The sequence below is a fragment of the Cupressus sempervirens genome, chromosome 3 (assembly GCF_028749045.1).
Source record: "Cupressus sempervirens isolate cs-2001-9-10 chromosome 3, ASM2874904v1, whole genome shotgun sequence".
NCBI lineage: Eukaryota > Viridiplantae > Streptophyta > Pinopsida > Cupressales > Cupressaceae > Cupressus > Cupressus sempervirens.
The window spans coordinates 256,436,653-256,580,831 of NC_143120.1; the positions used below are offsets into that span (position 1 = coordinate 256,436,653).

The 144,179-nt window shown below is 35.7% G+C and overlaps 1 protein-coding gene across 2 annotated transcripts; it reads left to right on the top strand.

The window, feature by feature from the left end:
* Positions 1-20,369: 20,369 nt before the first annotated feature.
* Positions 20,370-93,749, top strand: LOC149565848 (ABC transporter B family member 19-like). 2 transcript variants are annotated; one of them, XM_089819344.1, is made up of 12 exons: positions 20,370-20,994; positions 21,156-21,210; positions 21,499-21,674; positions 22,804-23,004; positions 23,102-23,361; positions 23,780-24,105; positions 24,917-25,140; positions 25,290-25,669; positions 25,836-26,245; positions 56,473-56,714; positions 59,575-60,329; positions 92,884-93,749. In XM_089819344.1, exons 1-12 carry the CDS (start codon positions 20,746-20,748, stop codon positions 93,356-93,358), a joined length of 3,753 nt encoding a protein of 1,250 aa, XP_089675470.1. In that variant the 5' UTR covers positions 20,370-20,745; the 3' UTR covers positions 93,359-93,749. The 2 variants fall into 2 exon arrangements, with proteins under 2 accessions (XP_089675470.1, XP_089675471.1); XM_089819345.1 differs by having other exon boundaries at positions 20,609-20,994; positions 23,927-24,105.
* Positions 93,750-144,179: the final 50,430 nt, after the last annotated feature.

Genomic DNA, 144,179 nt, shown 5'->3' on the forward strand with positions numbered 1-144,179 from the left:
AATATTTTTTAAAAAATTACAACAAACAATAATGAAAATAGATACATGCACTAGATATTGGTTTATGAATTTATATTTTTAAAACTAGAATTTTAGCCTTTCTATAAAAATATTATGTGTTACGACATAAATGCTACTTTTAAAAAATGATGTTTACTACAAAAAAATGTTATTGCAAACTATGTAAAACACTACAAATTATTTCTTTTTTTTAAAGATAAAATTTTTGAATCTACACACAGAATTTTAAAAATCCCTAGTTCACATCATGTTTGAATTTAAAGAAGATTTGATGAATCTAATTTGATGATTTAAATTGATGCACAATTTTTAAGGTGAAGGTGTGTTAACTAAGTGTCTAGATTCAATGAATCTGAGCTAGATGAAGATTGACAATTGTGATTATGTGGCAAAACCTAGAAGATTCTAGAGGAGAGGCAAAGTTTTTCTATTTAAGGAATAAACACAATGCTTATTGTTGTTGATTAAGTTGAAGAAGGAGATTGATAGCCAAAAGGATAACCGAGCATAGTTGCATTGTGAAGATCAAGAAAGAGAAGTGCTAAGTGGATGAGTTGTTAAGTGGATCAACTAGAAGGACTAGAAGGAAGCAAGAGGATTGAAAAAGGAAAGAGATCAAGTGACACGAAGGTCTGAACAAGCAAGGCAGTGCTAAACTTAACATATTATTTCACTGTTACATTATAACCAGTGTAGTAGAAAACATCTGAACTGAGTAGACCTAACAGCCTTATATGTAAATCCATTGTATGGTGACATTTTGTTGAATGTTTTATAAGTTCTTTATAACATGCCACTCTTTAGATATTTCAAGGAGTGATACAGTCTAAATGATCTTCGGTGAAAATCCTCTAAGAAGGTCACATTAACAATGTGTATGTAACCTTTAACAAGGTTGGCTCCTAATAGAGCTCACTTAAGTAGAGTGAAATTTTTGGGTTGATGGCTCCTAGGTGGTTTTTCTCTATATAGGATTTCCATATTAAATACCTGTGTGAAAATTGTGTCCATGTTTATTGTGTTGCATGTTTATTTTATGTTTAATGTTTATTGTTGCAACTCGGTATAAGATAAAAATTCTACTCTAGTACTTGATAGAAGAAGTTAAAATTTGTTTGAATGGTTAAGTTGAATGTTAGATCTAATTACCGACCTAATGATCTAAAAGATTAAAGTGATTAAGTTTGTGGAAAAGTGTTTTAAGGCCTATATGATATCTAGTTATAAATCGTTCCCAGCCCTCTCCCCCTTGCACTGGCCTATTAATTATCTAATAATTGGTATCAAAGATAAGTGCTTGAAGAAAAAGTTTGACAAGAGTTAAGTTAAATATTTGAAGATGTATAAAAGAGAGTTACTGAAGCTAAACAAGAACTTCTCTTCATGGAAAAGTAGAATGATGTTGTACCTATTAGGGATTGGAGATAATGCATTACATTATATGGACAACTAGTACACCCCTCCAAACCCTCCTATGATAGTTGAGGAGATGAAGTAGAAGAAATAACACAATATTCTGATGATTGAGATTGCATCTACATTAAATGATGTTGAATTTGATGATGTCAAGAACCCTAATACTGCTAAGGAGATGTGGGGCAAGATAATATTTGTGCATGGTGAAGATCAAAATGTATTAAGAGATAAAGAATACAATCTAAGAGGTAAATATAATAACACACAGACGAAAGAAAGAGGAAATATTGTTTAATATATTAACATAATCAAGAAAGTAGTGAGTGCCATTAAATTTTTTGGAGGATTCATTAGTGATGAAGTTATAAGTAAAGAACAAAGAAATTTATTGCCTATTTATGCTATTAGAGTATCTATTATTCAGGAATTTAGAGCTATGCCTAGTAATGTTCTTACTCTTGATGCCTTGGTCAATAGATTAACTACATTTCAGTTAAGTGACTTTGATTTAATAGTGTACCTAAGATTGAGAATACTTTAAGACATCAATAAACATTGGAAGTTTAAAGAAAGAGAAGATTAACAAGGATGCGATTTATACATATTTAGATGATAAAGAGCTAGATGAGATTGAAGCACTACTGGCAAGGAGACTCCAAGGAGGTAAAGGAAGATTCAAAGGCAAAATGCCTTTGATATGTTCTAAATGCAATAAAGTTGGTCATTTTGTTGCTAGATGTCCTAACAAGAACATGGGTTATAAGAAAGCAAAGAAGGAGAACAAATACAAAATGACCAAGGATTACAAAGACTACAAGGACAAAGGAAAGAAGTCATGTTATATTGCTGAGGAAGAGCACACCAAGTCAGATTTTGATGATGAGAATAAAGGTGAGGAAGTGGTATATGTTTTTGTTAAAGAAGACTCAAATGAGAAAAGGTATGACAAAGGAGAAGATCTTATTTCCACATATTTGTAAAAATGATACATGGATTATTCATAGTGGATGTTCACATCACATAAATAGTGATATAAATAAATTTGATAAGCTAGAGGAATATGGAGGAACTATTAAACTTAGAAATGTTCTTCCATGTCCTATGAAAGGTAGAGGTTCATTGATGCTAAGTGATAAAATAGGAGGTGATGATTCTTATTGTGTTCAAGGACTAAAGTATAATTTGTTGATTGTTGCACAACTAAATAATATAGCTCACATATTGGAATTTAAGAATAGAAAGGTAAAGATCTATGACGATGATGGAAACTTCATTGGTACTAGAGGGAAAACAAGAGGTAATTTATTTTAAGATCTTACTATAAGTACATGCTTATTTGCTAAAATTGAAGATGTTTGGTTATGACATAAGAGACTATGTCATGTAAACCTTGAAAATATGGTTAAAGTGAGTAGAAAGAAGAAAGTGAGAGGCTTACCTAACCTACATAAACTTGATAATGCTATGTGCAAGCAATGTCAACTCAGTAAGATGGCTAAGTCTAGTTTCTCAAGTAAGTACATTCATCTAATGATATTTTGGAGCTACTTCATACAGATTTGTGTGGTCCTATGAAAGTTGGGAGATATTATGGTGATATATATTTCATTCTCTTTGTTAATGACTATTCTAGAATGATGATGGTATGTTTCTAAAGTTGAAATATGATGCTTTTCAAAGGTTTAACTAGTATAAACCTAGAGTTCAAAAGAAAATTGGTAAACATTTGAAATGTTTGAGATATGATAGAGGTGGTGAATTTATGTATGATTAATTTACTAATTATTGTGTTGGGCATGGAATTGAGAGACAACTATACATACTAAGAACACAATAGTATGGGATTGCAAAGAGAAGAAACAAATCTATTGTTGATTGTGCTAGAACAATACTGATAGAGCATGGAGTTGCATTAATGTTCTAGAGAGAAGTTGTAAAAACTGCTATCTAAACTCTCAACTAAGTTTTGTTGAAGAAGGAACAAATAAGACACCATATGAACTTTGGTATGGTCATACACTGAATGTAAGTTATTTCAAAATATTTGGAAGTAGGTGTTATATTCATAAAGATACAATAAATAAGAAGTTTGATTAAAAAGGAAATGAAGGTATATTCCTAGGTTATTCTACTAGGAGCAAGGTTTACAAATGTTTGAAGAAAGTGACTGACACAATGATTGAAAGAGAAAACATTGGAATTGATGAGTTTGTAGAGAAGAACAATGAGGAGAGCAAGAACAAACCTAAAGACTACAAAAAATTTGTATATGTTTATGATGATGCACTTGTTACTATATCTATGCACCAAACCAATTCACTACAGTGATACACCAAGAAACAACCTCTATTCTGAGCCACAAACAAAATAACCCAAGCATAATGTTGATTCACAACCTAGTGAGGATAAGGTTGGAGAATAAAGAGATGAGCATGTCTTACAAAAGTATGTAAGAAGGAATCATTCTCAAGATCAAATCATTGAAAACAAGTGCATTGGGATCATGATGAGAATTAAGTTGAAGGATAATGCATGTTTAATTGTTGAATTTGAGTCTCAAACTATGAAAGATGCACCAAATGATGATGTCTGCATCAATGCTACGAATGAGGAAATATATCATATTGAAAAGAACAATACATGGACACTAGTACTGAGACCCAAAGAAAAAAATTTGATTGGAACAAAATGGATATTCACGAGAAATTAAATAAGAAAGGAGAAGTTATGAGGAACAAGGCTAGACTTGTTTGTATAGGTTATGCCCAAGAAGAAGGAATTGACTATGGAGAGATCTTTGCACCTGTAGTTAGATTGGAAGGAGTTAGAACACTATTTACCTATGCAATTTACAAGAAATTCAAAGCCTATAAAATGGATTTAAGTCAACATTTCTGAATGGAGTTATGGAGGAAGAGGTCTACATTAAACAACCTAAAGGATTTGTGGAGCCAACTAAGAAGCATATGGTTTATAAACTAAACACAACAATGTATGGATAGAAGCAAGCACTAAGAGTATGTTACGAAAGATTGCATTCATATTTAGTTAGTGTTGGATTTGATATAACAAGTGATAACAATAACTTGTACTTGAAGAGTGAAGCTGAAGATAAGGTCCTAGTTGCTAATATATTAATGATATAATATTTGGTGGTAATGACTTGCTCTGCAAATAATTTTTTGACCAGATGAGAAAAGAATTTAAGATGTCTATGTTTGGTGAGATTGAGTTTTTCAGTGGTTTACAACTCCATAAAAAAAAAGGTGGAATATATGTCCTTGTCTAAGTACATAAAGGAGATATTGAAGACATTTGGTATGGACGAGTCAAGCCTAATTGGCACCCCTAGGGTAGTTGGATGCAAACTGTCTAAGGAAGACAACATTGCTGAAGTGAATGAGACACAATACAAATCAATGATTGTGAAGTTGCAGTATGTAGTACACAACAACCCTGATATTGCACATGTAGTTGGTATAGTTGCAAGGTTTTTATCTAATCCTAAGGAGACACATATGACTATAGTTAAGATGATATTCAAATATTTGAAAGGAATTGAAGACTATGGACTATGGTATAAGAAAGAAGGTGAATTTGAGCTAAGAGTGTATACTGATGCTGACTGGGCATGAAATGTTGATGACAAAAAGAGCACAAGTGGTGGAGCTTTCTTTTTAACAGAAATGATAATTACATGGTTGAACAAGAAATAGAGACGTATATCACAATCTACTATTGAAACTAAGTATGTCAATGCTACTAGTAAATGTTCAAATATTGTTTGGATTAAGAAACTATTGGAAGGTGTGCAAGAGGAAGGCACCAAACCTATTACTATCTATTGTGACAACACAAGTGCTATTAACATATCAAAGAATTTTGCGATGCATGCAAAAACAAAGAAAATATTTATCAAGTATCATTACTCAAGGGAGCAAGTACAAGAGAAACAATTTGAATTGGAGTATGTAAAGTCTAATGAAAAAATTGTAGATATATTCACCAAGCCATTGCCTAAGGATGCTTTTGAGTATCTAAGAGGTAAGTTATGGGTCCTTCTCCCTGTCCAATATTCATTAAGAAAAGATGCATGTTGCATCAATTCATGGGTTTGCATAATAGCTTTGTGGAGTTGATACAAGAGTTCACACTTTAGAAATAGTGTCCAGAGTTGTGAAAGTGACTATAATGAAGTACATGTAATTAGTACATGCAATGTAAAAGGTATAACTACAAGGTTTTATAAGTTTCTCATTGAATCTTTTAGTTACCATTGGCACTGTTGTAAAAGGGCAAGAATATTAGTAAAGGAGATGAGTATGTTAGAGGAAGATGAATGATTATGAAATAAAGAAAGATTGTTGTCAAAGGAGGAGATGCTTGAGATGTATTGCTAACAAAGTGAAATCAAGGAGAATATGTATGAGCATGAGTCAAAGGGAGAGATCAATGATGTTGAAGATGTTGTTGAACAAAGAAGTATATCCTAAGGGGGAGCATAAGGAGTAGAAGAACCTAATGTTGAATAGAGAACTTAATGCAAAGATCATGAAGTAGCTTGAATGAAGTCAGAGAGATGAAGATGTGTTGGTATCTGACTGTGATGTTTCATAATGTAAAGTTATGAAATGTAATGTCTTATGTGTTTCCATCAATGCCAAAGGGGGAGATTGTTAGCTCCAACTAATAATGTTGATAATGTATGTGAAAGAGTCATATTAGTTGTTATGTTGTCATTGATGTCAAGCCTTAATTGGTTTCACATTATGCCAATTCAATAGGGTGCCATATCATTTGATTGATGAAGAGGATTTGAAGAAAGTATAATGATGATGATACAAGTGTTGATTAGTGTATGGTATTGAATGGGCACTTGAATGAGTTAGGCTTTGATAGTATAATGGTGGTTTGATTATTTTACATGATTTAATTAAGTATTGAGATCATGCATAAGCAAGACAATTTGGTCAGTGAATGAAGAACCAAAATATTAACTGATCTATTACAAGTGTCATTGAGCACCTAATGAAGAAGTGATAGATGCATAGTGTTAACTTAGCCTAGAATTAACTAAGCAATATGTAATATTAATTGAAAATTAAAATGAAGACCAATATAGAAAATATTTAATTTGAGACTGACATTTGATGAAAATAAAGATTTTTTGAGACGTTTTGAGGATAAGAATGAAGTTATGAGATCAACAACTAGAGAAATTCAAAGAAGATTTGATGAATTGAATCAAAGAAAAAATTCCAAGGTGAAGGCGTGTCAACTGAGTGCCTAGTTTCAATGATATTGAGACAGATAAAGATCGATGATTGTGATTATGGGACAAAACCTAGAAGAATCTAGAGGAGAGGCAAAAGTTTTCTATTTAAGGGATGAACACAATGGTCATTATCGTTGATCAAGTTCAAGAAGGAGATTCATAACCAGGAGGATAACCTGTTGGTCTTAGAATGGTTTTGACATTTGAGTGTCAAAACACTTAACCACTTTCTACATAGAAGCCACGTACACTATATATCCTGAGCTACAGTATGTGTCGAGCCAGAATTCCAACAAGTGCCAAGTGACTTTAGGTGCTAAACATTATATAGGTGCCAAGTAATATATAAGTGCCATGTCACAGTTGATGCCAAGCAAGTCAGAATGATTCATGTGCTGAGTGAGCCATAGTCATACATGTGCAGAGCAAGATAGAGTGCAATAGGTGTTGAGCACTAGTAATCCAATATGTGCCGAGTAACATAGAAATCAACATATGAGTTTGTGCCTTCACAAACTCAGATGTAAACTATTTTTTGAGCCGACATAGAAGGATCTCGAAAGATAACAAGGATAAGAATGAATCTTTTTATTTCCTATGCAATCAGCATGCAGCCAATAAGAAAAATGGATAAGGCATGCAACCAATGAGAAAAGTGCAAGAAATGAGCGAGAATCAAAGATTCAATATGGATCGTAGATCCATACCTAACCCTAAGTCTTCATAGTCTTTAAAAGGATGAAAAAAACCCCATTGTATGTGTGGATGAGAGTAGAGTATGGGTAAACTATAGAAAAATTCAATGGGAAGTGTCAAAGACTTAGAGGAACAAAGCAGTAATTGCACATCTAGTTGATCAAAACAAAGCAAGGGATAAAAAAAGATATCAGATCAAGCAAGGATCACATTAGAATGAGAAGATCAAGTACTTGAAATCAACAATTGAAGATTGTAAGCAATCAGGTCAAAGATTTCTATACTATCTAGCAATTGTATTAGATAGTGAAAATCTTATGATCATAGGTTAGCTTAACAACTATTTTGTAGATTCTTTGAAGAGGTGACTAAATCCTTTAACAGGGTGAAACTTCATGTAAAGTGTTTTAAATCCTTTAAGCAGGTCACTATTGACACAGTGTAAAGCCTTTAATAAGGCAGGCCTTTAATAGGATAGACCATTAGAAGTGGTCAAACAATTATTGTTGCAGTGATTTTGTGGGTATCATCCCCACCCCAGTTTTACTTTCTTATTCCTTGAGGGTTTTTGGGTTACCAAAATTTGAGTGTTATGTGTGTTGATGCATATGTTCACTTTATGTTTATTTAATATGTTTACATGCATGAAGTTTACTTTCAGTTATTTGTTTTGAAGGATTTGAAAAGATTAAAGTGTGGTACTTCTAATTCAACACCCCCCCTCCCCCAAACCCTCAGAAGTACTCTTCCCATTTGAATACTCCAACAATTGGTATTAGAGCAAGGTTCTCACAAGGAGAAGCCTAACAACTTAGAGAAAAGATCTGAAGATGGAAGTCTTCAAACTTGGGAAGATCATAGACAATTAGGCGATTGATGTGCACCTTGCTCTACACAAATTGGAGGAAGCCAAAGAAGAATTGAGAAAGTCCTTGAAAAGAAGGAAGGATATAGCCATAGCTGAAAATGACACATACTACAAGGAGATTGACACCACACAAGTGTTTTCCAATGGAGATTCCAAAGAATTTGATGTAGTAATAGAATAGTTGATGGAAAAGAACAGAGCTCAAGTAGAAGAGATAAGGTCTCTTAAAATTGAGCAAGAATCACAAGCCATGATGTTGTGTGAGATAACTAAACAAAAGAAAAGAGCCATTAAGGATAGGGCCATGCTTGAGGATGACAAAAGAAACCTTGCAAACAGACTGGAGGAAAAGTCCATAGAGCTTGCAAAAGTCTCCAACATGTAGTTAGATACCCTTAGCCAAATGATGAATGCTCATCATGAGCTAAACATGAAGGAAATTGAGATCTCCACCTTGAGAACGCAAAATGAACAATTGTAGAATGAATTGAGGAGAGAGAAGGAAGTTGCAAAAAGCTTCAACAAACTTAATGAGGCTATCAAGTACTTTGAGTAGCTACTAAAATCACCAAGGGCCAGTAATGATACTTTAGAACTTGGTTACACCAGCACTGAACAAGGAGAATCATCCAAGAATAAAGAAGAAAGGAGTAACAAAGGTAAGAACACTAAATCTACTTGTCATTTCTGTGGTAAAAAGGGGCATACCTCTAATGTATGCAGGAGCAAGGATGACCATCAACATGATAAGCCTAAAAATGCAAGCTTTTGTCACAAGTGCAAAAAGCAACGACATCAAGCACATGAATGCAGGACTAAGACCATGAGAACACCAAGATTTGAGGGCCACTACTACAATTGCAAGAAATATGGACATAGAGCATTTGAGTGTAGATCAAAGCCTATGTGGACACCTCATCAGCCTGCAAGGAGAAATAACCATGGACACCACTACAACTAGGATTACAATACCAAGCAGAGCTGCCATTACTATCAGGAATATGGACACATTCCTGAGAATTGCATAAGAACACACTTCAAAGGGAACTACGATAGGTGGTTAAGCCAAACCACATGTTTTAGTTGCTTGAAGATTGGTCATATCAGTAGGTATTGCCCAACAAGGGCCAAGGTACCCAAGTCAGAAGTCAACAAAGGAAAAGAGAAAGTAGATGTTGAACAACGTAGAGGAGAAATGAATAAGACATGGAAGAGAAGGGATGGAGCCAGCACATCAAATGAAGGGATCACTTTATCCAAGAGGTCAAGTGATCACACCTCATCCAACTAAGCATGAATAGGTGTATGAGACTGATATACATAGTTATACCATGCATTAGTCCCAAGACAAACAAGTACTACAAAGAAGAAATCAGCATGAGCAAAGATGCCAAGTCAAAATTTAAAGTTTTTGCAAATACTACTGAATTGTCCTCAGATGCCAAGTAAAGTTCCAATGCATGCCAAGTTGCTAGTAGCAACCAAGTTGATGGTTGATGCCAAGTTGAGAAATGTCAAGGGAAGCTGAGTGAAGTAGAAATCTAGTGGAAGCCGAGTGAATGAAGTCCAATGGGAGTCAAGTCATGTTGAAACCTTCAAGTGCCGAGTTTACAGCTATATGCACTAAGCATTTAATGCTAGGTTTTGAAAGGTATAAGCTCAAATTTTAATCATTTTTATGCCATTCAAACATAGAGAAAAGATGAGAAGAGTGTAGAAGTGATCAAAGAGAAACCTTGAAGCCTTTTGCACTGATATCAATAGCGATTCATCATAAATTTTGTCAATCTAAAGTATTTATCAAGTGCCAAGCTACACAGTGTTAAAGTTTTAATATATTGAAAACCTAGATCGGTATAATGGCTTCTAGTTCTAAGAACCCCAAGGGAAAAGAAAGTCATGAGGTCCAGCTGATTAGTAATGAAGTAAAACAACCTGAGTTTAGACCCATTCTCAAGGTAACCTACAAGAATGACCCTACCGGCGCATTGTCCATAATTCCACCCAAGGTTGTCATGGTATAGGATGTAATAAAGTGTTACAACTACAAGATAGGGGCTATAGGTGACCTTGAGATATTTCAAGCCTATGACAAGATGTGTGACAATATGATTCTGAAGGATGAGTTTCAGATAGTTGAGAACAAGGGTTTAACAAATGCCCTAGTTTTTCCCATGGTATTCAAAATAGAATGGATATGGATTGTCTTGAGCAGAATACACAATGGCTATCTGTGGCTAGAAACAAGACTAGTTAAGATTACTAAGAGGATAATACATAGGGTTACAGGTTTCCCAACCCTAGATCAGCCTAAGACCCTGAGAAGTGATTCAAAAGAGGCCATTAAAAATAATACATGACAATTGACACAATCACAGATCCCCTTCTAGAGTTTGTTGTGAGAATCATTTCTCACAAGTTCTACCAATCCATTAGATTAAACAATGTACCATGTATTGCTGTGGATGTAGCCTACAAACTTGTGAAGAAAGATCATACATATGATTTGTCAGAACTAATGTTGTAGCAGATAAATGAGAACCTAGGAGCAATAAGAAGGTCAAAAGGAGCTCAAGGCAAGTTTGGTTTAGTCCTTGTTTGCATATTTTTCTATGTCATGGAAGAGTTTCCTTCAATTGGAAAGGTAAATTGGAACTCAAACAAATCTGCAATCACTCAAATCAATGAGTGCATTGAACAGATGGGTGACAACTTTGAAGCACAAATGACAAGCTACCTTGAGGATTTTAAGAAATCCATGAAGCAAAGGATTAGGATACTAGTTTCCCTAGTGGAAAAACATATCAATGACATATGCTTCCTGGTAGACATTGACTACACTTATATCCAAGCAACAATTCCAAGAGTGAGATGGCTAAGGCCATTAGGTTATGAATTAGACATGGATGAAGCATCAATAGCAATCATTGCATTGCTTGCAGAAGAGATTGATAAGGAGGCTCCTCACTTTGGAACATATGATATTGTACGTTCCAAGGTAGATATGGACCTAAAAACAACCTCCACCTTAAAGAAGAAGGATAAACTGATGAAGAAAATAAAGAATAAATTTGGTGTAGAAATTGAAGGGGCAACAGGTGCTGAAGAGGAAGAAGAAGAAGGTGAAAGTGAAGAAGAAAAACAAGGGCAAGGCCCTATGGAATTGACACAGGGATTAGGAGAAGATAAGGAGGAAGGTGTTGAGGAAGAAGAAGCCAAGGAAGCACCTACACAAGTTGAGGCAAAGAAAAGAAAGGCTAAAACTCAACCTCCAACCCAACCAAAAGAGAAAAAGAAGGCTACAAAAACAACTCAAGCCAAGCTAGCACCAGTAACAAGAGCTACCACAAGGGCCTCTACTCAAAAGACCAAGGAGCAAGCAAAAGAGAAGAAGAAGGTCACTGAAATGATTGGTGAAGTGCAAAAGAAAAGAAGAAAGTATGTTGCAAAGCCAGATTCTGATGATGAGGAGAGAACTAAATCAAAGGATATCAGTCAATTCAAAGTGGTATGCCATCCTCCCAAATCTGCCATAGATAAAATTTGTGAAAATATTAAGAATGCAGATTTGACTGATTTGAAAAGCCTTAAATTTAACAAGTAGAGAAGAACAAAACAAAATAGAGGAATCTGTATGTTCCATGATGGCTAAATTTAAGAACACACCTCTAGAGCTAGACAATACCATGCCTAGGGAGTTATATGAGATAGTTGAAAAAAAATGGCATTATTGTCTCAAAATGGAGAAGGAGATCAAAGAATCTACCTTAGCACAAGTGATGCCTGACCTGACAAGAGGTCAAATAAGTAAGGCTACTAAGGAACATGGTGGCAAATTTGCACCAAAATATAGAGCCTTCAGTATTTTGGAAAATAAAATTGAAGATGTAGTGAATAAGTCCACAAAATTGTGGAAGTCAATATACAAATTGACTGATGATAAAGGTGAAGAAGAGGGATAGGATAAGGATGTAAATAAGGCTAAAGCCAATGAGAAGGAAAAGGAAGCCAAAGCAGTAGGGGAGGAAAAGAAAACAAAAGAGAAGGAAAAAGAGGAGAAAGCAACAAAAAGAGAAGAAGAGAAGAAAGGAGAAGAGAAGAAAGAGGAAGAGGATAAGGAAAAAGGAGAGGAGGAAACACAAAAGGGAGAAGATATGACAACAATTGAGAAACAATAGCAAGAAGAACAAAGTGTGCAAGACACACAAATGCCACAACCTAGCCCTCCTTATGTGACCATCACACCTGCAGACACTATAATAATCAAGGATGTTCTTGACAATTCTACTCAAAACATCAACCCCCTAACTATAGAGGATCTCTCCAAGATCCTTCACCAATCAATGCTGCAAGCACAATTATGCACAAATCCAGTATTAGTAAGTGTGGATGAGTTGAAAAAGGTAGTAGTAGGACCAATAAAAGACAAGGTGAAACCAAAAGAACCATCTTCCATCTTTATAGCTACTAGTGGTCAACTCCTAATGCTTCCACCACCTTTTCCAACAGTTGATACATCTGCAATAATTGATACTACAATGCAGAAGCCAAGTGTAGAGGCTGAGAAACACACAGAGCAAACATGACAGATTGCTACATCTGATCCTATAATACAAAAAATAGGTACACCCCCACCAATTGTTGTCATAGATCAAGGGAAATCTGAAGAAGCCAAGGAGGACACATCAAAAGAAGAGGAGCAGGCCACAATACAAACACTGGTAGAGTTACCAAAAATAGGCACTCCTACAAAAACTCTTCAAAAGCCAAGCACTGATGCAATACCTTTGCAAATATTAACACCAGGCTTGAGCTCAAGCAAGGTGACCAGGGTACTTCACTCTGGAGACCCTGAGCTAGATGAAGAGATAGTAATACCTGCCTATGACTCAAAAACTATCACCATTGAGCAGATTACAAAGATGTAGGATGCATTAAATAGAAGGAGAACACGAGAAATACTTAGAAAGGAGTATAAGCACAAGCAAGCACTACTTGAGATAAAGGACATCTTTATGGATGCCTTTAGCTTGTAGTCACCAAATGAGTCAAAGCCTATACTAGAATAATTATCAGATATAGTTGACCAGGTGACAAGCGAAGATTAGGACACAAATGTCAAACTTATGGAGTGGTCTGAAAAGAAATTTTAGGGAAAGGTAAATGAGAAAATATCAAATGAAATAGCACTTGCATAGGTAGAATTGGCCAAGAAAATTGAAAAGGTCAAAACTGTACTTGAGAACATTTTCTCACTATACAAAAAGTTGTGTGATTTTTTCAATTTCACACAAGAGACAGGCCAGAGGATATTGAGCTTGGAGACAAATCTTAAGATTTCTAGCATGCAATTACCAAGAGATCCAACTCAAAGTGAGAAGCATTTTTCTTAATTGCTTCACACTCAAAAGGAGTTAGCTACACTTACAAGTGAAGAAGCCAATATTAAGGCCAAATTAATGTAGATTCAATCCTCCATAATCCCACATTTGGAGGTCCTCCATGAAGAGCAAGCCTATGTAGAGAATGTTCTCAAGAAAGATCCCAATTATCTTTCTACACTTGATGGGCTCGTCAATCTTGCTGCAAAGACTGTCATTCAGCATAAGTCACTTGAAATTGCTTTGAAAAACTAGGATGTAGCTCTAAAAATGATAATGGAGGTAAACAATACATTTTTGGCTAAATATGGTATTACTTCTTAGAACCCTTTGACATAAGTGTCAAAAAAGGGGGAGAAATAATAAGGAAGATATAACTAAGGGGCAGAATACTTAGCATTTTGATTACATTCTTTCACTCATTCTTTCGAAGAATAAAGGGGGAAAGATTGTAGATAGCCAAAAGACAAAATAGCTCAACACATAGGTACAGATTACAGAAACATGACAAATGCAACAAGTATCAGGTACATTCAACACAGAATTTTGGTTACAAGAATAGATAAGGCACAATCAGCTGAAGGGGAGTTATAAGGTATTTTGAATTTTTTTTGAAATTTTGTACATATGCAGAGCAGAATGATTAATGTACTCATAAGGTCAGATCAATAATGTTTAGTTAAGTGTTTTTGACACTCATGTCAAAGGGGGAGATTATTGGTCTCAGAATGGTTTTGACATTTGAGTGTCAACACAATTAACCACTTTCTACATAGAAGCTGAGTACACTACATATGTCGAGCTACAGTATGTGCTGAGCTAGAATTCCAACAAGTGCTGAGTGACTTCAGGTACCGAGCATTATACAAGTGCCAAGTCACAGTTGATGCCAAGCAAGTTAGAATGCTTCATGTGTCAAGTGAGCCAAAGTCATACATGTGTCGAGCAAGACAGAGTGCAATAGGTGCCAAGCAAAGTAGGATAGTATATGTGCCAAGCACCAATAATCTAATATGTGCCAAGTAACACAAAAATCAACATATGAGTTTGTGCCTTCACAAAGTTAGATGTAAACCATTTTTTGAGCCGACATAGAAGGATCTCAAAAGATAATAAGGATAAGAACGAATCTTTTTATTTCCTATGCAATCAACATGCAACCAATAAGAAAAATGGAGAAGGCATGCAACCAATGAGAAAAGTGCAAGGAATGAGCGGGAATTAAAGATTCAATATGGATCGTAGATCCATACCTAACCCTAAGTCTTCGTAATCTTTAAAAGGAGGATGAAAATCCCATTGTATGTGTGGATGAGAGTAGAGTATGGGTAAACTATAGAAAAATTCAGTGGGAAGTGTGAAAGACTTAGAGGAACAAAGCAACAATTGCACATCCAATTGATCAGAACAAAGCAAGGGATATGAATAGCTATCAAATCAATCAAGGACCACTTCAGAATGAGCAGATCAAGTACTTGAAATCAATAATTGAAGATTATAAGCAATCAAGTCAAAGATTTCTCATACTCTCTAGCAATTGTATTAGATAATGAAAATCCTATGATGATAGGTTAGCTTAACAGCTATTTTGTAATCCTTTGAAGAGGTGACTAAATCCTTTAATAGGGTGACACTTTATGTAAAGTGTTTTAAATCCTTTAACTAGGTCACTATTGACATAGTGTAAAACCTTTAATAGGGTAGGCATTTAACAGGGCATACCATCAGAAGTGGTCAAACAATTATTGCTGTAGTGATTTTGTGGGTATCATCCCCACCCCAATTTTACCTTCTTATTCCTGGAGGGTTTATGGGTTACCAAAATTCTGGTGTTATGTGTGTTGATGCATGTGTTTACTTTATGTTTATTTAATATGTTTACATGCATGAAGTTTACTTTTAGTTATTTGTTTTAAAGGATTTGAAAAGATGAAAGTGTGGTACTTCTAATTCACCGCCCCCTCTCAAAAGTACTCTTCCCATTTGAATACTCCAACATAACCAAGTAGAGTTGCATTGTGAAGATAAGGAAAGAGAAGTGCTAAGTGGATGAGTTGTTGTGGGGATCAACTAGAAGGGATCAGAAGGAAGAAAGAGGGTTGAAGGAGGAAAACGATTTAGAAACATAGAGATCTGAACAAACAAGGCAACGTTAAACTCAACATATCATTTTATTGTTGCATTGTAACCATTGTAGCATAAAATCTCTTAACCAAGTGGACCTAATAGTCTTATATGTAAATCTATTGTATGGTGACATCCTGTTGAATATTTTATAAGTCCTTTAGAGTAGGCCATTATTTAGATATTTCAAGGAGTGATAAGGTCTAGATGATCTTTGGTGAAAATTGTCGAACAATGTCACATTAACAATGTATTAGAAATAGGACATACTGAGAGAAGAGGGGAGGAGTGAAATTTTTGGGTTGCTAGTTTCCAAGTGATTTTTCTCTTTACAAAATTTCCATGTTAAATACTTGTGTCAAAATTGTGTGAATGTTTATAGCATGTTTATTTCATGATTACTGTTTATTGCTTCAACTCAGTATAAGCTAGAAAGTTTACTCTAATACTTGGTAGAGGAAGTTAAAATTTGTTTGAATGATTAAGTTGAATGTTAGATTTGGTTATCGAGTTAATGATATGAAAGGTTAAAGTGATTTTTTTTTTAGAAAAGTGTTTTAAGGCCTTTAGAATAACTAGTTATAATTGACTCGCCCTCCCCGCCCCCAACTCTCATTATCTAACACAATACATTCTCTAATATGAGTTGAGGTGGAGGGATGCCAGATCTCGTTGATCTCGTGCTTTAGAACACATGAGGGTCTCATCAATCAAGCTATGCCACTAGCATTTATTTTCTATGTTTTGTAGTAGTTGTATTTTTATTACTAATATCTTTATTACATTAACATAAAATATACAAGACTCATTTTATTAAATTTCCAACATGTTTTAGTGTCCAATGCTATTTCTAAAACTAATAACTCATTTTGTATATCAATGTTTGTTGAAAATATCTTTTAATCACTAGATCAGTTACACATGATTTATGTTTCTATGAGAATGAATGGTTTATTTTTGGGATAAATTTTAAGTGTGTATGCTCTCTCCTCATGTTTAAACATGATCTAGGATTTCAATAATACTTTGTAGCCCTTTTCTGATCCACAAAATAAAATTTATTATTGTCATACATAGCAAGTTAATCTTGAGAAATATAAACACTTAGACTTCGTCCCTTTTACAGGCTTGTAACTATCCCTACCTAATCATTTCATCACCTTGGAGGATGATCTAACCTATATATTTCAATAGGCATACAAATTGGGAAAGAAAAATATGCACCTAAAGGGGGATTTGTCAAGTTTGACACATTCTTAATGCCTTTTTTTGGTAAGGTATAAAGATACATTTAAATTGACATGCCTATTGACAAATTATTGTAGATGGAAACAAGATACATAGAAACACCTAAAGTAAAGTTGAGATTTTTTGTGATATTTAAATAATCATAATAAATAGAAACACATTCAAACATAAAATAATAATACACTATTACAAAAGTATATGTAGGGAAAACTATTTTAGAAACTCCACTCTAAAGTAAATCAATGCATTTTCAGTAAACCATTACAACATGCTAGTAGAAAAAACATTCATAAGAGTATCACCAAGTAAATATTTTACAAAATTCTTATTGCTTAATATTATCTACAAAACTCTGCTCATAACCTCAATCTCTAAGGTCTGATATATGGAGAATTAAAAACAAAAAACCACCCAATGATGAAATAAAAATACTATTTGCCCCCTTGTGCTCTCTAATGATCTCTATCATCCTAATGATGGATCAAAAAGTGTGATCCAAAATATTGATGCACAAATAAACAACACAAATCAATAAAAAAAACTATTGTCTTATCATCAAATGGTAATTTGAACCTATGAGATAAAACCACCTAAGAAGTGATGCTCAAATTATATTCTAATGAGAAATGTCCTATTAAATGTCTCATAACACAAACATCATAAGTTGTGATGTTTCATAACATACATCACAAGTTATGATGTTAACCACATGGCATTATTAGGTAGTTTGATCACATGACCCACATACTGTTGTGGAAACATAAGAGTTTTGTAAAAAAGATGATTGCAAGAAAAGTGAAACTAGAAAGTTGATGGAAAATATCTATAGGAAACTTCCATATCCCCTTCAAATGAGTTTGAAATACACAATTATAGTGGAATTTAATGGAGTCGATGGACACCTCGTCTCTTAACAAGAAAAAATGTGTCATTCTTTAATATGCATCCTTCATCTACTATGTTGGTCATTATAATTTTTTTGGGAGGCATTTATTAATTTTTAGCACCTTTTATTTGGATTCTTAAACCCATTAAGCTTGAGGCTAAGCCCTTTATTAGAGGTTTCCACCTCCTCATTAACGCATGAAATGTTATTTATCTCGTTCTTCATTAGAGGTTCAAGCCCATTTATGAACTATTATTGTGGTCAAGGGTTTTAAAATATTTAGGAGCTCTTGAAACATGCAACTCCTCTCTCTTGGGACTTGAAGTAATACATGACTTGTTAGGTATTCCTAGGGTTCTCAAAATTAGTTAAATCTCCAACCTAACTCTTTGTTACAGCTTCCTACCCCATTTAGAACTTCCAAAATTATTAAGAACTTTGCACAATAAACACTTAGCGGTTATCATAGTTCTTGGAATGACCCAAGCCTCTAACTTGGTTCCCAAGCAAGCCTTGACCCTTGACCACTCAAAATTCTACTATTTTTCATTCAATTTTCACAAAACAAAAAACCACAAGTATCCATCAAGCCCCTCTTCCAATGATGCCTTGAATTTTACCAACTTTAAATCTAAATATTCTCTTGAATCAAATCACCAAAACCAATAAAAATACATAAAAGATTAAAAAAAACAAAAAGAAAACTTGATTTTATTTTGGTTGATGTTGGATTGCTTGTAGACTTAAATGGTCCTGCATCAAGTTGGTCAATATATGCAACTTTCCTTTACAATCTAGTTATGCATGCAATAATATTTTCTATTTCTCATGCAAACTTTTGAAGGCTAGAACATTTGATTCAGTGGGCTTATTGGACCCCTTTAAAAAAATTGAAGCAATTGAATAGATCTACACAAAATACACCACCCTATAGACAACACCAAACAATTGAAAATATTTATTTTAGCCAAAAAAACTGCAATATATAAATTAAGTCTTTTTGTTTTACATCCAAAAATCACACTTTCATAATCTTAACAATAAGAACAAGGTTGAGAAACTATTCCCAATAAAATGATGATATGCAAATGCTAGCTCATAGTAAATGAATACACATTGAATGTCTTGAAACAATGCAACCAATTATGCAAAATATGTATCAATACTCTTTTAAGAAATGAAATAAATAAGAATAGTTAAATTTTAAATTTAGAACTTCTAAAATCTAGACATCAATTCTACATAGTCATGTCATAAGATTGTTTTAAACATTAAAATGACAATCCTAAAATAGAGAAAAAGTGTGTACAAATGAATGCATAAATATATAATATTTAATTAAACATAAGAATATGTACTATTATGTATACAATCAACTTAAACATATAAAAATAAATACTAATCACAAATTTAAAAATTGAACTCAACTAAGAAAACGAATGACAAATTAAAAAAAAAATGAATTAATAGAAAGGGATGGCAAATTAGAAAATTGAACTAACTTTACGTAAAGTACATTATTTATAAAGATATAATTGCTGTAAAATATTCTACTTATTAAGCATTAAAGTAAGTGAAAATTGACATAAATATATAAGTTTCATCATCATTATCATTATTATACAAATAGATTCATGGTTCCACCCGTTTCCCTCCACTAATATAATTTACCCTTATATGAAGAGAACATAACGTCATCATTGCATCCAACGGTAAATTTTAAAAGTGAATTATAGTTTACGACAGAACATAATTATAATTAAGATTGAGGAGAGGGAGATGTTTATACGGTCAACTCCATGTTCAGTTTAACTCTATTATTTGATTGAATAATAAAATGTAGTGGGGAATCATTCTCATCTGTACATCATTCTGCGTTTTAATAATTTTAGAACCGAAATCTCTCCATTGGTTTTGAACGTCGTCTTCATACATCATTCACAATAATAATTATAATACAATACTGGGAATCTAATAAGGAGTTGAAAATTTCAACACCAACAAACACTTTAAGACAGACAGTGTGGCCAAAATGGAGGCAAAAATAAATGACGTCTTTAATGTGTTGGCGAGAAATTTCATATTTCGTTAAGGTTGTTGCTTGTAGCCAAGTTTCTTTTCTGATCACAAAAGACGCGCTGGAATTTCAATAGAACGAATGATCAGAATCGGACAAAAAAAGAAAGATACTCGATAAAAATTTACTGTTTGCACAGCGAAATTTAAAATGCCAGCTTGTAGCTTGGCCATTGGCAGCTTGGCTGATGGAGGTTAGTTATTCGTGGAATTTGAAAGACAAGTATTATAAGTTCTGTAGGCAATTTAGTGAACAGCGGTCTGTTATGAATACAAACTGAGACCTTGTGAGTTCTTGTCAGTTTATTATGAATCATATACGAGTTAGAATTATACTTTGACAGCTTAATTTAAGAAGCTTGGTCTTTTCTGCAATCTGACATCTTATGAATATGCTCTGAACTTAGCAAAACAAGATCATCATTTTGTGTAATGCAAAAGTTTGTGTACTCAATCTCAATCTTTCATGAAAGGCAAAGTCAAACCTTGGCAGCTTAACCAAACGAGGTGGATCATTGGTGCAACTGTCTTTGTTGTTTGCTATTTTTTTATCATCAATATGTAGAGTGATCCGTCATCAGTATGAAAAAGAGTTGCAGAAGATGAAAAAGCTTGTGAATTCATTCTCAAACTGAGAAAAACAGAATCAGAGCTTACCAGCTTAGCCAAGGAAAGTGGATCATTGAGCGGGGTTGGGAAACTTGTGGGTTTGTTTTGAAAAATAATTGACGTGCACGAGGAGAGGACAGGTACAATGGGGGAAAAAGACACAGAGATGGTTGAGGAAGATGGAAGTGAAAGTTCAGAGATTCAAGGAATTTCGTTTATAAAACTTTTATTTTTTGCAGATGCATATGACTATATACTCATGATTATCGGAACTGTTGCAGCTGTGATTCATGGTTTTATTTGGCCAGCTTTCTTTGTCTTGTTGGGAGATATAGTCAATGCCTTTGGAACAAATCAGGAGGATCCTTCTGAGATGGCCAAGATGGTTACTAAGGCATGAAATGGACTCTCTTGAATGAGATTTTCTTTTGAGTAGTTCTATTCTTTTTACTTATGAAATTTCAAATTTCATATCTGAATTAGTCTTAATTTCAATTATTCTTCACATTCAGATGAATCGTAATGCCCCATGTTCTTTTGTCTGCTCTGTTACAGTTCAGTATATACCTTGTTTGTGTGGGAGCCATATCTTTTATAACCTCTTGGGCTGGTAAGATTTTTTGTTGCGAGGCTTGTTAATGAAGACAAATAGATAATACCTAAAATAGGTAAATTGAAATGTAAAGGTACAACTATCTTATGATTACACAAGAGGAACACTCAATGCAACTAAATGAAGTATGAAAAAAAACGTAGAAAGTACACAAACATAACATTGAGAATATGCAGCTAGATGTATTAGGAGGTGCAAAACAGAAAGCAAATGACTTTTAATATTATTTAGACCGATTTGGTCTGAACAATTATGTTCATGTCATGGTAATATTGAAAATTACAGAAGTAGGATGCTGGATGCATACTGGGGAGCGACAGGCTGCAAAAGCCAGGTACCGGTATTTGGAAGCCATATTGAGCCGCGATGTGGGCTTCTATGATATGGATGTTAGGACTGGAAAAATAGTACATAGCATTTCTGCAGATACGCTCCTCTTCCAAGAGGCCGTCAGTGAGAAGGTCAGTGTAATGACTCTTTCCTTTTCTCCTTTTACTTGTATCCTTTCATGTGAGGTTGAGGCCATCGGTGAGGGTGGTCAGTGTTTTTTCTCATTCTACTAGGTTATCTTTTCCACCAAAATCCATGCAGACTTCTAGGTTATCTTTCAGTTTTGCTCAATGTCTCCTATGAAGGTTTTAGTGGTCTCAAATACAAGATCATCTATCCTGCAAAAATCTCCCGGGCCTGGAATCTCATATGAAATTGTGCAAATGATTTCTAATATCTTAGTGTGCAATCAGGGTAGTAACTGTCTTGTTAAACTCAATATTCCCACAAGTTTTCGGTATTTTGGTACAAGCCTATTGAGAATTTGTTTTAAGCTCAGTTGTGTGCTACTACCAAGTACTATTGTGTAGGACTTCTGCCAAAGTCTCTTTTCCGTCTCATTCTTTTGGCGCGGTATAATTACGAATAGGTTTTGCGGGCACACGCAAATATTCTGCTAAAGTCCCTTCGTATCTAATCCTTCCGCTTTTGCATCAATAAAAATGGGTTTTGTGGACATTAGCGCCAGAATTCTGGTAAAGTTAAATCTTGTGTCCTACCAAAATCAACTGCCTTGCCAGGATATTTATTTAGCCAAAGTCGTCTCCATTTATATCCTTCCTATTCAACTTCGTCCCCTCTGCCTTAGCTATCTGTCTTGTTCAAGTCACATGGTTGTACAATATTGTTCGACAATTGTACATGTTCTCCTAGTATATAGATGGATTGGCAAAAGCTCAGTTTATTTTCAAGCTTGGCTGAAAAATCAAGGGATAGAAGATTTGCTCAACAAATACAGGGTGGAAGTGAAAATCATTTTTGTTCCAGGGGTCCTTGTTGGCTAGGCTGTGACATAAATCATTTTTTAATGTTGTTTAGTTAAGTTTATTAAAGAGCACTCTTTCCTGCCCACATAAACAGACGCATTTATGGAGACTACGATGCTAACTAGAAATATGGTCAGGAAATAGTAATGCCCATGTTATTTTCCTGGTCTGTCTGTTGCTGAAATTGAGTGACGCGGTGAAGAGCATGCAACTCTATTGCAGTTGCAAGCAAATCATAATAGCAAGTTCTGATTGGTAGTAGTGTTGCATGCAGGTTAGTGTGTTTATTCAGTACTTGGCAACTTTTGTCGGAAGTTTTGTGGTTGGATTTTATTCGGTGTGGAGAGTGGCTGCTGTGACCATTGCTGTGCTGCCACTCATGGTGCTTGCTGGAATAATGTACTCTTATTCTATCCAAGGGTTAACTTCCAAGAGTCAAAAAGCATATGAAGATGCAGGAGTCATTGCAGAAGAGGTACATATCTTAATGAATTTCCTTGTATATATTATTGCATAAAATTTAAGAGACTGAATTGTTTAAGAATGGCATGTATGCATATTATGTGTTACAGGTGATTGGACAGGTAAGAACAGTGTATTCATTTGTAGGTGAGAGGAGAGCCATTGATTCCTATTCGAATGCCTTGGAGGCAGGTCTTAAATTTGGCCACAAAAGTGGGCTTGCTAAAGGAGTAGGCATGGGAGTGACCTATGGCATTATGTTCTGTGCTTGGTCTCTGGTTCTCTGGTACGCAGGGGTACTGGTCAGAAACCACAAAGCCCATGGTGGAAAATGTGTCACTGCAATTTTTGCTGTTATGATGGGTGGAATGTAAGGTTTCTTGACTAGAAAACTGTTCTTTCTCAAATGAAGCAGTTCAGGTACATGTTGACAAGTCTAATATAGTGATATTGCTACCAAGATTCAACTGTGTAGTGATATTGACAAGTTTAACCATGGAGGAAACTCTGTAGTTAAGCATGCTCAAGCTGGAGTAGTACTGGGATGGGTGACCTCCCGGGAAGTCCCGGTGCTTCACCTCTGTGAGAATCACCTAGATCTAAGGAGTGCTAAGCTCTCTGTTTATTCTCATGAGAGATGGGTTCATGTGAACCACTACTCATGAAACATAGTCAATGAGTTTGACTTTAAAAACTACAAAGTTGAATCCTGATAGCAATATCACAATTTGACTTGCTGTGGAAAATATCTCCTACTTATCAAGTCTAATATAGTCATTAATGTACAGGTCATTGGGAAATTGTTTATCCAACTTAAGTACGTTTAGCAAGGGGAAGGTGGCTGGGGCAAAGATAATTGATATGATTAAAACCAGCAAAATATCAAAAAATTCCATTAATAGTTGCACTGACGGCTTGAAACTTGCTGAAGTCAGGGGTGAGATCCAGATTCAGAATGTGGACTTCAGCTATCCTACCAGACCTAATATTATGGTTCTGAAAAACTTCAGTCTCCAAATACCCGTGGGTGAGACAGTAGCTCTAGTTGGTAGCAGTGGATCTGGTAAAAGTACCGTTGTCTCCCTCATAGAGCGTTTCTATGATCCTGTAGCAGGTATTTGTTCTTTTATCTTCAATTGGATTAGAATTCATGACCACTCAGAACCAGATAAGACTGAAACATTCCATAAACTAATGCAGTAAAGCTTGCTCAACTGGCACAGCCATGAGGTCACTGCTAAATAGGCAGGTGTCCTATTGACGACCTCTTCTTTAATGCCTGTAAATGAAATTTTGCATAGAATAATTAGGATAAGGTCTCAGAGATTCAACAAAACATTATTTGTACTATTGATGGTTTAAGAATGTACGAAGTTTTGTATAGAGTTTGAGAGCAGAAACAATTCTATAGGTTAAAGTTTCTTTTGGACAAAATCTTTATAACCTGTAAGTCTTGCTAGGTCCAAAAAGCTCCCACATAGTTCTCCAGGCAGTACTAGAATAATTCAATAACCTTCTCATCCACAACTATTGATTGCACAGCCTTTTATTTCATTAACACTTACTCTGCCTAGTAAAGAATAGAGTATTATCAACTGTAAGACTGTTACAATCACAGCTTTGGACCCAATAATATTTAGAACATTAGCATGTCATTGAATAAGCGTGACAAATCAACCAAAACAGATTATACAAGTATGACTCAAAGACGATAAAGATTAATTTAATATATTAGATCTGCTCAGCATAACTAGAGACAGCTACAGAGTTGCACATTGCTGTCTTATAAGCTTGATTGTATTATACTTTCTTGAAAATCTACTCCTTAAAGAGTTCTCCATTACTGTTATCCTGTTTCATCGAGTCATCTGGTCAATAGGGAACATTTCTTTTTATATCGAATTCAATTTCTTTGTTTTGCTTAGGGAAAGTGCTACTGGATGGGCATGACTTGAAAACTCTTCACATAAAATGGCTACGAGATCAAATTGGGCTTGTCAGTCAGGAGCCCGTACTCTTTGCTACAACCATACTTGACAACATTTTATATGGAAACAATTTGGCTACTCTAGAGCAGGTCACAGAGGCTGCCAAGGCTGCAAATGCACACAATTTTATTAGTGAACTGCCAGATGGTTACCACACTCAGGTTTGGTAGCTATAGTACATTTAATAGTTATAAAAGCTTTCTTAAAATTAGATGGTAAAATTGACATTGTCTCAACTACCAATGATTACTCTTTCTTGTTTGATGTAATGCTTCCTATAACCAGAATGTGTCTATTTTGAATTTCACAGACAGGTGAGAGAGGTGTCCAGCTTTCTGGGGGTCAAAAGCAGAGAGTAGCCATTGCAAGAGCCATGCTCAAGAATCCAAAGATTCTACTGTTAGATGAAGCCACAAGTGCATTGGACTCGTCTTCAGAGCACATAGTACAGGAGGCATTGGATTTTCTTATGATGGGAAGGTCTACTATTGTAATAGCTCACCGCCTATCCACTATCAGGAATGTAAACACAATTGCAGTTGTACAGGAAGGGAGGATAGTAGAAATAGGAAATCACCAAGAACTGATCACCAAAGGAGAGGTCGGTAATTATGCTTCACTTGTGAGGTTGCAAGAATTGGCAATGGTTAAGGATGGAATGATAGTCAGTCCAAAAGAAGACAAGTTAAGGTATTTTTCTGTCCTGCTTTTGTGAATAACATATTGGTGAATACAGACAGATTATTTAGTTGCTGTTTTTATTCTTTTATATGAATATCTATTGAACAATTTTACATAGCGACCCCTTTGTATTGCAATATGTACTGAACAATTTTTACTAAATAACCTAATGCAGAATCTCTACACCTGATTCAGTAAATGGTAGTGAAAGGCTCAGCAATGTGGCTTCTAAAGAAATTATAACCAGAGATTTAACTTCAGATGAGATTGACTATCAATCTCCGGGATCAAATTTCTACAGGTTGTGGAAAATTAGCTTATCTGAATGGAAATATGCTATTCCTGGTTTTATGGGATCTGTGTTGTCTGGATTTCTGGTTCCAGTCTTTTCCATGATGATCAGCCAAATTGTCAGATTATACTACTACTCCGACTATGATTTGATGGGAAGGAAAATTGCAATGTATGCCTTGATCTTTGCTGGGGTAGGGATAGCTTCATTTGGCATCCATATTATGCAGCATTATTTCCTGGGAGTCATGGGAGAGAATCTAACAAAATGGGTCCGTATCCAAATGTTTCAAGGTTAGAATATCTAAAATAGGCAAGCTTGTTTGTTTGGGTACTAATTTTTTTAATCAAGTTTAAACCTAATGATGTTATCAAATCACCCTTAATCATCATCGATGGGAAGAAAGATCAAAACATAAAATCATAGATAATTAGGAAGATGATGGAGATGTACAAATTCTTTTCTCTTGCACCTCCTCAAAATATTATCATTTATAGGACACAATTACACAAACAAAGTTATAAAGACAGATGATGCAGATATATTTTCTATGCACCTTGAATGCCATTTCATTAACTAAAAATTGCTTGCAGGCCTTTAAAACAATAATAGCTATGCATGGGCATGACTCTTAATTAAGTTTTAGTTTCATTTGTAATTCAGAACCTTTGACCATAAACGACACTGATTTTTTTCAATCTGTTGACCAAAAAAAGGTGATACACCTTTAAACCCCACCATCTTAACCTCCTCCTCGGTGAAAATAGGCCCACGCCAATATTATATGATTGGAAAATAAGCACAGACCAGCCAGATGCTTGCTTTATATTTGGTAGGATAGAACCTGGTGCAGCAGTGAAGCACAATACTGTACCTTGATATCAGTCTGGCTCTATTTAACCTCTACATTACATGGAGATCCATGCACAAGTATGGATACAATCTTCCAGCAAAACATAAAACGAAAACAAGTATTTTAGCAAATTTTTTTGAATAGAAAGCAAATTAAGAGTAGTTAGAATTAAGTCTCAGACCATAGGTCAAACCCAAAAATATTATAGATTTTCTTGTCTATTAAAAATGTCAATCACACAAGAGTGCCATGTCTTCCACCCTAAATAAAGCTCCAATTCATCCAAAATCTCTCTCTAAAGCACTACCACACTTATAACAATAGCAGTGGACAAAGTAAGATTGCGCTCAGTCTTGAGTGATATGGCATTTTTGTTAACTGAAGTGCTTGTACCTGGAATCTCTGAATGACTACTAACCAGTTATATGCTACCAGTTGTAGTCTGTCGAGCTCCATTGCATCAACCTTCATATGAGAGTCCTAAATTAGATTTGAAATTAGTATCTTCTCTCCTCCAAATTTTCTCAAATCTAATTCTGATATCCATGTGGCCCCCTCCGGTGTTTTCCCTTCCGTTTTAGCAAATGTTGTTTGTATCTAATGTGCCTTCTCTTAATAACCTCCTCATTTAAGACTTACTTTATCTCTTCTGGTTTAGTTTTTTAATATATGCATCTTCCAGAACACGGGGTTTTCACCTACATCTGTGACATCAACCTATTAGTATGCAACATTTAATATAGGAGATATGTCACATTTTCAACTCCTCCGAGTATAATGCAAGCTGAGATAATCATCCCCAACATGGTCCAAACTTCTTGAACTTCAATATGTTTAAACTTTAAAGTCCCTTTAGGAAACATTTTCTAATTCAGAATATGGCTAGGTCTCCTACTTTAAATTACTTCTGCCTTTTATATCAATCAGCGTCTTTTTTATGCTTCAGATTGCTGTGTTCCCAATTTGTTTTACATTCGCATATAATTTCTGCATTTGTTATGCATATTCTTCTGCATCATCACTATATGTATATGAAATGGCATAAACCACGAGTGAATTGTTGCATGCAAACTCTTCCTAAGGTTATCCATGGGTCCACTGTTTTGCTCTTCTACTGCTAATTTTTCTTTTTTGACTAATAATAACCTTTTTAGCTCCCACTGTGCAGCTTCCTGATCAACTGCTACCTCAATAAGCTTACTGATATACACAATTGCTTCCTCTCACACAAAACACCATCAAGATGAAGGATATCCAAATGTGAAGTCCTATTAAATGCTTCTGGACATTTACAAACTGCCCAAACCCCTCCAAATTGTTTGTCCTTCATTTAGTTGCTTCATATTTGCAAACTAGTAAACCTGATTAATTTTTTGGTAAGCAATGCTTGTAGCATCTGCAAAACTATTGTACTTTCCAGCTTTGTGCTTCAATGCAAAGGTGTAGTCCTGCAAAACTTCAACCTGATGAGCATGCCTATGACTGAACTTAGGTTTTGAATTGCTAAATTTAAATATTAATGATGGGTATACAAACCAAATTATTTTGGTCAGAGATAAGTCTTCAGTAATTTTAATGCTTGGACAATCACAAAATTTTTGGTCATACATTGAGCACGTATTTCTTGCATCACTCAACTTCTCACTTATATAAGAAGCTATATGTCCTTGGCTCTAAATAGCCCCTATCACAACTCTAATAGCATCACAATCTACTTCAACGGATTTGCTAAAATCTGGTAAAGTCAACTAGGTGCCTGTGTAAGTTTCTTTTTCAATAGCTCAAAGCTAGCTTGTTCTTTGTGCGCCAACCTAAAACTTTCTCACTTTATAAAATCTGCAAGAGTGACAATTTTCCAATTCAGTCTCCTTAAGAACTTTCTAAAACAGTGCATGAACCCATTAAAGCTTCATATCTGTCATGCTTTCTGTAGTAGGTCACTAAAATATACCCTCATCTTATCAGTATCAATATCCTATTTTCTGGAATTGCAAAACCCAACCGAGCCTTATCTTCCAACTGAAACCTAACTCCTTAGATCTACAATGTATTTTCTCTCTCTTTAATTTTTATTAACAAAATGTTATTTTGCCAATTGTGATCAGCTTTGGCTTCTACCGGCCATCCTCTTAGTGCATCATCGAGATATCTCTCAATTGGAATGATTATAGAATTCAATAAAAAATGTTGTCCTGATTATTGCCTTTTGTGCCATTAAGACTCCCAAAAATTTGATCCCATCAGGTTTCTTCCTATCTAATCGGAATGTTGGTGGCCAAAGGATTGATTTTCCCAAGCATTTCCATGTGTCCTCTAGCAATACATTCTCTCCAGACCCTTAGTCCACAATTTTTTTGTTGAGACATTTTCCCAAAATTTTCATATGTACAATAGTCAGTTTCTTTCCTATGCTTGCTTCTAGTAGATTTGGACAGTAGCTTGTACACCATATGGTGGTGGTTCTATTATTGGATCCGTTCTCTTTTCCTTTGGCATTTTGGTCATTTTAAACAGTTCTAGTGATTTCCACTCTTACTGTAAGATTTAAAAGATCTTCAATTCTATCCCAACTGTGGTTTGTAGCATTTCTCTTAAAATATTTTTATCAGATTCAAACTACGTATGTGTGCTTTCTTTTTCATTTGAACTCATTTATTCCTTTGCCATGACATAGTCTACCTCTGCTTTTGCTTCTTGAAGCCTTTCTTTCTTCATCTCAGGTTTGGAAATATGTCTCTTTTTCTTGTGTTCAGGTGATGGCCGAAATTGTCCCATCCTCTTTTTCTACATCAATCATATTAATATTGCCTTTTTCTTTAACGGTCACTATCTTCAGGATGGTTTGGTTTGCACCATTTGCGTAGAATCCCTACCTTGTTCTAGTTGCTTCGGCACTTTATAGCGAAGTTCCCCACTCATTGAATTGACAAAATTGAATCATGGTTGTCCTTTTTCATAAGATTGGATCTGGCCTCTTGTCACATTGTTGTTGTTTAATCTATTATTATTTCGTCTTCTATTTTGATATCTGTCTGGTGATGCACTTTTATTGTTTTATTTTGTTTCTTTGGTGGTGCATTAGGTGGGCTATATTGTTCACCTTGTGTGAAGAGCATTTTTGCACTTTTTGTTTCTTTTTCTTTTTTTCTTAGAATGTCAAAGAGCTTGGCAAATGTCCTAGAATTATTTCTTTGGATAGATTGTTTTAATAAGATCCTCATTCACTCAATAAGTGCACCATAGCTCCTTATTTTCCTTGGTAGCTTCTTTCTTGGCCTTCAATTCTTTCATCCTTAGCATATCCTTCTTTGTTTCCTAGATAGTTTTAGATTCATTATCACTACTATCTTTAGTACTGTCATCTTGTTCTATATCCCTCTTCCCTAAAGAGAATGTTTTATCATTTCTTTCTACCCATTGCTCAATGATAAGCACTAGAAAGTAAGGTGGGTGACACTATGTTCAGCTTCTTCCTTTGTGAAATAAGAAACCCTTAAATCACCCACCTCTTCCTTAGGCCATTGATTGTTTGATTTACCAATTTCACCAAAAGTTCCTTGGGCTTACAATTGTTAGCTCTCACATTTTCATGTTTTTATTTCTGTGTATTAAATTTTTTGGTTACAATCTCATTGTCATCCTATAAGAGTTCAAATACTTTTTAAATTAAGTTCCACATGGCTTTGGAGTTTGCCACAAGATCTACGTATTAGTCTATTGCTATACTCCTTAAGATTGCTAGAAACAATCTTAACCAATAGCCTACATCATCTTGACCATTTGCTATCCATATTGTATCACACTTCTTACAATGTCATACAAAATCCTATGATTCATTCCCTAAGAACTTTGGGGGTTTATGCCTCCACATTCAACCTTTCAAATGGAGTCAACTTTTTTTCTCAATGCAACCTTCATGCTAGGAACCTAGTAAGAGAGTTTTGATTTAAACTTCTATTGCTTCTCTTGCACTCTCAGCCATGCGAAACTTATTTACTTTCCTTTCTCAAAATTCTGAATGCTTGAGTTGCCTTTGAAATCTTTCTTGTGTTCTCTTTGTCTTGAACTTTATGACTCAAATCCTTTGACTATTGACTCTTCCATAAGTAATAGTTCTTCAGTACATGCCTGTTAATGGGCAGATCTGGGTTCATCCAGTAGCTGAAAATAAAGTTGACATTAGATGGAGTTAACCTGAGGAAGGATGGCTAAATAAACTTTGATGAAGCCTCAAAATGCAACCTAGGACGATCGGAAGTTAGATGTGTTGTTAGAGACAGTGAAGGTAATATTTTGACTATCAAAGCAAAACAAATTGAAGATGGAAACTATAATGTAGCTGAGGTGTTAGCAGTATTACAAGTAATTAAGCTTGGTAGGAGACTAGCTATTAGGAAGTTGCATTTAGGGGGTGATTCTTTGATTATTGGAAAGGCAATTATAGGAGGGTCATTCAAGCATGGCATTTATATAAGTATATTAATGCAAATAAACTTTGATGAAGGAAGGATGGATAAAAATAAACTTTGATGGAGCCTCAAAATGCAACCTAGGGCCATCAGAAGTTAGATGTGTTGTTAGAGATAGTGAAGGTAACATTTTGACTATCAATGCAAAGCAAATTGAAGATGGAACCTATAATGTAGCTGAGGTGTTAGTAGTATTACAAGTAATTAAGTTTGGTAGGAGACTAGCTATTACGAAGTTGCATTTAGAGGGTGATTCTTTGATTATTGGAAAGGCAATTATAGTAGTGTCATTTCAAGTATGGCATTTACATAAGTATATTAATGTCATTCAAAAAGAATTATCATATTTTGAAAGTTTTAAAATCTTCCATATTGAAAAATAGGGAAATGAGGTGGTGGACAAACTCTAGAAGTGGCTGCTGATGTTGGCAGTAGGGGAGGTACCTAAGGAGGATTTCCAAAATCTTCTATTCACATTTGAAAATTGTTGCGAATTGGTCGATTGATGACAAATTAATGAGCTCGAGGGAATATTGTATGTCAACTAAATGCAGTTAAGCGTGTGGTGGGATGGGAATGGTTTTCAATGGCCTTTAAAAGATGGAGTGTGCTTCAAAAATAAGAAAATTGCAACGATTGTCCCTTAGTACTTGGAGTTGCAATACATACAGAAGTGACATTTACCCTTCTAACACCATGACAACAAGAAGCCTTCTTTGGGATGGTAAAATTACAAAGGCTAATAAGAATGTTCAAATGCAAAAATAAAGTCGTGTCAAATGCAATTTTAGCATTGTTGGGAGAAAATTTTGTTTGATGCAAAACACTTATATTGTATCAACATGGATATCCTTAGCATGTTTTGGGGTGGGTGCTTGACTTAGTTGAAGATGCAGATGTCATCAAATGGGTTTTGAACGCTTTGGTGAATGAGGATATGCTAGTGGGTTTGGATTCCATTTTCGAATGAGCAGTGCTTGGGGTTGGTTTCAATGTTTTGGAGACCATTGAAGATCCACATGAAGCACAAGAATTTGGTTTAATCTCGTTCACTTGTTGATCGGGCTGCTTGAACTAGGAGAAGTGTCATGGGAAGGTGTAGGTGGCATGGGAGAAGCTGAAGAATTGAAGAACAAATGCTACAAATGGAGAATAGGGCATCAGTTCGTCCTCGGGTTCCTCGATGGAGAACTCGAAGGGCAAAAGGTCCAAGTGGGAAAACAGTGAAAGGTTTGAACAATGGCAATATGGCCTAGGTCTATGATGTCTACTAGTTTTTGGTTAGTCCTTTTGATTGGGGCACAAGAATCCCTACATTGGCAATGGCAGGCATGTTGTAAAATGACGAATCTAGGAGTGTGCCATAGTAGTTGTGTCTTAGACATCATAAATTTCCCTTAAATGTAATGATTTTTTTTTAAACTAGTTGAAATACTATGCTATATGGTTGGGTTAGGTTGTAGGGTGGTAAGTGGTTTGTCTAAAAAAACACTTGGTGGTATCTTGGGACTAAAGATGGGTGATTTTAGTCTGTTCATATGGCGGTTTTCTATTAGACAAGTTATGTACCTGTTATGAGGTTTTCACACCATCGCACCAAAATTTTTAGGGACCCCCTTTTTTTTCTGATCGCCTTGGCGAATTTTTGGATTGTCCAACAATTTGGATTTTTTTTTTTAAAGAATTTTGAGCCGTGGGCCCCTTCAGGCCAAATGTGGGAGAGATAGCTTATTTTCACCCGGTTTCGCTTGATTTCCCAAAGCAACCAATTTCATCCTTAGGCCGGACAAAATTCAACAAGCAATATTTGGCAGGATAAAATTGTAAATTTGTACTTAGATGTTTTCTTTTGAAAATCTGGATATAACTACGTAAATTTCAATAATCTTTCAAAAGAAGAAATTTTGTTAGACTTGAGTTTTGGAAAATCTTAATTTTTTTTCTTTGGTGAAAATTTTAATTTTATAGAAATGAGGCTAAATTGCAAAAATCGATTTTTGGCTCTAGAGGCAATTTTATTTTATTTTTGTCAAAGTTTTAAATGACATAGCAAAATCGATTTGGAGGCAAATTGCAAAAAATGGGCTTTAATAGATTAAAATTGCCTTGAAAACTTTTTGCCTTTAATGAAATTGGTAATTTAATATTGAAAAATGGCTTTTGGTTAGCCAAAATCCAATTTTAATGACGTATTAATTACTAAATCCTCATTAAATGGAAATATTTAATATCTCCAAGGCACCATTTAATTTCTTTTTGCAATTTGGAGCTAATTGGCAATTTAAAAGGACAATTTTCCTTTTGGCAAAATTAAATTTTAGCCAAGTATTTAATTGTGGGCCTTGACTTTGATTTAATTTTTTTTTTTTCTCTCCTCTAGGACCAAGTCAGCTAGCTTAGAGGGAGTGAGAAGTTGGGTATAAGAGGAGGCCTCTCTCCCATTTCTTCCTCACTTTTCATTTTTCCTCTCCATGCTTTGGTGAATTTCATTGAGGAGCAAATTTTGGTGTTTGGCGAATTTGTTGTAAAGCAGATTTCCTCCATTCCTTGGCGATTTTCCTCTTGGGACAGAATTCTCATTGTTAGAAGACTTTGCAAAGGGCAGATTTCCTCCATTGTTTGGCGATTTCTACTAGAGCAGATCTGATTTATGTGCCATGGGCAATTTGTGTGAAGGTCTGATTTTCTCCATTTAGGACTGCACTTTTTATATCAGACTTAGGCGATTTTTGTTGGGAGAGGATACATGAGAAAGTCTGATTTTTTCTTTGTGGACAAGTGGTGGATAGCTTTAGATGTTTAAATTTCTAATTTGCAAAGGATTTGAAGTTCTTGAGGTCTAGTCCTAATTCCAAAAAGTCGCTGCGCCATTATTGGTTAAGGTGAATTTTAATCATTTAGAGTTAAAGGGGTCCTTAAGCTGACATCCTTCTTTCATTCTAGTCTAAGGATTGCTTCCCTTGGTTCTACTTGCCTTCTGGTCCACCACTCTACCATCCTGTAATAGGGCGACGAGTATGGAGGATGTTAGTGCAAGTAAGAATCCCAAGCGGACAAACACTAAGAAAGACAAAGAGGATATGATGCCCAAAACACCCTTCTCGAAAATGAAGAGAATAACCGACACCAATATCGGTACAGTGGACATGATACTAATGAAGGACAAACTAAAGGAAGGACAATCCCCCTTGGCAAAGAGGATATATAGAAGCGGAATTGTACATGCGGCAGCTTTTCCTCCTACATTGCCGTGTCCGGAATTGATTATGGAATGTGTATCCAGATTTGATCTAAACAGTAAATCCATCATTTTTGATGAAGGGAAGAGAGTGTTGGCCAACATCGGCGAACAAGCAATCGAAGAAACATTCAACATTCCCCAGTACAAAGGCATGACGGTTGTGATGATGGATTAGGCAACCAAATCATTTCAAGATAAGCAAGAGGCCTATTTCGCGCATCTAAAGCAGAATTGGATTCATGAGGGAAAGAAAGGTGTTAGCAGATCATCGAGGTTTACAATGGCAGATTTCAAACTAGAATATGGCGATCTCATTGTTCTTCTCAGCCCGATCATGGGCCTAGCTCAAGGGATGCAATTTGAAAACTGGATGTACTTCTTCATTGATGAGATTGAAAAGGGGAAAAGAAGATTTGATTGGGCTAAGATCATAAGCGAGAACTTAGAATTGCAACTCAGAACTGTACAAAACCAAAGGCAATTCTACATGGGCTCCTATCTGGTCTACCTAATTGCTAGATTGTACAAGAGTCCGAGACTTAAGGCCTTAGGAGAAGTTGGTAGTGGGCCGGGGCAATATTTGGTACATGAATGCTATCCACAACTCCATTTGCATAACAACAAGGATTACAAGATATTTTGCGATGCCTTCGCCATGAAGACAGTAAGGGTATTACAAGGGACACCTGCTAAGAGACTTTCATCGGAAGCAGAAGCAAGAATTAGAAAGTATGGGAGTTGGTTCATCCAATTTCTGCAATTTACATACATTAGAGTGGCAGGAAGTATAGTTTGTCCCAAGAGGCTTCCAAGGTACCCACCCGACAAGGTAGTTTTAATGGAATTGGCCAGGCAACTTGAGCACTATGATAGAATGATGAGAAACGAAGGAAAGACAGGCGTTACATTCTCAATCATAATTGGTAATGATAGTTGCCCAAATCGGGCCTCCTTTGAAGCTGTGGAGAAGGAATTGGAATGGTACCATCTAGGATGGTATACAACAAGGCAAGGATTTGATCCTAATGGTCTTATCAAGGTATCTCATGGAAATGAATTCAGGCATGTTCCCACCATAGAAGACTTTTGGGCCAACACCAAAGATGACTTTCATGTGAGAAAGCTAGCTTTCTCAAGGTTGTCGATGAACATGATGAGGGCTATCAAATGGAGAGGCCTTGATATTTCAGATCAACTGGAGGATGATGGAAATGTGCTGAGAGAGGATTATAGTACAGTAGAAGGAACAAAATTGAATCCAGTGGATTGGGATGATCATCAGGATCCTTCCTTGGAGGTAGTTACAAGGGCAATAGATTTACATACTGAGTCGTGGTATAATGAAAGACTAAGGAAGCTGCAAAGGCAAAGGATTCCCCTTACCTATGAGATGATGATGCCAAAAGAGAGACAAGCAGAATCAGTCAGGCAAAGAAATGAAGGAAGTAGTCAGCAACAGGAAATGGTTAGAAGTGGCAAGAAGAAAGCCTTGGAGGTTGAAAAAAGCAAAGAACATCAGGAACCTTCGACCAAGAGACAGCACGTAGCGCCATCAAGAGAGAGTATAATTGAGGCTAGAAGCCAAGAGGTCAATTCAAGTGATAAAGGGGCTGCGGTAGAGGTGAGCTCTGATTCGGAATCAAGTGGCTACAGTGAGAGTACCAAGTACTCCCCTCTCTCGAAAAACCAACAGGGAAATGATATGGTAGAAACTAGTAGAGAAGAAGATGGGCCAATCGACATTGAGGCAACAAGTCAAGCACCTGAGGCTGTTGGTGATGCTTTGTTAGTTGAACCAAATCTAGATTTGGGGAGATGCACTACACCACTATGGTTAAGGTAAATGCTTATGCTGAGAGGCGAGGTGGTAACTGCCCATATAGTTGAAGACATCTAGGGGTTAATGGAAAAGGGTGATAGCGAGAACCAAAAACAAATGGAAAAAATGGTAGCAAGGGTAATCAGGAGCAACAGTGATGGTCACCGAAAGGTTTAGATTGCTATTCCAATAGTCAACAAGACAATGGATGAGATTGGCGCCCAGGAATATGAGATAGTGGAACATAACTTGGGAAGGAATATAGATCATATGGAGTGTGACGAGGTCCAGGAAGGTATAGCATCAATTAGAGAAAGGTTAAGGAAGGCAAATGAAAGAATAGTAAAGTTGGAGGCCGAGAACAAATATTGGAGAGATTGCCAGCCCATCCAACAGCTGCACTAGGCAACCCTTCCTCAAGATAGCGGGAGCAATTTAGAAGAGATATCAGCTTAGCTACATGAAGTCAGGGATTGGATCCATGATACAATCCAAGATGGGCAAAATTTCTTGCCTTCCTTCATCTCGACATTCCAGTTATTAGTGGCCGTTAGAGACAAGTTCAGATTATTCAAAGAGTGGAAAGGTTTCCTTCCCATCAAAGATTTGGCTATTCCTAGGCTACAAGCATTCATTGGGTTACTAGAAGCATATTTGGAGAGGGCCAAGTTGGTGGATGAGAGAGGGTTGAGTACAGTTGAATCTTGGTTTGTTGCATTGACTATCAGATTTAGAACACTTGAAGAAATACATAACGAGATTGCATGGCACAGCCCAAGTGTCGCCACTTCTATTTCAACCATGATGAGCGACGTTGGGGTGGCACTTGATTTTGAGGATATCAATGAGATAGATTTTGGATCGAGGTTGGATGAGTTAGGAAGGGTTGCTATCAAGAAAAGGCATTTGGGCACTCTTTCCTCTCTCAATGTTCTTATTGGATTTGCGAAGGATCACAAAAAGATACTACAAGCAGCGAGTGGCGTGATGAAGTCAGTGGAACTCAAGGCGAAGCACACACCTTGTCCTCCTATGGAAGAAGTTAACGGAAGGCTAGCTAAGTTCATTGCCTTAGCTAAGAAAATGAAAGAAAAGGGAAGAGTTATATTAGAAGATCATTTGATGTAAGCCCAAGTGGCAAATTTCTCTTTCTTTTAGAATAGGACAAATGTCTATTTCTGATTGGCCACCATTTTGGTGCCTTCTCATTGGTTGCCACTTTTTGCACTTTTTTCATTGGTCTGTTGATGAGGTGGCATCTTCTCATTGGCCGATGGGGTGGCAACCCTAGTTAGGGTTTTTAGGATCCAATCTGGATCGTTGATCTTGTTTTGATCTCCACCGTCCATTGTATTTTCAACCCCTATATAAGGCCATTTTCTCTCATTTGTAAAAGGGAGTTATGTTGGAGGATTGTTGCCAAAATACTATCGAAATTGTTCTCTATTCATTGTTGTGACTTGCATGGTGGATATACATGATCATTTTGGTCTATTGCATGTTTCTCCTCATCTCTCAAATTAAAGTAGGACTTTATTTCATGTTGCTAGAGTAGAAGTAGATGGCTAATTGTGTGGTGATGCTGGTAGATGTTTGATAGTGATCAATACTAGACCACTAGCATCCTAGCAGCTAGTTGGGAAGCCTTGTGTGGTAAACTAGTTTATTATTCCTTTGAATCATTGCACCTGTGGAAGTGAGGTCGTTGGTCAGCTTTCATTAGGTTCGATCCTCGTCCATTTGCTAACCTTCCATTCATAGGAGTAGGAGTAGAATAGTGAGTAGCTGGATAGTCGAAGCTTAGAGAAGGAAGTTGAGAAGTAAGTCAAGTATTAGAATACATCCATTCACCTTCGACCACCACCGCTTTCCCATCAACATCATCATTGGCAGACACATCCTCCATCATCACCACCATCAACATTATCTGCCCCCGCATATTTCACAAACCAAACCACCATCACCTTCATCCTACCAAAGTCCAAGTCATCCTCAATTGAATAGCATAAGGCCGCCTACGTGATTACCAGCGAATCACATCGATAAAACTGAGCGAGTATCCACAAGAGTAAGGAACATTGGAGTTATTCTCATATCCCATGAGCAATAGCTTTTCAAGAGAGGAATTGTATGTTTGATACTCTGTATTGGATATTCAATTACTAATATGTTATGTAAGTGTTACAAAAACTTGCATCACTAGTACCTTAGTTTTAAAAATTAATAAAATACTAGTATTATACTGGGACTTGCACCCCCCTCCCAAACCTCGGAGTACCCATCCCCGAGACGTCCCCGCACCGAGTACTCACGTACCCAAGTACCCCCACCTCCGCCACTCCGCAACCATGCTGCCGCTAGTACAGGGACTTGGATTTCTATTTGACTTTTATTTTTTGAATGTTACTATTGGGTATGTAATATGTTACTATGTTGAATGTTCAATGGTTCTAGTTCATGTTGCAATTTGGCTATGTTCAAGTATTTTGATTTGGCTATGTTCTACTGAACCATCATTTCATAACACGAATTTCAAGTTCTATATGTATACTATACAACACTCCTCCTTGCCATCGTCCCCTGGCCATCCCCCTGCCGTCTTGAAAATGAGGCCCATTTTCTCCCCATCCTAGAAACTCGTTCCGATGTCCCGCCATCTGGACGTACCCTAGTGCTAGGGTAACATTGTAAAATACTACAATATAACTGATAGAAAAATTGTTTTCCAATATGCTGGATACTATTCTCGTATGTTTTGAATGTGAGTTTGTGGACTATTCTTCTTTTATTGGTACTTGTATTGTTGATGTGTCAACTTGATTAGCAAGATCCCTATACTCTTTGTTCAAAAGTGGTAAAATCCTTGATATCTCCTCCTCCTTCACCTTTGTATATTCACCATTTGTGAAAGTATTTTTCTCTTCCCAAGTACAAATTTCACTTACACTCGAGATATTCTCCAAGATGGGTGTTGATTGGAAAACAAGATACATACACAAATATGGAGATATAAGGGTAATCTGGAAACATAGTTTTATAATGTATATGTCAGAAGATATGATTGTAGTTAGGGATGCTATCTAAGCACCATGTCCTTATCCAGAGATATAGCATAGGAATTAGATCTATTCACCAGAGTAGATAGAAGATAAAGATAATAGGCAATAGAGATAAGATAGAAAAGTAGGTAAAAGATGCAACAGAAACATAAGAAATGCATTTGATATACTGATATATAAACATAAATACATCTCATTTACGGGTATTACAAATGTTATTTCTTTTGGGTTAATTAATAAAGTAAGAACCAGATTAATATAGTTTCTGCTTGTGATAACCCCAAAATAAGTTCCCAATAATGCATGTAATTTCTTAAATAAATATTAATTTGACATATACAAATAATAAATATTGGAGAATTCTTATCTTAGAAATTATAATTGAGAAAAATAATAATTATAATAATAAAAAGAAAATTATAATAAACAATTAAGAAATAAATAGTTATTCAATCTAAGCAAACTTCTTAAAAAATCTCCTTGCACAAATAATTAAATCTAATATATTCAATTAAGAATTATAGTAAACAATAAATATAGAAAATATAATGAACTAACTATATTAGTATAAACCTTGTGAATCGATACAAAGACCAAGGGATGCGACCGCTCAAGCAACCATTCACGATAGCCACTTCATATATATGATGGTTAGCGCAGAAAAAGGAGCATCAACAATCAAAATCAGAGTTTCGTCTACTAATCGCAGATAAGACCGAGTCATCGTTGAGTATTGGAAGTAATAACAAACGTAGACAACACTCCAAAATTCACATTGTCAGTAGTACAACTCAAAGAAAGGAAAATAAGACCATTGAATAAGGCAAGTAAAATAACCACGAAACAACAAGACAACCTCTTATTTACTGGTCGCCAATCACAGAGCTGGAGATAATAAGTGCAATCTTTCGATCAGACTAGGCTGATGTGAAAGGGACATGATCGAGGTTTAATACCACAAAAATCCCAACAACGTAGGCTACTAACTTGCATAGATGGAGACAACTAAACCATAATATCCTAGCAAGATTGAAATAGAGAAAAGTGCCAAGAATATAAGACAATGTCGATCACCAATACTAAGCATTTAAGATACAACAACAGGAAGTAATTCCAATTGCAACTATGATAACATATAAGAATAAGAATTAGATATTCGAAGATTAAAAGAGAATAGTGGAATCTCAGAATATAAGGAAGAATAAGATACAGAGACAAAAATAATATTATAAATTCAAAACAAACTCAGAGACCCCCAAAGGTATACTAGAATTGTTCTTTATCAAATGAGAGGTTGATTATTTACAGCTGAAAACATCCAATATAGATGCCAAGTTCCTCTGAGAGGGAACTTAGAGATTAGAGGACATTCTAAGTTGAATGTCGGATTTCAAAATGGGAATCTAGAGAGAGATCTATAGAGGTTCTCTTCATGTACTAGTCAATCATATGCATATGTTAGAGATAAGAGACTTGGTTAGAGGTGGGATCTCTACCAAGTAGTGTTGCAAAGAGCATAATCAGATCTCCCAAAGAGGCCTTAGGAAGGGCGCTCTTCATATGCCGATTGCTTGATCGAGAAGTAATTCTCATAGAGGGTTAGTGATTTGAGAATAGTTCCTTTCGAGGGATTAGGAGGGGTTAGTAAGGGATAGTATTTAGATTGATATTCAATTAGCTCAATATTTCTAACATGTTTTGGATTTTAATATATATTATCCTATAATGTACTAACAAATTGTTGTAGGTTTTGATATTCATTCCTTAAGCTAGAAGAGGGGAAATTACAGTGGCATCATAGCATAATCTTGCCATTCTGTGAGTGTAGGCTTATGCAAACTTACGAGAGTAGAACAAAGAAAACCACAATGAACGACTTAGCAAATGAAGTGAGATCCTCTATGGAACAAACCAACCAAACGGACAAAACTATATTGAATCAAATGGAGAAGTCAAATCAGGCCCTCCTCCAAGCCTTACAGAACATGGGAAACTCAATCAATAATTTTAGAAGTTAACCTAACCTAGGGAGAGAGACTAGTTCAATCCATTCTAAAAATAACAATATGACTTCGAACACCAGCCTTCCTCAACCCACATTTCTAACTAGAGGAGTAAACCTAAGAGAGGAGGAAGGGGTAGAGCAACCCATGACTAGCACTGAAGACATTAAAAGAGAAAATGTAGCTTTAGAACCTCACATTAGAGAAGCACTCCCATTTAGGGAATTTGGTGAGGATAAAAGAAGAGAGATGCCTAGAAGGCATATAAATGAAGAACTCAAACGCAAAGTAAGCAAGGTAGCAATTCAAAATTTTAATGGATCAGGGGAGTTACAGCCCATCAATGGTTAGAAATACTAAACATATTTTTTATTTTAAATCCCATGACGGAGAAGACACCCTCCAACTTGTAATAATCCATCTTGGTGAAACAGCACATGATTGGTGGACCCATGGACATATCTCATTAGAGCATAAAGATGTAAAATCCTATGAAGAGTTCTCTCAAAAACTTATGAACAGATTTGATGAGAAAGATACTGAATGATACTTTCAAGAGTTAACACATCTTAAACAAATGGTAACATTGACTGAATATATTAGACAATTCCAAGAATTTTTCGTCATGACTCCCAATCTCTCCCAAAAGAGACTCATGCATATGTTCATAGAAGATATTAAAGAATCCACAAAAACCATGATGAAACCCCTTGAAACCCAAAATCTAGAAGAAGCTATAAGAAATGCAAAGATGATTGAATCTAATAATAAGGAAAGAGCTCAAAATTTCACTACCAAAACATTCCACTAGAATGAATGAATAAGGAGGGACGACCAAATTAAACCATGCCACTTGTGTAATAAACCATGGAGCACTAGACACAAATGTCAACAAAGTGAAGAATTAATTAAAAAAAACTATGCTTCAAATGTAAGGAACCTCGGGATCGGGATCATTGATGTAAAAGAGGGCAAGTAAACCAAATTGAAGAAACAAATAAAAAAGCAAAGGTGGAGGAATCAGAATAAGGAACACTAGCAGTCATCTCTCAAGACAAAAATATGCCTTTATGGATTAAAGGCATAATTAAGGGTCAAAAAGTAATTGCACTAATAGACACAAGAGCTTCTCATGATTTCATCAGCAAGCACTTGGTGACAAAAAGGAGGCTAAAAACTCACGATTTTGAAGGCTTTAGGGTCAAGTTGGCAAATGAATCCATAGATTGTTGTACAAAGATGGTCACACAAGTGAAAATTGCCACCGACAGGCATATAATTATAAGAGATTTTTATGTAGAAAACATACAAAATGATATCATCTTAGGGATGTCATGGATAAACTCCCTAGGATGCTTTATCATGGATGAACCAAATCTTAAGATGTGCTTCAAACATGAAGGGAAAGAAATAACCTTAAAAGGAATGCATGTTGGGATGACAAAAATAGTATCATGTAATAAAATGGAGAAAATATTAAAACATTACCAAGGGGAAATGGTAGCCCAATATATGATCCTCGATAAAAATCCCACTAAAGAGCAAGCATTCCGTGTAGAGATTCAACCTTTCCTTAAGAAATATAAAAAGGTGTTTAAGAGTCAAGACATTCCTCTAAGACTTCCCCCCAAAAGAAGGTTTGAACATACCATAGAATTGGAAGAGGGAGCAAAACATGTAATTACTACACCTTATAGACATCCCCACAAGTGTAAAGAGGAAGTAGAGAAAACCATCAAAGAACTATTATAGATGGGGCATATATAGTAGTAGCCCATTTGCATCATTAGTGGTACTTGTTAAGAAGAAAGATGAGATTATGAGAATGTGCATCAATTATTGAGCATTAAACAAGAAAACCATTAAAAATAGATACCCTATCCCTAGAAGTGATGAGCTAATGGATGAATTACATAGGGCATGTTATTTCTCCAAGATTGATCCAAGATCTGAATATCACCAAATTAGGATGAAAGAAGATGTACCAAAAACAACATTCAGATGCCATTATGGACACTTTGAATTCCTTGTACTTCATTTTGAGCTTACAAACGTACCGACAACTTTCCAATCTTGCATGAATCATACCTTTAGATAGAAGTTACAGAATTTTCTTCTCATATTCATTGACAACATCCTTATTTATATAAAAACATGGGGAGAGCATCAAAGACATATCGAGGAAGTCTTAAGTATCTTGGAAAGAGAGTCACTCTATGCAAAGATTTCAAAGTGCCAATTTGGACTACAAGAAACACTCTACCTAGGGCATAAAATCAACAAAGATGGAGTGAGTGTAGATGAAGAAAAATCAAAGCCATTAAGGAATGGCCAAAACCAAGAACCCTTACTCAATTTAGGGGCTTTGTGGAATTTTGTAGTTTCTATCGAAGATTTATTAAAGGCTTCTCAAAAATTGCAGCCCCCTATATAGATCTAACCAAGAAGGTTGCTTTCACTTGGAACAAAAAGGCACAACGAGCCTTCGAGTATCTAAAAGAAGTTATGAGTTCATGTCCATCCATGATAAGACCATCCTTTTTCCTCTAGGGAAGCTTCCTCTTCCCCTTCCTTCTTGCGTATTTGCATGTAAAGTGTTTGTTGCATCTTGTTTGTTGGTGGAGCCTCGACCAGTACTGGGCTGTCCTCTTCTATGTGAAGGTTTGCCTCTTCCTCGGGAACTACTTTGTTGCTTCCTATTGAAGCTCTCATCAGCCTTCAAGGCAAATTGATATGCCTCTTCCACTTTGTGCACATTAACCATGCTTATCTCATCTTGGATGTCTATGCGTAATCCATTCAAATAACGGGAAACTTGCTTTGCATCCTCTTCAACTTGACCAGCTCTTATGTTTATATTAATAACTCCAAAATACTCATCATTTAAATATGACGTTTGAAATAGGAGTTATACCTATTATTTCTCAATGTGACCAAATGCACTTTCAAAAAATAGGAAGGTGTTGATGCGAGTTTTGTGTCACTACATAACATATTAGTAATTGGATGCTTGATACAAAATATCAAATACACAATTCCTCTCTTGAAAAGTTATCTCTCATGGGACATGAGTATAACTCCAATGTTCCTTACACCGTTGGATACTCGCTCAGTTTTATCAATGTGATTTGCTGGTAATCACGTAGGCGGCCTTACGTTTTCTTGTTTGAGAAAAATTTGGATCTTGGTGAGAAAATGGCGATGGTGGTTCGGTGTGAATGCTAGATGATGTTGATGGCGCGATGATGGCAATGTAGGGTGAATGGCGATGGAAGGTGAGAATGCTGATGTTTTGGTTTACTTCTCTAACTAACCTCTTCTAAGCATGAAATTTGGCTGCTCAACTACTCCTACTCCTAAGAATGGAAGGTTAGCAGATGGACGGGGATCGAATCTAATGAAGGCTAACCAGCGGCCCTACCTCCATAGATGCAACGCTTCAAAGGAAAGTAAACTAGATCACCACACAAAGCCTCCCAACCAGCCGCTAGGATGCTAGTGGCCTAGTGTTGACCCCTATCAAACATCTACCAAAGCTACCATGCAACTATCCATTTTATTTTACTCTTACTCTAACAACTTGAAATGAAATTGCTTCAACTTGAAAAGAAAATTTAACTATGTGGAAGTAGAAAACATGCAATAACACCCAATGTTCTTAGTCAACATGCAATGAAAAAGAGAGCACTTTGGTATTATTTTCGCAACAATTTCTCCAATCCCCCCCCTTTACAAATGAGAGCCAATGGCCTTATATAGAGGTCCAAAATACAATGGACGGTAGAGATCAAAACAAGATCGACGATCCAGATTGGATCCAAAACCCTAATTAGGGTTGCCACCCCATCGGCCAATGAGAAGATGCCACCTCATCAATGGACCAATGAAAAAAGTGCAAAAGTGGCAACCAATGAGAAGGCACCAAAATGGTGGCCAATCAGAAACAAACACTTGTCCTATTCTAGAAGAAAGAGAAAGTTGCCACTTGGGCTTACATAAGATGATCTTCTAATATAATTCTTCCTTTTTCTTTTGTTCTTTTAGCTAAGGCAATGAACTTAGCTAGCCTTTCGTTAACTTCTTCCATAGGAGGACAAGGTGTGTGCTTCGCTCGGAGTTCTGCTGACTTTGCCACGCTGTTTGCTGCTTGTAGTATCCTTTCGTGATCCTTCTCATATTCCTTTGCAAACCCAATAAAAGCATTGAGTGAGGAAAGGGTGTTCAGATGTTTCCTTTTGACGGCAGCCTTTCCTAACTCATCCAATCTCGATCCAAATCCTGTCTCACTGACATCCTCCTCTCTAATACCCTCAAAATCAAGCGTCACCCCAATGTCGCTCATCATGGTCGAAATGGAAGTGTCGACGCTTGGGCCGTGTTGTGCAATCTCATCATGAATTTCTTCAAGTGTTCTGAATCTGGTAGTCAATGCGACATACCAAGATTCAACTATGCTCAATCCTCTCTCATCAACCAACCGGGCTCTTTCCAAATATGCCTCCGGTAGCCTAATGAACGCCTGCAGCCTAGGAATAACCAAATCCTTGATGGGAAGAAAATTCTTCCATTCCTCTTCAAATAATCTGAATTTGTTTCTAACAGTCACCAATGACTGGAATGTTGAGATGAAGGAGGGCAAGAAATTTCGCCCATCTTGGATTGTATCATAGATCCAACCCCTTACTTCATGTAACTGAGCTGATACCTCTTCTGAATTGCTCCTGCTGTCTTGAGGAAGGGCTGCCTGATGCAGCTGTTGGATTGGCTGGCAATCTCTCCAATATTTGTTTTCGGCCTCCAACTTTACTATCCTTTCGTTTGCCTTCCTCAATCTTTCTCTGATTGATGCTATGCCTTCCTGAACCTCCTCACATTCCATATCATCTGTATTTCTTCCCAAATTATGTTCTACTATTTCGTACTCCTGGGCTGCAATCTCATCCGCTGCCTTATTGACTGTTGGTATAGCAATCTGAACCCTTCGGTGACCATCACTGTCACTTTTGATTACCCTTGCCACCGTATTTGCCATCTTTTTTTGGTTCTCGCTATCATCCTTTTCTATTAGTCCTTGGATATCATCAACTGCGTGAGCCATTACCACCTCGCCTCTCGGCATAAGCATTTGCCTTAACCATAGTGGTGCAGTGCATCTCCCCAAATCCGGATTCAGTTCGACCAACAAAGCATCACCAACGGCCTTAGACGCCAGACTTATCTCTTCAATATCAATCGGCCCATCTTCTTCTCTACTAGTTTCTGCCATATTTCCTTGCTGGTTCTCCGAGAGAGGGGAGTACTCCGTACTTTCACTGTAGCCACTTGATTCCGAATCAGAGCTCACCTCCACTGCGGCCCCTTTATCACTCGAATTGACCTCTTGGCTTCTAGCCTTAGTTATACTCTCCCTTGACGGCGCTGCCTGCTGTCTCTTGGCTGGAGGTTCCGGACGTTCTTGGCTTTTCTCTACCTCCAAAGCCCTCTTCTTGCTATTTCTAACTGTCTCCGATTGCCGGCCACTTCCTTCACCCTTCTATCCGATTGATTCTACTAGACCTTCCTTTGGTTTCATCATCTCATAAGTAAGGAGAACCTTTTGTCTTTTTAGCTTTCTCAACTTGGCATTATACCACGACTCGGTATGCAAATCTACTGTCCTTGTGACTGCCTCCAAGGAAGGATCCTGATGATCGTCCCAATCCACTGGATTCAACTCTGTTCCAACTACTGTCTCATAGTCTTCTCTCAACACACTACGATCATCCTCCAATTGATTGGGAATATCAAGGCCTCTCCATCTGATATCTCTCATCATGTTCACCGACAATCTCGAGAAAGCTAGCTTTCTCACGTGAAAATCATCCTTTGCATTGGCCCAAAAGTCCTCTATAGTGGGAACATGCTTAAATTCGCTTTCATGAGATGCCTTGATAAGACCAACAGGGTCCAATCCTTGCCTTGCTCTGTACCATCCTAGATGATACCACTCCAATTCCTTTTCCGCAGCCTCAAAGGCGGCCCGATTTGGGCAACTATCATTGCCAATTATAATTGAGAAGGAAACGCCTGTTTTCCCCTCATTCCTCATTACTCTATCATAGTGCTCAAGCTGCCTAGCCAATTCCATCAAAACTACCTTGTCGGGCGGGTATCTTGGAAGCCTCTTGGGACAAACTGTACTTCCTGCCACTCTAATGTATGTGAATTGCGGGAATTGGATGAACCAACTCCCAAACTTCTTAATCCTTGCTTCTGCTTCCGATGAAAGTCTCTTAGCAGGCGCCCCTTGTAATACCCTTACTGTCTTCATGGCGAATGCATCGCAAAACATCTTGTAATCCTTGTTATTGTGCAAATGAAGCTGCGGATAGCATTCATGCACCAAATATTGCCCCGGCCCATTACCAATCTCTCCTAAGGCCCTATGTCCCGGACTCTCATACAATCTAGCAATTAAGTAAAACAGATAGGATCCCATGTAGAATTGCCTTTGGTTTTGAACTGTTCTAAGTTGCAATTCTAAATTTTCACTTATGATCCTAGCCCAATCAAATTTTCCTTTTCCCTTTTCAATTTCATCAATGAAGAAGTACATCCAGTTTTCGAATTGCATAGCTTGAGCTAGGCCCATGATCCGGCTGAGAAGAACAATGAGATCGCCATATTCCGGCTTGAAATCTGCCACTGTAAGCCTTGTTGATTTGTTAACTCCTTTCCTTCCTTCGTGTATCCAATTCCGCTTTAGATGTGAGAAGTAGGCCTCTTGGTTACCTTGAAATGATTTGGCCGCCTGATCCACCATTACAACTGTCATGCCCTTGCTCTGGGGAATATTAAATGTCTCTTCAATTGCTTGTTCGCCAATGTTGGCCAACACTCTCTTCCCTTCGCCAAAAATGATGGATTTACTGTCTAGATCAAATCTGGATGCACACTCCATAATCAATTCCGGACAAGGCAAAGTAGGAGGAAAAGCTGCTACATGTACAATTCCGCTCTTGTATATCCTCTTTGCCAAGGGGGATTGTCCTTCCTTTAGTCTGTCCCTCATCCGTATCATGTCCACTGTAGCGATATTAGTATCGGTTATTTTCTTCATTTGCGAGAAGACGGAAGTTTTGGGCATCATATCCTCTTTGTCTTTCTTAGCGTTTGCCCGCTTGGGATTCTTACTTGCACTATCATCCTCCATGCTCGTCGCCCTATTACGGGATGGTAGAGTGGTGGACCAAAAGGCAAGAAGAACCAAGTAGTGCAATTCTTAGAAAAGAGCGAAAGAATGGATGTCAGCTTAAGCACTCCTTGCAACTCTAGATGATGACTTTCACCTTAACTAATAATCTTACAGCAACTTTTTGGAACCCGGGATATGACATCAAAGAATTACAAATCCCTTTGCAAATTAGAAAACAAAGCCTCTAAGCTTATCCAACACTTGCCTTCTATGCAAAAATCAAACTTTCATATGTATCTCTTCTCCCAACAAAATTGCCCAAATCTGATATAAAAATTGCAGCCCCTCTAGAAAATCAGAATTTTGTCTTCCACAAATTTCGGCCCCCACAAAATTCGGCTCCCACAAAATTCGGCTAAGCATGAAAAAAAATCTGCCCTTCCACAAAATTCGCCCAAGCAAAGAAGGAGCAAAATTTGTAAAATCTGCCACCTAGGGCACAAATTGCAGCCCACAAAGTGGAGCAAAAATCCCCAAAAACGCAAAAAATCTGGCCCTTAGACAAATCGCCCAACAATGGCAATGGAGAAATTGCCCAAAAATCGCCAAAAAATTGCCTTCCACCAATTTCGGCCAAGTTTGGAAATCTACCCTTGCTTCAAATTCGCCCAAGCATGAGGAGCAAATGAATTGATGAAAATGAAATGGGAGGGGACTCCCTTTATAGCAGCTTTCACCTTCCTCCCAGGCTGGCCGACTTGGTCCTATAGAGGAAAGAAAAACCAAAATTAAAGCTAAGTTAGTGGCCCACTTTAAATACTTTGCCAAAATTTTAATTTTCTAAAATGAAAACTGCACTTTTAATTTATTAATTAACCACAAATTGCAAAACGAAATTGAATGGTGCCTTGGGGATGCTAAAAATTTCTATTTAATGAGGGTTTGCTAATTAATACATCCTTGAAGTTGAATTTTGGCTAACCAAAAGCCATTTCTTAATATTAATTTACCAATTTCATTAAATACCAAAAGCTTTCAAGGCAAATTTAATCTATTAAAGCCAATTTTTGCAATTTTCCTCTAAATCGATTTTGCTAAATAATTAAAATTTTATGACAAAAAATAAAATTGCCTCTAGAGTAAAAATCGATTTTGCAATTTAACTTCATCTTACAAAATTAAATTCTATTTCACCAAAAAAAAAAAAGATTTTCCAAGAACCTAAGTCTAACGAAAAATTTCCTTATTTGAAAATCATTCAAATTTACAATTAAATCCAAATTTTCAAAAGAAATCGTCTAAGTACAAAATTCACAATCTTATCCTGCCAAGTTGAAATCAATTTTGAACTTATTCGGCCTAAGGATAGAACTGATAGCTCTGGAAAATCAAGTTGAAACCGGGTGAAAAATACATCTAACCTTCTCCACTGGCCCTAAAGGCGATTAAAAAGGGGGTCCCCAAGATTTTGGGGCGATGTGTGAAAACCTCACAACAGAAGGGTCCATCTCAATCAACACCCAACTTACCACAAATAGTAAGTACACAAAACTAAGCCCAAATGAAGTCCAATCTGAGGCAAATGAAGACCAACCTGTAGCTTATTGAATTGTGGAGAAGACAAGACCCTCCCAAGCCAAGCCACTGCCTCAGAAGACCCTCTATCCACAATAATTAGCCTACAAAGATCACAATAATAGGCTAATCCTTGAAACTTCGATGCTGGCAAAAATGGGGACATTACATAATATCATCGAGTAAACAATATAATGAAGGAAAAACTATAAATAATTCTTAGTAGCAATTATAAAAAGATTTCTTCATAAATTTCATTCCATGGTTTATATACAATTAGTTCAAGTAAATCCCAAACAGTTCTCTTGTCTCCTTTACTACAAAAATATATAAAGTGGCTAATGGTTGTTCAAAGCTACCAATTGTCAAAAACTACCAACCACTCACAACAATGTAACAATCCAATTTTCTAAAGATAAAAAACAATAATACAAGCTTTCTTTTATCGAATAGAAATAAGCCAGCTACCTATTCACGTGAAAGGAATAAGAGAAATTAATTGATTAACTATAGTTTTATAAGATCTTAACTACAAACTGAAAGATTTAACAATCTTGATATGCTAGAAAGAATGATCAGAATAAGTGACTAATTCTATTACATGTGATAAGTAAAATAAATATAGCTCCTAATTCCAACTACCATTTCATAAGAAAATAGGAAAGTAACTGCATATGGTATGTATATAGCTGAACTGAAATAAGATGCTACTGAAGAAAATACTAGAATATTGTCAAGGTTTAGATCACACCATGTCAAGAAATAGGAATTGATTTTCTTTGTGCAAGTCTAGGCATTTGGAGGAGAGGAAAAACATTGACAGAGGCTTAATCTCCCAAGCACGGACCTAGTATAATCTCCACTCCTTCTCTACTAAGAATGGTCCAACCCTACATGGGATAAGGCACATGTGCACCATCTTGTCTTGCTGCCTGAGCATCCTAATGTCAAAGTTGTCAACTACATAGCCAGCTAGACTATAGGTACCTCCCAACAGAATCTTCATCCAATTATGAGTTATCTTGACCTCTAGTGATCATAGCAGCATTATTTGCCACTAAACCTACCTTGGCCAAGGATTTTTAAAGGACATTATGTGCCCGATCACCCACCACTCGACTTGACAGACCAAACTAATACCTAGTTCCCACTATGAGCTGACTAGCTTTACTAATTTCAATTATTCATAAATTCTTCATATTTCTGATACAACTTTCTAACTTGCTGGTTTATCAAGTTGTCCATATCACATGGAATACACCACTCATCTCAGCTATTCTTGGCTATCCTTGATGATGATCTCTGGAGTATCCTTCCTTTCAGCTTGCTTTATAAATATTCAGTTATGTAGGGTAAATTCTTGATGTATTCATATTCAAAAAAAGATAAAGAAAGAAAAGACTATTTACAATCTTCCATAATCTCAAGGATGTATACATTAACGTTATTGTATTTTGGAGTATAGATGGTATGTTCCATTGAATTCTTTGAAATAGACAAATAAGTTAACAGAAATAAAACATTGTATAACAAAGGCCTTTATCAGCCTAAGGTGCTCTTGGCATGGTTGGTATAACATTTCCAATCTAGTTCGTATCACATAGCAAATAAAGACATGGTCTAATTGGACTGTCTGATGAACCTATGACTATATTCTTTTGTTTGTTATCAAGGAAGGCATAAACTAATTCAAGAAGAAGAAATGACCTGATACAATGGCTTCAAAATGTAGATCACTTGATTAAGTCGCCGGCCAACTCAAATGAGAACTTTTAACTGGTATTACTGTTTTGCGTTTTTGCTAGCCGATAATGTATATTCCAAGAAATCATACAACTGCAGGTTGGAAATAATTATTAATAAGTTGTGAGAGCAATGGCATGATCAATTGCGATGGAAAGATATATAGAAGGATGATCAGCCAACATAAGAAAGAAATGGCAAAAGGTGGAGTTACGTTGCATGAACAAAGAAGAATGGCAAAGACATGCGTATGAAGGTTACAATCTTGGTCGGTGGACATGTAATTTTTGGAAGAAATATGAAAGGCCAAAATAAAAGCTTTATAAAAGGTCGATGGACTTTTTCCTGAATGAATATTAGTTTTGATTTGGAACTTAAATTTTCCACCCACACTATTATATTAGTAATACTTACATATATTTATGTAATATTTTGTCACTATATATATGTGTGTGTGTGTGTGTGTGTGTATACATTATATTAAGAATATAAGTATATATGCACACACACACACACATATACACATCTTATATGTACAAGTATACATAAATACTATGGGTATGATCCATTTAATACATTCGGCAACAGGTAATGCAGAACATCCAAATTCCAATTTAAGGTAATATTCTTATTTCTTTTATTATTTATATCTTCACAATTTACATGACCTAGTCAGCTCATAGTAGACACTTGGTGTTATTTATTCTACCCCAGTCTGTTTTTCCCTACCCAAAGTGGTTTAGATGAATACCTGACAAACTCAGTGGCAAGTTGGTATTATCTCTAAACAACATATGACACCAATTGCTCAAGTTTGCACAACATTCAACCTTCAAGGTAGGCTTGAGATTGAGACCTTGACTTTGATACCAAGCTAAGTGACCATTGTGGCAAAAGCTTTGATCGATACTGAATAGTTCCCATCAGCATTAAGGGTGACATTTTCATCCCACCAAAGTGTAATCATAGCTGAACACCCTCATGGACACATTGCTGTTAGCCCCACATATGGTTGGGTACACACATACTGACATGATGGAGAAATGTTTGTTGGGATTCAGCTAGGGACATCACAAAGAGGACTGATAATTCTCTTCCAAGAAACCTCTATGTGCATAATAACACTACGATTCTACCATAGTTCAAAATATCATTATCAGCAACTTATCACCAAGGGCCAAAAAGAAATATTGGGAAATATCGGAGATAAGTTGGAAACTTCTCGGGAAACTATTGGGAACTTAAAATCTGTTTTCCCAGACAAAAATCTGTTATTCCAATCCTGATGGAATCTTCTTTTTCCTCTTTGCCCTTTATCTCCTCTACAAATCTGTTTTTCCAAAATGTTTATATGGGCCATCCCTTCCTATATCAGGCCTGTGGGCGATAAGTTTGTTATTTATTGTAATAAAACAGAGAAATATCACTGCTATTTTACCAAATTCTCTGCAATATTTTGAAAGTTTTCTGCAATAACTTATCCTAGATAAGTCGATGCTACTTCTTGGAAGCCAAACATATTGCGATGAGTAGACTTATTGCAGATATATCTGAGATATTTTGAACTATAATTTAACCATTAAAAGGAGACGTGGGCATGGAGAAGCATGACCATTGATTGATGAATTGGAGGTTTTCTTAAGCATGCGTTCTCTTACTTTGGAATGGAAAATTTCCTTTGCAAGGGTAAGATTAGCAAAGCCTGCATTGACTTAGTTTGAGAGTCTCTTGTATTTGATGGCATTAAGAAAAAAAAAGATCCTATTAGTTCTTGGGTAAAATTTACAGAAATGATTAAGAAACAGCTTTATCTTATTTTCCATGAAGAGGAAAAATTTGTGGAATGGCAGTTTTTGAAACATAAATAGGGATGAAGTGTGCAACAATACACTAGTGAGTTTTTAAAAAGGCTGTCTGAATGGAGAAAGATGTGTAGAATGAGGTCTTAATAAAGTATATTGGAGGGATTCATAGCCATCTTCAAAGGCCCATGTTGCCATCTACAGTACAAGACCTAGATGAGGCGTGCCAACTAGAAGTTCTCAATCTTCTCCAAGAATAAGAAGAGATAAAGCCAAGGAAAAAAGGTTAAATTACAAAAATACCATAAAGAATCTGTAGTTTTGATTATTGTGGAAAAGATGATCATCGAGAATATTCAAATTGGAAGTTACATCTTGAGAAGAACCCTTTTAATCAATGTAATAAGTGTAAGATAAATTACCACCTCTCTACTGAAAAGGATTAAGTGATAGATTAAACTTTAACATTGGATTTGATGATTACTTGCATTACTAAACAATATGGTTTCTTGGCTTAACAAGCCTTATTTAACACCAAGATTCAATTTGAAAATGTTAAAGCTGATGCATCTTTTGATTCCTAGTCCCAAGCAATCTTAATTTCTTAAGATTTGGTTGAAAGAATTGGCCTTGCATTTGAGTTGGACTATAGAAGATACTAATGTTCTTGTTAGCAGGAAATGTAAGATGAATTTTGTTGTAGGTTCTAAGTTTGTTGATGAAGTAGTAGTAAATGTTGCTCCTTTTGATGTATGAGGTACCTTTAGCACCACCTACATGTGCTATTTGAAAAATATGTTATTATTGAGGGACAAATAATAACATCTCATCAAAGGTGGACAGAGCTTCATGTTATTTGGTTTAAAGGTAAAAAAAGGTAGACAGGTCTTCAAGGGAAGATATTGACTCAAATAAAGGAATATCCCCAAAGAGAGTACATCGCATAGACAATTGTAGACAGAGGTGTTCTAAATCTTGTAATGTCTATTTTATGGTGCAAGGTGAGCTGGCATGTGTTGTCAATTGTGAGGTTCTTCCACCCTCTCTAGTTGAATATCTTTAGCTTTGGGGACCAAAGGCCTCCACATTAGGAAGTTGTGGTTTTTGAAAGGATTGTTTTCACTAAATGTCAAAGTGATAACTTCTATTACAGGTTCAAATTAGGTTTTTGATGGCATTGAACTCTAAATATTATTGCATATGGATTCCTCTTAAAAAACTATACAATTTCAAAAAAACAATAGCACCTTTTATGACATTGTATGCAAAGGTTATGGTTTCCAGAGTTGTATGACAAGTTGACTATCAAAAGTGGTGGTTTTATAAGTATCACAGTGTCAGTTTTGCAAAAAGTAACAATTTCATGAGCGTCGTCGTGGCTGTTATGCAAAATGTGAGTTTTGAAACTGAGAAAAATGGCAGATTCACCCATGCTTTAAAAATGTCCAAATTCTTCTGTCTCTTTATTTCTCTTAGTCTTTTCAACTCACCATCTGTTGAATTCTGAAAAGCTAAATTAAGCCATTCCATGCCCAAAATGGATAATTTCTTATGCATTGAAAGCGTCTAATTAGGAATTACGGTAGCTCTGACTTCCTAAGTGACTGTACTGGACAAGTGGCAGGACAATGAGGTTGGAGAGTGTTTTCTCATATATACTGGAGTTTTCTCGCACATGTTTCTCCATGCAAACTCATGTTTACCTCTTTGGTCTTGTCCAATTGTGCTTATTAATTCCAGTTTTTTTGTGTCCTGAAGTAACCCATCATCCATAAACCCATTATGGTTTACAGATCCTACACAAATCTTCCTGACAGTGATTTCTAAAACACTGCTACATGTACATACAGAAGGAATGGGAAAAGTACTTATCCACTTGGCCTTCATATAATAACGTAGTTGTCCCAAAAGCTGTATGTAGAATCTGCACACAATTGTAGACCAATTTCCCTAAACTTTGCAACATAAATTTTACAAAAATGCAAATTAAGTGCAACCGGATGAGATATGTTGAGCACCCATGCATCAGCATCAATCACTTTTAAGTTGAAAATAGGTTGCCTGCAGGTCAGTTATTGATTTTAATGGTTATAGTTGGATGAATGCTTCCCTTACAATCACATATCACTTATAAGATCACCCAAGCAATGCCCATGTTGCCAGTGCCATATGATCGCTTAATAAACTTGTTCTCGAATTCAAACATTGGGAGATTAGTATCTTGACACGACTTCAGACTTTCAGGTATTGAAGATGGTACTTCATGTTTTCTTTCCTTGAGTTCTTTTACTGGGGACTACTTGTCTGTCACAGTTTTGACTCTTGAGTTTAATTTCTTTGTAATACTATTTTTGTGAAGAGTAATCTCTTTACTCAACTATGGTTTTCAAGCATTCCATGACCCATATAACATACATTGGAATTTATTTCCCATCTTGTGAAGTAATAATTCATTGTACGAATTCTCAGATCATTATGGACATTAGTATCTAAGTTGAATTAAATTCAATTAATAATAGGACAGGTCCATTGTTGTGTGTACTTCTGAGAGACATGACACACTTTGGTATCCTCCTCATTGTTGAACTCACTTTTTTATCTTTAATTCCCTTTCTCTAATTTATCTTTATAGACCTCCTTTCTAGCAAAGTCCTGATATAATTCTCTCTTCTTCTTTTTTAAGTGAGCTTGAAGACACAGCTACAGAGTTTGTGAATATTTCTGAAGTTAAATTTGATTTTTATTTTCTTTGGGTTTAAATATTAATATGTTGTTTTTGCAGCAATTCTACAAAATGAAATTGGATGGTTTGATCAGGAAGAGAATAACAGCAGCCAAGTGGTCTCACATTTGGCCTTGGATTCAATGACTGTCAGATCTGCTATTGTTGACCGTGTTTCTATACTCATCCAAAATACTACCACACTGTTCACCGTTTTCACTCTATGCTTTATTATGCAGTGGAGAATTGCTTTTGTTGTACTAGCTACATTCCCTCTTCTCATCCTTGCAGCCTTTGCAGAGGTAAATATATGTTAGTTCCTTACAAAGAGATTTTCATGAATAATGTTTTGGAAAATGATGCATTAAATAAGGGATGATTGATTGTGTGCTTCTCCAAATTGACTATGGAGTCCTCCTAATGCACAATGGACTGCTCTAAATATTCCAATACACACTTTAATTGCCATTTGTTGCCCAAAACTATTGGCCATGTTTTGCTTAGTTATCATTTTGCTCGCTATTATCTCTTTTTCATTTTGTTGTGCTTTGCAAGTGATGGTTCTTTCCTTTTATTATCTTTGGTTTTCCTTTTTAGGGAATATGTCTCATTTTGTCTGTCTTTTGAGGGTAGATTGGCCAGCTAAGTCAGACTGTTGGAACTTGCTAGTCCCAGTAAATCTGGCATACTCAGTGAGTCTGTCAGACTAGCTGAGACATGGTGGAAAATCTGCAGGCCTTGTTTAACTGCCTTGCATCAGGACTTGACAAGTCCAGCATGCATCTGGAAGGCTTTCTGTCAATAAATCAAGCAACTTAGGTAAAGAATAGATTTCTGTATTATGAACAAAATTTATGCAAAGGACTAAAAGTCATAAAATTTCCAGAGTTACACAAGGTTCTTGGCTAAGGTGATGCATGGACTCAAAAAGTGTTACTGTGACCAGGTGAATTAGCTTAAATATTATAGAATTAATTATTAAACGGGTTAACAAGAATATAAGTGTTTACTATTTGAAAGCCAATCAAAGAAATAAGTGATACTACTTTCAATTAAACAGGTCAATAAAAATACAATCCTTGACTATTTGAGAACTGATCAAAGAGATAAAAATACTACTTTCAAAAATGTCTTGGCATATAAGTCAAATAAGCTTTAACGATAAGCTCCCCATCATCTTGCCGGTATATAAATCTTAGATAAGTTGCAGAAATTTATGGAAGTTGTATTTGCTTTTACCAATATGTAAATGACACAGAAGTGCAGAAACCTTATATAAATTGTATTTCAAGGTATCCTGTACCACAGACAACTGAACAGAAAGTACAACAGCGAGTGTATGAATAGGAGGTTAAAGATGAGAAAAGAAGAACAGAATTGAATGATGCAATGTAGTGAACCTTGATTCTGAGCTACAATTGAACTTTGATGACTAGATGAAACCTAATGCCAAAGGGCTTCACTAAAAGCATAGGGGGCAATTGTTTTCATAAAATTGTATGCACTCTTAGAAAGCAATTCAACGAATGATCTCCAATCACTCGAGCTCATGCATCTTTTCCAGTGGAGCATGATTTTTTAAGTAATCTACCTAGTTTGTTGAGTTTGCCAAAACAAAGACTATATACAAATCTTAAGGCAAAAGTCACCTACTGTTCACAAAAGCCTTCAATAGACTTTCAAATATTATAGATAAACATACAAACTTACAAATTTGGAGCACACAATGTTCTAATTCTGAAAGAAAAGAAAAAAGTACATCAAACCAGGCATCTTTAATCTAAATTGCTTGGACCTACTTAATGCATTATTAATAAAGGAAACTATCTTGTCAGTTAACTCGGCAAGAGTTAAGAAGATGGGCTATTTACAGGATCAAATAGGCTAAGCCAACACGACTTTTCTAGGTGTTAGTCAACATATGATCTAGTTTTTTTAGTTTTTTTTAATATATTGAATAAATGCAGATTACATAAGAATTGCAGTTAATGACTGCAAGAAGAAACAACTACAGACACTGAATGAACACTAATATAACATGTAATAACAACAGTACCATTATAATAGAGACTGAATGACAAGTAACAGCAATAGCATTACGACAGACTCAAGAGCAATATCAGTCCTGTAGAAGAGCTCTCAAGTTATGCTCCATGCTGATCTTTTTACCAAGCAGTTGAGTAATTTGAGCTTTAATTCACAGAATTTGAAAGTACAACTTCAATTCATTTTCAGCCTCAGCCTGTAGTTGAGAAAAAGTGATATGAGACAATAGAAAATGTCAGAGTAAAGCTTTAGAAACACAAATTCTTGATGGTGATCATTGCAATTATCAAAGATAGCTGTACACCTTGTCCTCCATAGATGCAACAAAATAACCTGTCTTACACCATCAGCAATAATATTTGTATGTCAACAAACCCTGAAAGGAGCCTATTTCAAACTTGATTTGTGATCAAAATAACAACCAGATCATTGAAAACAGAACTTGATTGTTTTTTCACAAACTGACATCCCCAAAATACACACCTCATGCTGTCTTTCTTATAACAGAATGGACAATTCACAAGCTGGACCATCATACATTTCAGCTTGTCCACAATGGGCAGCTTGTAATGTAGAATCTTCCATGCAATTGAGCATTATGCAATGTTTCCCTTTAAAGAAGGTTTACTTACAATTGCTTCCTACATATGGTCTAGGTTACCTAGTAGCTGAAGTTAGAAAGTTATATAATCAAAATGTATTCTCAGTTCAGTTTTTGGAAACTATGCAACAGGTATTCAACTAGAGTAGTTGGGGGCAAAGAGATAATCTCTAAGTTTCTTCTGATCCTTTCATTCCAAATCTCAATTGAATTTTTATAATTTCTATCGTAGTGTCTTTTCAATTTGAACATCTTAATTTATTATCTTTAACAAGATGACAGTCAACCAGCAAAAACTGGCTATAGATAAAATCTGCAATTGCTCTTTTTGTACCTTTATTGCAAAGTATCCTTAATGTCCTCTGCAAAGAAAAACAATGAAAGAAAAAGAGAAACTGAAAAGCTTTTAAGATATTTTTATGTACAATTACTAATTTTGATTTTGTTGCTCATTGGTTTCTGATCCCTTTATATGTTTAATATCTCTAGCATTTTCCATGGTTGTTCATTGACAGAATGTTGCCATGAAAGGATTTGTCGGTGACATAGACAAAGCTCACAGCAGTGCCACTATGGTAGCTGGGGAGGCAGTTAGCAACATTAGAACAGTGGCAGCATTCAATGCAGAACACAAAGTCCTGAACTCATTCCATGATAAGCTCAGAAGTGTGGAAAGCCAAACCTTGGCACGTGCCCAAATTGCTGGTTTCATATATGGTCTCTCTCAAATGTGCATGCATTCTTCCTATGCCCTGGCCCTCTGGTACGGCTCCCAATTGATTAAAGACAACATCACAGACTTTGGAAATGTGATAAGAATATTTGTTGTAGTAATCTTTGGTGCAGTAACCGTTGCAGAGACCCTGAGCCTTGCACCTGATATTATCAAGGGTGGCCAGGCCCTTAACACAGTTTTTCGGACTTTGGACAGAAAAAGCCATATTGATCCAGACCGTCCAGAGTACAGTTTGATGCACATAAAAGGTAACATAAACTTTAGGTCTGTAGAGTTCCACTACCCCACTCGTCCACAGGCAACCATTTTCAAGGACCTGAATTTGTCTATACCGGCTGGCCAGAGCCTAGCACTGGTTGGACACAGTGGGTCAGGCAAAAGTTCCATCATTACTCTCATAATGCGGTTCTATGATCCAGTCTTGGGAAAGATTATGATAGATGAGACTGATATCAGGGAGCTGAACCTGCGGGCCTTCAGGCAGCACATTGGCTTGGTACAACAAGAGCCTGCACTGTTTGCCACTACAATCAGGTTACACTAGTGTAGTCTTGCTTCTCTTGTCCAATTCTTTGCGTGTTTTTTTGCTCTTACTCTTGCAAACTTGCATAAGAAAAACTGTTAAAAATAAGATGTCTACTTCCTATTTAAACATAATAAGAGAACAAACTAAAACATCTTTGCATGTTTCTAGCCTCGTGGGCCCTTCACTGATCTAAGAGAATAAAAAACATATTTTCTAATACTGGTAGCTTCAAGACTCTCAGTTTCAATTCATTCAGTTGCAACATTTGAACATAGACACACAATATACAGATGGATCAAGATCTCCTCATAAGTTTATGTCTATCATGTCCTACAAAAGTGTCATTGTCTCTTCTCAAATTACTAGTCATGTGACAAATTGTTTGAGTAATTTCAACTTATAACCTTGCACTTATGTAATGTTCCCTTCTCCGTGCTAGACCTAATGGTGCCTTGTTGGTCTATCTTTCCATCCGAATAGGCTAACGGCATTTATTTTGAGGATGCCAGCCAGTCAGAGGGATCTATTTGGTTTCATTGGGGGAGATTTTTAAGTGGGAACTCTTAAGATTAAGTCACTTTATTTTATTAAGTTGATTTATAAAGTACTTTATCATTTAAAGTCACTTTATGACAAAAATGACTTAAGTGACTAAAAGACAAAATAGGCTTTTATCCTCCATTGCTTAGTTGTTCGCATCTTCCCTCCCATCGAAGTTATAAAAGCAAGTGTCTTCATTGGGATTAGGACCGTGAAATATACTATTGTTTGAAAATGACAAAAAGGTTGCTTAAATGTGACTGGTCACTCTTGAGGACAAAACCCCTCGAGACAAAGAGTAGCTGGATGTAGCCCCAACAGCTCATGAAGTTTCATTCAGGCTCAAACGTAGAGCTAGAGCAAGTGAGCATTTTTGACTGAGCATATTATACATCAGTAAGAGGCCTAGCAGAAATATTCAGGGATTATATCATTCGGATTTCTAAGGCAGCTGGAGAAATGACAGGGTGAAGTTTTGTTAGTCAATTCGTCATAGCAGTAAGGACTGCGTGGGCATACACGAGCAGACAGTTGTAATCACAGGAGGGAATCTGGAAAGCACATTGTGGCACACTCTTTCCACAGGGCAGGAGCATAGAGGAAGACGTCTTCACGGGTCTGGTTAGACAGTCTGCAGACAGTGCATTGGAGGCTACCCGAGTTATATTCGAAGCTCATCACGAGAGTATAGAAGTTCATCACCACAGGCCGCCAAGGTGGGTACACGCTAGCTGGGTGCATAGCAAGTTTTCAATCCAACCGGGTGTCACATGTGGAGGTAGGCTTCCCTTAGTCGCATGAGTATGGTACTTTGAATTGTGTTGGGCAGGATATTAACGTCCTTGCTATTAGTTCAGACTAATAATATTAGACCGCTTACTGTTATTGTACACTCAGTGTGAAATGAGACTCGGCTAAGTAAATGTGGAGTTTAAATGTGTTCTGACAGCATTGTCATTTTCTAAACTTTGTGTATTGATATTGCTGCCATCTCAGTTTCACCATACTGGATGTTTTAAATATTAAAGTAAATCTGTGGTTTACCATTTCTAGTAACAAGATATATATTTCAGAACTGTTCTGTCTACAGCTGTATTGGTTTGGCATATTTCATTCTAGCTGAACTTGTCATATATTTCATTCATTTCATCTATCCACTAAGTCCAATCTGAATTCCAAGTTCCAATTATAAGTAAAGTTGCAAGCCCAGCCTCTTCAAGATCTGAGAGAAACCCAACATTTAACAGGGAGTAAGCCCAAGTTGAGTTCCAAATTCCAACCACAGGACCACTTACAAACGCATGCGCTTCAATATCTGACACAAATCCAACATATATCTAGGTCCTACATTGTCTTCATTGATGTAACCAATCCATTCTCTTTGACCAACCACACCATTTTCACCAGAATGTAGTGAAAGTGGTAGCATAGTAGAAGTTTTAGCAAACATAACATGGTTTCTCCAATAATACTGACAGTTATGGTTCACACTCCACCAAGCAAAAAGGACCCCATTGTTCCCCAGGGCCAGATTATCTGGGCATGCAGAAAACTCTACATAGTGAGGAAACAGCAATGCACAAATAACCATTATTGCTACTCCATTTATAATTTTGGTTTTATGCTCACCAATTGGATTTACATACAATCCTCCAGAGCTTTGATTAATATTATGGCCAATCTGAGCATATCCAACAATGAAAGTGATAATAAGATTACATCAAGCAGAAGTAATTTGTCAACTAAATAGTATTACCCGTTACCATCAGTTGTTCACCACATTTTCAATACTTGTCAATCAAATTATTCGGTATTTTAGAATCCACATTTATTCAGTCACTTGTAGATTGTTAAAAAGTATTTAGATTATTATTTATGAAAATTTGTAGTGTTTAGGTTATTTTTTATAAGGTATTCCATCTGTAAAAAATTATTTCATTACCTAGCCACCAATTTCATTTATCAAAATATCAAATGAATTCATAAAAGTGAAAGACAGCTCAGAAGACACGTTGAGATAAATGGACTCCAGGTCATTTGAATGAAACTGCCAGCTGAAATGGATTTAGTGCCCAAGAATACTTTTAATTCCTTTTATAGTCAGTTTCTTCTGACTTCTGAGATCCCTAATGAGACAGTCCAAATCTTTATAACAGTTGTAAAATCTCCAAGGGGCACTATAGAAGGCATTTCTGATTGAAATGAAGTGAAATTTACGAGAGTTCATAGAGACAATAGACCTTAAGAGGCAAAACACAAGAACTAACTGTGTAAAGAGAGCTGTTGTAGAGATCGTAGCAACTGAAATAAACTAATTTCAGCCTTGTTTTGCATCCAAGAGGCCTGAAATGGTGCATACCTGTAATAACCACCCTAGATTTATTTATTTACTGCTTATCTTTCCCAGATACTCTGTAAGCTCAACAGCAACATGTCATAATACATCGCTGCTGTTAAATAGACCTACATAAGCATGCCAACAATGTTACTCACTGATTAACAGCTGATATAAGAGCAAACACATTTAACATTGATGAGATCACTTTCCCGAAATGCCCAAATGCATTAGACCAATATCCAACTAAACAATGATGATATACTTTGAATGAAGAGGTGTGATAGTCTGCAAAGGAGGTCTTATTGCACTTTAAGATTGCTGTTCAAGGACGGAACAGACTGGAATGCTAGCTAGATGTGCCCAGAAAACAGTTGGTCTATCCAGCTCACTAACATTGGTATGGTTGGCGCCATCACTTCAAACTCATGGAGATATGCTCAACACACCTTCAATCATCAAAATATGCAATCACAGGTCTGGAAACTATTAGAAAAATAGAACATCAGAAACAAAGAAGATATAACAAAGAAATAATATGCTATATTATATTAATCAAATGATCCTTATTTATACGATCATGAGGACAACTAACTTTTCTATAAATCAACTAAACTTACTGACAACAAACTTCAGAGAAATGACAGCTAACTAAAACTTATTGATACCTAACTCAAACACATCTACAACTAGTTATTGTTTCAAACTAAAACTCTATGACTCATACACCTGAACTAAACTTATGTTGACAGAAATTCAAACAAGGTTTGCCACATGTGCAACAATCAGTTATGTTTTATTTACTACTAGAATATTAACTCCAACACCCCTATTTAATGTGACAACAAAAAATATATTATGTAGAATTATTCTTTGAAAGATAGTTCATAGACTAGTAAGACTTCCTCAAGTTGCTCCCAAATGCTGGTATAATTTTGCAGCTATCATCCAGCTTTGAAACACCATTGGACACCATTTGCACATGAAATGTTTGATAGCCCTCGTAAAGGTATGATGCCAAGCTTCCAGATTTTCAAATCTCCCTGAACTATTGGACACCAATCCACATGTGTCTCATAACCCCAATGAGGTATAGTTTCTCTAATCCGTTAGCACCTTAGACTATTGAACATCTATCTACTGTCTACTGCACCCTTTGTCATCTTCAAAGTATTGACCACTTCAAAATAAACTAAGTTCTTCATTTTCAATGAAATCTTCATCACCATCAAGCTCTGGTGGTTCTTCACCAGGCATCATCTCCTTGATAGCTTCTTCTCTAACACACATGACTTGACAGGGAGATAGCTCTGATACCATATTAGAAAAATAGAACAGCAGAAACAAAGAAATAATATGCTCTATTATATTTGATCAAATGATCCTTGTTTATACAATCATGAGGACAACTAACTTTCCTATAAATGAACTAAACTTACTGACAATAAATTACAGAGAAATGACAGCTAACTAGAACTTATTGATACCTAACTCAAACACATCGTTTCAAACTAAAACTCTATGATTCATACACCTAAACTAAACTTATGTTGCTAGCAACTCAAACAAGGTTTTCCACGTGTGCAACAATCAGTTATGTTTTATTTACTAGTGGAAAATTTACTCCAACAGAAACTACATACTCTGTGAAATGTACCGTTTCTGCAAAAGACTGATTAAATGTTTGCAGGTCAAACAATAGTATGAAACCTTCAAGAGCCCCGTCCAATCTCACAATAAACACCCCCAAAAGTTACTAGTAGCCTCAGACTCACCCAGAACTACCAATCAGTCTGAAAATGTAGGAGAAAACAACTTGCAAATCTGATACACTTCAAAAGCTGCGCTGATTTACATCACACAACTCACTATTCACTCTAAAAATATGATGTTAATGCAAGGAAGCTTCCTCAAACTAATATTTAGCATATAACACTCTAAAAAATATTTCCAACCGACCTCAAAACATGTTCCAGCAGTTAACAAATCAGACTGATATGGTTTTCAATACTTTTGGAAGTGAAAGCAAGGTATCCCTACACTGATAATTTTCTGGTATAGCAAACAAGGAAGGGAATTACAAGCATTTAGCCTGCATTCCACTTATGGGTGAGTACATTCAACAAAAATAAACATCCTAAACAGCAAGGCTCTAACTTCCAAATCCCACGTCAGCTGATATTAGGTGCAACCTTAGTCCCAACTGTACATCTTGTTCAAAACTTATCCACCAGCTTCAAACTCCACAGCAAGGACAGGAAATGACTACAATATGAGCGGCTAGTCCAGAATGAGCATCACTTTCAAACTGAGTGACCCAAAAGCACAGAATAGTGTCTCACATGCAAGTTCAGCTACAGCTGGCAATGTTGAAACCCTTCAATCACCCAACCCAACAAACATTGCCAGATTGGAAGCAATGCCTTTACTAGACTTGAGTAAATCTGAAATATCAAAACACTTGAAAAATCTTCATTCCATATCCTACAAATTTAAACTCTAGTCAAGCATTGTCTGATTCCGGAATAGAACTGCTCCAACTAGCGAGGAATTATCTTTCAAATCCACAACTAGGAACCCAACAATGGTTTTCATCCTCAAAGAACCTCGGAAGAACATGCAAGTACAATCCGGCAACATAACAGAATAAGAAATCTTCAGCATATGCAGAAAGAAACTCCAAACCTCCTTATATAGCTTATTAGAGGGAATCTGTAATTTAAAATTAGAATTACTTGCTTTCCCTCAAAGGTCATCTTTTAGAAAATAAGGATAATATTTAATGTTCAAAGATATTCACTAGGCATCTACTTTTCAAAACATTTTATTACCTTACCAAAGAGCTATTACATTAAGTTGTCCTCTTATTATTTCTCAACATTACACAACATTAATCAATTATCCGATAACTACCCAATTTGTGGATATTCCTGAAACGGAATCAGATTCGAACTGCGATCATGCTAGATGATAGTGAGCATGAAGTATGGTGATCAAAGCCAATTGGGTGACATACTAAAATAGACATGCTCTCCAAAAAGTTTGGAGGATACCCCAGGAATCTGGAAACACTTTAAAAAGGTGTTATAGCAGTCCATAATGTTAATTGAGCTGAATACCACACACAAGAATCCGCAAATACTGAATCTGCATCCTTCAATAAGTTTGGAGTTCACCTAAGCACACCAAGAAGCTTTTAAGACAACTAGGAAATTGGCCAAATGCTCACAAATCACTTTTGTATAAAATAGAGACATTACAGTACCTTTTGACAGTGGATAAGTGAGTTCTAGATTTAATATTTGACTCTTCTCTTTTTATATGGAATGTTCATAAACGCCTTGAAATCGTTAATAATAATTTTCCCTAAAAAGTGAAATTCTTTGAATTCTATATTAATGTTCTGTAAGTAACAAATGCAGGGTATAAATATCTCTTATTCATGAATTAAGGTCTATATCTGGAAAAGTACATTCCTTTGGTGAGAGTTGTTTTTAGTGATTTTGTATATTTTTATCCACAAGAAGAGAAATTAAGGAAGCTTACAAGCCTTTACAAGGAGGCATTCAATCGTATAGTTGGAATATTGAACAAAGAGGCATGGAGTTGGAATATTGAACTAAGAAACATGGCAAGAGTCATAGAAACTCTTGATAAAGAAGCAAGGTTCCTCAAGCTCAAAGCTGATGTGGTAACCAATGGCCAAGCTTCTCCACATCCACATCTCCTTTGGATGGGGTAATTTCAGTATTTTCTTTAAGATGTGTGTTCTTGGTAGACCAGATTCACCACAGCTTTGCTATTCTTTTATAGAGTGGGACCCTTTGTAATGTCCCCAGTTAGGATGCCTTTGAATTCAGGGACAACTAGCTTGAATTCTTTGTTTTCTTTTTATGAATTACATTCTTGATTCCATTATAATCTTGTGAATTGCTATTGCAAGGTCAATGATATATCAATGCCACTTGGTATCTGATGTAGATGATTGAATATCACTTAGGTGATTAGTTCTTGTAAAATAAATTTATGCTTAATGACCCTTATAGTTCATGATATATATAATACAAGGTGACCACCTCTTATGGTTGCTCCTTACAATTATATTTCTATATTGGATGAGAATAATAATATACTATTTAAAGATTGATTATATGAGCCTAGATGTGAAGTTCGATATGGATCTGGATGTGATAGATATAAGAAAAGTTTCATCTCTCCAAAATTTCATCTTCCGCTCATGTATGTGAAAGTAATTATACACTTCTCATCATCTTTCTTATCACTTATACACGATCTTTTCATAACTCAGTCTTTAGTCCCCTTATATATACTTTCTTATTATTGTTTATATATCCACTTAGTCATACTTATTCAACAAAATGGGGAATCACAGCTTGTGATGAATAGGTTGATCTATTTAATATTCTTTACAATATCCTGCTGTGGTTGTCTCTGTATTTTGGTTAATTGTAAACATCTACTGTTCCCGTCTGAGTATTTCCTTATGAGAATACTATTTTGCAGATTCATTTGTTTGAAGTACTGATCAGTTATCTAGTTCCTGTCACTGGAGACTTGGGAGTTTTGATCAGGGTGGATTATTCTCAGTATATTTATTTGATGAATGTCTAGTTGATTAAATGGGTATTGCAAATCAACATCATCCATGTTTTGGAACATGACTCCAATGATAACTGGTGATTATTATATTCAAAGGTATGATTCGGTAGCAATGAGAAACAACTGATATAAGAGTCATTATTGGTGACTGAGAACAGTGGAAAAAAACATACAGATTGGAGGTCAATATTAGGAACATGACAAAGCAAAATATGTTTCCCCATATCATAGCAGTACATGTTTAGAGGTAGTGTATGCTAGCAGTCATAAGACACAACGATAAAAATATTGAAACCGCAGGAAAAAGGAAACTAGAAACTCTCGAAAACTAGAAGTGGAAATTTCCAGTAGCAGAAGCACTTGCAGCAATTAGAAGCTCATGATGAAATAAAATGGGAGAAACCGGAGAAAATTGAGCAAGTTCAAATAGAGGTTGAGACATCTTATGGTAAGAATGAAACATTGTTGGCAAGAGATTCCTTTGATTCATTTGAATTGTCAGATTTGCATGGACCAATTCATTTAGAAAGTATGGAAGAAAAAGAACTAATGAAAGTTGCAGTTTTGGCTCATGCCAAATCTAAGACAAAATCTTTGAGCAAGAGTAAGAAAGAAAGCAGCCTTCTTTCTAGAGCAGTTGATGTGCTTGACAAGGTTATGCCAAAATTTCAAGTTAGTGGAGGTATTTATGTTCCTGAGAAGCACTTTTGAATAATTTTGATATTCATTTTTAATCGCTGGAGTAGACAACCATGGGTAAAGTTCAAAAGGAATTTTTCTCAAATAGATTTCACCATTATGTTATTTTTTTGCACAAGATATAATTTCTTTGAATGCTGGAATAAGTCAGATGAAAGAAGCTATTGAGGAAGCAAGCAATATACTAAGACACTGCATATATTCATTTTCTAAAGTCTCTGCTATTCTAAAAACTTATTAAGGAAAGTGAGGAGACACTAGCAGATAAAGAAAAACGCTTTTATTCATCAAAGGGATTTGCTTCACATCACATGGAAGAAGTTTTGAAGATCAATGACAAGATCAGATGTTTGGAAGATGAAAGGAAGAGAATGCTAGGAAGGTTTTATGCCTTGAGGAATCTTATAGTTCCTAAGTTAGATATCTTGCGGACGAGTTTGGAGGAAGAAAAGGATAAGTAAATCGCTACCCCCACCGAATATCATTCATGCTGAGGAATCAGCTTATGCCATATATGGGAAGATTCGGATTTTGGATAGTATAAGGAAGACTTGAGATGTTGATTTGGTCTTTTTGAAGGATATCTTTTTAGATATTTTCAAATTTTTGGGAGTATGCTATCATAACTTGTGTATATGTGGATAGTATGGGATTTTGGTAGAGTATATTGATTTTCTCCCCACCTTTTCCATCTATGTCAAAGGGAGACATGAGTGAAAAATGATATAGAAGGAGAGATGTTTACTATAGGAGAGTTTAGGATTTTGGAGAGTTTTTGAAGAGTTGCCATTTTGGATGTGCAATTAGTCATTTTTCAACTAAATGTTGCCATCAATGTCAGACGGGGAGATTATTGGCAAGAGTTACTTGTTAATTTATGCTATGTTGTCATTGATGGCAACTACATCTAAGGTATTGACTCAAATGCAAGAATCAGGTGCATGGATGTGTGAATTTTGTTTCTTGGATTTTGTATGTGTTTATATATGCAAGAAATATACAAAAAAAAATCATTTCATAGTATGATACTTCACCATTGATTTAGATTCAAAATATTTCTTGTTTGATAGTTAACTATCAAATTTCACAAACACAAATATACAAATTGAAATAAGTTGAATAACTAATTAGTAAATTACTAATGTTCAAGATTCCAATACAATTTGAATTACAAAATCAAAACTTAGTTCATGATTCAATGCTGATCAATCAAGAGTCAAGAGTCAAGATTCACTAATCAGATTCAAAATCATAAGGATTCTCAAGAAAATTCACATTCTCATCATCTCCAACTGCTGCAAGTTCAAGATCATTTCACATTCTCATCATCTCCAACTGCTGCAAGTTCAAGATCATTTGAACATAGTTCCACTTGTTCTAGATGCATTATGTGTCATGATGCTACCATCATCATCTACGATTGTAGTAAGATCTTGAAATGTTGCACTCAAGTTTCCACATTTAGGGGCTACATCCCAAAGCTTGGTTGACCCCTCTTGTATTCATCCTCCTTATTTGACAAAAGATGCAAGTTGGTATGAATGTAAGCCAAGTCCTTAGCTTTCTTTGAGTCCAACCGGTTGTGCTTCATTGAATGGGTATAGTAGTATGTACTCCAATTCTGTTCAGCAGCAAAAGAGCTAGCGATCTAGATAGTGTTCACAAAGTTAAACATACAAATGAAAAGAAAATTAAAGAATGTTAAACACTAAATTGTAGAATACAAGTGGTAAACAAAAAAAAAAAAAAAAAACAAACTTATGAGACTATCTTGATTGCAAGAGGTTGTAGATGATTGTATGGTTGACCACACATGTACCACCATGTGATAGCTTCTATGTCATTTTAGTTCTTTATTGAATACGGAGTAAGTTTTGATTTCCAAGCAAATAAGCCAAATTGTAGCCTCAACTTTTTGTGTGTTTTATCATCTCGGAAGAGTCTTACAAATGCTTTGTAGCACCCATTAGCATCTTCTTCATCTGCATATGGTGCAACATTATCTGGGATGGCAAGTATTCCCTGGTTATAGTACCTTATAAGACATATGCAAGGAAGTGCAATGGGATAGTCATCTTCTCCCAACGATGATGAATGATTGCTTCCACCTTATTGCATATGCCTTCACATTTTGTAGGGTCATTCTCATGTGTTTGTGAAGAAAGTTTCACCTTCTATACCACGGTCTCCATGCCATTATACACATTCCCCAAGCAAGGTGAATCTATATAATCAAAGTGGAGCATAGTCATTATAGGCTCGTTGAAATCCAATACAAATTGCACACAAGTCCACCAAATGTCATCCAAGACCAAAGCCTCAAACTTTTGGGTACTCTCTAAACTTGAACCCTTCCATATACCCCACTAGCTATAAATTAACCATTTGGCTCAATTCCACTTACACCTTGACAAGTCGTCTCATAACAATAGTATGAGATGCAATTGGGTCTCAACAACCTAAGAAAGTTAACAATATATCAATAAATATCAAGCAAAGTTATATGAAATTTGATAGTTGAACATGAACATAAAACTTAATCAAATTAAATAAATAAATGAAATTTACTAATTACAATTTACCTTTAGTGACTCCAATTTGGAGAATGACCTGAATATGGATTGTGATATGTGGTGGTTCATCACAAACATTTGTATCCCCTCTCCCTCCTAGTATATTTGCTTCACTTAATCCAATTGTTTGCATGACCAAAGTGAGGGTTTGTATGGTGCATGATGTCCAAAAAATATGGTCATACTAAGTCTCAGCTAAAGCACCTGTACTCCTACATTTTTTGGCATTGTCTGTAACCTAGACCACATTCTCACTACCCACCATCTCTATAGCCTCAATGATAATTCTAGAAATGAATTGAGAATCCTTCACCTCTCCTTCACAATCAACCACCCTAAAAAACATTGTCCCTTTGGGGGACATTGCTATCACATTAATTAGTGGTCAGTTTCTTGTATATTTCTATCCATCAAACACAATAGATATACCTGAAATTTTCCAAGAAGTTCTAATTGGTTGAAGACCTTTCTCTATAGAAATTTTCCTTTTTTTGCAATAGAGTAGTAAGCGTCATTTCATACCTGGGACTAGTGTAATCAGATGGTGCTTTATTGATGGCTGCCACCATTTCCTTCAATATGGTGATCTTGCCAAGTTGAAAGAAAGATTATTGGCATAGAGGCAATGTGCAATGGCTTGATCAAAAAGCTCTCTTGCCTCTACTTTAAATGCAATGTCCAATGGACCTCTTTTGTGGGGGGTAACTTCTACTCCTTCCTCTTCCTCTCCCAATACAAGTACTTGGAGGGATGGATGTTACAACTGGATTAGTGGGTAATTTCTTCTTGTTCTTTACGAATGGAGGTTGAGAAAAACTTTTTTTGATATTATAACCAAATTAGTAGCAGCTTCTTGTTTTCTTGTAAATTCTACTAGTTGTGCATCAATCATTCCCTTTCCATCTTTGCTTCATTTGTACACTCCCATTCCTTTAACAGAAGGACCAATAAAATGAAGTTTTCCCCAAGAATATGAGCTATTGAATGGTTTACCATGACATACAACACATTTCCAAATGTATGACCCACCTCATGAAACCTGTGATAATCTTGTGGAATGTCTTCGTAATGAAGATTCTACATCAATTTCGATGTTATCACTTCCTTGCCTTGCCACTAAACTTTGACTACCAGTAGTGGCCATTATTGCACAATACAATCTAACAAGAAAATAAATAAATTTAAATTAAAACTAAACTATGAACATCAAGCATACAAGTGCAAAAAAATGATACAACAATATCAGCTTAGGAATCCCTTAGGAATCTCGGGTCCCTATTGATCCTGCGGCCACTAGTATCCTCTCGTACTGACGAGGCCTACTATGGAATGCAAGGTCGTAACCAAGCGTTCTCTCTACCCCATCCTAGTCTGTACTAGCACTCAAGGCATGGGAGAGAACATACAATTATCTTGTTAGGTTCATTTTCTCTCATTTAGTGTAAATGTTTTCACTTATTAAAAACGACTTACAATGGGTTTCTCAAGGCAGCCTCTTAGGGCTCCGACCCCCATTGCAAGCCACTTCCTGACTCTACACATAGATAACCTACCCTAGGCTCATGAAATCATAAATCAAAGAATCATAATAAAACCACCTCAATCCTATACAAGCAACTGAAAAGACATCATAAAAGGATAAGCCACAAAATTACATCAGTTCTTCATGAGCAACAGATAATATCAATTAGTAATCATATGATCACGACAATTCTCTATCAGCAACTGAAGACATCAATGATAAGTCACAAAATCCAATGGTTCTACAATGAGCAACCAGAAAGTATCTCAATAGTAAATTACAATATTGATCGAAGACTCCAAATGGTCAAGTCAACACATGACATCATCAAGAACATAACAAACATTTCAGTCTAAGCAACCAGAAGGTAATACAAGTATAACTGATCGAGACTCAGAAATGGCTAAGTTAGGTATCTTAAATACATACACTTCAGCTTCACACAAGGAAACTGGAAAGCAATAACAAACAGTAAACACAATCATGTCATAGAGCACTTCATCACATTACCATAGTCGGGTTAAGAAAGATCGAGACCAAATCATCATGACATCACATTCACAACCCCGAGCCTCTGGTAACAACCTAAACTGGTCAACGCTAAACCAACCCCATAACATTCAAAGCACAAAGACAACATCAAAGTCTCAGAGATTGGATTTGAAAGTATATTATTGAGTTAAGGTAAGGTTTATGTTTCAGTTTAATGTCGAATTCAAGTAACTAGGTTTTCACAACTACCCTTTACGATTAACCCATTTCTATAATAACTTTAATTAAATCAATCTTCCAAATCTACTATTTAATCAGATAATATTCATTATTAATTAACTTTAATTAAACTAATTTTAATTAAATTAATCAATAATCATTTGTTCTAATTACTTATTTTAATCTATCCATTAATTGTTAATTTATTAATATTTAACCAAAATTATTAATAAATCAATATTTACAAACTATGTTAAATGCATTATTATTTAATTATTAAATATTAATAAAATTTAAAATATTTATTAATTAAAAATATATATATTAAAAAATTTATTAATTAAAATTTTTAAATAATAATAAAATTTGGTTTTATAAATAATAAAAATTATATATAAAAACCAAAAAAAAAACATATTTTAAACATACGTTTATAGCCCATCGGCTAAATAGACCTCTGCGGTCTGCCGCAGGCCTACGGCGGCAGGTACTGTCGGCCCGCCGACAGTGGAGGTGGGTACGGGGTGATCCCTCCCCCCCACTTAAAATTACATTATTATATTTTTTATTTATTTAAGGAGTACGAATATGTGTTTTATCAATTTTTTCTTTTTTTTAAATTTAAAATTGTTTGGATATAAATATATATATATAAATTTATAACTATATATATATTAAAATAATTTCTTTTAATATATATATAAATATATGCAATGAAAAATTGTTTCCTTCTCTATATTGATATAGAAAATATAGTCAATCATCCGAACGTTTAATTTAAAATTTCAGTCTAAGATTCAACCCTTCTCATTTAAATTTTGTATACAGAAGTTTATGGACAAGTATCTGATAAATTCTAATATTGTAATGTTTAAACATTCATCATAGAGAATTCAGATTTACAAACCCCAGACACGAAGAAGACAGGAAAGGATAATTGCGTATTTAATCGATAATCAAAAACACAAGACCCTACCTGATCCTGATGCTATTATGAAATCCCCAAGAACTGTAAGATAATTCGCTCCTCTCAATAACCTTCTTCCCAAAATCTTTCTTTGGTATTCGCATTCTGAAAAATCACTTCCAAAAGTTGTCTCCCCAAAAATTCCCGTCCAACTTCGTATATCCAAAAAATGAACCCCCAAAGTTGTGATAAGCAATTTCTCCTCAAATCGGGGCACTAATTGTGCGTTTACCCGAGAAGACTCTTTGCACAACTCAGTTAACTCCAAATTAACCTTTATTATCTTTTATTTTATTTTGCATTCAACTTTCATGCACATTAAGTTGATTTATTAAATAACTTTATTTAATATTCTACTTGACTTCTATTTTAAATTAATTTATTACTTTAATCTCATGTGCACTTTTAAGAAATTAAAATAACATTATTAATTTCTATATTTTAATCTTTTAATTTATTACTCAAATTTAAACTCATGCGATCTAAAATTCTTTAATAATTTAATGTCTTTCAACTTTTTAAATTAATTTTAGAAACTTAATTGATAACATATTTAATTAATTTAATTAACAATAATATTTAGCATTTATTTAAAAATGAACTCCAATTATATTATTATTAAATTAAATAAATATTATCCTGTTCTAAATTTATCTTTGAACTTTAATCTCCAAATTTAGTTCTTTTATTTAATTAATTTCTCAATTAATTAAATATTAAAGATATCATAATAATTCTCTATTAAATTAAATCATTAATTAATCTTTTTAATTAGACTTAATTAATAGAAAACACATCAAGGACTCATATAACAACATACGAAAACCCTACATAGAAAAGCATATACTAAAACAAAACAAAAAGGTTATAATCCCGAAATTACATCATTTGATGCATTCAGAGGGTACTTAACTCAAATACTTGTCCTAATTATCAATTAGGACAATTGGCTAAAGGGTTTAGGAGTTGGACTTAAGAGTTTATCTCCCCTCTCTTACCATTGAGACAGTGCGATAGGGTACGCTCATCCTGACAATTCAGGGAAGTCGATACCTGGTACCTGCAACCTGTATAAAATTCACGCATGTACAAACACAATATTCTAAGCTAAACAGACAATGGCAGGAAGTGGTGCATCGTGTAGATCCCGACTAGCAGGTGACTACGACTCCCTTCCTTAACCATATCAGAAACACCATACATAAATAAAACAACATGCACACCATACACATGCAGTATGGGGTAAGTATCCATAAGAAGCACATGGAATAATAAACCATCTAACTAATCATCATCGATAACTGAAACCATTGAATAATCATCATACATGCATGAAATATAGAGTACCAAGTAATCTCATCATATAATAAACTGAGTGTAAACATCATCTGATAATCTCTAAAATAATAATACTAATCATCAAACATAAATTGGCCTAAAAGAGTTTGGCAATGATATCAGAAATGTAGCTCGAAAATGTAGACTAGGGGCAGGCACTACATTGGAAAGTTTCTAGTGTTGAGTTCTTTTGGGAAACTTCCACAATTTTTGAAGTGGAGTTTTAAGGAAACTTTGGCAAACGAAAAGCTTATAAATAAGAGTCCATCCATTGGGAAAGGCATGATTGATTATATATTTGATTTTGTGCCTTTGTGGCTTTTTCTTGGGTTTTGAACTGTATGCCCTCACTGATGTATAAGGGTTGGAAATTCTGAGAATTGCACTTGCAATTTAGCTATTGAGGTATAGCTAAGATTGCCTAACTTCTCTATTGCTCATCACTGTAGTTGAGAAGTGTTTTCTTTCCACTGCTGAAGTATAGTGGATTTGATATTGGTTAGATATTTCGTTACTGTATCTATTGTGGCTTGGAGATATTTGGTGTGAAAGTCGACATTCCTTGCCGAGAATTTATATTGTTCTTTGCTGATTGAATTAATACTGGAGGGTTTGTGTTTTCCTTTCAAAAAATATGACAGTTGTGGTTGGGAACAAGGTCAAATTCTATCAAGGGTCTGGACGACACTATTTTTTAGTCCATTTGATTATTCCCAGTTCTGCATTGGAAATGAATGACTACTGAGGAGCTCATGTATGCCATAGCTAGGACTGCATTCATTCAGCCTGCTCATGGTTGAGTGTTTAGAAGTAATGTCCTTGCATCATTTGCCTAGCACGTTACTTCCACACGGCATACAACAAATTCCATGGTCGAATAAGGGGCAGTAAATTATTGGCGGCAGGGTGTGGCTGATAAGGAGTTGCCGTGAGCAGTAGGAGACTGAATTGGTGGCACGGCTTGGTGATTTAATGCATTCCAGGTGCGAAATTAGCAAAGTGTATTTCGGATTTCCAAATAAATGCAAAGAACATCTATTTAGTTTTTAATCTAATCTTATTTCATATAATGGTTGATTCATTTTTACTTGTGCAAAATACAAACAAATTAGAATACTTTAGAAATTGGAAAAAGAATTATTTGTACTCAAATACTTGAATTGGGAGCTAGTTCGGTTCTTTACAGTGTTATCAAAGCTTGCTTGCAAAGTGTTTCACGAAATGTCAAACAACTGAATTCTAAAAGAATTTGGTGTTTGACGAAGTTATAACCGGTTGGGGTTATTACATTCAAAATGCAAAAATGGAGACCAAATGAGAAGAGAACCCAAATGCAAACAAAATGAGAAGAATGATGAAAGAGTGACCTCTTTTAGGGTTTAGGAGCAAAAAACAAATTTGCATGTGCAAAATTGTTTTTTAAGTAAATTGAGAAGCCCAAAAAGCTTATGGGCCCGCGAAAGCCTCTGGATGCATCCAGAAGCCCTATAGATGTCCATTGGAAGCACTTCTTAGGTATCCGAATGCTCATGGAAGTGCATACTATGCTTCCTTGAGTATCTAGATTCCCGTTGAAGCACATATTGTGCTTCCTTGAGCATCCAGATGCATAGAAGTGCTTCCTACGCGCATCTACAGGGCTTCCAATGTGACATAAGCATCCAAACCCTTCCGCTTCCACCTCCAAAATCCCCTGCCATGCACTGGTAAGGTAGAACTAAATTCATCACTCTTGGCCACCTTTCCATTTTGTATGATTATTGAAGGATTTGATTCAAGAAAATGACCAAGTCCAATAAGCAGAGGAGTATATAGTCAAACATATCATCTTGGTAATAATAGAAGTTAGAGTGCTAGATGTTGCAAAGCCACAATAGAAACATAGAAATTGAGTTATGTCGAATCCGATCATCGCTGAACTTGATGTTACTTGATGACTAAGATAGTCTCTAATGAATACTAGTTTGATAGTATTTTGGCAAGAACAAGACAATTTGGTAAGATCGTTTGGACAACTTTGTGATTCAGTATGGAGTTTTGGTTTGATAATTGTTTATGATAGAGATGACATTGGAGGGTATTAAATTTGCTTAGAAAGCTACAGTGTGATGTTTCGGATCTTGATCAAGTTTGGTGGGATGTTCTATAAGTTTCACTATTTATCAAGGTTTCATGGGTATGTGTATCCACACCTCTAGGACGTGTATCCACATACCCATGTACCAAACAACAATGGAGAGCATCATAGCTAAGGATCTTGATTAAGATTTCTGATTTTTGTCTACATATCAACTTGTTGTTTATCAAGCTTAATTCAATACATAATCAGTTTAAAATTTCGATACAGTACTGATTAATAGTAAACTTTATCACTATTCAAGTTAGAAGATTATCATTTGCAATATGTCATTGTTATGTGATTTATGATCTTCTTCTTCATGCTTAAAGTCTTCCTTCTTTGTTATGCATCTAAACTTTGTTATGCATCTAACCTTTAGCATATATTATTATTACAAACATATTGCAAATATGAAACTGGAAACAATATATTGCATCTGCAAACTTTATCATTGTTCTTGTTTTGTAAAACCATTGTTATGACTTGATTTTTTCAGATTGCTATAAACATTGAATTATATTACAAACTAATTTGATGTACCCAAGTACCTTTGTCCCCTATTTTTAAAAATAGCCATACCTGTACCCAAGTACCCCCATCCCCATGCAACCTTGCTATTTATCTTTTGGGCCAATAGAGTTATACTATTGAGTTTATGACTACATATTTGAGCAAAGTTTTTAGATTCAAAGAGGAATGTTTGTATGATACATGAGCAAAATGATGTTTTATGATGCGGTATTGATAGAAAGCTCCATTGGAACTGTATTAGCGTAGTTGATGGTACTAGTCAGTTCGGTCTTGGACTATAAGTCCTTTATGCTTTGTAAAGTGGCTATATGCCTTAATGTTGTTTGGTTTTGTATTTGAGTGGTGAGCTCTAGACTTATTGATGAGTAGGAGATGTTTTTCCATAGCAAGTCAAATTATGATATTGCTATCAAGATTTAGCTGTGTAGTTTTTTGAATCAAACTCATTGACTCATATTTCATGAGTAGCGGTTCACAGAACTCATCTATCATGAGAATGAATGGAACACTTAACATGCATTGGATCTAGGTGATGCCCATAGAGGTGAAGCACTAGGACTTCTCGGGAGGTCACCCATCCTAGTACTACTCCATCTTAAGCGCGCTTAACCATGGAGTTGCCTCCATGGTCAAACCCACTCTTCTCTCAACCCCATTTGCAAAACCTTCACCAAGTGTTGTGCCTTATGAACCTTTCATTAGAAAGTCCCTTAAGCTCATCAGTTGATAAGTAGGAGATGTTTTTCCACAACAAGTCAAATTCTGATATTGCTATCAAGATTTTACTGTGTAGTTGTTTGAGTCAAACTCATTGACTCATATTTCATGAGTAGTGGTTCACATAACCCATCTATCATGAAAATGAATGAAACACTTAACATGCATTGGATCTAGGTGATGCTCACAAAGGTGAAGCATTGGGACTTCTTATGAGGTCACCCATCCTAGTACAACATCTTGAGCACACTTAACTACAAAGTTTCCTTCATGACTAAACCCACTCTACTCTCAACCCCATTTGCAAAACATTCACCAAGTGTTGTGCCTTATGAACCATTCATTAGAAAGCCCCTTAAGCTCATCAATTGATAAGTAGGAGATGTTTTTCCACAACAAGTCAAATTATGATGTTTCTATCAGGATTTAACTATGTAGTTTTTTGAGTCAAGCTCATTGACTCATATTTCATGAGTAGTGGTTCAAAGGATCCATCTATCATGAGAATGAATGGGACACTTAACACGCATTGGATCTAGGTAATGCTCACAGAGGTGAAGCAGTAGGACTTCCTAGGAGGTCACCCATCCTAGTACTACTCTAGCTTGAGCACACTAAACTACAAAGTTTCCTCCATGGTTAAACCCACTCTTCTCTCAACCTCATTTGCAAAACCATCACCAAGTGTTATGCCTTATGAACCATTCATTAGAAAGCCCCTTAAGCTTATCAATTGATAAGTAGGAGATGCTTTTCCACAACATGTCAAATTATGATATTGCTATTAGGATTTAACTATGTGGTTTTTTCAGTCAAACTCATTGACTCATACTTCATGAGTAGTGGTTCACAAAATCCATCTATCATGAGAATCAATGGAACACTTAACACACATTGGATGTATGTGATGTTCACAAAAAGGAAGCACTAGAACTTCCCAAGAGGGCACCCATCCCAATACTACTCCATCTTGAACGTGCTTAACTACGGAGTTTCCTCCATGGTTAAATCCACTCTTTTCTCAACCCCATTTGCAAAACCTTAACCAAGTGTTGTGCAAAAAGCCCCTTAAGCTCATCAATTGATAAGTAGGATATGTTTTTCCACAGTGAGTCAAATTATGAGATTTTAATTTCTAGATTTGATTGTGCAAATTTTTTTACCATCAACGTTTCGGATCATACTACATGATCCATCATCAGGATGAAAGAGAACAAGAAGAACAAAAGATGATAAATTGCAGATCTAGCAAACCATATAAAGAAAGGGGAGAAGGGTGAGGGGAGGGGGGTGGGTTTGAGGAGAGAGAAGATAGGTACAACAATGACAAGACAAGACGTCAACATAATAATAATAAATTAATTAATAAAGACAAATTAAAACACTTAAGAACAAGTAGAACTGATTAGTCAAAAAACTAATTAAATATATACAAATGTATGAGTATATCTACATTTACCTAAATAAATATGAAAATGAATCAACCTCTCCTAAATATATATGTGTGTGTGGGTGTGTGTATATGTATATATTTATATATATGTACATACACCCACACACACCAATAGGACTAATTAGCAAAATGATGTGAGAAAATATAAACTAAGCAATGTAAAATCTCAATACATACATACATACATACACACACACACACGTATGTATGTATATGTACATATATGTGTATGTGTTTGAAATGGTGAACATTGTCTATCAGACACTACGAAATATGTGTGTGTGTGTAAGGGAGACAAAAAAAATAAAAAATAAAATATATATATATATACATACCTATATACATTTATATATGTGAGTATATAGTATATACCCATATACATATATGTATATATATATTCACCCATACATATATGTATATGGGTATATACTCACATACATACATACATACATACATACATATATATATGAGAGAGAGAGAGAGAGAATAAATCAAAATGAAGAGAGTATAAAATAAGACTTAGATAAGTCGATAGAGCATAATAGTAAGTGAGAAAAGACAAAAACCTTAAAAATTGAAAATTAAAAAATATTCACACAGTTAAATCCTGATATTCACATCACAATTAAAAAATAATTAAATGGGTTAAGAACAAAGCATAAGACACGAAAATGAGAAGAGAAAGAAATGACAAAACATAAAGAAGAAATATGAATAAAAATAAGAGTATAATAGAGTGAATATATGTGTGTGTGTGTGTGTGTGTGTGAGGTATATGCATGAGATATATGTATATACATGTATGAAAAAGATGTGCATATATAACCATGTATATATATGTGTCAGTGCATATGTATGGGGTTGACACCCGAAATTAGAGATAAGAGAAAGAGGGCCTAATCAAGGAGTAAAAAGCATAAAGCCAAGGAAACCAGATAAAGGAAAGGCACAACACAAAAAATGTGAGGCAATGTGTGTGATGATGTGAGAGAATGCCTACTAAAATGCATTCCTTGTTCTTATATATATATTGAGATTTTACATTGCTTAGTTTATATTTTCTCACATCATTTTGCTAATTAGTCTTATTGGTGTGTGTGTGGGTATATGTACACACACACACACACATATATTTAGGAGAGGTTGATTCATTTTCATATTTATTTTGGTAAATGTCGATATACTCATACATATCTATATGTTTAATTAGTTTTTTAACTAATCAGTTCTACTTGTTTTTGAGTGTTTTAATTTGTCTTTTTAAGTTAATTTTTTATTATTGTGTTGGAGTCTTGTCGTGTCATTGTTGTACCTATCTTCTCTCTCCTCAACTCCTCTCCCCTTCCCTTCTCTCCCCCTCCCTCCCAACCCCTTCTTTATATGGTTTGCTAGATCTGCAATCTATCATCTTTTGTTCTTCTTGTTCTCTTGCATCTTGATGATAGATCATGTAGTATGATTTGAAATGTCGATGGTAAAAAACTCTACACAATCAAATCCAGAAATTAAAATCTTATTTACATGGATTGTGGAAATCTAATAGATCTGAAGTCAAATTATGATATTGCCATCAGGATTTGACTATGTAGTTTTTTGAGTCAAACTCATTGGCTCATATTTCATGAGTAGTGATTCACAGAACCCATCTATCATGAGAATGAATGGAACACTTAACACGCATTGGATCTAGGTGATGCTCATAGAGGTGAAGCACTAAGACTTCCCCAGAGGTAACCCATCAGTACTACTCCAACTTGAGTGCACTCAACTACGAAGTTTCCTCCATGGTTAAACCCACTCTACTCTCAACCCCATTTGCAAAGCCTTCACCAAGTGTTGTGTTTTATGAACCATTCATTAGAAAGCCCCTTAAGCTCATCAATTGATAAGTAGGAGATATTTAAGATCTAGGGTGCTTATTATTGTAGTAGTGAGATATTTTGTGGGTACCATCCCACAAGGGTTTTTTCCCTAACCGGGTTTTCCTCAATAACAACTCATGGTGTTATGAAGTTGTTCATGTTGCTTATCTTGTTCAGTTCACTTTCTATTACAAGTGGATTTAACTTTTGATTTTGGTTGAAGAAGTCGACAAAACTTATTGCACATATTCATTACCCACCCTCCGGTGCTCCATGATTTCTAACACTATCATATCTGAAGTTTTGATTGTTATCCCTCCATAAGACATTTCTACAATTCCCAATAAACCCATTAGACCTTGTTTGAGATCTCAAGCATAGATACTCAAGCAAGATTGATCCCCAATATGTCTTGGAAGATGCACATTAGAACTCCAAGAGTCTTCCTTAACATCAAGCATATCGAGAAAGTTTGTGTCCCTTATAGTAATCTCTTGTATCTCATCCACGAAATCATAGCCAATTAAGGTGCAATGAACAATGTCTTCAAATCAATGCCAAAGAAAGATTAAGATAAGATAAAACATAAACAATTCCCTATTGAGGTTATAGGATTGCTAGAAGTGTAATCGCATTGCCTAGTGTTGCGGTATGTGTTTTCCAAGTGCAGATCCAAATGCATATATGTAGGAGTAGAAGAGACACTTCTTATGAAGAGACATGTCTCTATGTTAATCGATATTGGTTATGGTAAGTTAGTTTCCACTAGACATTATTAACAACAATATATATATGTCTAATTGATGATTAATCAAATGCAATAATGTTTAACCAATAACCATTGGGGATTAACTCTAGATCAATTCAATCTGACTGAAGCTACAACATTAACACTCCCTCTTAGCTAGGGAGGATTTTTATAGAACACATTATACTCTCAAACACATAGAGAGGTATCATCTCAAAATGATATTCTTTGAATGACATATTTAAAAATATCAACATATATCCATCAAATCATATATAATTCGACTGATGCTATATCATCAACACTCCCTCTTAGCAAGGCAGGATTTAAACAACACAACCATCTCACAATATGGTGATTTGATTCTTAGAAATCTTATCAATCTCACATTCTTGTGATATGAGCACTAGCTTCAACTCAAAGATGCCTAGCAACAAGAATATCATATCCTAGAAAGATATGAGTCATCTGATTTCCGGCACACTTCAGGACAATATTGAATGTAGTCAATTAGATATCAACCTTGATCTCAAGGACAAAAAACTAGTGTTCATTATGAGGTGTATCACACTCTTTGGCACACTTTGGGACATCAACTTAATGTAGTCTATCATGATACGCTAGTTATCGTGATCTCTGGACATTTTGGGACAACAAGTTAATGTTGTCTATCATGATAATAGATCAATAACTCAATAACAACAAATGTAGTATGAATAATATTTCAAGCAATGGGTTATCATTAACCACCACAAATTTATTCTCCAATTATATTCATGCAAAAAATACCAAACTGCTGCTGTGATGAATAATAAAATCAAAACTTTCATACCTATCAACAATTACTTCTCTCACAAACCACCTAGCCTCTTTGTTAAGAAGATGCTCAACAACATGATGTGGATCAACAATCTCACAAAGCCTTTTCTCAAAATCAATTGGAAGCTATGATAAATCAGGTTTTCTTTTTATATCATCCTTAAATTCATCCATAGCATCTTCCATGCATGCATTGTGCTCGAAAATCAAAACATCATCACAGTTAAAACAAAATTCATCTTCTGTAGGATCTTCATCATACTTAGGTGCCAACATCTTGGATCCCATGTGTCAAAGGGTTGATTGCATTGTTCAAAAATACAGTGCTCATTGTCATCCTTATGAGTGGTTATGTTTATCACTCCCAAACACTCTTGCATTGATGTAGTCATAAACACTCCTCTCCAAAGGTTGTGTATGATCGTCCAATCTATATCCATCTGTGGACCACCATCACTGGAAATATCTGAACTCAAATCCAAGGTTGTTGTTTTGTCTTTCCCTTCATGAACAAACTCATCGATAGTAATTTTATGCATATCCCAAGAATTGTTTTGAAACTCAGTCATATAGTTTGTATGTATCAAGGTTGTATCTTCATTCAAATGATCTTCTATGAACCTCTTTTCATTTTCATGTTTCTCATTGTTTCTTGCATTAGAATAATCCTTTTCATTTACTTCTTTCTTTTTAAACATGGACCTTAATTACTCAGCATACCCATGCAAGTACTTTAAATTTTCCCCTAAATAATTTTGATAACTCTCACTTTGTCTTTAATTACTTTGCTTCAATTTTATCAGATGTCTTAGTTGTTTCTCTTAAAAAAATCATCTTTTTACTAAAACCTTTAGTTTGGCAGGATGCACTGCTCTTATTACACTATGATACGGTCCCTTGTTTTACCTTTCTTTTTATATGTGTTTTGTGTTTTACAGTTGTTTTGAGATTATAAACAAAGTGCAGATAATATATTAACTTGCAGCAATTACACAACTCAAAAAACTAGCAAAACTCAGAACTATATAAAGCTAAAAATACAAGACTTTATTTCTAATCTGATTAATACACTTTTTCCAAAAAGTAAGAACAACCCAAATAATTAAATAGCATTGCTTATCAAATTCAAACAGATGTGGGAAATGCAGCATGAATATTACTCTCAAAATGGATGTCAAACTTCGAAAAACTCCTAAAATGACAAAGAAGATTAGAAAGATGTAGTTTCCCATTCTAGGTACCCCTAAACTATTTAAGAAGACACCAAAACCCTAGCCAACCAGCTCTATAAAGATCACATCCTCTCGCAACAATGTATAGAATGTTGTCTGTAAGGGATTTCGTCCTCACAAACTTTGAGCTAAACCCAGTCCAACCCCAGGACCACATAGGGTTTCCTCAAAGCGAAATATCAAAAGTAATAAACTGAGCATACCCAAATGAGGGCTCTAATCCTCTTTTAAAAGGTTCTTTAGGCACTTTTTCAAAAAACGTTTTTTGGCATTTTTGCTATTTTTGTAGAAATGCTTTTCCCATTGCCTTTTTAGAAAGCACTTCTTTTGTCTTTTGCCATTTTTTTTAAGAACGCTTGTTTTTCTTTTATTTTATAAGAATCAACTCCCTTTTTATCTCCTAATGTAACATTAAATAATCAAGGTTCCTGTTACCTCATGTTACCCGCCAAAGATTTAAATTCGAATGCGTGCTTATTCAACGGTTAGTCTCGGATTAGTATTTTAATGCTATGACCCGTGAGTTTTCTGGCCGTTAGATCTGAGCGGTACCGACAGTTGGCATCATCGCGCTATAAAGGAGTTGCGCGAAGGTTATGACGGCAACATAGCGCCTCAGTGACACGTATCAGGTGGGGCCGTGTCGCAAGGCAATGCCAGGTGTGCCGACATGGAGGGCGGAAGCACGAGGTACGACAAGTCCTCATGATCGTCGGATTGGGTCGCATTGACGGATGGCGCCATCTCGCTATGGCGGAGATGCACGGATTTTATCATGGCGACATAGCGACCATCCGCCACGTGGATCGACATGGACCAGGCCTCACCAAGGATTGCCAGGTGTCATCCAGAGTCCGGTCGCAGATCGCAGAGTATAGTAGGTCAGAAGTTTCACGGCCCGGAGGTTTCAAAAAACGGCGAGGCGCCATGGCGCCAACGGAAAACCAATGCGTTTTCCGATGGCGACATAGCGCCCAAATGTAAAGTTCACCGCGGCGAGGAATGATCAGGCAGATGGGTCCCGTCGGTACTCTGCAGCGCAATTTGTCAGCCCGGCGTCAGGATAGCGAATCGGATGGGGACACGTGTAAATCTCAGGGCATGCTGTCAGTGGGCGCCATGGGAATTTGGTCTCGATTTCTGCATAGCGACATGGCGCCTAGCTGACATGTGGTTGCTCTGTGAATCAGGTCTTGGGTTGCTAGCTGGTGTTTCGTCGAACCAAATAGGGAAGTGCCATGTGTATGAGTTAGTGCACAGCGTACAGCGGGCCCAGTAGTCTCAGAAGGAATGGCGAGTCTTCACGATCGTCGGATCCGCAGGGATCTACGACTGGCGTTGTCTCGCTATCGAGAATTGCTCGGGAGTTAACATCGGCGACATAGTGCCCGTGCGCCGCGTGTCCTCGTGGGCCCGGATTTGGAAGCGCAGTAAGTAAGACGGTTAACGGATGGTGGTCATTGCGATCATCGCAGTCGACGTAGCGGTTAGCGCGCGGTTCCGGTTAGATGGTAAAGGTGGCGCAGTCAAGTTGAAACCCTTAGGCGCTATGGCGCTATCGAGATCTTCGAAGACTTTTCCGATAGCGACATAACGCCCAGTCGCACGGAAAGGGTGGTAAGCACCCAGTCAAACGTAAAGGGACTGCCAGGGTGGCGAGATCGAAGGTGTGATTGGCCTGCATGGCCCAGTTGGCTCGTCGAGCCTATTGACTGATCGATTCGATGGATGCACGAATCATGAATGATGAGAAATCAGGGTTTTGCCACAAATCCGATGGTGGGATTAATTGCCACCAACTCGGAATGAATGCCAAGCGCAGAAAGACACTCCATCCATCCGGTCAATCCATCTACCATGTTAGGGAATGTTGTGGCGCCGTTCCTGTCTTCTCCAGGCTCTTTCTCAGAGGGATATCAGATTTCTTGGTATGCAGGCCATGTTCAATCAGATCTTTGATTGGATTCTCAGGATGGAAAGTTAATGCCAGTAGGTGAGAAGTGAATGTAATGCAGAAATCTTCAGTTATGCCTAATCTATAAAGGCAATTTGGTGATCTGTTCTTAGGGTCGACTCTTCCTGATTTTCTCTGCTACTGCTTGCAGACTTGCAGTGTAAAAATCCCTTTGTCTCTGAGCTAGATAAGCATCCTGTATCATCTCTTTCAGCCATCAATGTATATGTGCATCGTTTTGCCTCTCATTGATGTATTGTTGAGATCAGTGGTCCGCATACTGTATCTACCTTTGACCTACCGGATAATATATAAGTGAAATCTTCTTTTCCTGGTGTTATCTTGTTTGGTTCCCTGATCTGTATGTGGTTGTTGATCGATATAAGTCTGGATGTGTATGACTTTTTGGATGTTACCCTAGTTCTGTAGTGCATATATGGGCAGAAATGAGTCTGAACACTCTGTTTTGGTGCATCACCGCCTTAGATTAGACTAGGTAGATTTTCTTTGGTGCTCTCTTTCTCCCTTTTCCTTCTGAGAATAGATAGGTGCGCCCTGATAGTAAGAGGAAGCCGGCCTTCGCCGGAGACTCAACCTCGCAGTTCAAGTCCCACAGCTTGGAGGTTGTTTCCATGTTTCACTAGGTTGTCCTCACGCATAGGCCTTGGACAAGGGTGCAAACCTAAGTGACAACAGTTCCCCTATTAAAATAAATTATCTTTTATTTAATATTTGGCCTCTATAATTCCCTTCATTAAATAAATAAATAAATCCATGAATAAATTAAAGTAGTGATAAAATTTAATCTTTGATATAACTTTATTAACTTATTGTTATTTAATTTAAAGTCTCCAAACAATGTCAATATCAATATCAATGTCAAGATGACCATCAAAATTGGACCTGGCAACAATACTAAAAATAGCAAGCATGCCACCTACTTTGTCGGGGACTAACTAAAAATAGACGCTTCCTCCAAGAATCTTGGAACCCAAAGTAGAAGCTAGAAATAGTATTTAAAGTACCATATGAATTCTCTAAATCTTCTAAGCTCATTGGCAACATCAAGTCACTCCTCTCAGCAAGTTGACACAAACCCAGAAAGTAAATGACAACTACTCTACTAGAGAACCTAAAAATGGGGACATTACATTTTCCGATGTGACTTGAGATCCTTGTTGGCAATTTTTGTACACTATTGCTTCCTCTTTGAGGAAGGTAATTTGTTTTGAACTAGACATTTATAAGGATTTCCCTCAAAAACACTTTTCTACTAAAGCTAATTTAAATGAAGACGTAAAAAATTTGATGGATATCCAAATCAGCGACATTTGCCATTCCTAGCAAGTATTCTATCTAAATCTCTCTAATGCTTGTTTTAGTGACAATCTTTTGAGCCTAAGATAAAAGATTACCCTTTGGCAACATCCAAGCTCCAATCTTCACCCTAGCACATTGCCCCTCCTTTGCCTTCTAAGACTACCATCTCAAAAGATGAAAAGAGTGATTCTTTATGAAGGCAAGGGTGTTAGAACAATAAATGTTAGGAATCTCCTTCTCCTTAGGAGTAGCCCATTGTTTCAAACCTTTGCAACAAGTGAAAAGAAGTGCTTTTTGTTTTCACTAATGCACCCCCTCATCCAAGGTTTTCTTGGACACCTCAGGCAGTACTCTCTTCATAGCTCGCAATACCAATTCAGCCTCCCAAGTAGTCAAATTTTTTTATGATGCTCATGTAGCTCTCTTGGGGTCTTGGAGGAAGACGAGTTTGTTTTTAAAAAGTGGAGAAATTCTTCAACCAACAATTAGTTGTGCTCTTTCTTCCCAAAGTTTTTTTAGAATCACTTTTCCACCCTAGAAGAGTAGGATAGCAATGACATGCTCGATTTTCATCCTTGAATTTCCTCTTTTGGAACATCTAAGGTCTCACTGATCTCTCCAAGAAGTACTCCATGCAAGATACTCATCAGAAGCATTTTGGTTATAAACATTTTGAGTAGAAGTTAAGGCTCTAGGTTTCATGCTTTCCATAGCATGTTGTGTTATTTGGTTGGTTGGTATGTTATTCATCAGCAATCATGAAGTTGGTTGTGGAGAGGTGGTTGCATTTCTTTTGCCATGGTGGTAATACAATGTAGTAGATCATAGGTTTGTTTTGACTAATTGTTTGATAGGGATCCTCGTGAATGTTGATTATCTTTCTTTTGGGATCATTAATGTTTTTTTCGCATGAATGCTGATGGTATTCCTATGGGGGAGTATTCTAGCATTGTTAGAGACATGATTCAAAGCTTATGTATTGCATTCATGACAGTGTTTTGTCATTGATGTCAACATACTGGTTATTTTGTAAAGACTGGTAGAACAATAAAGAGAGATTGGCTTTGCGCGGTTCAAGGATTGAAGATCAGCTTATGCGCACCTGGGATTACGTTCTAGAGTATATCTAGATGCTACAATTAAGTGTGTGTAAGGAAAAATATGAAGATTGGACAGAGCTATGAAAATTTTAGTGAAGGCATCTTTCAGACAACATTTCTGGAAAGCGAGTATGGTTGTTTGGATTTTATCTCCTAACAAAGATGGAATCTGGTTGAGCGAGGTGAGACAGAGGTTGAAGACATGTTGAAGATTACTTGGTTAAGTTAGCATGATCAGATGGAAAGTTATGAAGACTGTGAGCCGACAAATTGATTGTAATCTTGGTTAAAGATGTAATATTGTAATATAATGTGTATTGTAATATCTTAAGGTGGTCCTATATTATTATTGTAAATTGGGAAAGCCTCAAGGCTGACTCAATAATTTGTTTTAGGACTTGGTATAAAGGAAAGATGTTTTCCTTGTTTGTAATCATCAGTGAGATCATTTTCATGTTATACGAACTTGAGAGTGAGATCCAGTGCAGATATTTTGTAAATAGTGAGAATATCTTTGTAATATCTATTGAGTGAGCTTGGTATGCGAAGTTGTGAAGATCATAGCACAGTTTGGTACAGTTGAGGCACGGTGAGCTGAAAAGGAACTGTATTTGACAAGACAAGTTGCTGGTTGAACAGTTGTTGTTTCATATTGAATTATTTAGAAGGAATAGTACAAAGGCTATTTGGACAGTGGGTTCAATGGTCTTCCTTTCAACTCTGAATTGGGTTGGCACAACTCCTAATGGAGTTGGAAACTCCTAATAGGGACTCATACATACTGATTGTATTTCATTGACTCCTAATAGGGTCTATCCTCTTACAACGAACTTTTATATTAGTACATCATTTTGTGAGTACCATCCCCACCAGGGTTTTCCTTCTAATCAAGGGTTTCCCTAGTTATCAAATCAGGTTTTACTATGCATGGTTATGTTTCTATAGTTGTTGCATCTACTGTTTACATGTTTCAGAATTAATAAGGACATTGAGAGTTGTTTTAATTACATAATTGATTCACCGCCCCCCCCAGTTATCTTGGTGGACTTTACTTTCAAACATGTTTATGCCTCAAATGCTTGTATTGAGAGATCTTTTATGTGGCATTTGATTGCAGATAAAGTGCCTCTGGCCACTTCAGTTCTAAGTGGAAATTTAACATGGTGGAGATGGTATATGATAAGGACAAGACTTTTCGCTTTTGCTAGGCAGCTGGCAAGAAGCAATCTTTGTTTTATCAGGTGTATATGATCTCAATGTCAGTCAACACCAACCCATATGGCATAGGTGGAACAATTAATGTCCTTAAAAGACTTCATTATCTCTTCACAATCCTTTTTATTTTCCTTTAGACTCTCCTGTCTCTTCTGGCCATGCCGCATCTAGATGTCACTTTGTTAAACCAGTATCCCATCAAATTCAACTTTAAATTGCAAGTAGTTCTATCCTTACCTTGCAAATCTCAGGTGTTGTTGATTACCTCTTTGACAAGTCGTCAGACTATGCTGATTCATATCATGAGAGCTTGAAATCTTGAAAGTTGAATATCATCCTACTTAGTAAATTGGGTGGATTGTGTAGTTAAATAGAGCTATCCAATGGAGGCTGTGCTTTCTCCACATCCATGGCCACCAACTGACCACTTTTAGGAGGCACTAATACGAAGCTACCACCTTGGACCACCGCCATGCCGCAGAGGTGCTCGCAGCCACTGCTTTCTCCCCTGCCTTGTAGGTTCAAGTTGCAGAGCATAGGCAGTAGAAGCGAATTGCAGACAATCATTCTGCAAGAGGTGCCTAGACCAAAGCCAAACTTCACTAGATCAAAGTTGGCGATAGAGCTTCCAAGGATTTTTTCCAAGTTCTTTGTGATTTACATACTTCCTATGGCATAAAGAAAAATCAAGGAGGGGAATCTTATACTGTGTACAAACTTTAAAGATGTCTATATTCATGATCAGACATTCTATGGCCTGAAAATTGGATCAAATGAATATAGATCAGCAGGATCATGGAGAAACTACTCAAGTCAAGAAGATTAGTGTGGTGTTGTGTGGAGGTTAGCAGAGGTAGTCAATAACATTTAAGAGAGTTTTTGACAAAGGTGTGAACTGTAAACCCTTGTAGAACAGCAAGAGCGACGAGTTCCTTGCTTTGTATGGACGGTAAAAGCACCATTTACCATGACAAAAGTGCTATTTATCATGTGAATGAAGAGAATACCACGGTTTTTTGACAAATATTGCAATGATCTCATAAATACTGAGGTGAACACATTATCATCAGCCTACAGAAAATAAAAAATGGGAGATTGTCAAGACACAGCAGAATTCCAAGGGTTTTGAATATGAATTTGATTCCTTTGACATACAATCTTCCATTTTGATGCTGTAGGATAGAGGGGAGTATAAATTGCGAAAAAATTATGTTGGATGGGTTGACCCATGTTAGAACCTTCAGTTTTCATTTATGACATTGCAAGTACAGTTATAGAGATTCATGAATTGCAGCGCTTGTATAGCAGGTGCAAAGGAGTTTCAAGGCATCGCAATGACCCCAAGACATATCTGCTTTGCAACACTCGCAAGAATGATTGAGATAGTGATATGAGGAGCACAAAGCTCACTCTTGTTAAAAACTTTTCATCCTTTCAAAAAAATTCTGAGGCAATTCTTGTGCTTAGTAAGGTATGTATGTGTTTCTTTTCCAGGTCATCCTTTGTCTTAAATGTTATTTGTAGTTTCATTGAGAAGAAAAACTGTTCTGTTGTTTACGTCATTTGGAATAGTTAAATAATTGTTTTAAAGTATGTTTTGTTGAGTTGGCATATAGATATTTGTTTGTGGCCAGCTGAAGGAGAGTATCTTCTAGGCCTTTACGAATCCATCATATCAAAATCATATTACATTATCCATATGTGTGAATGCAAACATCCATTTCTTCAAAATCTGCATGCAACTTTATCCAGAACATCTTTTGTAACGAACAATAGCATATAGAAACACCAAATAAGCTATATCACTTCATGAGCTTGTAGTAGAAGTTATGTATCTGTAAATTGTCATCGTCATGATGTATCCCAAAAGAGATCCACAATGCCAATGCTAATTCTATTGTACAGAGTTGTCTCCGAATTTTACTCCTTTGCTGAGTTGCACTAAAATCAATCTACAGACTGTAACATTTTTTAGGTCATATGAAAGAGCTTTACAAACTCGGTTTAACACTTCAAAAACTCATTTTCTAACATGTAAAAGCACTAAAATCAATCTATACACTGTCTGGTTTCAAGTCTGACCAAGGGGTTTTCTAAATTCGTTCAGGCATTTTATTTGCAGTTATACAGCCTCATAGATTATATTGGTCTCACGGACTTAAATAAATTTTTCTTCGTTATTTGCAGAGAGAACATCTTATACGGCCAGGGCATGGGTGAGGCTTCGGAAGAAGATATGATCCAGGCGGCCATTGCCGCCAATGCAGACGAATTCATCCGTTCCTTACCAAACGGTTATGAAACCCTAGTAGGCGAACGAGGCACACAGCTGTCTGGCGGACAGAAGCAGCGGGTGGCCATTGCTAGAGCAGTGTTGAAGAATCCACGCATTCTTTTGCTAGATGAGGCCACCAGTGCCCTGGACATGGATTCTGAGAAGGTAGTGCAACATGCCTTGGATAAGCTTACGGTGGGAAGGACTACTGTTATGATTGCACATAGGCTTTCTACCATAAGGAATGCTTCAATCATTGCCGTTATCGAGGAGGGAAAGATTGTGGAGGAAGGCCCACATGCTCAGTTGGTTTCTAAACCCAATGGCTCTTACTCGCGCTTGCTCAGCAGTCAGAACCCTCATGTTGAAAATAATCAAGTCAATTGAATTGCATAATTCCAAGGCACCAATCGAAGACATCTTTTTTCATTCACAGGAGAAGTGGTTGTGTTGAGAATATGTGAATATACCAATAGAGTCAGTGTCTTCTTTCAGAGGAGAAGTGGTTGTGTTAAGATTACTTAGATATACCTGTAAAGTCTATGTGTCTTCCTTCAGAGTAGTAATTGTGTTAAGAATATTTGCATCTTCCAGTAGAGTCTATATGTCTTCTTTCAGAGCAGAAGTGGTAGAAGTCATTGTGAAAAGAATATCTAAATCTACCTACACATCCATGGAACAAGAAGCTATGAGTTATGTTGCAAATTATGCTATTTTGTAGCTGCACATTTGATCAATGTCTGTCAATTACAAAAATGCTTATCCCGTTATGCTTCCATCTACATTTTGTTTGAGTAACCGCAATCTTTTTCTGTTAGTGTTCTTTGTTCAGCGAATTTTCTAGAATTATAATATTTATTGTTTTCTGTTAGGACTTTTGTTGAAATGAAATTTACTCTTTTTTCTTTGTAAAAAGACAATTTCGGAGAGATTGCAAAGAAACTGTGAGAATTTCAATAATACATAAGGGTGGGAGAGTTTAAGTTTCTATTTTCAAAGAAAAGATATCTTATGGAAAAGAAGATTTATTTGGAATCTTTTCAATTTAAGATTGCATAATTGAAAATTAAAAGAATGAAGAAAATTATTTGTCACTTGTCAAATATCTAAAAATTTAATTCAGATTTTTACCAAAATAAAATATAAAAAAAGAAATCAAATTTACCTATTTCTTGTATATACTGAACCATTATAATTTATTTTATTTTTACTTATGTACATGTTTTCTTTATCTGTTTATATTTGATGGTCATTTGTTCTTATTTAAAAATATTAAATACAAATATCTGTTACAAATTATTTATGCAATAAGTCAAGTTCATTAAGAAAAGAACCACTAAAAAACCAACCTTATAAAATGACCATACAATACTATAACAAGGTCAAAGACCATCCATCAAACATCGTGAAACCTAGGAAGAGGGCATAAAACAACAACATTTAAAAACCATGTCATATAATACCAACTGCACAAATATTGATTTATGGTGGTCCTGCAAATATTGTCTCGGAAAAATATCGCCAACGAAAGAAAGACAATTCCATAAACCGTATTGCTGGATACTATTCAAGTCTATCCTCCCCAATGAATATTGCCTTCTCAGTTTTATGAGCAACATCCTCTAACTTTGTCTGAATTTGCAGCATGTCTATAACATTAGATAGAAAGAGGAGACTAATTGGGATGGAAGGATAAACCTGTTTTTCGGTCGACAGAGAATTTCATCGCCAAGAATGCACTTGATACTGCGCGCACAGTGTGGACAACCCATCTTATATGTATGTCCAAGGTGACCATCAAGCGACCTTTCCCAGTCTTTGACTTGCAGCCAAACTCTCTAGTTTCGTAGACCATACTCTTATGGAAAATTACGGATGAAATTCTAGAGCAACCCAAGTGAAGCTGACTTTTAAATCAAGCATTTTGTGATTAAAATGGTTGGGCTCCAAAACTTAGATGTCTCTCACAAAATGTAGACTTTTTCCCAAAATTACAAAAAATGTAACGAATTTTTACAATGATAAATAGTAGAAACAATACAAAATCTCTACAAAAAAAATTGTTACATTTTTGTAGATCTTAAGGAAAACAAAATTGAAAATTTTGACTTTTAGGTGTGTTTTGGTGCATGCATTTTTGTGGGAGCATAGTCCGCCTCCGAAAATATGGTGTAATCATATTTCGAACTTCTTGTACTCCAACATATATTTGAAAGATTACATATGTGGGAATTTACATCACACATGACTCATTAAATGATAAGAGTTTATCAAGGTGACTTTGTACTTTCCTTTCCATGCAGTGCATAACTAGCCCAACTTCACTCAAGAAGTGGCAACTCCAAGAAAGAAAATTAGAGTCTCATAATAGTTGCGACTAATCAATACTTTTCATTCATGTTTAACATTGTGCTCTCAACTTTCAAATTGAACAACTTGAAATAAAGATGGGCAATCCTCAACAATAGGGCTAAAGTGGAGGGAGTCGATACAAACTTTATCGCAACCCATCTTTGCTATTGTGTTTTTTGCTTTACTATCCTCTTGAAAAGTATTGAGAAAAGTTGCAATCATTGAATGTATCACCAATCCTCCATATTTTATTCAAAATATACATAATTTGCCAATTGTAAGATGTTCTCATTATACAAGTGAAAACTATCAAACTTGAGTTTGCTTCAATGTGCACTTTTTTGAAATTTATTTGTTTAGCCAAAATTTGACCTAATAATAATGCTTCGACTTCTTCTATATTATTTGTTCGACAAGGTAAAGGGGCAACCTTATGAAGGGAAATGAAAACATCATAGAAAGTCATCTGAGATCATTGTGCACATCCAGTATCCAATGATTTCTTCAATAGCTTATAATAAATAAATAGTACATACTACCATGTCACAAAAGCAGAAAAATATATAGTTAACTTCCCACAATTAAAACCTTAAAGGAAAGTGATTGCAATTTATAAATCTAGCAAATTTCAGTAGCATTATGACGTGGAAATAATATTCTAGAAGCATAAAAATAGAAGAATGAGACATAATAAGAAACATAGATATACGTGGGGAAACCCCTTCCACGTAGAAAACCCCACACTCTAAAACATCGAGACATTTTATTATTCAACATCAAGTTACAATACATTTTCAGGCTCTAAGCCTTCACATGGAGATTTGCATCTTGTTCCAGCCTAGAGAATATCTGACAACAAAACCCTATGAAATAAGCTCCCCTGCACTCTCTCACACATTGTAAATCAGTAAAGGCACCAACATATATAAAGCTCAACATAAGAGGTAGGTTCCCATGGTTTCCAAAACCATCTTCAATGCACAAGACGTAAGTTGTGTCACATCACAAGAAACTTGTTAATTCCATGATAAGTTGCCTGTAGCAACTTCCAAGGGAACAACACCTATCTCATCCATAAAAATCATCTTGCTAAATGTAATGCAAGTACAACATGGAAATTACCATGACTAGGATTAGGCACCTTCCTTCCTTCACATCACTTGTCAAAAGTGAACTCCACCATAATGTTTGTTGCTAAAATACAACTCCTGTAAGGCCTCACTCAACCTACCATAGCGTAGATGATATATTTGCGTTATGATACTTCTAATTCTATGGTTTGATACACTTTTGAGACTATTGGGTTATGTTATTTTAATATCTGCATTTTGATGATCCACACTAATGTCTGCACATTAGGACCTAAATGATATATTTAATGATTCTATTCATGTTCTAATCTATTACAATTTCTTTGATAGAAACTAAATTGTAGAAATGCTTGAAATGTCAAATTGTAATGTTTAAGTGGAAATTAGGGTTAAAGGATAGATTGTGATATGCACTGGGACCTAATTCACACACCTAGGGACTCAATAGTTGTGGATTGAATATTTCATCACTATAATAGAAAGTAGATTATGAAGTTATTCAAAATATTAATCTGATCATGATAAGTGAAATTTAATATTGTTAAACAAGATTTGCTATTTTAATGTTTTAAATGTTTTATGTGAAATGATTAGAAAAAGGAAAGTTGAATGTGATAATGATTTATTGCACATATTTACATATTTATTACATGATTTTCTTGGACTACTAATGCTTGAGTTTAGTGTGCAGGAATTCAACCATGGGATTTAACAGGGAACCAAGGCTCAAGCCCATGTGAACATGACATAGCCAAGGTTGAATCGGTGGAAAAGATTCAAACCTCGTTGTAATGTGTTTTGGTTCGTAAAAGTGAATTAAATGTGTGTAATAGTTTAATTCATATATATTTAGAGACATGTCACTATAAATGTAATGTGTTATTTTTATGCGTCACTTGACACTTGTGTTGTACATGTGTTGATGACTTGTCATTTAGGGTTTTGGGCAAAAGTCACCTAACCTAAACCTAACCCAATGCAATACCCAAGTTAACTTCTTATGGTAGAGTGTTAGGAGAAGTCTCCATCAAGGGAAATTTGAATTCCAACTTCCCAATAACTTTTAGGGGTCAAAATGTGGTCCAAGGGGTTTATTTTAGTGAAAAATAAATGCTCACATGATAGTGGTATGGTTTTGGGGTCTAAATTTAACCTTTAGTAGGCCTAGATGACCTTGGGAACCCTCCAAACAAGTCACTTTTAAAGCAATTTGAAATTGAAGTGTCACATGACTTCCTCCACACTCTCTTAGTTGGTCAAGGCTACATTTTTTTAGAGGGAGACAATGGTGTAAGAAGGTAGCTCATGTTATGATCATTTTTAGATAGTGAGGGTTTTGGGATCCTTTTTAGAGGACTTCAGATGAAATTAGTGGGTTGTCTACTCACTCTTTAATTTTAAAGACTCTTAGGGTTTGAAAGCTTGGAAGGAGCTCTTCTACAACCTTTTATTACTATTTTGCAAAAATGATTCAAGGTTGGTTTTTTTCTTGCCCATGTAGTATTTTTCTTCAATCTTACATAATGGCATTGTATTCATGGTCCTAAAGGAGGGTGAGTTCATATTGTAAGTAGATTTCATGGTGTTGTATTGTGATTTAGTGTTCATGCACATGTTTGAATGGTGATTCATGTTGTGGGAAGATTGTGATATTGTTGTGTTGAGATGAAATGTGTAGTTGCATTTGATTTTCTCTTTCTTTCTCCATTTTGTTAAGTATGTTATTTATGGGTGTGAGGACTTCACTCACCCCTTGGGAAGGGAAGAGAAGTCCAGGGTGAAGGAGTTAGTTGGGCTTGAAAATGTATTTGAGAGTCTTGGAGTATGGGCTCCATTGTATGCCATAATCATTCATATCTTGTTGGGGGTGATAAGGGAAGTATGGTGTAGAAAGGAAGTTTATGGAGTATAGGCTCCAAGGAAGCTACAACTGATGGTAGTGTGTTTGGAGGATGCTTGTGAAAGCCCCGAAAGGACATGAAATTTTTTGATTTATGAAAGCCTAGAAAGGGCATGAAAATTGTTTATTGCAAATATTGTTTGATATGGCAAGTCTCCATTTGAAAAGGACACCTTCACCCTACATTCATGGTTCCACTGGTCAACCGTTGTGAAATATCCTTGGGATGGAATTGTTCAAGTGTTGTAATGTGATGTATATGCATTGTGAGATTGGAATAAAACCCTATTTGAGCCTTATTCCCCAAGCTTGGGGGTGGTCTCTTTGGAGGCCTATGGTTGGGAGGAGAGTACCCATGGTCTTTGTTGTTTTGTTGTGATGTATTTGCAGATTTTGTGCTCAAGGGAGAAATGGAAAAAGCTTGGGAAGATCATCTTGTAGATGTTGCTTCAAGGAGGAAACTTGTCATTGTGCATTGTACATGTATCAGAGAATCTCCCTCCATCTTATTCATGTTGTTTCAATGAATGATTGCATAGTAGCAAGGAAGGGGTGTGCAACTTTGTAATGTATTTGAAGGGATGAAATCCTTCTCCATGTTAATGTGTATTGCATTGTGAGATTTGGACCCTTATGTTTTGTCATTTGTGTATTGAATTGTAAAAGTGAGATCTTCTTTTTATGTACATTTTTGTGAAGGATGGATCCATGAAGTGAATGAACAAGTTGGAATATGGACATAAGTAGCTGCATTGTAAGATTCAATGTTATGCATATAGTTTTCATTGATATAGAAATATTATTTCAATATCATAGTTGTAAATGAGAGAAAAGAAAGTTAGTGGGCAATAGTTAGTAATGAAATTATTTAGTTAGTATTTAGTGCAGCATAATAATTACTTGTTAAGTGGTGTTATATATACACTAATTAGTAGATAGTGATTAGTGAAAGTTAGAGTTAAGTTGATTTTTAGTATAGTTAGTATGTGGATAAAATAAATTGTTATGTGGTAAATTAGTTAGTAATAGTAAGATGATATAAATTGAATTTATTTGATCATATGCATATTTTAGTGTTGTAATTAATAGTGATTAGTGATGAGTTGGGTAGGAAGTAAGGTTTATAAGGTGGTGTTGAATAAGCATAGTTTATTGGCAAGGGTATAATGGAATTTAGAAGGAATAGGTTAGATGGTAATTAGAATTTAGTAGCACATTATTGTGTTATTACAGCTATAGTTAGTATTAAATTATTAAGAGGCATGTGTAGATTTGGTTAGCAAGCCATTTAGTATATTTCAATATAAAAAGGCAATGTATGTGAAATAGTTAGTGGATTGGTATAAGATTTAGATGTTATAAATAAGAAATGGTTTAAGGGGTTATTAGGGTGATTTAAATAAATGTGTGCTTTTGTTAGTTGGAATTTTTCTAATAGGAAGAGTCTTAATACACAAATTAGTAAGTAAACTAAGAATGGAATGTTAGTAGAATGGTGAGAAAAAAAAGTTTAGTGTAAAAAGGAATTTTGCTAGCAAATAGGTAATATATTGTATATGTTAATAGTTCAATAGGGTGGAGTATAATATGAAGTAATATTGATTATTTTATAGATTATAAGTATATTAAATGATAAGGGAGATGCATGATAGTTAATAGAATATAAATTAAATGATGGATTATAGGTCGTTTAATATAAATGTTTAGTACTTGGTTATTTGGTATTCTATATCAATGGAAGGGGGTTTCATATAGATTTCTTGGGTGTAGTATGGGGATGAAAATAATCGAGGTAGATATTAACCATGGAGTAAATTTTATGACTCGTAATTGAGTGAGAAAGTATAATGTGGATTTATATTACAAATGTTACAAATGATTGAGTTAAAAAAATTGAAATTGATATATCCCCTCCATATACCTTAGATTATTGTCATTTATATTATTCAACAATTTGAACTATAATAACCATTATATGTATGTATGCTATATATTAATGAGAATGTAAATATGTGCCAAAATCTCTATACGAACAATTCATTCAACGAAGAATAGTGACACTTTGAAAATTAGTATGTGTTGAAAATCTATCAGAAGTATTAAATAATGAATGTTTTATAAATATTATTGACTCATATTATATTATATGTAGATTGTGTATAGGTTAGAATTAGCCTTCAGATATACCCAATGTCTTTCAACTTATTTCCTAGCAATTACTTGTTATTGTGTACAAGATAAATAAAATACATATTAAGTTAGCCATTAGCTTATGGATGTCTTGCAGTATGTAAGATAAGTGAATTACATCATCCATGAATTCGTCAAATTCCATTTATGATTACTATGTACACAATACATATGCATCATGTAATAGGAGGAACAACAATGTACAAGTTTTAGAATCTAGTACTTTGCATTCTAACAATTGAGATGGCAAAAAATAGGTCATTATATGATGTGTTCCTATTATGTTTGTAAACCCTATTTTTAAAAATTATTTGACATAGTATAAATTTCACCCATAATAATGAAGTTAGCAATGGTGAATCATCCAATCGTAAGTAGGATCAAATTAACTACCTAGATCCTAGACCCTATGTTAGCTTCAATGGTAGATGTGATCACATGCTTATAAGCATAACGTTACTACATCAAATTTATCAAGATGTAACTTGTTAATTAAATACCTATGAAACCTAATCACAATGTGACTTGTGTGAATCAACCTGATTACCTTATATATATATATATAGATAAAATTGTAGTCGTGTTTTTTCCCTATAAATTTTGGGCATGACAACTCCAATGCACTATAGAAATTGTCAACCAAGACTCTTTAGTTTACATAGGAAATTGCCAAAACACTTTCTATACCAAATGAAAATGTATGACAATATCTTCCCATAACTTAAAATTTCCAAGTGAGTACCAACTTCCTAAAAATAAGGTGTGTGTCATCTCATGACTTGCTATATAGGATGCCACCTCACCAAGAGGTCCCACAAAATGAATGACAACATAGGAAGTTAATAAATTAAGATAAATCAATAAATTAGCATGGTAGGACTCTAAGGGCCCATTTGGCAACCAAAATATAAGTGGAATAGGCATATGTATATTCTTAAAATTTTGAATTCTCTATTTGGATGCACCAAATCAGAATTGGAATAGGAAAAAAATTGGAATACATATTCCAATTTTGGCCCAAATATGAGCATTTTCTATTCCACCTAAATGGGTGGAATTGGAATACGTATTCTTATTCCATTTTTTTTAATTTTAGAAAACACAAATTTTTGAGTCAGTGAATTCCACATCAAATTCTGGGTGAACCAAACAAGAATAGGAATATGTAACCCCATTTTCTATTCAAGAATAAGTATTTCTATTCCCATTTTTATATTCCCACAGCCAAATGGACTCTAAGGTTGACACACCTTAATCCCAACATTCTCCCACTTGTCAAAGATCTATCAAGAGTCTATAGCATCAAATTCAAAGAAGTCAAACTAATGAAACTATATCGTCACAACCATCCATGAAACCACACAAATTGCAATGCATGCTCTCATGCTCCAACTACGCACGTATCCAAACAACACAAGCATAAGATCCTTGTGATAAAAAAGGCTATAGAATATTGCCACCACTCCACTTCACTCATGAGCTATATAGAAGCATCAACAATATCAACTTCTCTTTCCAACATAATTGTGAAGTAATCCTCAAGAATATAAGATAAAACATCAGCCAAAACAACAACCAAAGAGATTGCTCCAATTCAATAGATAAACCCACCATATTGGAAATAACAACCACATCAAATTTTAACCCATCCAATTACCCATACCTCAAAGGTGTCCAACATTAGGAAACTCATGTTAGTAACATGACCAGTCCATTATTTGTAACCTCAAGATCCATGTGCAAACCAGTCGATGAAGACCAAACAAATATGAGAACTCCCACTACATGTGTAATGTCAAATCTAAAAAATAAAAAACATACTGATTCTACTGATCTAGCAACATTGAGAAAGTGTAACCATGTAATATAAAGGACCATACACAAATATATGCAAATCTTGTAGCAAAAATGTTGCAAGAAATGTCTCCCTTATCTAGTCTCCACAATTCTCCCATGTTCTCCACATCCAAAAAATAAAAAAGATAAAGGAACCACGATGTCATCACCAAAAAAAAAAAAAAGTACAAGTGAGAACATATGACCACAAAAGATTGACCACCACGGCTCCAATGAATCTCAAAAAACAATGTTATGTGAATTCAAACATCCAAGAAGATAACCAATACCAAAGAGAGAACCTTCAAATCGTAAGCATGTAGCATGTCCTTTCACAAACACTTCTAAATTTCAGCTATATGAAGTATGATTTCCTTCACAACCCCAAGAAAAAATCCATAACAACATCCAAAATTGCTCAAGCTCAAGAGATCAAACATATCATGATATCATAAATTTACATGGATGTAAGCCTCTCAAAGAAAATTAACTACTCCATCTCCCATTTCAGGAAATCAACCCACTACCATCTCCTACTATCATCATAAATGAAAAAAACACCTCAAGGAGATAACTATGTTATCCATCTCTCACAATGAATCCTCTAGAGCCATCTAACTGTAGCCCAAGATCCATGAATATAAAAGAAAACATAAAGCACCTGAAAGTAACATTGGGCAATACCTTTTAAGTGATAAGTTGTCAAGTAGACCAAGAGTGGGGAATGAGAAGGCTCCTCCAAGATATGAAAGACATTGTTACTTATCCAAGAACATTCTCCCTATAGGGCTCTATTGAAGTCACGTCTAGCCAAGGTGTAGGATCCTTAAATTTTTTGCTTGAAAATCATCAAGAGTATATATTTCAACATGTCTCTCATATCAAGAGAACTCTAGCCACACCTAAGTCTCCAAGTATCCATGAGCACCAATAATCAATCAATCAATCCATCCATGCCAAACTCCAATGCAATATAGCACTATCATGAAGTATCAAGTAAATGATCAAAGTACTCAATACCAAGAAACTAAACTAAGATCAATGTCAAAGCTCCAACAATGGAATTAGGAACATAAATATGAAAACATAATCTAAACCATCTCTTCCAAAGAGATAAAGTGCTACATGTGATCATATCAAATAATTGTATCATATCACAAGTCTTAATTGGTAATAAAGAGAAAAACATGACATAAAATCCATAATGATAGAAGATCAAATGAAAGCAATAACCACATCTCTACCAAGGACTTCTTGAATCCTAAAGATGTTAACATCTCCAGTCACACAAAGATACCATCTCCAACTAGTGAACCAAAAAATGTGAAAGACCCTTCCACAACAATAGGATCTAAGGCATCCTCCAACAAATGTAACACTAAAGAAGATCATTCATCACAATGTGATTAAAAATACAATTGCTAAATCTCCCACTGAAATGTGATATCAAGCTCTTTGAGAATATGATACTCCATCGCCTAAATATGAAAAATTGTTTAGGCCCATGCATCACACCAAGTGAAACCAAGATATCCAAACTAAGGAAATTCATCATACTATGGGACACCATAATTGAATATCAAAGTACACACTTGTCATACATCCTCTCATCCCAAAGCAACCACACCAATGCATAAGTGACCATAGACAAGGCCAACTAACAAGTCTGCACCAACACTGAATCAAATATGGTGGATATAGACAGTCCACATCCAAGTTATCATATTGCAATTAAATGGGTGGCCTACTCACCTGACTACATAAATTGTAGATCCAATCATTGCAACATGCAAACCCACTATCACATTATTGACATGAAAAAAATGAGATCAAAGAGAACAATCATGTAGACAACATACTCAAACAAATATCTGATTGTCCAATTATGTCCTCATCAAGCACCATAATCTTGGAATCCAAAAAAGCATCTTCATAGAAATGTTGAGTGATTGATCACATATCAAAATCTCTATGCAAAGAAATAAACATGCCTCCTCTCACCATGCACAAAGCATGCATTAATGTAGAACTACAACTATCTCATCTAGTAACACCCTAAAGAAACTAGAGTATAGAAAATAACTCTTTGATAGATCTACAAAAAACCACAAGTTTTTTCTTAATCATGCAAAAGCTACAAAACCATTGTGTTCAAGAGCACCCATGCAAATCCAAACCTACTTCTCATCTGGAAGACTCAAAAGTTTGAAAAATCCAAACAACTAAACTCAAAACAATTGATTATCATAGATGAGCATCACCCTAGATTTTTAAGAAAAATCTATAAACCTCTTAGATCCAATGAGAAAGAATCCAAGCCATGAAAGTACAAACATCCAAGAGGAAAAAATTAGTACAAGAACTCCAAGATCACTTATAGAATAACTCCACAAACACTACTACCACATGCATCTGAGAGAGATAGACTATAGATAGAAGCTTTAGATCATCCAATGATCAACTCTTTAACATGTCTTCACCATCCTTCAAGAAATGTATGTTGTCTCCTGAAACTCTAAATCAATTGCAAGACTTTCACTCATCAAAGGATTAAATATTAGCCAATTCTTTCTAAACAAATTTCTTCAAGCTCAACAAACTAAAAAGTCCTAACAAAAGAAATACCTAGAACCAAAAATGTCACTGTGAATCCTCACATGCAAGCAACATGCAAATCACAAAAATAAGCTCTAATACCAATTGAAGGGAAATGAGAACATCCTAGAAAGTCATCTAATCATGCACATCTAACATGCAATAATTTCTTCAATAGCTTCTAATAAACAAATACAAGTACCTGCTATGTGGAAATAGACATAGTTAATTTCCCAAAGTTAAAACCTTAAAGGAAAATGATTGGAGTTTACATATCCAACAAATTTCAGCAACATTACAACATATAGAATTAAAATTCTAGAAGCATAAAACTAAAAGAATGAGACATAATAAGAAACATAGATATACATGGGGAAAACCCTTTTAGATAGAAAACCCCACACTCCAAAACATTGAGCCATTGTATTATTCAACAACAAGTTACAATAGATTTTCATGCTCTAAGCCTTCACATGGAGATTTACATCTTGTTCCATCTTAGAGAATATCTAGAAGCACAACCCTATGAAATAAACTCCTTCACTCTCTCACACATTGTAAATCAGCAAAGGCACCAACATACATAGAGCTTAACACAAGAGGTAGGTTCACATGGTTTCCAAAACCATCTTCAATGCATAAGAGGTAAGTTGTGCCACAACACATGAAACTTTTTAATTTCATGATACATTGCTTATAGTGACTTCCAAGGAAACAACACATATCTCATCCATAACGGTCATTTGGTTGAATGCAATACAAGTATAACATGGAAATTACCATGACTAGAATTAGGCACCTTCCTTCCCTCACACCACTTATCAAAAATGATCTCCACCATAAATATTTGTTGCTAAAATACAACTCCAATGCACAATAAAAAATTTCCACACTAAATGGAAATATATGACAATATCTTCCCATAACTTAGAAATTTCCAAGTGAGTATCAACTTCCCAAAAATAAGGATTATGTCATCTCATCACTTGCCATGTAAGACACCACCTCACCAAGAGGTCCTACAAAATGAATGACAACATAGAAAGTTAATAAATTAACATAAATAAATAAATCAACTTGTTATGACTCTAAGGTTGAGACACCTTAATCCAAACACCTTAAATGCTATAAGATTATCCTATTGATCTCTATTGCAGATACCCATGTCTGACTCAGTTGGGCTTCCCTTGAAGATTTGTCAAAATTAATCTTGACACAAGGAAAGGAGGAAGAATCAATAATTTCTAGTATTTGAACAATATGCAGTTGAAGTGTATTTTTTCTTGATAGAGTTCTTTGCCAATTCCGATGCAAATTTTGTCATGCCCACAAATTGAAGGGCAAAATACACCATTTTTTTAAATTTTACTTTTATTTTTGAATAAGATGGTATCCCAATGTGAAAGAGTGTAGCTGAAGTACGTGTTTCTTTTTATAGAGTTGTTTACGAATTCCAATGTGGATTTTTTCATGCCCACAAATTGAAGGGGAAAAAAACACTATTTTTAAAATTTATTTTTTATTTTTTATTTTTTCCAACCACATGGAAGTGGCTAATTAGGTATGTGTATGATTATTATTTTAACACAACAACAAGCTAATTGTGATTATTTATGGAAACTTACTTTTTATCAACTATTTTTTTAATCTATTATGTACATGTATGTATTCTTATATTCTAATCCTATCTGTGATAAATAAAATGTAGTACTATCACAACAAAATGTAGTAAATTATTTTATTCAATATGGTATATATTTCAAAACAACAATTATGCAAATCTTTTTCTTTTCAATATAAATCTTAGAAACACAATCTACTACTCATATTTATTTATGTGATATTTATGTACCAAGTTATAAAGTAAAACAACGAGGAACAACTCTCTTTCTTATACACAATATTTGAGTAAAATAACAAAGAAAAGAAACTCTCTTTCTCACACAATATTGGAGTAGAACAACAAAGAAAAAAACTGTCTTTATCATACACAATATTTCCTTAACTCGTTTTAAAAATAGGGGTTTCAATTTTATTAATTGCTAGTATAATCTGCCACTATGATTTTAATAAATATAAAATGGAATCCTTCTTATAATCTCTTTCATCCTTCGCATAATCTCTTTCTTTTTTCCTCTTACTAACTCAACATTATAATATCAAAATTGAACATTATTGTCTACTTTCTTTCTACTACATACATATTATAGAAAAATATCATATAATGCAATGATCTCATTTACAACATACAAGGCTTTCTTGCAAACAATTTTTTTTTTTAATGCATAACATTAAATAGAAGGTTACATTCAAATAGGAGACTCTCCAAAATAATACATAGTAAGAGAAGATATCTTTACACAAGGTGACATTACAACAACATATTTTCTTCCTCCCAAGCTTTAGGATCCACAAATAACCTACAATAGCAAGCTATGACCATGGAAAAATCAAGTCTTAGCGTAGAACACTACAACATTTGGGATCAAATTTTGATGATGGTGTAATTTGTGGTCATTTTCATGTTTTTTTTTGTAATTGTCCCTGAGGTCGTCGTAATACTGACATTGGCATCTTGTGTAATGTCCCCATTTTAGCAGTTGACCAAGTGTGTGTGTGTTAGCCTTGTTCTACATGGTCCCGAGGGCTAACAAAGGGTTTAATGGGATCTTGGAGTGTTTTGGCCTAGTCATTTCCAGTTTGGGCCAAAATGAAGTTGATTTACTCAGTTTCAGGCATACTTACTATTTTTAGTAAGTCGGCAGGACATAGTGCAGGTCAATTTTGGTGATTGGATTCGACACTCCTCGGTGAGAGCTTTCCGATGAGCTATCACTCGCATTATTCGGAGTCCGATTGCTAATACATTTTAATGCCAGAAGTTTTATTAAAGTAACGTCTAATTTAATTGTAAAATATTAAAGTGTTACTTTAATATTTATTTTATGGTGATGTGTACCCAAGATAGACATAAGGGGTATTTTAATATATGTTTTATATTACACATCTTTTATCCCACATTGCCCATATGAGTTGAGCGGACCCGTGGGAATAGAATAAAAGGAAGCATCTGTGGCTTCATTAGAGAGGTTGAATATGAGAAGAAATTGGTGTGTGAGTTGTAGCTTTGTTCTTGGCATTTGAGGACGTCTATCCTCTCTTGTAACATTTTAGACGTCATTCCCTTGGGGTTTGGCCTTTGGAATTCTTTCTTATTGGCTTCATTATTAGGCAGTTTAGTTGCATTTTCGGCTACAGGCAGATTTGATATTTTGCTCATATCTTCTTCACTACTTGTCCGACGCTTATGCCGCTTGGAGGGAATGGTATTATGAAGGTAGTGGACTGATTGGAGGACAAAGTATTGTAGCAGCAAGTTCGTAAGCATGGGCTGGAGTATTATGACAATATTGCTGAAGTAATTAGTGAGTTGATAAATCTGCCATGTATTTGGTTTTATGAATTCTGAAAATAACATTTTATTTGCAGCAGTTCATTTCCACTTTGCATATTATTGTAGTTTCTTTCTTGTTTATGTTGTATGATACCAATTCCATGCATGAAACACAACAAACAAATAAACGTTTGATTTCCGGAGTTATAAGGGGTTTTAAGAAGTTGAATGCAAACTGTTTGACATAATTCCTTTCAGCAATTTGGTTTAGTTTTTTGGGACATCCAAGGGTGTCCATTATAGTGGTATCAGAGCTATAAGTCCTGCCATCCTATGGAGGTCTTATAGGGAATTTGGAACAGCCGGATAGAGGGAAAAAGTAAGTAAAAAACACAGGCTAAGCATTTATGTTTGAGCATGCGACAGGGGTCTTATAATTTCTGCGATACCAGAGCAAGACAAAATAGGATTTCAAACTTGCAAAGCAAACAGTCTAGTACATCCATGCAGGGGGACATTGAATCCAACCATACAAACACAGAGGAGATATTTTGTGATCAGGACAATAATATGGGTGATCGAGATGACAGGAATACAGGATTGGGCAGAGGCAGAAATGCTGGTCCAGATCAAGGGGAGGTACTGTTCCGACAGTTACTGGATACATTAGAGCAGGGGCAGCGTATGCAACAGGAGCAGAATAGGCGAATGGACATGATGTTGCAGCTCATGGCTAGACAGATGGGTGTCAATATTAATCCAGGTGATGCCAACAACAGAAACAATAACAACGAGGGAAACAATAACAACGGGGGAAACAATAACCATGAAGGCCAAGGCAACAAAAATGGTCCTAAGAATAACATTAATGGTAATAATGGACACGACAACAATGGGAATGAGGCTGATAACTTTAGACATGTTGCACGCCTAGCACGGACTGCGAGCTCGAGACCTCTTCTACCCACTTTCCCACCCAGAGATCCGGTTCAACCAGTAAACGAACCGCAGATTACCGAGTTACAGGATTAGTTTAGGAGGGACTGGGAGGCTAGTGGACCAGAGTTTCAGGTAGATATTTCTCTTAGAGATTATATGGACTTGAGGATGAGACACATGCCTAAAGCAGGAGGGAGGAATCAAAACTTTGAGCTGAGGAAGAAAGTTGGAAAACTTTCTTTACCTTATTATGATGCTTCAGGGAAGATGACTGCACGAGCTTGGGTGCAGAAGGTAGATACATACTTGCAGCTAAATCCTATGCCTGAGGAGGAGGCTATCAAGTATGCGGCTATGCACTTGGATGGCGTTGCACATGAATGGTGGCATTATGGCATGGTGATTTTGGGGCATAATCAGATTACATCCTATGAGGAATTTACCGAAACATTGATTGGGAGATTTGACACTAAGGATCCCGAGTTACATTTCAAGGAGCTAGCACAGTTAAAACAGTCAGGTTCTGTGGATGCTTACATTGCTGAGTTTCAGCGCTTGTTTGTACTTGTTACTGATATCTCTCCTAGGAGATTGGTGGTGTTATTTTGTGATGGTCTTGTTGATCCATTACGAGGTTGGGTGAAGGGACATGATCCACTTACGTTAGCTGAAGCAACTAAAAAGGCATGAGATTTAGCCCCTTCAGTATACAAAGAAAAAAACCATTCAACAGATTCTTCCTACCGCAAGGACAAAGACAAAAAATCATTTCAAAAAGAGTATAGAAAACCCAAAGAAGGATCAAAAGGACTAGACAATGAAACCTTGAATGAAATTCGAAAGAAGAAGTTGTGCTTCCATTGTAGAGAGCCTTGGGACTTATCTCATAAATGTTCTCTCAAGGCTAAGGCAAATCAAATGGAGTATTTTTTAGCAGACGAGTCAGAGTCAGAAGGGGAGGATCAGCACTCCGATTTAGATGAGGGTAACACTATAGAGGAGAGCAACATTCCTAAGGATGATAGATCATTGGCACGCTTGACAGGGGCCCAAAAGGAAATCACATTTAAGGTCAGGGGTACTATCCAGGGGTAGAAAGTGATATCTATTATTGACACTGGGGCTACACATAACTTCATAGATGCACAGTTGGTAGCCAGGAGAGGGTTACAGAAAAAGGAGCATGATGGGTTTAGAGTCATGGTGGCTAACGGTGATAAGTTATTATGCACTCGAAAGATATCTAATCTTCGCATCAGGTTTGGAGATGGCTACGAGTTGGAGGATGAGTTCTATGTTGTGGACATGGGAGATTATGATGTCATCCTCGACATGACATGGATGGCTTCACTAGTTGAGTTCACACTCAATCTAGCAAAATTGGAGATGAGATTCCAGCATGAGGGTAGAACTGTGGTACTTAGAGGGCTTTCAGATGGAGGTTGCAGAGTAGTGTCCTTGAGGAGAATGCAGAGACTTTTTCGTCATGATGACATAGAGTGGGCGAAAGAGTGCCACATTATGCCAACTTCACCAGAGCCACAAGAAAAGAGTCATCCACTAGATGTCCAGAAGATACTTGATAGACACGCTAAAGTATTTAGCGATATTCCTCATGGGGTTCCTCCTGACAGAGGGATGGAACATGTTATTGAGCTCGAGGAAGGAGCCAAACCAGTTATGATTACTCCCTATCATCATCCTAAGAAACACAAGGATGAGATAGAGAAGGTGATTAAGGATTTGTTGGAGATGGGGCATATCAAGCCCAGTAAGAGCCCCTTTGCTTCAGCAGTAGTATTGGTAAAGAAGAAGGATGGGATGATGCGCATGTGCATCGATTATAGGGCACTGAATAAGAAAACAATTAAAAATAGGTATCCCATTCCTAGGATTGATGAGCTGATTGATGAGTTGCATGGGGCATGCTTCTTCACCAAAATTGATTTGCGATCCGGATACCATTAGATCAGGATGAGAGCAAAGGACATTGAGAAAACAGCCTTCCGATGTCACTATGGCCACTTTGAGTTCATGGTTATGCCATTTGGTCTAATCAATGCACCTGCTACATTTCAAAGTTGTATGAACCAGGCATTCAGGAAGCAGCCGAGGAGATTTGTCTTGATCTTCTTTGATGACATCTTGGTCTTCAGTAAGACCTGGGAGGAGCACTTACATCATCTAGAGGAGGTGTTATCTATTCTGGAGAGAGAGTCATTGTATGCCAATGAATCTAAATGTGAGTTTGGCATGACTGAGCTCCTTTACCTGGGGCATATCATTAGTGCAGATGGCGTTCGGGTTGATCTCGAAAAGATTAGAGCTATTGTAGAGTGGCCTACTCCCACAAACCTTACATAGCTTAAGGGATTCTTTGGTTTATGTGGTTTTTATAGGAGGTTTGTTAAGGGATTCTCACAGATTGCTACACCCTTGACAGATCTTACCAGGAAAGGAGCCTTCGTGTGGACAGGGGCAGCATAGAGGTGTTTTGAGCATTTCAAGCAAGTAATGTCTTCATGTCCAGTTCTAGCTCTATCGAATTTCACGAAGCCTTTTGAGCTTCATTGTGATGCATCAGGTGATGGGATTGGAGCAGTATTGATGCAGGAGAAGCATCCCATTGCATTCGAGAGTAGGAAGCTCCGAGGAGTTGAGAAAAGTTATTCTGTTTATGACTGGGAGATGTTGGCCATAATGCATGCATTGGAAAAATTTCGATCATATTTGGTAGGTGGACGTTTTGTGATCAAGACTGATCACAACAATATTAAATACTTCATGAGCCAGCGTGATCTTAATGACCGGCAACAAAAATGGGTGACTAAATTGCAGGCTTATGACTTGACATAGAGTTTGTCAAAGGTAAGAAAAATGTGGTGGCTGATGCCTTATCTCGGAGACCTCACTTATGTGCTCTGGCAGAGATTTCAGGAGATTGGAGAGATCGGATTATAGCAGAGTATGTCGGAGATGCTTGGGCTTCTGGATTGATTTCAGGTACCATACAGGATGATCGCTATGAGGTGATAGATGGATTGATCAGAGTTTAGGATAGGGTTTATTTGATTCCATCATCACATTTGAGAGAGGCGATACTGAAGGCATTTCATGATGCACCCACAGCTGGACATTCGGGGGTCTTCAAGACCTACAGGCAGATCCAAGAGCGGTTTTCATGGAAAGGGCTCAAGGATGATGTTCAGAGGTATGTCAGGGAGTGTGTGGTTTGTCAACAGAATAAGGGAGAGCACACATTTCCTGCAGGTTTATTACAGCCCTTGCCCATTCCTGATAGGAAATGGGAAAGTATTTCGATGGACTTCATCACTGGTTTACCACGAGTGCAGGGAAGGGATTGCATCTATGTGGTGGTGGACCGCTTGATGAAGTTTTCTCACTTCTTTGCTATTCCGTCCACTTACACAGCAGTACAGGTGGCAGATCTTTTCTTTAAAGAGATATTCAGGTTACATGGGCTGCCCAGATTCATTGTCAGCGACCGGGATAGTAAGTTTATGAGTGTTTTTTGGCAAGAGTTGTTTAGGTTGTGTGGTACAGATCTTACACCTAGCACTAGTTATCATCCGCAAACAGATGGGCAAATAGAGATTGTGAATAAATGGGCGGAAGAATATTTGAGGAACTATGTAACTACACAAAAAAAGGCTTGGATCAGATGGTTGCATATGGGAGAGTATTGTTATAACACCACTTATCATATGTCCATCAAGATGACTCCTTTCATGGAACTCTATGGTTATGAAGCACCTAGCTTCATGGATTTAGTTTTGGGGGACAATAGAGTGCCCAAAGCCAAAAACTTATTGCAGGATAGTCAGGACATCCTGAAAGTGCTCAAAGAGAATATACAACAGGCCCAGAATCAATAGAAATTGTATGTTGATTAGCACCGAATAGAGTGCAGCTTCAAGGTAGGGGATATGGTTTACTTGAGGCTACAACCATATAGACAGTCATCACTCAAGAAGAGCAGAGCTGAAAAGTTGAAACCTAGATTTTATGGTCCATACAGGGTGATTCACAAAGTGGGCAAAGTCGCCTATGAGCTTGAGCTTCCAGAGGGCAATCGAGTGCACAATGTGTTTCATGTGTCTAGGCTTAAGAAAGCCATTGGTCAGAGTGTAGTGCCTTCTGCAGATTTACCCCCTTTGGATGAGGAGGGGAAGCTTATGTTAGTACCTGAGGCTATTCTGGATACCAGAGAGAGGAATCTTAGAAATAGGATAGTGAAGGAGTATTTGGTCAGATGGAAAGACCTGCCGGAGGAAGATTCTACATGGGAGAGTGAGCAGGTTATTCAGTAGGCTGGACTGAGATTGCTTGAGGACAAGCAATTTCAAGGGGGGCGGACTGTAATGTCCCCATTTTAGCAGTTGACCAAGTGTGTGTGCGTTAGCCTTGTTCTACATGGTCCCGAGGGCTAACGAAGGGTTTAATGGGATCTTGGAGTGTTTTGACCTAGTCATTTCCAGTTTGGGCCAAAATGAAGTTGATTTACTCAGTTTCAGGCATACTTACTATTTTTAGTAAGTCAGCAAGACATAGTGCAGGTCAATTTTGGTGATTGGATTCGATACTCCTCGGTGAGAGCTTTCCGATGAGCTATCACTCGCATTATTCGGAGTCCGATTGCTAATACATTTTAATGCCTGAAGTTTTATTAAAGTAACGTCTAATTTAATTGTAAAATATTAAAGTGTTACTTTAATATTTATTTTATGGTGATGTGTACCCAAGAGAAACATAAGAGGTATTTTAATATATGTTTTATATTACACATCTTTTATCCCACATTGCCCATATGAGTTGAGCGGACCCGTGGGAATAGAATAAAAGGAAGCATCTGTGGCTTCATTAGAGAGGTTGAATATGAGAAGAAATTGGTGTGTGAGTTGCAGCTTTGTTCTTGGCATTTGAGGACGTCTATCCTCTCTTGTAACATTCTAGACATCATTTCCTTGGGGTTTGGCCTTTGGAATTCTTTCTTATTGGCTTCATTATCAGGCAGTTTAGTTGCATTTCCGGCTACAGGCAGATTTGATATTTTGCTCATATCTTCTTCACTACTTGTCCGACGCTTATGCCGCTTGGAGGGAATGGTATTATGAATGTAGTGGACTGATTGGAGGACAAAGTATTGTAGCAGCAAGTTTGTAAGCATGGGCTGGAGTATTATGACAATATTGCTGAAGTAATTAGTGGGTTGATAAATCTGCCATGTATTTGGTTTTATGAATTCTGAAAATAACATTTTATTTGCAGCAGTTCATTTCCACTTTGCATATTATTGTAGTTTCTTTCTTGTTTATGTTGTATGATACCAATTCCATGCATGAAACACAACAAACAAATAAACGTTTGATTTCCGGAGTTATAAGGGGTTTTAAGAAGTTGAATGCAAACTGTTTGACATAATTCCTTTCAGCAATTTGGTTTAGTTTTTTGGGACATCCAAGGGTGTCCATTACATCCTGATTATGATGCTTATGTGGGTATAAAAAAAACAAAAAATAAAACATGACATAAATCATTCCCCATTTGTTTTGATTGTGGAGATTTGTGTGCAAAAGAGGGTGGAGAGCTCCAAACATTGTCGTACCCTTGTCATTGGTGCATTTCTTTGTTGTGATCTCTGCATTTTATTTTTGCACCTTTGTTTTGCGATTTTGTTATTGTGTATCTTTGCATTTTGTTGTCATGCCCTTTCTCTATGATTTGGTTGACATGCCCTTGTGATCTCTTCATTGATGTTCCCTTGCTCTGCAATTTCATTGTCATGCCCTTGCTTTGCGATTTTGTTGTCATGTCTTGCCCTTGTGATCTTTGTGCCCTTGCTCTACGATTTTGTTGTCATGTAGTGCCCTTTCTCTATGATTTTGTTGTCATGCCCTAGCTCTACAATTTTCTCCCAGGAATTTATGTAAATGTTTTTTTATTTTCTTTATAAATAGGTATCTCTTTGTATTTCCTTGTAAACATGTATATTTACAGATCTTTTTTAAGGTGCTTATTAGATCTTAACACAACAAAAAAATTGATCTAGTTTCATACATATTTCATAATCCAAATAATAAAACAATAAAATTCACTCAACCTGTGCTAAGTGACTTACCTCAAGATCCTCCACAAAAATAATGCAGACTAGGAAAAATGGGCAAAGTTTGCAAGAAATTTTACAAAAACATATCATAGTGGATATTTTTAGAAAGAAACTATCCATAACCCAATTAAATGGGTCTAGTTTTTGATTAGCTAGGTTGTTTACAAATCCTTGTAGAACTATCATCAGATTAGGTACAGTAAAATGAACAACCAACTGTTCCCTACTAGTAGGATCAAATATAGTTTTCCAAGGTAATAAAATTGCATATGTAAGGAATTGAAGACTAACTTCAGTGAAGAGTTGAAGAAGAAAGTTTTTCTTCTGTGTAAATGCCATAATCATGAGGCTCATTCCCTTGCAAAAGCCTCTGCCACAATGAAATTAACTCTAAACCATGCATAGGATGTTGAAGTGGTTCCTAACCTTGAAGCACTCTTATAAGCATTTGATACTTGGCATCATCGTAGGGAGACTATGGCAATACTTGAAACACTCTTATAAGCATTTGATATTTGGACTATAAATTTTCAAAGACACTTGCAAGTGATTCCAATGTCATAGTATCTACCGCAACACTTTCCTAGATTCTATCTAGTGGCTCCCATAATATCCTCTATGTTGTCTAGTTGTTGTTTCTATCGTGCAGTCTCTTTCTAAAGTTACCCAATCTCCTTCTCTTTCTAAAGTCGCTCCTCCTTCACTCTTGTGCCTTAAATTTTGATTATCAAACTTCTAAATATGTGCCTCTACCTTATCTAAAATGAACTTCACATTGTGTTTTAACTTTAGCATAGGTGTTTGATCATCGATAGCTTTCATTTCAGCATTCAAGTTTTCAAGATTGGTCAACAACCTCACTTGTGGACCTCTCATGTCAAGCACTTTATGTACTATTTCAACACCATGTTCTTGCTTCTGAGCTACCAATTCTTCAAGTGCATTTTCTTGTAAAACATTAATTTTGTTGAACAATTGTAAACTCTTAGAAAGTGAATTGATGTTTTTCATGAATGTATGTATATATAATAATGAAAAATAACAATATTTTCATTTATGTCAAAATAATAACTAGTATTACCATTGGATCATATAATAATGAAGTAATCAACCCAACTAATCAGCAACTAGACTAATTTAACTAGTGTTTCCAATGTCATAATACCTACCACAACACTTTCCTGAATTCTAGCATGTAGCTCCCATAATATCCTCTATGTTGTCTAGCTATTGTTTCTACTGTGCAGTCTCTTTCTAAAACCGCTCCTTCTCCTTCTCTTTCTAAAGTGACTCCTTCTCCTTTGCTCTCAGGTTTTACATTTTGATTATCAAACTTCTGAATATTTGCCTCTACCTTATCTAAAATCAACTTCATAGTGTGTTGTAACTCTCACATAGGTGTATTTTCTTGCAAAACAATTAATTTTGTTGAACAATTGTAAACTCTTAGAATGTTCATTGTTGTTTTCACACACACACACACACACACACACACATGTATGTATGTATGTATGTATATGTATGCATGCATGCATTTATGTATATATGTATATACATACACACACACACACATATATATATATGTATATGTATATGTATGTATGTATACAGAGAGATCTTGTAGATTATGGATTACAAAAAAAGAAAAAAGAAATGACATTAATCATTCCTCATTTGTTTTGATTGATTGTGGAGAGTTGTGTGCAAAAGAGGGTGGAGAGCTCTGAACGAGGGTGGAGAACTCTGAATGTTGGAGGAGATCAGTAGAGATCTAGGATTTATTGTCATTCCCTTGTGATCACTGCATTTGGTTTCCATGTCATGACCTTGTGATTTGCATTCCCTTACTCTGCGATTTTCTTCAAGGGGAGAAGAGGTGCCTATGTAAATGTTCTTTTTTTTCCTTTTAAACATGTATCTCTTGTTCATATATAATAGCTTTGGTTAGATTCAAGGATAACCGATAATGATGATTATATACATATGTGCATGTATGTATGTATATTAGTTCACTATGTGAACTACTTTACATGTATACATACACACTTGCATAGTACTTGTGCTAGATTAAATTAATCATTCATGTCTTGAATTCACACAAGCAATTATCCTTGCATTTAATCAAAACTATTCATAACAAACTAAGTATGCATAAATATGTTCATGTTCACATTCTTTAAATATCACATATATATAAATGAATAAAGTAATCTTAGGATATGACTTTTGCATTGATAAAAAATTGTTGATTTGCAAAGCCAGAAAATGTTGATTTACAAAGCTAGAAAAAAAAAAGTGAAATAATGCTGATTTTTATAGAAATTGCATTTGGGAAAAAAGAGTACATTCATATTTCAATCAAAAGTAAATCAAAAGGGGCAAAGAGACAAAGCTAGATACATGGAATAAACTACAGAACCATAATTAATGGTAGTATGCTTTGAAATTCCTTCACTATCATTATGCAAATGAAGTTTTTGTCTCTCAAAGTAGCATGATTAAAAACTAGCATGCTTTCTACAAATAGTCTATTTCAATGAAACTCTATAATACTCATATTTGACACAAAATCATAGAGTAAGCACTACCACATTTGGGCCCAAATTACATCACAAATTACAAAAAACAAACATGAAAATCACCACAAACTACACCATCATCACAATTTGACCCCAAATGTTGTAGTGCAAAGGGCGTAGAGATCAAAAGGACACGACATAAAAATAAAATTGTAGAGCAAGGGCATAGAGATCACAAGGGTACAACAAAAACATATGGAGATCACAAGGGCATGACAATGAAATGCAGTGCAATCGTAGATCTCCATTGATCTCTACCAAGGGCACAACAATGAAATGAAGAGATCATAAGGGCATGAAAACAAAATGCAACGACCACAAGAGCACTTCAATGAAATCTCCACCATCATTTTGAGCTCAGAGCTCTCCACAAATATTCAAAGCCCTCCACCCTCTTTTGCACATAGCTCTCCACAATCAAAACAAATGGGGAATGATTTATTTCATATTTTTTATTATTATATCTAAAATCAACTTCACATTGTGTTGTTACTTTGGCATAGATGTTTGATCCTTGATAGTTTTCATTTCAACATTCAATTTTTCAAGTTTCCTCTTCATTATATGTTTGGTTTATCAATGATTTCCTCCAGTTCGATTACAATGCATCTCAACTAGTAGCTCCAATGATGCAATCACCCATCTATCTCTAGATTATGCACAAACTTTTTTTTAATACAAAATCTAGATGGATACTGAGAGTTCCAAATCCATAAACCTAAAGGCCATCATGTGTGGGTCCCAACAATGGAAGCCAATGATGTAACCATGTATGTATTGGCACACTCTCCTTGCGAGGATCCCAAGTATCTAGTGTTGCTACTAATTTGGGCATCACTATATGATCTATAGTGTTATGAAGTACTAAAGCCACTAGTAACTTCTCCCATGTCTCCAAAAAATATAGCATGGGTTTACGGTACCTTGGCTCCTAGGAATCTCTAGCATAGGTTAAGGGTAGTAACTCCTTACACTCAACTCTTCACTAAAGTTATACACTGAACCAATTTTAAATTTATATAAATGGTCCCCTTATAGAAAGAAGAATGCGTACTTGTGGTTTATCGTAGGATATTTTAATAGATGCAACCTAGTCTACCCTGCATTTGAAAATAGAATGTTAAACTCTGAATTTCAATATTAACTTGACTGGTTTATTTAGACCCATTGATTATTATCAGAGGATTTTAAACATAACTATTTAAGGATTGATTTAGGATGTATATAGGTTAACCTTACATTAACTATAAAATATAACACAAAGGTTACACAAGGGTATTAGAATATTGTAATTATAGAAAACTGTCTGATTTTCCCGAGTGGGTGTATGATGGTGAAGAGCTGTATTAGTTGAGTAAAGATTACCAATGGTTATAGGAATACAACTACAACAAAAAAATTAAAAACTAGAACTACATATTTGTTAGAGTGAGTAGTTCAATGGTCTTGATCCTGTGAATACATGTATGTAGGTAGCCTAGTAGGTAGAGTATGCCTCTAGTATGTAGACATGTTGGACATAGTTAGGTAGCACTTAACTACTTTAAGACATTATAAGTTAACTCACTAGGCTCATTCCCTTGCAGAAGCCTCTTCCACAATGAAATTACCTCTAAACCATGCAAATAATGTTGAAGTGGCTCCCAACCTTGAAACACTCTTATAAGCAATGGCAAAGCAAATGCAGATGTAACACATATATTATCATTATTTATGCATATGTATGTATGTATGTACACACACACACAACCGAGTTAAATGGGTCTACTTGCTGATTAGTTGGGTTTATTAAAAATTCTTATAGAACTGTCATTGGATTAGGTATAATAAAATGAACAGTCAGTTATTCCCAACTAGCAGGATCAAATATAAATTTTCAAGGTGATTAAATTGTATATGCGTATGCATCACTCAAATGCCAGGCATGAAGTGTATTCCCCAATTTATAATGAATGGTTTGATATAAAGGCTCCATCACTAGCCCAACAATGGAAGCCAAGGATGTAACCATGCATGTATTGGCATGCTCTCCCTGTAAGGATCCCAAGTACCTACTATTGTTGCTACAATGGAAAAGAAAATATAGATGCAAATAATATATCACTATAGGCCATATGGAGAACTGCATAAAATAAACAAAAAATAAAAGCAAACACGACATTAATCATTCCTCATTTGTTTTGTGTAAATGCCATAATCATGAGGTTCATTCCCTTGCATAAGCCTTTGCCACAATGGCATTACCTCTAAACCATGCAAAGGATGCAGATGTATGTATGTATGTATATATGTATGTATGCATGCATGCATGTATGTATGTATATATACAAACCAGGAAAAATGGGCAGAGTTAATGTCATTATTAATGGGCATTATATTTCCCCTACATACATATACATATACATATACATATACATATATACAAAGAGAGAGAGAGAGAGAAAGAGCCCATTAACTTTGCATTATTTGTGTGCAATATTTTGAGGTAAATCACTTAGCATGGGTTGAGTGAGTTTTATTGTTTTATTATTTGGATTCTAGAATATGTATGTAGCTGGATCAATTTTTCTATTGTACCAAGATGCAATAAACACCTTAGGAAAGATCTCTCCATATATATACATACATGTATATGTATGTATGTATGTATATATTAGTGGAGATCTAAGATTTCATTGTCGTGCCCTTGTGATCCCTACATTTCGTTGTTGTTCCCTTGTGATCATTGCATTTCATTGTCATACCCTTGTGATCTCTATATCTTGTTGTCATGCCCTTGTGATCTCTACATCTCCTTCATTTTATTGTACCTAATCTAACGATAGTTCTATAGACATTTGTAATCAACCAAACTAATCAACAACTAGACTCATTTACCTAGGTTATGGTTTGTTTCTTTCTAAAAATATCTACTGTCATATGTCCTTGTAAAATTTCTTGCAAACTCTACCCATTTTTCTTGGTCTACATTATTTTTGTGGAGGATCTTGAGGTAAGTCACTTATCACCTTAAAAAAGATCTCTTTGTTTATATACATGTATGTATGTATGTATGTATGTATGTATGTATATGTAAGTATGTATGTATGTTCCCTTGTAATCGCTGCATTTTATTGCAGTACTCTTGTGATCTCTACATCTCGTTGTTGTGCCCTTGTGATCTTTGTATATGTATGTATGTATATGTAGAACAAGAATTAGTATGCAAAGAACATTAACAAATAAAGTAAACATTCACAAACCAAAAACTAAATTCACATATATGCTTAGACAAAGAAAGCAAACAAGAAGTGCAAACCTCACAAGAGAAAACACTCCATGCTTTCTTGATTCTATAGATGTGTCCTTTTGCTGTGGATGTATGCTCAAGATGCTCAAAAGCTGCTTCAATGGAGATGGGTAATGGCAAATTGGTAGCTTTGTGAGCTCTCAATTTGGCATTATAAGGGTATGGGTATGGCTTTTGGCTCTCAAAAGGGCATGGTAACTTTAGCTCAAAGATTGTTGATGAAATGGCTTGGGATGGGATTCAATTTATAGGCTAAGGGGTAGAGGGATGGAGGGCTTAGATGCAAGGATGGATGAAGGCTTAAGGAGGGCTAGGATGCACTCAAAGGAGAGCACATGGATTGTGCTTGTTTAGCACCAATGGGAAGGCGACACTTGTCACAAGGAGGATGAGTGTGAGAGGGTAGGGTAAAGGGTTGGTTAAAGGCATGATGAGTTGGGTTGAGTATGTAAGAGGGATGTAAGAGGAATGAGTTTGGAAGAGGGAAGAGTGTGGAAGATGGGTGTAAGAGTCATTAGTGGGCTTGTAAGAGTCTTTTATGTTTTGTAAGAGCACTCATGACTTAGTGGTTGGGCTTTTTGAGGGGAGACTTTGGTTTGGATTAGGAAAGTCTTAAACTTGTTTAAAGAATGTGACAACATTAGGGGGTGGATTAGGCTTGGGTTTAGGATTAGATTAGGGATGTTAGATATGTGCAAGTGGATGGCATTAATGAGGGTGGGTGAGTTAGTGGCTAAGCTTGGTTAGTATGGGTGGATGGGGTGGATTAGGCTAAATGGAGGATTAGAGATAGGTTAGGGGTTTTTGAATTTGAGGATTTCATTTATCAAATAGATTTATTTAATAAATGGGGATTTTTGGAATTAGATAGAAGAATAGGATTTAATTGATAAATAATAGATTATTTGATTTATCAATTAGGACTATAGATGATTAATTAAATTAATCAACTAGGGGATGAAAAAGGGTTAATTAAATAAGAATTTAATTAATAATGCCTTTTTAGATAACTAAATAGGATTACTAAAATAGTGTAATCAAATTTAGGTGTCTACAGTATGTATTGTTGAAAAAAATTGGTTAATTGTATATTGCCTTTGATGTTTCACAAAATGTCATATCTTTACCAGCTAGAGTATGTCAAGCTCACTTGGGCAATGAATACAATTTCCTATGTCTACTAAGCATTCTAGTGTTTTCCAAGTTTAGAAGATAGTTTCTATTAAGTTTACCCAGCCATTGAAGAGAAGTTCATAGAAGTTGAGTGTTAACCAAGCTCACTTGGTTAACAAAGGAAAGTTGGATGGAACCACTAACTGAGCTCACTCGGTTACCAAAGGAAGTTTACAAAGTTGCAGTGTTAACTAAGTTCACTTGGTTAACATAAGAAAATCATTTTGGCGTTAGTGTCTACCAAGCAGGGTTGACTAACAAAGGATTTTCTTGTTTTGGCATATTGAGTTTAATAGATTTGTTTGCTGGTTCTAGTCAACTGAAGAGATAAATATTAATTATTCCAAGGTATACTCATGTTGATTTGACAATGTATATGATATAAGTATAAGGTCAAGTTTAGGATTGAAAGTATGTGAGAATGTTTGGAAGATAAGAAGATTCTTAGAAGAAGTGAATAGGAAGGATAAGCAAAATATCCTCGAGGAGCTGCAAAAATACATTTGATCAAGAAGGATCAAGTATTGAAGCTAGAATTGAGATCTAAAATCATCAAAGATAATTTTGCATCAATAATCAAGTCATATCATTGTTACTCTCTAACCATTATAGCAGTGTATCAAATCTCTTAATAGAGTTGGCTTAATAGTTATTTGTAAATCCTCTAACAAGGTGGCATTTATAGATTGAAGTGTCTAAAGACCTCTAAAAAGGTGATAAAATTCTCTAACAAGGTCACACCTAACAATGTTTTTTGTAACCTTTAATAGGGTTGGCTCCTAACAGGGCTCACTTCAAAAGAGTGAAAAATAGTAACTAGTTGTAATTGGTTGTGTTTCCCAAATTGTGTTTCCACATTAAATCTTGGTATCACTTGTGTTCATGCTATTTATTTTATGTGTTTGTAGCTAAGTTAATTAAGGTTAATCACAATTAACATCTTAAAATCCACATGTCTAGTACTTTTCAAGTAACAATTGTTATTACAATGCTTTTCGAGTTACAACATATTGTTAGTGTTAATTGAGTAACAATAGTTTCATCAAAGTCTATGTTTTGTATTGACATCTAAGGGATCTAAGATTTATTTTTGTGGTAACTAGTTCACCCCTCCCCTCTTAGTTACTCCTCTTATATTTCCAACGAGGAAGCTTGAAGGAGAGCACATAAGAAAAATCAATCATTTTTTGTATATTTGCTGCAAAACATGTCTCAGACTAGTTTAGAGACTCCAAACCTTTGGGTTGGATCCCCAAGGAAAATCCAAGCCTTATGCTTGGTATAATCTAAAGCTTTAAATAGTGTGTATGTGTCATACAGTGTGCATGCTATGTAAATCATTTTTAAATTCAAGCTTACATAAAACATATGCACTATAGTGCACATGCACTTTTTAAGCCTAAATTTCAAGAGAGAGAAGGAGAGAGGGAAGAAGAGAGGGAAGGGGAGAGGGAGAGAGGGTAGAGAGTGAGAGAGTGTAGAGGATGGGGAGAGATTAGGAGATGGGAGAGGGAAAGATAGGAGAGAGGGAGGGAGAAATGGAGAGAGAGAGAGAGAGAGAGAGAGAGAGAGAGAGAGAGAGAGAGAGAGAGTGAGTGAGTAGTGGATGGGAGAAGGTGGGATAGGGAGAGAGGGACAAAGAAATGGAGAGAGAGAGAGAGAGTAGGGGATGGGAGTGGGAGTGGGAGAGAGTGAGGGAAAGGAAGAGTAGGGGATGAGAGAGGGTGTGATAGAGAGAGAGAGAGAGAGAGAGAGAGAGAGAGAGAGAGAGAGAGAGAGAGTAGTGGGTGGGAGAGGGAGTGAGAGAGAGTAGGGGATGGGAGAGGGTGGGAGAGAGAGAGAGGGTGTTAGAAATACAAATGGGAAAAGTATACTTCTGAGGGGGGGTGAATTAGAAGCAACTAGTCCTTAACTAATAAAACTTTTAACTTTAAAACAATGCATGCATTAACATATTGAAATAACATGTAAAGTAAATGCATCCACATAAACACTTGACACTAGATATGATTACCTAGAAACCCTCCAATGAGAAGGTAAAACTAGGGTGGGGATGACACCCACAATTCTTCACTACTACAACAATAAAGTTCACCTGTTAAGGTTACATAGTTTTACCACTTTCATGATCTACCCTATAAAAGGCCTACCCTGTCAAAGGCTTAGAGAGGATTGTTAGATCCTACCCTTTAAAGGATTTTAACAACCTATTAAAAGTGTGCCTGGCTAAAGGACTTTAGAACACTCACTTGGAATGTCACCCTGTTAAATGAATTTATAATGATTGTTAAATCAACCTTAGTCCAAAGGATTTCACCCTATTGATACAATTGTTAGAATGTAACAATAGAATGTTTGATCTGATAACTTACAACCTTGTCTTGCTGATTTTAGATTGCAATTCTGTCCATTTTGATCCTCTTAATATGTTGTATCAATGTTGTATAGTCTCTCCTCTATTTTGCAAACTAATTTTTCAATTCTTTCACACTTCTAAGTCACCTTGTATGCTTTCTGATCAATTCACTCCTTTTCACTTCCTTCAATTTGTCCCTCACATCACTTCCTCACATACATTCATTCACATACTCTAAATTATGGATTTTTTTCTCCTCTTTTAAAAAGACTTTGGTGGCTTAGGGTTAGGTATGAATCTATGACTGAGATTCATTCATTTTTTCCATTCAAATCCTTCCATTTTTCTAATTGGTTGCATGTTGATCACATAGGGAATCCAGATAGATTCGATCTTATCTTCAAAGCTTCAAGATCTATCCATAAGTTAGCTCAAAAATGATTTACATAGTTGTTTGTGACATCACAAATGACTAGGTCCATTTTGTGTTACTCAGCACTTGATAATATTGATGCTCGACACTTATGATAATTCTATCTTGCTTGACACTTGAACTTACTTGACATCAACTATCCACTCAGCACTTGAACTGCTCAACACATGAGTAACTCGACACTCATTGCAACTTGACATCTATACATATTATACTTTTCATGTGTTACTAACTCGACATGAACTTAGTAAAAATCTTAAGTGTGTTGACACTCAATTGTCAAAACCAATCTAAGATCAACAATCTCCCCCTTTGACATGAGTGGAAAAAACACTTAACTGTACATAACAAATCTAATTTTCTTGAGTATAATATACATACAGTTTGACATATATACACAAGACTTCAAAATTTCCAAAACTCTGTAATAGACTTATATACCTCAAAATTTGTAACTCCCCTTGAGTTAATGTGCCCATTCAATATCCAAAATTTCTTCTCTTCTTTGAGTAGATTTTCTTCATGCTGATACTCTTTATGTTCAAAATTACTGACACTTTGTTTCTATTTAATATACTCTATTTTTGTTCTTTGGCTAGTTGCTCCCCCTTTGCTTGCTCTCCCCCTTTTTGGGTATTTCCCCCTTCAATATTTCTCCCCCTTTTTGACACTAATGTCAAAGGGTCTATACACTGATTGTGTATTTGTCCAAAAAGTTATTGTGGAATTCCATTATTGTCTTTAAGGAAACATCCCAGTTGTCTAATGCAACATCTAAGGACTTGATCTGGATGGCTATTTCTGCTACAAGATGAACTAGTCCATCCAATGTTGAAAGATTGGGATCTTTCTTTAACACTATTTCTACATATGCTAGTTCTTTCTAGAGTATTTCCATATAGGGGTAAGCGAGGCTTGTATGTTAATCAACTTGGCTCTTATACTAACCTCTTCTACTATTAATACAACTAGTTGATTTTGTGTATGAAGCACTGAATGAAAGTGCTTCTCACTTTGAGTTGGACTTTGAGGCAGTTGCATTCTTGAAACCTTTAAATTCCTTTCCAGACTCAAAATTTTGTGGCTTGTCTCTTGTGTGAAGAGTGTGGGGTCACACAATTTTGGATACAATGAGAATATGTTCTCAAGTACTTTCTTCACTTTTTCATGTTAGCCAAACCAACTTGTGATAGTGTTGTCTCACTAGATATCTTCTCATTGACTTTTCCTTGAAATTTCTGTTTTAGACCATTCCATGAGTTTAACATTGGTTTCCTAGTCTTCATTTGTCACATGTTCAACAATCTCTGATAGTTGTTTTAATATAGGCTTTGATTCATCAGGTGTTTGCAAGATAAAGTCATCTAAAAAGATGTCTTTGATCTCTTGAAGTGCTTGCCTCTGTTTATACTCTTTCTTGAGTAATTATTGATTCTTCTTTCTTTTCAATGCTTCTTGCATGATATTAATCTGATCTAAGGTCATGGTTGCATAGTCATATTTTGGTATCAGTATCTCTTCATCTAACAGTGCATCACCATAGTGAAATACCTTAGTAACCTTTGTTGAGCTAGAGCCTGGTGCTAAAATTTGCAATGGTATTGCATCAATGCTCAACCTTTGAAGAACTTTAGTAGGAGTTCCAAATGTTGGTAAGTTTACCAATGTCTGAATGGCTTCTCGCTCCTTCTCCTTGGGTATGTCTTTATCTTCATCATATCCGCCTTGATCAATTATGATCAATTAAGGTGCACCTTGTATTTGTGTAGTAGGTATAGAAACATCTATCTGTCCTGCTTGTTCTTTTTTTGGCTACTTTTTTGTTGTAGTCTAAACTTCATCAAATTTTGTAGCAGTGTCAACCTTTGTAGATTTATCCTCTGCTTGTGTTAATGGTTGAGCACTAGTAGTTGTGGGGGTGATAGTAGGTGGTTTTTGTGTGTTCACCTTTTCCCTTATTATGTCAGCTACTGCTTTTTGTAGTTCATCTACACTGACCAATATAGGATTCTCACATAGCCTTGCTTATATTGTGAATTGGTCAAGTATCTTTTCCAAATCCTCTGTAGTTAAAGGATTGATGTTTTGAGGAGATTTCCCAGGAACATCTTTCACTATAATGGTCTCTGCAGTTGTTTTTGTGTCATGTGGAAGGCTTATGTTTGGTAATTGTGAGTCTTCCACACTTTGTTCTACTTGTTTCTCTTTAGCAACCTCATCTTTCTTTTGTTGTGTCTCCTCCATAGTATTGTCTTCTCTCTCTTTTTCTATTTCTTCCTCCTTGTCCTCACCTTTTTCTTCATTATTCCTTCCCTCAAAGGGATCTGCTTCTCCTTCCTTGACAGTTGTTAATCCATATAATAATCTCCACATTTGTGTGGATTTCTTTAGAAAATCTTCAATTTTATTTTGTAAAATGCTAAATGCCCTGTATTTTGGTGCAAATATGCTACCATATTTCTTATTAGCTTTGGTTTTTTCCCCTTTTGACAATTCTAGCATCACTTGTGCCAATGTATATTCTCTTATTTCTTTTTCCATATTTAGGAAATAGTGCCATTTATTCTCAACAATTATATATTAATCTTTGGGCATTATATTATCAAATTCAAGAGGGGTGTTCTTGAATTTTTACATCATGGCATATATAGATTCTTCAATCATATTCTGGTCTTCTCCACTAAGTTTACCAAAATCAATATTTTTCAAACCAGTCAAATTTGCATTATCTCTAACATTATCACAAATGTTTTCAAGATCAAATTTGGGAGCATGACTTACCATTCTGAATTGGCTTATGTCCTCTGACTTTGTCTTTTCATCATCTAACTCTAGTTGTGCTACATATTTTCTTCTTAGTTTATTCTACATAGGATCAGTCTTCTCAGTTGCCTTGGTTTTCTCTTTGGCTTGCTCCTTAGCCTTTTGAGTGGTTTCCATTATAGTGGCTTTGGTTGTTGGAGCTATAAGCTTTGTTGCACTAGGCTTTGCAATCTTCTTTGCTTTAGGTTGTACAACTAGCTATGTTTTGGCCTTTCTCTTCTTTGCTTGTGGCTTGGTTGGTGCTTCCTCGACATCATCTCGCTTGACACCTTCTTCTTTCTAATCCTCACCCATTCCTTGGTTCAAAGAAAGATGTTCTTGACCTTGTACCTCTTCTTCCTCCTCTTCTTCTTCATCATTTTCGCCATCATCACCTTTTGTACCTTCCCCAAATTTAGATTTTAGCTTCTTCACCATTTTATCTTTCTTCTTCAAAGTTGAGGCTATCTTTAATTCCATTTATACCTTTGATTTAACAACATCATAGTTACCAAAAATTTTAGCAGTTTTACCAACTTCTTCAACAAGAAGTGCAGTGATAGCAGTTAAAGCTTCATCAATGTTTATTTCATAACCTAGAGGCCTTAACCATCTAACTCTAGATACTATAGCCTGGATGAAGGTGTAGTCTATGTCTACTAGAAAGAAAATATCATTGTAATATTTTTCCACTAGGGAAATAGGAATTCTCAACCTCTGTTTGATGGTTTGCTTGAAATCTTCAAAATAACTAGTCATTACTAACTCAAAATTCTCTCCCATTTTCTCAATATACTCATTTATTTGTACAACAACTAACCTATTGGTCTTCCATCCTACTCTACCAAAAGATGGGAATTCATTTTGGACATAGGAAAGTATACAAATTAGTATTGAACCTAATTTACATTGAGCACTTTTAGATTTCCTTATTGCTCCTAGGTTTTCAATTATTTGTTGCAATTGGAGTTCTACAAGATCATAAGTATGATCTTTCTTAACTCTCTTGTAGCCTACACCAACTGCTATACATGGAACACTATTCAGTTTGCTTGATTGATACAATTTATGTGATATGACTCTCACAAAAAAGTCAAGAAGTAGATCTAAAATAGTGTCAATAGTCATCCCTTGCTTGTTCCACTTAGCTCTTGTATTTCACTCAATCACCTCCTTTGAGTCACTCCTCAATGTCTTAGGATGATCTAGGGTTTGGTATCTAGTAACCCTGTGTACAATTCTCTTTGAGATTTTGATAGGTCCTCTTTCTAGCTATAGACATTAGTCATGTATCCTGCTTAGAACAATCTTGATCCATTCAATTTTGAAGACTATTGGAAAATCTAGGGCATGGGTTAAGCTCTTCCTCTCTACAATTTTGAATTCCTCCTTCAACACTCCATTTTTGCATAATCTATCATATGCATGTCTGATTTTCATGTCTCCAATCCCTTGTACCTTGTAGTTATAACACTTCATCACATCTTGAACCATAAGAACCTTGGGCGGAATAATAGATAATGCATTTGCTAGGTCATTCTTCTATGAAACTTCTAGTATGGCCCTAAAATCTAGTTGTTTTACTTCATTTCTAACTAGAACTTCAAAAGGTTCCTTCTCCTTTCTAATCTTAGAAGTTGAGGCCATTATGAAAACTAGGGTTTTAACAAATATGTAAATTACGTAGCTTGACAGGTGAAGAATACCATTGAAATTGATGAACTAACACTTGATCTTCACTATATCAGTGCAAATGCTTCATTCTTGCTCGTAAATTTCTTCTTAGCTTTAATGCAATTTTACCATTACACATCAGCTATAGGAATTACCCTTACTTAGCACCAATAGAAATTTCCCTCACTTAGCAACTACTACTGACTCGGCTTCAACTGACTTTGGTTGACAGCTCAACACATACTAGGATTTTACTTGGCAATTAAAGAGGATTTTTCACACTTGGCAGTAATGTGATGACTTAAAGATTTAACCATGGAATTTTCTTATTATCTTGCATCTTTCTTCATGCTAATACATCTTTTTTAGTACTAACTTCTTTTGGAACTAATGTATGGTAAAACATTTTAAATATTAGTCCCACATACCTCCTTTTGCTTAGTTTGATGAGATGTGATCACTTGACCTATCAGGTGAAGTGATCCCTTCATTTGATGTGCTGCATCCATCTTTCTTCCTCCATGTTTTGTTCATCTCTCCTCTGATGTGTTCAACATCTACCTTGCCTTTTCCTTTGTTGAACTTTGAGTTAGGTACCCTTGTCCTTGTTGGGTAGTGCTTGTTGATATGACCAGTCTTCAAACAACTAAAGCATGTAGTTTGACTCAACCATCTGTTGTAGTTACCATTAAAGTGTGTTCTTATGCAATTCTTAGGGATGTGTCCATACTCTTGACAATAATGACAGCTATGTCTTGTATTGTAATCCTAGTTAGAGGAATTTTCATAGCTTCTTCCTTTTGTTGACTTGTTTGATGACCATGTGGACTTGAATTTGCATTCAAAAGCTTTGTGTCCAAACTTTTGACAATTGTAGCAGTGTCCTTCAAATTTTGGTGCATGCATGGTTTTGGTTCTACATTCATGTGCCTGATGACCTTGTTTGTTGCACTTGTGACAATGAATCATATTCTTTGGCTTAGTATCCTGACTAGCATTGGTGTTCCTACAAACATGGGTTGTATGTCCTTTCTTACCACAATGGTGACACGTAGGTTTATAATTTGTACCTTTATCATTCCTTTCCTCAACAACTTTGGATTATTCTCCTTCTTCAGTGCTTATGTAGCCTAATCCTGATGTGTCTTTATTAGATCTAGGGGATTTCAATAGTTTCTCAATATACTTGATGGCTTCATTTGGCTTGTTGAAACTTTCAACAAACTCCTTTTCTCTTTTCAAGTCATTCTATAGTTGTTCATTCTGCAACTTCAATGTAGTTATTTCAATGTCCTTGACATTCAACTCATGATGAGCATTCATCATTTGGCTTAGGGTGTCCAATTGCATGTTTGAGATCCTAGATAGATTTGCTAACATCTCTTCCAATATGTTTTCCAAAACTCTTTTTTCTTCTTCAATCATGGCCTTGTCTTCTATAGCTTTCATCTTTTGTTCAGTCATCTCACAAAGTAGTATAGCTTGTGATTCTTGTTCTAGCTTGAGATTTATGATTTCCCCAGCTTGTGCTCTATTCTTTTCCATGAGATCTGCAATTGCTGCATCAAATTCATAGGAGTTACCATCTATAAATAACTTTTTGGTGTCAATATGTTTGTATTGTGTGTCATTTTCTACCATAGCAATCTCTTTCCTTCTCTTCAGTGAACTTCTCAAGGAATCTCTGGCTTCATTCAATTGTTGTAGTAAGAGATGCATCTCAATCTCCTAATCTTCAATGGTCTTTCCCAACTTGTAAACTTCCATTTCAAGATCTTTTATCCAAGTTGTAAGGCTTCTCTTGATGAGAACTCAACTCCAATACCAATTATTGGAAATACAAATGGGAAATGTATACTTCTGAGAGGTGGGGGTGAATCAAAAGTAACTAGTCTTTAACAAATAAAGATTTTAAATTTAAAACAATGCATGCATTAACATATTGAAATAACATGTAGAGTAAATGCATCCACATAAACACTTGACACTAGATATGATTACCTAGAAACCCTCCAGTGAGAAGGTAAAATTGGGGTGGGGATGACACCCATAATTCTTCAGTACTACAACAATAAAGTTCACCTATTAAGGTTACATAGTCTGACCAGTTTCATGATCTACCCTATGAAAGGCATGCCCTATTGTTAGGATAAACCACAGACAGAAATAAAAACTACATGCAAATATAACCAATAACAGAAAATAATAGAACACACAGAAATGAACACAAGGCACCAAGATTTAACGTGGTTCACCCAATCCTTGGGCTACGTCCACCAAACAGCAAGTCTGATCTTATTACAATCCAGTGATTACAACCTGATTACAATCCATAATCCCTTACAGCTCAATACCGCCGCAAGAACCAATTTTGTATGACAACCTTATGAAAAATACCCAACCCTAAGCCCTTTTATACAAGTATTAAACCGCTTTAGGGTTATAACATGTCGGCCATATGTCGGCCATAATATGTCGGCTACCATGTCGGCTACTTCCAAAAATTTTTTTTTCAGGGCGATGCCCTGAACCCCACTATTTATGAAGTATGTACAGTACTTTCCTGATCAGTCACCACAATCTAACAATCTCCCACTTGGGGACTGATCAGGCTCCACACTAAACAAAAATCTCCCACTTGGAGACTGATCCTGTAGCAATACCACTACCACATGGGGCTCCCACTGGATCAAACCATCCTGGACTCTACTGTTCTTTTATTCATGTTCAGTCTAAAAGACCAACCGAAGATGAAGAGGAGTTCAGCTTCTCCCTTGTTACAACCTTTGTCAACATATCTGCTGGATTGTCATTGGTATGTATCTTCTCCAGCTTTAATTGTCCATCCTCCAAAACTGACCGAATGAAATGGTAACTGTATGTGTTTGGTCTTAGAATGCAGAGCTGAATTCTTAGCAAGATGAATGGCACTCTGACTATCTGTGAACAAATAATTATCCTTCTGAGGATGTCCCAATTCTTCCAAGAAGAACTAAAGCCATATCATCTCTTTGGCTGCCTCTATAGCAGCAACATACTCTGCCTCTGTAGTGGATAAAGCATTAATCTTCTGTAACCTAGAAACCCAGCTCACGGCTGCCCCACCAATAGTAAAGACATAACCTGTAGTACTCCGCCTAGTATCAATATCCCCAGCCAAATTTGAGTCAACATAGCCCTGTAAATCAGTAGTAGAGCCCCCAAAGTGTAAACACTTATTGGATGTTCCTCTCAAATATCTGAGAATCCACTTGACAGCATTCCAATGCTCAAATCTTGGATGACTCATATACCTGCTAACGACTCCCACTGCATGTGCAATATCTGGCCTAGTGCATACCATAGCATACATCAAACTTCCTACAGCTGAAGCATAGGGTACCTTGGACATCTTATCCTCCTCTTCTTGTGTCTTGGGACATATCTCCTTAGTCAATTTCAAATGACTAGGTAAAGGTGTGCTGACAGCTTTAGCATTCTCCATAGAGAAATGTTGCAACACCTTCTCAACATAATCAACTTGAGATAGCGTCAATGTTCTATTCTTCCTATCTCTACAAATCTTCATACCAAGGATTTGTTTTACTGACCCCAAATCCTTCATAGCAAATGCATGTGCTAATTGGCGTTTCAACCCCTTAATATGATCCATGTTAGACCCAGCTACAAGCATATCATCAACATATAAACATAAAATAATGTAGCTATCATCATCCAACCTCTTAAAATAAACACAATAATCTGAATGACACCTATTATATCCATGCTCATGCATAAAATTGTCAAATTTTAGATACCATTGCCGAGGTGCTTGCTTCAAGCCATATAAACTTTTCTTCAATTTGCACACTAAGTTCTCCTTACCTTTGACCTCAAAACCCTGTGGCTGAGCCATATATATTTCTTCATCCAAATCACCATGAAGAAAGGCTATTTTAACATCCATCTACTCTAAATGCAAATCTTCAGTAGCCACAAGACTTAAAACAGTACGAATAGAAGTCATTTTAACAACAGGAGAAAATATCTCATCAAAATCAATTCCCTTTTTCTGTGCAAATCCTTTTACAACTAACCTAGCCTTAAATCTTTTCTTACCTCCTTCCTCTTCTTTCAACCTATAAACCCATTTATTCTGTAAAGCCTTTTTACCTGCAGGCAACTTGCACAAATCCCATGTCTTATTTTTCAGCAAAGAGTCCATTTCATCTTTCATTGCAGACTCCCACTGAATCTTAGTATCCACCTACACAGCTTCATCATAACTTTCAGGTTCACCAGCATCAGTAAGTAAAATAGAATACAAAGAGCGAGAAAACCTTTGTGGAGGTCTAATTTGCCTTGTTGACCGTCTAACATTCACTGGTGTGTGTGGTATTTATTGTTGCGGTTGTTGCACATCATGAGGAATGGCTGGAACATCAGCTTTTGGAGTATCATCCAACACTACATAATCATCTTCTTTCTTCTCATGTTGCTGCAACAGATCTTTGTACAACACTTTTTCATTGAATATGACATCCCGACTTCTGATAATTTTATGATTTTCAAAATCCCAAAGCCTATAACCAAATTCATTAATGCCATATCCAACAAAGACACATTTCTTTGATTTAGCTTCGAGCTTGGTTCTATTTTCAGAGTCTATATGAGCAAAAGCTTCACAACCAATGGTCTTGAGAAAAGAATAACTCACCTTCTTACCAGTCCATGCTTCCTCTGGAATACCATAGTCCAAAGGAGTAGAGGGACCTCTATTAATCAAATATATTGCAGTATTGACAGCCTCTGCCCACATGTGTAAGGGCAACCCAGCATGCAACCGCATGCTCCTTGTGTGCTCCATTATAGTCCTGTTCATGCGTTCAGCCACTCCATTTTCCTGTGGAGTCCTTGGAACAGTTTTTTGTCTATGAATACCATTAGTGGAGCAATAATCTTCAAATTCATGACTGCAATACTCACCACCATTATCAGATCTGAGACATTTTAATTTCTTACCAGTCTCATTTTCAACCAAGCATTTCCATTTCTTAAAAGTTTGAAATAAATCAAATTTCTGTCTAAGGAAATAAACCCATACTTTTCTAGTTGCATCATCAATAAATGTAACATAATAATGAGATCCACCAAGGGAAGATACCTGAGCCGGTCCCCATACATCTGTATGCACAAGCTCTAATTTCTCCTTTTTGTTTTCCTTCCCAGTCTTTACAAAACTCACTCTCTTTTGTTTTCCATACACACAACTTTCACAGAAATCCATATTCACACATTTTAGACCTGGTAAAACTTTCTTTGAATGAAGTACTTTCATACCTTTCTCACTCATGTGCCCAAGTCTATTGTGCCACAGCGCTGTATCAGAATCTACAGTAGCTATTTGTTCTCCCTGCTCAACTGCAGTAATTGTTCCTGAATATTCATTTTTCTCTGAAACAATCAAAGTAGAAGGAACAATATGACCTATACAAAGATATAAGGTGCCTACTTTCACACCTTTTGCTACTACAAGGGAACCTTTTGAAACCTTCCAATTTTTATCATTAAAAGTAACTACACAACCCTCATTACCGAGTTGCCCTGCTGAAATTAAATTTCTACTTAGTTTTGGAACATGTCTTACCTCATGTAGTAGCCAATGATTCCCATTCTGCAACTTAATTTTAATTTTTCCCTTTCCAACAATCTGATAGGGTTCATTATCCCCCAAATAAACAAGCCCAAAATCCCCTTGGACATAATCAATGAAATAACCTCTATGGGGTGTATCATGAAATGAAGCACCAGAATCTAAAACCCATGAATCATCAACACTCTCTAAAGACAGAAGCAAAGAATCCTCTTCGGATTTGTTACTTACCACATTTGCCTCCTTGTCTCCATCTAATTTATCTCTTTCATTTTTCTTTCGATTCCAACAATCTTTCTTTTTGTGCACTGGTTTCCCACAGTACCAGCAATCATTTGGTCCTCTCGATTGAGACCTCCTCCCCTTTGACTTTCCTCTTGATTTCCCATGATTTCTAGAGTTACTTCCTCTTTCAGTTGTTCTGCCCCTGCTTTGTGCATTTAAAGCACTTCCTGATGTAGATCCACCTGAGGATTTTCTACGAGTTTCCTCACTTAAAATAACACCGATCACATCATCATATTTTAGGGTACTAGATCCAGGAATAGAATTGCTCACCGCCATTACCAAGCCATTCCAACTTTCAGGCAAAGAACACAAAATCAAGAGAGCCCTAATTTCTTCATCAAAATTGATACCCACAGAAGATAATTGACTAGTAATAGTATTAAACTCATTTAAATGATCTGCAACAGATCCACCTTCTGCCATTTTCATATTAAATAAACGCTTCATGAGAAATACCTTATTTGAAGTGGAGGGCTTTTCATACAGTGTCACTAGGGTTTTCATCAAATCTTTTGTCATCTTTGCTTTTGTAATATTAGATGCCACCGATGGTGCCAAGCATAACCAAATGCTTCCGAGTGCCTTTCTATCCAAAAGATCCCATTCAGCCTTTGACATAGTTCCCTGATTCTTGGCTTTTCCTTCTAACGGCTTCCATAAATCCTTCTGATATAAATAGTCTTCCATTTGCATCTTCCATAACTGGAAGTTCTGCCCATTAAACCTGTCAACCCTCAACTTAACCTCATCTGCCATTGCTCCCACTCAACTGTGAGACTCCCACTTAACCGTGAGACTTTCCTGCAGAGGATAACTGAAAGACAACCTTGCTTTGATACCACTTGTTAGGATAAACCACAGACAGAAATAAAAACTACATGCAAATATAACCAATAACAGAAAATAATAGAACACACAGAAATGAACACAAGGCACCAAGATTTAACGTGGTTCACCCAATCCCTGGGCTACATCCACCAAACAGCAAGTCTGATCTTATTACAATCCAATGATTACAACTTGATTACAATCCGTAATCCCTTACAGCTCAATACTGCCGCAAGAACCAATTTCGTATCACAACCTTATGAAAAATACCCAACCCTAAGCCCTTTTATACAAGTATTAAACTGCTTTAGGGTTATAACATGTCAGCCATATGTTGGCCATAATATGTTGACTACTTCCAAAAAAAATTTTTTTCGGGCCGATGCCCCGAACCCCACTATTTATGAAGTATGTACAGTACTTTCCTGATCAGTCACCACAATCTAACACCTATGAAAGGCTTACAAAGGATTGTTAGATCCTACCCTGTTAAAGGATTTTAACACCCTATTAAAAGTGTGCTTGGCTAAAGGACTTTAGAACACTCACATGGAATGTCGTCCTATTAAAGGATTTTGCAACAACTATTAAATCAACCTTAGTCCAAAGGATTTTACCCTGTTGATATAGTTGTTAGAAAGTAATAGTAGAATGTTTGATATGATAACTTACAAACCTTGTCTTTCTGATTTTAGATCGCAATTATGTCCATCTTGATCCTCTTGATCTATTGTGTCAATAATGTATAGTCTCTCCTCTATTCTAAAAACTAATTATGCAATTCTTTCACAATTTTGAGTCACCTTGTATGCTTTCTAATCAATTCACCCCTTTTCACTTCCTTCAATTCTTCACTCACATCACTTCCTTGCATACATTCATTCACATACTCTGAATTATGGAGTTTCGTCTCCCCTTTTAAAAAGACTTTGGTGGCGTAGGGTTAGGTATGAATCTATGACTAAGATTCATTCATTTTTCCCACTCAAATCTTTCCATTTTTTTGATTGGTTGCATGTTGATCACATAGGGAATCCAAATAGATTTGATCTTATCTTCAAAGATTTGAGATCTATCCATATGTCAGCTACAAATAGTTTACATATTTGTGTGTGCCATCACAAATAATTAGGTCCATTCTATGTTACTCGACACTTGATAGTATTGATGCCTGACACTTACTGCAATTCTATCTTGCTCAACACTTGAACTTACTCGAAATCAACTATTCACTCAACACTTGAAAAGGTTAGTGCAATCCTTTTTAATATTCTTTGTTACTATAGAGACAAATTTCATTATAATTTGACAAGTTCTTTAATATAAAGTGAATTCATTGCAATTTGTATATTTAAATAAATTTTTATTTGAAAATGGTTAGAAATTTGACAAGTTGTTTAATATATATTGTGTATTCATTGATATAATTATAATTTATATATGTATTTGAATGATTTGTAATTTATAAATCGTAAGTAATTCAGATGTTTGAATAATTCGACATATAGAAATCACCATCATGCCAAGGAAGAAACCAAAAAATGAAACAACAAAAGAGAGGGAGAGAGATTTGGCAATTAAAAGAGAAGAAATGAAGCTACTATGTGAACAAAGAAAAGTGCAATGCAATAATGAAGAATTGCCTTTCGAAGAGGAACATGAACCACCAATACAAAAAAATAAAGAGGGAGAATTGGAAAGACAAAGAGAATGAATGAGACTCTTACACTCAAGAAGACAACTGAATTATGAAGCTACACCAACTTCCAATATTGGAGTCATATCATAGTCTCATGTTGAAAAGACACTAATTTCTATATCTAACAATGTCTGCGCTCCATCATGTCATGTTGAAGGCACAACATCAACATATCAAGTAGGTGATATTCCATCTTTTTCATCTTATTTTCAAGGCACATCATCTTCACTTCAAGGTATGCAAAACACTCAACCTTATATTTATGTTCAAAATGTTGAGGGAATGGAAGAGATTGTAACACCTTCTAGAATTCATTTTAGAAGACCAAAATATTTGATTGAAATTTATACTAACATATTGAAATCGATGCCTAACAAGATTAGCAAGTGTACTTGTCAAATAAAAGTTAATCGTATGTGGAGATTATTCTTTGAAGAATTAAACATTACAGGTCAATGCCAATTATTTGTTGAAATGATGAAAAATTTGAAATTTAGGCCAATCATGAAGATTATTGGGCTAAGAACGACGGATGATTCAAATGAAATAAAAGCATTGTAAAGAAACTAATGAGGCATAGGACAAAGTGGGTTCTAAATCAAACAACAAAGATAGTAATATCACAAGACGTGTTATTATATTGACAGTAGTAAGTACCCAAATGAAGAAATCTTGAATCATGTGAAAGATAAGAAAAACATTGGAAGTTGATAGAGGTACTCTAAGGAGAGCCATGGCAAGGCATGAGAGATTGGAAGATCCAACAAAAAATGAGTTATGGAAATTTAGCGGTAGACTATTGTGAAAGGAAAAAGAAATTAGGGAAGCTTTGAAATCATTGATTGAACATTTTTAGACAAATCACATGCATGTTTCCCCTAATCAAAGAGATGTTGTAAGGAGGATTGGTAGCCAAAATCACGATCCACATGTGAAACATTTTTTGGACTCAATTCAGACACAATTTTTTGCAAAATTTATTAGTATGTATCCTCAAATTTGAATAAGTCAAAGATTTTTTGAGATGGGTAAACCTTTTTATGTGAAGATAAATCACACACACAACTTCTTGTTGTAGGATACATATTGAATTTTCTAACCATTTTGATGTTTTTAGCCATATATGTGTGTTTTTGCATTCTAATTTTTTTTGCAAAAGTATGACATGAATGAGCCACTTAGATCTTCAAGGGAATGATCAAAAATTTTACAAGATGTCATGCTTGAATATTACATGCTTATTTTGTGGTTCTTTGCAGCTTTTATACACTTGTGAACATATGGATAGTACACATGCAATTGAAAATGAAATAGTATATTATGAAAAATATAAGATAGTGACATATACTCTAAAAGATGGGAAATAGAGTAAAAGATGTGATTTAGTCATTGAAAAGATTCTAGTATACGAGTTCATGAATTTTTTTTGTGAAAATATTATTTATGAGTGTGCAAGGCATACACATAGAGCTCGATGATTGGATTTGAAATTCAAGTTGTGCAAGGATACATTTCCACTTGATACCATTTTTTAGGTTGTAGACTTCATAGAGAACTACACACTACAACCATAAAATGAGGTGCAAGCAAAATATTATACTTCTCAACAATTTTTCACATTTTATTCAAATTTATTCACATGACATTCATGCATTCACCTACAAGTATAGAGGATGACAAGAAGATATTGAAGGAGCACCATTTTTACATAAGTAATGATTGATCACATTCTATGAAGTTTGTACATGGTTGTTTTTAACTATTTTATGGAGATTTTTCTAATAGGGGCATACCATATTGCCAACACATTATTTGGTCAGAAAATTGTGCATCTCAATTCAATAATGCATAAATGTTATATTGGTTGAGCAAGATGCACAAGTTGTCAATTCAATATATGTGGAATTTCATAGAGGCTGGTCATGGAAAGAGAGAGAATGATGGTACAAGTGCATGCATCAAAAGAGCCTTATCTCATGAAGAACTAAAGTACAAAGATGGAGCAACATTGATAGATGCAAAATCCATCATCCCGTGGTGTAATGCTACAATGAGTCTAGGTAAGGAAGGTGAGTCTATGGTTCATAGATTTTTTTGATTGATAGATAATACTAACATTGCACCATATGAGGATCGTTGCATACTAACAACATCAAGTGAGTTGAACTCTTTTAGAAGAGCTGATGTAGGTTCATGGAGTATCCACAACGTAGAATGGCATGCTATTGTCCATCATATGTAGAGGAAAAATGGGATAAGTGTGAGTCGAAAAATTGGAATATACAAATTTTTGACCCAATTGACACCTATCGTCCCCCATAAGCACAAGAAATGATAGAGATGGATTCATTCATTGACTTTGACTACTTGTCTAATCTAATGCAACCTGGTAATATACATACATATATATATATATATATATATATGTGTGTGTGTGTGTGTGTGTGTGTGTGTGTGTATGTATATGTACATATATATACATATATATATGTATATGTACATATATATACATATATATATGTATATGTACATATATATACATATATATATGTACATATATATATACATTATATATACATATATATATATGTACATATAGATATATATACATATATACATATATATGTACATATACATATATATATATATACATATACATATATACATACATATATATATATACATATACATATATATATACATACATATATATACATATATATATATATACACATATATATACATATATATATACACACACATATATATATATATACATACATGCATACATACATACATACATACATACATACATACATACATACATACATATATATATATATATATATATATATATATATATAAGTTTAATATGTAACTTTATAACTTTTATCTAAGTATTTTTTGAATTAATGACCACATTTTGTACATTTATCACTATAGGCAATAATTTTCTATTATTGCACTTGAATACAATGAAGAAGGGACAAATTATTATTTGTGTCGTTCTGTCCAGGCCAATTGTTTTTTGGATCACTTAGTTATAGATGGTGAAGTTTTAGAGTACCATATCAGTATGGTGGTTATAACCAACACATGGATTATACAATATTCTATGAAGAATCCTAACTTGTGGTTATTCAAGGATTGGAAAATAAAAAGGAAGATTCTTCATTATTCAAACCTTGTTGTTGCATCAAATACCCACTTGATGAAATATGGTGGAAAACTACATAATAAGACTCTTTGAAAGGTTCATGAGTTAGACCACAAGGCAATACTTCAGACATTAAAATGTAGAGAAGATCTAGTTGGTTCATTAGATTGAATATATATATATATATATATATATATATATATATATATATATATATATATATATATATATAGAGAGAGAGAGAGAGAGAGAGAGAGAGAGAGTTGGGGGGGGGGGGGGCTGGGGGATGGGAGAAGTTGGGATAGGGAGAGAGGGGATGCATGAAAGAGATGCTACTCTTGAGGAGACACAGAGGAGACATAAGCATCCAACAGGTAATAAACAATCATTTTAAGAATATGAAGCAAGTGCATCCAATAAAGAAAGGGCACATAATTGAAGTTTATATATGCATATATGAACATTCACCAATAAAAAATATAAAGGAATACGAATATTGAGTATTGTATACAACAAATATTTCTCCAAACCAAAGGCAATAAGTCATTCATAATAGTCAGACAATTAAGAACCATATATATGTGAACCATATTATTCTTACATTTGTATATAGTATTATTGACCAAATTAGAATTAGCAAAATGATATTGCACATAATCTCCATTACAACAACATGGAATCTTTGCAATTTTAATAGTTATATTCTTTAGTCCTAGAAAAGACATTACAAATATTGCTCACTAATCATTTACAATAAAAAATGTTTACAAAAAATGCCATGTACTTGTATGAGGACATCATATATTCCAAAAATCCCACACCAAAGCAGTTAGCCAACCACTCAAAAAATAGTAAATGAATGCAAGTGGGATCATAATGATACCTTAATAAACTAGTATTACCTTTACTCAAGCAACATCTTAGTCATCTAATTGACTAGGACATGTTTGGGAACTAAAAATCTCTAGTTAAACTAAAGTCTCTAGAAGCAATTATATTTAATAGTGAAGGAGATGCACCCATTTGATCTGCAATAACTTTACATTTGTTAGGATTTCCACTTCTCTTTGATTGGGATCTACCCTTTTGCCAATTTGGGAAATTAGTGGGTCTATTTGTGGACCTCTTGGTAGTTGGTAACCTAAATGACAACCTTGAGATTTAATAGGAACTCCATGAAATAAATCAGTATATTGAGAAGCTCTCCATTTGTTAGCTGAATTAAAACCTTGGATTATAAATGGCTAGCCTTCATTGTAAAAAGAGTGAGACTGCCTCACCAAAGGTGGTAGCAAGCTTTTTGTTGTTCTATTAAGATCATTAATGTATTTTGATGAGAACTTTGAGGGATCATGCTTAACTTGAGTATCTTGGCTTCCCAAATCCTATAAATGCAAGGCCTTTGATGAATACACATTTCTAATTGAAATGTCTATGGTGTTGGAATGAAGTTCATGACTAGATTCTTTGCCTACTAATGAGCCATTTTGAGGCTTCACTTCACATTGATGTATGGATAATTCTAAAGCAATTTTTACTTCTTTATCTATAAATTGTGTGTTTGTGTACATGTGCACTGAAGAGCTTTTGTCACTACTTGAGCTACTAGAAGATGGTGAGTATTCATCATCATCATCTGAATAGGCTCACATGCATATGTTCTTTTCTTTGTCACTTTTCCCTTCCTAGCTCTTCCTCATTATCTATAACTTCTTTCATGGGTCCAAGAAGGTCTTCCCACTCATTTCCATTAGTTGTAGGTTTTGTCTCTTCATCCTGAGTAATTGGCATACCTTAGATGGCACCAAGATAACCATTTTATTCTGAAAATCCTTTTCTCTCAAATTAATCTCTCTATTAAACATCTTCCTCTATATATTTAATACATGTAGCTACAATTTCATGCTCATTAAGAATATTCCTTGCACCATGGATTAACATATCATGTAATTCCTTAATAATTTCACTCTCATCAGAATTCATAACTAGATTCTCCATGGTCAATTTTCTTCTCGATCACTACAATATTTTTTCCTCAACTAAACATTTTGCAATTAGTTAATATAAAATCACAATTTTCTCTTTGCCAATTCTATGGGCTCATGAATGAGCTTGTAGATCCACAAAAGGTTGAAATCTAGATCTGGTAGAAGAATAGTATTAGCAAGAAGTCATTCAGTAAAATAAAATCATTATAACAACTAAATTTGGGTGCACTATAAGCATTAGTTCTCAAAAAAAATTAAATAGTACATCATACCATAAATAATAACTATGTTAGCACTTGGCTACATCATATAATAAGTTGAAATTAGATAACCATTAAAACACTCTGTAAAGTATAGCCTACATATCATATACAACCACATCAAGTGAGTTCAAATTAATATACAACAACTTTTCAAGGGAATGGATGAAGTGTTCAAACTTCAAATAGATAACATGAAATTGCTTGGAAGGTGGTTTTAATTTAGCATGGTGTCCCAAAGTATATGGGAAAATCTTTCATGAAAAGATATGCCTAGGTAAGTTACTGATAATTTAACATCCTTAAATACAAAGATATGCCTAGGTAAGTTACTGATATGCTCCAGATGGCTGAGTAAACCCTAGTCCCAAGCTTGTCCCATCCTATTGAGTGCTTAAATGTTCTCAGGCATGCCAAACTGAATTGACCCTAAGAGTCATTAAATGCCATAGAGTAATGATCTTTGATGGGGAATATCTCAAAGCTTGTGTTAGGTATGGATTTAATTACAGGTGTTATAGGATTGTGTTTTCAACACCTACAATAGCCTCTCTCTTTTTGGAGATCGAATTTCATTTTGATTTTGTGGCCCCATCTCGGGTGATGCTGAAACTTGTAGTGTTGGC

Coding starts and splice junctions, on each gene's coding strand:
- LOC149565848 (XM_089819344.1), top strand. CDS start 20,746: ATGGGGGAAAAAGACACAGAGATGGTTGAGGAAGATGGAAGTGAAAGT. Junction 56,715..59,574: donor TCCTTGCAGCCTTTGCAGAG/GTAAATATATGT, acceptor GTTCATTGACAG/AATGTTGCCATGAAAGGATT. Junction 60,330..92,883: donor CTGTTTGCCACTACAATCAG/GTTACACTAGTG, acceptor CGTTATTTGCAG/AGAGAACATCTTATACGGCC.